General features: G+C 45.1%; 3 protein-coding genes across 6 annotated transcripts; 1 reads left to right on the forward strand and 2 right to left on the reverse strand.

Moving 5' to 3' along the window:
• The first annotated feature begins 4,513 nt into the window (after nucleotides 1-4,513).
• polr3a (polymerase (RNA) III (DNA directed) polypeptide A) lies at nucleotides 4,514-64,630 on the forward strand. Its single transcript, XM_038782902.1, has 31 exons — nucleotides 4,514-4,642; nucleotides 6,930-7,065; nucleotides 7,462-7,599; nucleotides 12,919-13,090; nucleotides 14,854-15,008; nucleotides 15,470-15,709; nucleotides 19,307-19,469; nucleotides 20,665-20,801; nucleotides 20,941-21,044; nucleotides 25,876-26,017; nucleotides 26,459-26,599; nucleotides 29,898-29,967; nucleotides 31,010-31,137; nucleotides 32,509-32,647; nucleotides 36,716-36,880; nucleotides 40,749-40,921; nucleotides 41,999-42,110; nucleotides 43,021-43,139; nucleotides 43,256-43,393; nucleotides 44,820-44,990; nucleotides 46,569-46,682; nucleotides 54,589-54,675; nucleotides 54,981-55,063; nucleotides 56,633-56,803; nucleotides 57,456-57,549; nucleotides 59,507-59,599; nucleotides 59,709-59,873; nucleotides 60,555-60,719; nucleotides 62,749-62,880; nucleotides 63,526-63,658; nucleotides 63,786-64,630. Exons 1-31 carry the CDS (start codon nucleotides 4,599-4,601, stop codon nucleotides 63,932-63,934), a joined length of 4,173 nt encoding a protein of 1,390 aa, XP_038638830.1. The 5' UTR covers nucleotides 4,514-4,598; the 3' UTR covers nucleotides 63,935-64,630.
• A 2,381-nt stretch (nucleotides 64,631-67,011) lies between these two features.
• Nucleotides 67,012-86,974, reverse strand: LOC119956149 (2-hydroxyacylsphingosine 1-beta-galactosyltransferase-like). Of its 3 annotated transcripts, XM_038783061.1 has the most exons (7): nucleotides 86,841-86,967; nucleotides 83,003-83,204; nucleotides 82,069-82,900; nucleotides 71,576-71,715; nucleotides 69,953-70,029; nucleotides 69,004-69,223; nucleotides 67,692-68,019 (listed from the first exon to the last, which is right to left on the reverse strand). In XM_038783061.1, exons 3-7 carry the CDS (start codon nucleotides 82,897-82,899, stop codon nucleotides 67,692-67,694), a joined length of 1,596 nt encoding a protein of 531 aa, XP_038638989.1. In that variant the 5' UTR covers nucleotide 82,900; nucleotides 83,003-83,204; nucleotides 86,841-86,967. The 3 variants fall into 3 exon arrangements, with proteins under 3 accessions (XP_038638990.1, XP_038638989.1, XP_038638988.1); XM_038783060.1 differs by lacking the exon at nucleotides 83,003-83,204 and having other exon boundaries at nucleotides 86,841-86,974; XM_038783062.1 differs by lacking the exons at nucleotides 83,003-83,204; nucleotides 86,841-86,967 and having other exon boundaries at nucleotides 67,012-68,019; nucleotides 82,069-82,899.
• A 10,610-nt stretch (nucleotides 86,975-97,584) lies between these two features.
• nolc1 (nucleolar and coiled-body phosphoprotein 1) lies at nucleotides 97,585-122,187 on the reverse strand. 2 transcript variants are annotated; one of them, XM_038782878.1, is made up of 14 exons: nucleotides 122,020-122,187; nucleotides 118,270-118,325; nucleotides 116,381-116,514; nucleotides 114,827-114,963; nucleotides 113,587-113,905; nucleotides 113,259-113,356; nucleotides 110,608-110,770; nucleotides 109,951-110,151; nucleotides 109,039-109,143; nucleotides 105,264-106,010; nucleotides 101,718-101,842; nucleotides 101,533-101,568; nucleotides 99,355-99,415; nucleotides 97,585-98,162 (listed from the first exon to the last, which is right to left on the reverse strand). In XM_038782878.1, exons 1-13 carry the CDS (start codon nucleotides 122,125-122,127, stop codon nucleotides 99,401-99,403), a joined length of 2,244 nt encoding a protein of 747 aa, XP_038638806.1. In that variant the 5' UTR covers nucleotides 122,128-122,187; the 3' UTR covers nucleotides 97,585-98,162; nucleotides 99,355-99,400. The 2 variants fall into 2 exon arrangements, with proteins under 2 accessions (XP_038638806.1, XP_038638805.1); XM_038782877.1 differs by having other exon boundaries at nucleotides 99,355-99,444.
• Nucleotides 122,188-144,179: the final 21,992 nt, after the last annotated feature.

Raw genomic sequence — 144,179 nt, forward strand, 5'->3', positions numbered from 1 at the left:
TGCGCCACGCCGCCCTGACGTAAGCGCGCGATTCTCTGCGGTGCGGAGAATCGGTTCCATTTTTGCCGGCATGTTTGGCGTGGCGCCAGTACGTGGCAGGGCTGCCAATTCTCCAGCCCGGATGGGCCGAGTGGCTGTGCGGAAAAAGCAGAGTCCTGCCGGCGCTGTTCACACCTGGTCACTGCCGGCAGAAACTCTGCACGAAGGGTCGGGGGGGGGGGGGGGGGGGGGGGGTCTCCAATGGGGTCTGGCACGCGATCTGGGCTCACTGATCGGCGGGCCAGCCTCTCCCCCCCCCCCCCCCCCCCCCCGGGCCTAATTTGTTGCGCGTCCGGCCCCAGAACCCCCACGCTATGTTGCGTCAGGGCTGGAGCGTCCCATGAGTCTACCGCGCATGCGCAGGTTGGCGCTTCACCACTGCACGTGCGCAGGTTGGCGCCGCCCCCAGTCCGCACCCGGATGTAAGGCTACAGCATGAACCGCTCCAGCGCCATGCTGGCCCAATCGCTACTGCCCGCACCCATTCCGCGCCGTCGTGAAACGCGACAGCGTTAACGACGGCATGAACACTTATTCCTGCGATCGGTGAATCGTGCCCAGAATAACTGCAAGATTCTCAAGTCTTATGATTGCCATTGGTGTCTCCATCCTGTGGAGGCAATTCTGAACTTCACCCTTTTGCTGGAGTTGCCCAAATGTTTAAATTGGGTAAAACGTATGAATTACACGGACTCCCCGTCTCCTGTCCTGCAGCTCAGAGGAGCACTGAAATATCTCCAACGTCACCTGGTTGAAATTTGTTCATGCTGGGTGAACAAGGGGATACTGCACCTGCGCGGAGATGAGCTGCAGTACACCCCAATACTGAGCTTTGAGGCTGATGGAAAGGGCAAGCTGCAAATATCTTCCTCAAAAAATATACCTAATTCGTAAATGTTTTAAAGAAATGTTCAAATTTGACATTGAGTGAAGTGCAAAGCAGTCCAATGTTTTTCAACACTGGACGTGGCATTCGGAGGTGCCTCACTACACTAAGAATTATAGTTACATTTTTAATCATTCCCTGGTGCATACGGCCCAAGGGGTTTTAGGTGGGTTCCTGGTGCATTATGGTGGAGGGCCTTAGACTCTAGTCTTTGCCTATTGTTTCTCTGTGGTGGCTTCCCCAAGCTTTAATGTGATTATCCCTCACCACATCTGTCAGTCTGTAACACTCGTTTGTGGACAGTTCTTGGCACTGGAAGACTGGTGAGCGGAACTGTCGATAATGGGCTGCCCAGCCGAGATGCTTCTAATATGGGGCACGTGCACAGCCAACTGGGCTCCCAGAAACAAAATGCTTCAAGGGGACAGGCGAGAGGGCCTGGGATAATTGCAAGCAATCCAGAGCAGTGAAAGAAACAGACCCGGACAGCGAAACAAGATGGTATAGCCCAGGATAGTCTATCAGAAAATAGTATCGCTATCTTAGAACTCAGATAAACTAAGAAAGATTAAATGATGGTGTCACCTGATCCCTTCAGATACACATGCCTGCATAATATTTCCCATATTGCAACAGTGACTACACTTCCAAAGTACTTAACTGGCTGCAATTCCCTTTGGGACCACCCTGAGGTCCTGGAAAGGCACCACCTAAATGGAGATCTTTCTATAAAGGTCTTTATAATAAACCCTGGAATTTCAGAACTTTTAAAACTTCACTCCCAAACAAGAACACATGCACACACACACACACAGACAGGTAGAATTCAGTCTTCACTGCCTGGCCAGTTATGTGACGGGAGGGTCGCAAAGCCTTTATTGAATCCATGTGATGTACATTCTATTTGGAATCAGTTGATAAACGTCAGCCAGTATAATAACCTTCACAAGACACACGGGGTCATGTCAGTCAATGTCCCTGTGAGTCAGCACTCCTGCCTCAGAGCACCAGGGACCTGGGTTCAGTTCCAGCCTTGGTTAACATGCCGGGCTGGAGAATCGCCGCAACTGTGCCGTGACGCCGGCGTGTGATTCTCCGAGGTGCAGAGAATCGGCTCCATTTGCGCTGGTGCGGTTGCCGCGGCACCAGCCATGGGCCGCTGGAAATGGCGGGGTCGCCGATTCTCCGGCCCGGATGGGCTGAGTGGACACGCGGATGCGACAGAGTCCCGCTGGCGCCGTTCACCCCTGGTCACTGCCGGCGGGAACTCTGCGCGAACGGTCGGGGGAGAGGGGGGCTCCCTACCCAAAGGAAGTGTCAAACGTGAGTTGTTATTGCCCATACAGACTGACCCATCCCTTCCACTGACCACAAGTCTGTTTTCCAGCAGGCCCTCCAGCCGACAGCTCTGCCCACCCATGGTTGGGGTAAGTTGCCAATAGGAGTTGAGGCCACAGCAATTAATGTACTTAATAAACAGTTTGTGTTGGGAAGATGACAGGGCTGGTATTCTGGAAGGACGTGGTTGAATGGCCTATTCCATCTGCACATGCCTTTTGATGTTTAGAATTTTGGTGTATATCGGCCCCCCGGTTTATCTGAAAACCTCACATCTAGGGCGCGATTGAACAGCCACGTTGCACTGGAAAAGCAGCGTGCCGCAGTGCAACGTGGCCAATAGAAGCTGGTAAATCTCGTTCCCAGCATCCAACACGATCTCTCGCGACAATGCGATGTGAATCCCTTTTTGCCAAATTTGGATATTAGAATGAAACAGCTAATGTTAATATGCAGGCACCCGAGGAGATCTCGGGCAAGCGCCGTTCAGTACTGGTCTCCACCATGGAGACCAGATGGAACGGCAATCGCGGGGGTCTCCCATGGGATCAGTGACCCAAGTGCATGTACTTAGGGCAGGGTGGTACCCTGGCACAGCTGGTGCCACCTGGGTACCCTGGCACTGCCAAGCTGCCATTTTTCGTGCAACATTGATTGGGCTGGGGGAGATCTGTGTGGGTGTTGAGGAGATTTGTGGGGGTCCCAGGGAGCCTCTCATAATGAGTTGGGGCTTGGGGGGGGGGGGGGTCTGGGGCCATGTCAGTGGCTTGAAAGATCGAGGCTCCACCCATTTCTCGCTACACTGATGGGGTTCCAATGAGTGGGTGCTCCTCGGTGCAGAAAACGTGGCTCTGCAGCTTTGGCCATGAGCTTCCCACTGAGCCCTCGTATCTAAACCGAGTGACGTTTGACAGTGTTGTATTTCTCAGCACTGTGGGCATCGGAAACACGCGACTAAACGTGCTCGCTCTGGGACTCTGTTCCCATTTAGTTAAATCGCGCTCTTAGAATTCGTACAGCTTTGACTGCTGTGACACAAATGTTTGATACACAAAGCAGAGAAAGTCACGCGTGTGGAGTTTGCACATTCTACCCGTGTCTGCGTGGGTTTCACCCCCACATCCCAAAGATGTGCAGGGTAGGCGGATTGGTCACGCTAAATTGCCCCTTGATTGGGAAAAAAATGAATTGGGTACACTAAATTTATAAAATATATGTCATTCATTAAATTATCCAGCAGAGGAGGCCATTCTAGCCCACTGGAAGAATTGTCCAATTAACCATTCCCTCTATATTCTACCAGCATGAATGGAAGCTGCGCTATCTGAACCTGGTATGGCAGGCTGAAATGGATAATGAAAAGTTTTAAATATAAATAATATACAGCTCATACAGTGTCTGGAAGGTTTAAAATGATGGGGCTGTGACTATTTCCTTTGGCACCGTGTCTCTGCCAGACATTGCTCAGTTAGACAGTAAGTACTGCTGACTGCAGTGTCACACTCCGGCCACACGTTGTGCTGCAGCCGCCTTGCCCCTTGCAACGAGCGGCGGCCTGAGCACCTGCGGGTGGCGGCGCTGTCGGGGGAGGGCAGCCGGGCGGCCTGGGCACCTGCGGGTGGCGGCGCTGTCGGGGGAGGGCGGCCTGAGCACCTGCGGGTGGCGCTGTCGGGGGAGGGCGGCCTGAGCACCAGCGGGTGGCGGCGCTGTCGGGGGAGGGCGGCCGGGCGGCCTAGGCACCTGCGGGTGGCGGCGCTGTCGGGGGAGGGCGGCCGGGCGGCCTGGGCACCTGCGGGTGGCGCTGTCGGGGGAGGGCGACCGGGCGGCCTGGGCACCTGCAGGTGGCGCTGTAGGGGAGGGCGGCCTGAGCACCTGCGGGTGGCGGCGCTGTCGGGGGAGGGCGGCCGGGCGGCCTGGGCACCTGCGGGTGGCGGCGCTGTCGGGGGAGGGCGGCCTGAGCACCTGCGGGTGGCGCTGTCGGGGGAGGGCGACCGGGCGGCCTGAGCACCTGCGGGTGGCGCTGTCGGGGGAGGGCGACCGGGCGGCCTGGGCACCTGCAGGTGGCGCTGTAGGGGGAGGGCGGCCTGAGCACCTGCGGGTGGCGGCGCTGTCGGGGGAGGGCGGCCGGGCGGCCTGGGCACCTGCGGGTGGCGGCGCTGTCGGGGGAGGGCGGCCTGAGCACCTGCGGGTGGCGCTGTCGGGGGAGGGCGGCCGGGCGGCCTGAGCACCTCCGGGTGGCGCTGTCGGGGGAGGGCGGCCAGTGCCGGGTGTCGGGGTCGCGGCGGGAGCGGGTGAGCGAGGCGCAGCTGGAGGCTCCCTCGACCAGGCAGGCATCATGGTGAAGGAGCAGTTCAGGGAGACTGATGTGGCCAAGAAAATGTGAGTGGGGACGGTTCGAACCTCAGTAGAGGACGAGGCAATGGGAGATATTAGAGAGGGAGACACGATGGCTGCCCGGGGGGGGGGGAGAGGAGGGAAGAGACATATGGGGGGGGGGAGAGAGACATATGGGATGGGAGGGGGGAGAGAGACATATGGGATGGGGGGGAGAGAGACATATGGGATGGGGGGAGAGAGACATATGGGATGGGGGGGAGAGAGAAATATGGGATGGGAGGGGGAGAGAGACATATGGGATGGGGAGAGACATGGGATGGGGGGGAGAGACACATGGGATGGGGGTGGAGAGACATATGGGATGCGGGGGAAGATACCTATGGGATGCGGGGGAAGAGACTTATGGGGGGGGAGAGACATGGGATGGGGAACAGACATATGGGGGTGGAAGAGACGGATGGGGGGGAAGAGGCATATGGGGGGAAGAGACATATTGGGGGAGGGGAGAGAGATGGGGTACGGAGAGACGGGGTGTGGGGAGAGACATGGAGGGGTGTGGGGAGAGACATGGAGGGGTGTGGGGAGAGACATGGAGGGGTGTGGGGAGAGACATGGAATGGTGTGGGGAGAGACATTGGGGGGGGAGGGGAAGAGACCTGGGGACCAGGAACCAACAATAGCAAAGGGCTATTGATAATACCGAGCAGCTCTTGCATCTGGAATGTCTACCTGCACCCTGGGGAGAACTCCTGTGACACATGCCCCCTTTTATACCCGTGTCATCCCACGTCCATGTGACCACCGGATTTACATCTGCTCTGTTTTAAGTTGACATAACTGGTAGTACTGAGGTGTAGCAATGTAAGAGAACATTCAGAAGGGGTGGCATGTGACGGTGTAGATCAGAAATGGGGTTGAGAGTATGGAGTAGGTGTAAGGACAGGAGGGGATAGTGGGGGTGATGGGAATAGTGGATGGCCTGATTTATGATAGGTGTCAATAGTCAAAGTATTTCTTTGGTCAATTAATTATTACAGCCATTAAAACAGTCATGCTTGCAGTGACACAAAGTCCAGGGTAAGGCAGGGCAATTGTAGATTTGATTATAATATTTAATTTTGTGTACATGGCGGGAATATCTTCCATTATTTTGCAGCCAAACCTGACATCTTGAGAGGGTAGGAAGGAGGGAGGGTGGACTTTGAGCCTGTAGCTCTGCAGAGGACTGGGAAATGGGAGCTGGTGGACTAGAGAGCTTTTGGGATTAAGCAGTGGTTTGGCTGGGTTACCCGGGAGCATAAAATTCAACTACGAAATGAAATACCGTACGGGATAATGGAAAGCTGGGGTTGGCAGTAACGTCATCTGAAGTTGTGAGACAGCGAGTCTCAAAGGTGTTCATTTAGCCTTGCTTATTTTGGATCTTGTTGGTCCCCTCCTATCTTGAACAGACCTCATTGAGCTGTGCATCTGCCAAAGTGTTAGCAAAATGTGCCGCAGACCTCACTAACTCACCCCCCTTATTGCAATATTGCAAGTAGCAGGATATTTTGAATGCTGGTAAGAATGCTGGATTTGGCCATTTGAGTTGTGTAGGTCTGAAGTCCTCACAGCTTCCATATTGGTGGCACAAGGGGCAAGTCCCTCCTGTCCTGTAAAATTCACTCTGGAAAGTTCTTACTAGCATAAGAAACTTCACTTCCTGCAGAGAACCTCCCATTTGACATCTGGGAGGCATTTCTTTAGTGTTACATATGTAAAATTTCCCACATGAAGAATTGCCATATTTGTGCTTCAGTGAATTTGATTAATTTTTGATTGATTAAAATCTGACTCCTCATAAACCATAGAGTTATGAAGATGAACAAAGTTCAGTACTCGACTAAGTACCTACTTGACATGCCAACTGCAGTCCTGGGTTATAGGTGCTCTGTTTTTTAAAAATAAATTTAGAGTACCCAATTATTTTTTTCCAATTAAGGGGCAATTTAGCCTGGGCAATCCACCTACCCTGCACATCTTTGGTTTGTGGGGGTGAAAACCACGCAGACACGGGGAGAATGTGCAAACTCCACACGGACAGTGACCCAGAGCCGGGATCGAACCTGGGACCTCAGCGCCATGAGGCAGCTGTGCTAACCACTAGGCCACCGTGCTGCCCTATAGGTGCTCTGTTGGCAACAGTGTTGAGTTCAGAGAATTAAACCAGCATTTGTCTAAATGATATAATATATTGATAGTTTATGTCTTTTTAATTTGAGTTGATCTGTGTCCTTGGTAAATGCAGTGCACAGAACCAGAATGACTTTTGGTTTGCTTTCTCGTATAGAAGCCACATCTGTTTTGGGATGAAGTCTGCAGAACAGATGAGGCAGCAAGCGCACATCCAGGTAGTCAGCAAGAACCTGTACAGTCAGGATAACAGCCATACTCCGTTGTCACATGGTGTACTGGACCATCGTATGGTAAGCTGAGAATTAATTCACTAATAACACCAAGGATGAGATAACTATCTGTAAGAGTTGCAACTTCAAATGAAACGATTAAGTGATGTTAATTAACACAATGATAACTTGTATTGTATTTGTCTCTTCTGGAGTTATATTAATGCAGTTTAATTACTTGAAGTACCAATTGTAAATTGAGGAACACAGATTTTCTCCAACAAATCCTGTTTCCCTCTGTAGTCAAAGTGCCAAACAAGGAGTTCACTGTGGCTGGAACAAATACGTTTAAATGTATTTAAGCAAATTTTTAATTGAATTGGTTGAGAATCATGTTTTGTGAGTTTGTTATTCTGTCACTGCACAGCTCCAGTAATACTGTGTTCTTAATCAAGCTCGATTCTTGTACCTCAATAGGGAACCAGTGAGAAAGATCGCCCATGTGAAACATGTGGGAAGAATCTGGCTGATTGCATTGGACACTACGGTTACATTGACTTGGAGCTACCATGTTTCCATGTTGGTTATTTTAAAGCAATTATTGGAATCTTACAGGTAAGCAGAAGTAACATAAGTTGCTCTTGGCATTCTAATTCTGCAACGTACTTGCTGGTCAGTCGTCTATTGGATTCAAATTGGCTTATAAAGTCTTCTTGAGTCAGTGTTGGGTAAAGGATACAAATTGATAAATACGCTAATATTTTAGTGGCTATAGTAGATGTAATGTTAACAAGCTACGTTCCCAGCACTTTAGGTGATTGCCTTAAATGTAGCAATTTCACTGGGTTTTTAGTTCCCAGAAGGCTATATTCAAAAGATCTTGAAAAACACCTCCACAAGTGTCCCTATTGCTAGTATACAATTTCTTAAATGGCCTGGCATTGTAACCACATATCAAATACTTTCACCACAAATGATCTCCATCTTTAAAAATTCCACAAAAGTGAAATGGCTTTAATTGTACAGATCTGGTGTTGCAATACCAGTAGCTAGTGGTGTCCCTCAGGGATCCGTGTTGGGCCCACAATTGTTCACAATTTACATAGATGATTTGGAGTTGGGGACCAAGGGCAATGTGTCCAAGTTTGCGGATGACACTAAGATGAGTGGTAAAGCGAAAAGTGCAGAGGATACTGGAAGTCTGCAGAGGGATTTGGATAGGTTAAGTGAATGGGCTAGGGTCTGGCAGATGGAATACAATGTTGACAAATGTGAGGTTATCCATTTTGGTAGGAATAACAGCAAACGGGATTATTATTTAAACGATAAAATATTAAAGCATGCCGCTGTTCAGAGAGACTTGGGTGTGCTAGTGCATGAGTCACAGAAGGTTGGTTTACAAGTGCAACAGGTGATTAAGAAGGCAAATGGAATTTTGTCCTTCATTGCTAGAGGGATGGAGTTTAAGACTAGGGAGGTTATGTAGCAATTGTATACGGTGTTAGTGCGGCCACACCTGGAGTATTGTGTTCAGTTTTGGTCTCCTTACTTGAGAAAGGACGTACTGGCGCTGGAGGGTGTGCAGAGGAGATTCACTAGGTTAATCCCAGAGCTGAAGGGGTTGGATTATGAGGAGAGGTTGAGTAGACTGGGACTGTACTCGTTGGAATTTAGAAGGATGAGGGGGGATCTTATAGAAACATTTAAAATTATGAAGGGAATAGATAGGATAGATGCGGGCAGGTTGTTTCCACTGGCGGGTGACAGCAGAACTAGGGGACATAGCCTCAAAATAAGGGGAAGTAGATTTAGGACTGAGTTTAGGAGGAACTTCTTCACCCAAAGGGTTGTGAATCTATGGAATTCCTTGCCCAGTGAAGCAGTTGAGGCTCCTTCATTACATGTTTTTAAGGTAAAGATAGATAGTTTTTTGAAGAATAAAGGGATTAAGGGTTGTGGTGTTCGGGCCGGAAAGTGGAGCTGAGTCCACAAAAGATCAGCCATGATCTAATTGAATGGCGGAGCAGGCTCGAGGGGCCAGATGGCCTACTCCTGCTCCTAGTTCTTATGTTCTTAATACAATTAACCTTTTTCCAATTCAGTTATTTGTGTGGTGTCCAGATGTTAAGCCATTAGTTTTTGGTTTCTTTATCAGTGGAACATCCAGGCTCTGGATGTGAGATCTTGCAGCCCAGGCAAAAATTCATTGTGTAACCACAGAGATCTGTTATGACCAGAATGGGAGGTGTGCTCGTATTATCTAACCCCATTACTCTGCAGGTCGCGCCATTAATTTAAAAAGTCCAATTTACACCCCAAAATGGCCAATTGTTCACCTACTCTCCTGGTCCCAGAAATAGAAGAGTCTTTAACCAGAGTTCTTTCAACAAACTCAGAACGATTGTTTTTTATAAAGCTAAAGTTCTTTCGACAAGTTTCAAATATTAATTAACACACCGTTGTGATTGGGAAGTACAGTTACCTATTCCTCCAGCACTCCCGGACAAACAGATAGAGTCTCTCTGCACGGATGGCTTTGAGATGGTGGCGTTATAAAATATTGGATAAGGACAGCACGGGGCACAGTGGTTAGCACTGGGACTGCGGCGCTGAGAACCTGGGTTTGAATCGCGGCCCTGGGTCACTGTCCGTGTGGAGTTTGCACATTCTCTCCATGTCTGCGTGGATTTCACCCCCACAACCCAAAGATGTGCTGTTGAGGTGGATTGGCCACGCTAAATTGCCCCTTGGAATAAAATATAATTGGCTACTCTTTTTTTTAAAAAAAACAATTTTAAAAAAAATAAAATAAAATATGGGATAAAGTTTGCAGAATCTCAACGACCTGAAGTTCCCTTGTGTGAAGTCATAGAACATACAGTGCAGAAGGAGGCCATTCGGCCCATTGAGTCTGCACTGACCCACTTAAGCCCTCACTTACACCCTATCCCCGTAACCCAATAACCCCTCCTAACCTTTTTGGTCACTAAGGGCAATTTAGCATGGCCAATCCACCTAACCTGCACGTCTTTTGGGACTTGTGGTAGGAAACCGGGGCACCCAGAGGAAACCCACGCAGACACGGGAAGAACGTGAAGACTCCGCACAGACAGTGATCCAGCGGGGAATTGAACCCTGCGCTGTGAAGCCACAGTGCTATCCACTTGTGCTACCATGCTGCCCTATACAAGTTGGACAGTTGGTCCTGAGTCCTGATGAACGTCTGGGATTCTCGCCAATTGGCTTCAGCATTGCAGGTCCAAATGCGGACTCAGATGATGGTTCCCTGGCTGCAAGTTGATAGCCCCACACAATTTAAGGCAAAGTAGAGAGAGTGAGTCGGTTCGGGTAGCCTTCCTTCCTCAGCTGGTTCCTCAGCAAAACCGACTTCAAAACCAGCAGATTCACAACTTTCTCTCCTGATTTCCTGCAAATGGCCTTTTCAGTTTTGTCTCTGATTAAAGTGATTGCAGTTCTAAACAATCAACCATCCCTGCCTTGAGCACCATACTGGTCAGATGGAGATAGAAGGAGGCCTGCCTGTTGACAGTTCCAATATGATCTTGTGACATTTTTCTAAAATCCCAAAAGTACCTATCGTGTCGCATCCTTCCATTTTATAAAAGAAAAGTTCAATGTTGAAACATGGATTCTAACAGATCCAACTCTAGCAACTTCCACTGTTTTGAGTAGTCTGTTAATTTTCTCATCTGGTGGGCTGTGAGTTGAAAACTTGTGCTGGTAATTATCAGCTCCAACACATGAGAATTAATTTGTGGAAAAGCAACGTAACAGCCTCTTAAGACCCAGTGGTTTGCACTGCTGCCTCACAGCACACCAGGAACCCGGATTCATTGCCGGCCTTAGGTGAATGTGTGGAGTTTGCACGTTCTCCCCATGTCTGTGTGGGTTCCCTCCCACAGTCCAACGATATGCAGGTTAGGTGGATTGGCCATGCTAAATTGCCCATTAGTGTCCAGTAATGTGCAGGTTAGGGCGGTCGAGTTAACTTAGTTAGGGTGAAGACTCGTTGGGCCGAATGACCTTCTCATGCACTGTAGGAATTCCATGAAAAACAGCCCATGACACTTCAAAAAAGGAGCTAGTTTAAATGCTGGTTTAATTCTCTGGACTCAACACTGTTGCCAACAGAGCACCTATAACCCAGGACTGCAGTTGTTATTGCAGCTGAATTGTTATTGGATGGGCAAGAAAGACACCTAATAGCCGAGTGGAAGAGCTGAGGGTTAACATGGTCTTTTAAGGTGGATAATGAGGTGGGAGGGACATTGATTGTGAGAAAGTGAGAGAGACATTGATTGTGAGAAAGTGAGAGAGAGTAGTGTTTGGACAACAAAAGACAGGTGGATAGGGAGATGCGTATGTAAATGAGATGCATAGGGAAATGAAATGATGCTAGATAATGTTGCACAGGTAGGGTAAAATGAGGTAATGAAGAGAATAGGAACTTTAAATTTGATCCATTGGGGTGTGGAGATTCTGGACAGCAGGGTTTACAGTGCAACAGAATATGTGTGATAGCCTGTTCACAATTTAGTCTAGGGGGATGATTGGGGAGGGCATTGGCAAAGCCAATGATAATGAAGTAAGGCATAAACTTTTAAAATCTCAGATATACATGGGTGAACCTTTATATAGACTACCTTAATAAACTGATTATGTTATAAGTCTGGCAACATTTGAAGGGAATTGAATAGCATCGTGTCAGAATGTACTTTGGGCAATACTGTTTGACACCAATCCTGAATACACACAAGTCACTTGTTTAGCTGTGAAGGCCAAACTGCCCTATGTTCTGAAACTCGTTTCTACTAGTTTCCTCTTGTCTGCATTGATGTTTTTTAAAAAATTGTCAGGGTTTAAAATCTGGCTCAAAGGAAAGAGTTTGGAAACTGGAAATGTCATAGTGCAGCACGCTGCTCTGTGAACTTCAGGTTGAACTTTGAGGATTGGGCCACCTGTGATACAGTGACACAAACCAGCATGGAAGTGTTTGATGTCACTGGGCAGAAATTATCAAAGCACTTGGTATTATTCACTTTGATGGATGTTTCTGCATTTGAGCATCAATAAATCTATATTCCTAAATTGCTGGTGTCCTTTTTTTAAAATGGTCTTTTTTTTTGCACGGTAAAAACATTCCCCACAATCTTGAAGAATCAGCTGAGGTATAGGCCAGATCTTCTGGTCTCCGGATTTTTGGAGATCGGATGCATGTCAGAAGATGTGCTACAGGAAGTCCCATGCATTGGCTCCACGGGAATGACCTAGGAAGTTTGAATTTTCGATGGGATCCTCAAATATGTCTCCAGTGGGGGGGAATTACGGGATGCAGGTGTGGGAATAGCAGTATTTCCATGGGCTCTTGCGCTACTCATCCTTGAATCCTATCATCCTATTTACGAGGTATATACTGCCTAATCTGGGAGTGGATACTCCATAGTGTGTTCCTAGAAGATTTCTGACAAAGTGGAATGTACAGTCACTCAGTTTAAGCAGGCCTGCTGCTGTAGAAGCTCCAAGAGGCGAATATTTCCTTAATTCTGAAGGCAGGCAAGAATGCTGAAGAGTGCGCATCCTGTAGGTCAATTTCGTTCCTGAATGTAGATTTGAAGTAGTCGAGTAAAGGGAGGGAGTTTCAGTGGGCTGCTGATAGTGCTGGAGGACCTCCCATTGGCCATCCAATGTCAGCAGCCCGCCCATATCCCACGATTGAACAGCAAACCAACTCCTGAGTCTTTAATTGGCTGGTGCGTTCAGAATTGGAGTTGGTGACACAAAGCACCTTATGCGAGGTCAGAACCTGGAATTAGACCCCAGCTAATTAGTATTTCAGCTCACAGTGTCTTGCATGCAACTGTCCAGGAGGCTAATGACTCAAACATCTGATGCTTTGCTATGTTTCCTTTACAGATGATCTGTAAAATATGTTCTCACATCATGCTGTCTCAAGACGAAAAGAAGCTGTTTCTAGATTCTTTGAAAAGGCCAGGTTTAACTTACCTTCAGAAGCGAGGCTTGAAAAAGAAAGTCTCTGAAAAGTGTAGGAAAAGAACCTTCTGCCTCTATTGTGGATCCTTCAATGGTAGGAGCTCATTGTCCACTGGCGTTCAATTAATTATGGAAAAATATGCAATGGAAAAACATGCAATTTATCAGTTACTGTATCCGCCATTTCTATGTTTCTTTCAGCATCAGGTCCGATTGATACCATATTAATGACTTTTTTTTAAATCCCTCTTATAAACTTTAGCATGTAGCTGGGTGGTGAGATGCACTCAATGGTTCATTTTTTACTTGTGGACTTAGACCATAAGACATAGGAGCAGACGTGGGTCACTTGGCCCATTGAGTCTGCTCCGCCATTCAATCATGGCTGATATTTTTCTCATCCCAATTCTCCTGCCTTCTCTCCAGAACCCCTAATCCCTTTATTAATCAAGCAAAAAGCACCTCTTCCCTCTCTGATCTTCAACACAGATGGCTTGAATTTTTAAAAACTGATAAATTAATTATCAAGTTTCATCACAGTTTGTAACAGATGATTCCATAGCACCAACGTTTCCACAATTTTGTATTGATTAGGTAGTTGATTAGAGAGTTTGAGGCACAGTTGAACAGTCTTGACAGCAAGCGTTTGGGCAGGGTGCAGAAGTGTTAATTAGACGGGTAGTCTTTTCAGAAGAAAGCTTTACCTGTCCGTGTGAACCTGTCCAATAAGAAACCTCTTATCCAGTGACAAAATATTACATCGATACTATAATTTTAAAAGTTCTTCATGTTAAGATGGAGGTCAACCAAATGAGATGTTCTTATTTTTTAGCAGGACCGCTGTTACTGATGTGTACTGCTTCTGAAAAATAAATTGATTTTAAAATCATTGACATAATGAAGTGTCAGTTTGACTCAGTTGGTAACAGTTTTGTCTCTAAACCAGAAGGCCATGGATTGAAGTTTCACATCAAGGCTTGTGCATATAATTTAAGTTAACACTCCAATACTAGGGCGGCACGGTGGCGCAGTGTTTAGCACTGCTGCCTCGCGGTGTCGAGGGCCCAGGTTCGATACTGGCCCCAGGTCATTGTTTGTGTGGAGTTTGCACTTTCTCCCTGTGTCTGTATGGGCCTCACCCCCACAACCCAAAATGATATGCGGGGTAGGTGAATAGGCCACGCAAAAGTGCTCCTTAATTGGGAAAAAAAGAATTGGGTACTCTTAATTTATATTTTTTTTAAATACTCCGATACTGAGGGAGGGCAGCATTACCAAAGACATTGTCCTGTGGATGAGAAATTAAGCTGAGACCAGCTTTACCTGTTCTAATTATTAATTCAGATCTTTAAATGATCATGCCTGCATTCAACATTCCTCTTTCACCCAAGACCACCAAAAAACAGATGAGCTGTTCACTTACTATTGCTTTTTTGTTGGGGTTTTGCTTTTTGAAAAATGCATATTGTGAATGTACAATGAATTTATTCAAGGGGAAGCGTGTTGGGGCACTTCTGAAATGCGATGAAGGACTGTCAATCCCAAATGCTATTCAAAAGTTGTCATGCTCAGGGGCACGCTGGTGCAGTGGTTAGCACTGCTGCCTCATGGCGCCGAGGACCCCGGTTCGATCCCGGGTCACTGTCCGTGTGGAGTTTGCATATTCTCCCCTTGTCTGCGTGGGTCTCACCCCCACAACCCAAAGATGTTCAGGGTAGGTGGATTGGCCTCGCTAGATTGCCCCTTGATTGAAAAAATGCCACAAAAAAAATTGTCATGCTCTTAATCTCAAATTGTTAGTTATTTGTAATTGCTTGTTTGATCAAGTTAAAAATATCAACACTTTGTTTTAAATAGGTCCTGTGAAAAAATGTGGCTTATTGAAAATTATTCATGAAAAGTACAAGACAAATAAGAAAGTGATGGATCCTGTGGTGTCAGATTTTCTACAATCTTTTGATATAGCCATAGAACATAACAAAGAGGTGGAAGCGTTGCTTGGAAGAGCTCAAGTTAGTATTGTGGTCTTCAAATTCTTGAAATTAGATTCTGCAACTCGTTACCAAAATCAACTTTCTTGGATTATCTCATAAATTCAATGGACTGGCATGATTGTTTCATTGGACAGTGTGAGAAGTATGTTTGTGAAACTGCCCTGCAATCAATGTAATTATTTATTAAGAAGCACATCAACTCTGCAATAAAATTAACTTTTAATATTCTAATTTTAGTAACCATTTATTAGAATTTAAGTGTTTGGTATTCATCATATTGGCCTTCTGGAAGTTAAGCACACTGCAAAGTATCGATGTCTTGCATGTTTATTTCAATGCATACTTCATTACAGTATATCATTTTCTTAAGTTAAAATTTGTTTGCAGAGTGTGAGATTTCTGAAAGATTACACATTGCCGAAATCAGAAAGAAATGAATTTTATGTATATACACAATTTGCTATCTCGTCGTCTTTCAGGAGAATCTAAACCCCCTTGTGGTGTTAAATATATTTAAAAGAATTCCCTCAGAAGATGTCCCACTGCTTCTTATGAACCTGGAAGCGGGGAAGCCTGCAGACCTGGTCCTTACTCGATTACTGGTTCCTCCGCTTTGTATTAGGCCTTCAGTGGTCAGTGACCTGAAATCGGGGACAAACGAAGATGATCTAACCATGAAGCTGACAGAAATTATCTTCCTAAATGATGTCATTAAAAAGGTCAGGCCATGTTTCCAATATTATCATTTTGTACAGCATTAAAATGCAATATTTGATGATGAGCATGCACTGTTTAATGTGTAGAACTGAAGTGGACTGATCATTGCTACAATCTATTAACAGTCACATTGTGCACCTTTAACAGGGTTCTCCAATAAATAGTACACATCCCTAAATTTAAAGAAAACATTCTTTATAAATGTAAAACTAGCCAAGATTAGCCTAAACTGGTGTAAGTTTGTCTTTGTCTTCTCGAGTATGTTTGTTCCATACCTACCTTTTGGTTTTATATTTAGGAATGATCTGTAACCTGTAGTCATGAGCCTGAAAACGTAATATTTATTGTAGATATTAACCATTGTCTCTTTCCTTGGTGCCCTTGATATGTTAGAGGTAAATTAGCAAAGATTTCCACTCCTTCAACCCTGTGTATTTCCAATTCTTGTATTTCCAATTCTGACACTGTGGCTTCTTTCCTGTCAGTGGCAGGGATTAAGACAAATGTAGGACCTTGTATTCAAATTTAATAACCTTCAATTTGAATAGTTTGAATATTAAGATTTATTTGATTTATAAGGGAAATGCCTCCCTGTATGTATTCTTAAAATGGTACATCATTCAAATCACTGATTTTCTTAAAAGTCTCTATGCAGTTTTGTATATAATATGCATAAGACATCCATCGGAATGGAGGCATTCTACTTTCTACCAATTTTACTGGAATGCAAATGCCCATTGCACTAAAATTGTACGTTTATATATTTTTTAAAAACACAGGAAACTGATAATTCCAGAGAAATTTCACTAGCACCAAGAGGATAACGTTTGCTTTGTCATAGTATGCCCGTGTTCTGGAACACTAAAAGGACAGACATTTCTCCCCTGCTGTGTTCTAGTGCATTGTTCTGGTCCTTGAGAAACGCCACCAAAAAACGTGCTCGTATTCCATTGGTTTTTGTGACTGCGTGAGTGGTCTTGGAAATGCAAGATTTTGTATTTCCTTTTAAGAAATAGTTTTTGTATCGAGGATTCCCAACTGCAAAATGAAACTACATTTTACTCGGTTGGTTTTTGACCTAAGTTCTATTTGTCTTGTTTCACTAACCCACCCAACTGCAGCAATGAAGAAGACCCCCTACCGGGTTTATCTATTTCAGATTGCATTTTGTGCTTAATTCTGGAAGGTTTTACTCCACAGATTGTGTGCTACGACTAAGTTTGAGACTGACGATATTTCCAAACTATTAAAATGGGCTTTATTTGAATTCGACCATTGCAGTGAAAATCCTTTGTTTTTAATTCTGATTCGGAGCGATATTCCCGGGAGAAGGATTGAAGCAAATATTTTTGATGTTCCAAAGTTTACTGAGAGTCATCAGAACCTGAGAGGAGCTTTAGTTGGTATCAGGTTAATGGAAAGGAAAGTACGACTGTGTCTGTGGCTTCATTCCCTTCCCTCAAACATTACCTAGGTCTCCATGTATTTCATATGGGAATTTTAGTTTTTTGTATCATACAAATGATCCACACTTGATAGCAAAATAGTGTTGGGATATTTGTGATGGATAATTATAGCAGGTTCAGGTCCTCTTGATATATTTTCCATGTTATTAGTATTATGATCTCTGTCGAGACCGATAACCTTTTAAAAAGAAATGTGAACTTCCAGCTATTGGCTGAATGGATAACACAACATTTCATGTTTTAAGATGTTTACTTTAACAGACTAAAAACACGATTATTGTAGGCTGCCGATACTTTAAACTATAGAAGCCTCTCCACGTTTCTTATTTTTAGCACAACTGGAAGAAAAATACTATCAAATAGAAGTTACACTATCCATTCTCCCAGAATCAGTCCAAACTGATTCTCCGCTCCCGAGGGTTTACTTCTGTTCTTTTTATTTCTCAGCTTTGTAACTTCTAACCCTAAAAATGTCTATCCGGGTGTGTGTATTACTGGAGATTCTCCCTCTAGTGCAAGCCAGGTGAAGCTTCCAACTTTGTTCTAACTCCTCGTAAATTTGGTCATTTCAATCAAAGTGCAAGCTTCCACCCTTGTTCTGGTGCAGTGAATCATAGAGACTTTCAGCCTCCAGCACTTTGAAATCACCCAAATGATCTGGAGACAGTCTTTAGATTGCAGAGAGATCCTTATACAGCTGTGTGCTTTTCCTGTCGCTATCCAGCTCTCAAAAGCTAAACTTTAAAACACCCTGTAGCTGCCAGCTAAAAAACAAAAGTGAAAGACAGACAGCCCAGCTCCACCCACTCTCTGACATCACTGCAGCTATTTGGCAAACACCCATTTCTTCAAGGTGCATCCACTACAGCTGTTCGATAAACACCGTTCTTAAAGGTACTCGCACATGACACTGTATACAGCCCAAAATTTTCAACACTTTTCTGGGACTCTGGAGACTCCTAGTCTATCAGTTAGTACACGGGCTGCTGCCATTGGCTGTACAAGTATAAACCCTTGCACCTTCTTCCCAGTAATCAATCTGGAACCCCTTTAATCTATAACAACAAAACTACCCAGTTTTTGCTGTCAGACAGACTTCAGAGCAGGTCATTTGATCCCTTTCATTTTACTTTATACTTAAAGACAACCCCAAAACATAATCTTCCACACTTTATAATTATAATGTTAATTATCCACTATAATGTATAAATGTAAATGTCTCAGATAAGTTCTCAACAAAATACCCAGGCTCCACCTTGTGGTCACTGTGATTTCACTTTGCGTTTTAACATTATATTTAGTAACTTCACGAGCATGAAATAATAGACCAGTACATATGAAATATATTTTAGGAATGTATTTCTTAACCTCTTTTTGGTGCAAATTCTGTATTTTATAAAATAAAACGCTTTGGTCCGACATAGTCTTTATACTTTGTGTCTACTGTGCCTCCTTCCGACGAGGAAATCTTTATTCCCTAGCCCAACAAATACACTGTAGATGTCCCAAAAGCCAAATCTGTGGCATGGTGTCACTCTGCATTTCCAAATTCTCCTCTTATTCTTGTCACCTGAAACGGAGTCCTGCCCCATCCTAATATTTTGTCTCATTCAAGAATGTTCGTACATCTCCATCTGATCCCAGTACTCTGCTCTAACACAGTACACAATGAATTTCATCTTACTCTGTACCACAGGCTTTAAAAAGATGAGAAAGGCATCAATAAAGAAATGTGTGTCTAAAATATTTGCCTGATAGAAGAGGGGAAGATACACATAAAAGAAAATGTAAAAGAAAGAAAATATGAGGAGAAAAGGTGTTTTAGATAAACAGATAAACACTTAGTGTTACTGATGGCAAAAATATATTTGGAATTGCTTCACAGAGGCACAGACAGATTTAGTGAATTGGACATTGGGATTTTATGCAGTGGAATTGGCTTGAAAATAATTAGATCAAACCTCCTTTAATCTCGTCTTCGTGAAGGTTGCAAAATGAGGAAAGCGGAATTGTCTTTTAACATATCGTTGTGTAGTTCATTTGTGAATTTGCGTTCAAAACTCAGCAGCAGCTCTCCAGTCCAGAGCTCAGAATTGGATCATGAACTCTCTCTCTCTCTCTCTCTCTCCTCAGCATCGAATGTCTGGAGCGAAGACTCAAATGATCATGGAAGATTGGGACTTCCTCCAGTTACAGTGTGCACTTTACATCAATAGTGAGCTTTCTGGCATTCCTCTCAACATGGCACCCAAGAAATGGACCAGGGGTTTTGTACAGAGGCTGAAGGGAAAACAGGGTAGGCTATTTACCAATGTAGTGAACTTTCTGTTCAATAGCTCAAGGCTCCCAAGTAGAATGAAACACAATTTCGCAACCATTTGACATTTTTTGATCTGTATTTGATTCAGTGGCAGGTACCATCAGTAACAATGAGAGAAAAAGGGAGATGGTTGTGCAGAACATATCTGGACTTCATAGAACAGCAACTGCAGCATTTTTTTTTTTTAATTGAGTTGATCCATAAAACATTGTAACGAATGATTGTATAACACAGATCATGTAGCTGTCAATAGTTTTACAAAAATATATAATCCTGGCGTTTAAAATGTATTTTATCCATTAATGGTTTAGGTTTCCCTGGAACTTTGATAGTCAGGGGAGAATAATGTTAAACACCTTATGGGTGATCCCCTTCCGAATCAAGGAAACAGTGGCTAACGTTTCAGATTAATCCTTTTTTGTCCTAATGAGATCCATTTATTAAAAAACAAAGTTTTAGTTTACAGTTCTGTGATTTGACCTAGCCTTGCAAATTCTATTCTCAAAAATTATGTCCCAACATTTGAAACAAACAGAAATGCATAATGATGGCACAACACTTTCAGTTTCAAGAATGCCACAGGATGTGCCTAATGAACGGTAGGTCCCCAGGAAGTATTGAGGAACAAAGGGACCTTGGTGTACAAGTCCAGGTGGCAGCACAGGTAGATAGGGCGGTGAAGAAGACATACAGAACACTTACCTTCAACAGAAATCCAGTGAGGCCTGGAGAATCTTAAGAAATTGGATAATTAATTCAAAATTTAGGTGCCATGAAAATGCATGCTCACCTGCGTATTTCTTTGAATAACTTGGCGGTTAAGATGCAGGAAAGTTTTAATTTTTAAGATAGCCTGTATTTGGTTTGGCTTACTTGTCTCAGGAATTTCGAACTGCCTTTGCTTGTGCTTTGTTCTCCTGCGTTAAGAGCTCTAGATCTTCGTTAAATTCCATTCGATCTTGATTTCTGGCATTACCCGGTTCACCCCCAAAAGCTTAACTAACTGTAAAAGTTCAGGTTTGAGATATACTCGGCAAAATTACTTATTACCGTCTGTCAAACTAAAAAACGGTGATAAGCTCTTAAGAATACTAACAATGCACTGTAGTCATTGTACAGGAAGAGTTTTTCATTAATGAATGGTTACTCTTTATTCAAAATAAAACTCTAGGTCGATTTCGAGGAAACCTGTCTGGAAAAAGAGTGGACTTTTCCAGCAGAACTGTAATCTCTCCTGATCCTAATCTGCGTATAGATGAAGTAGCGGTTCCAGTGCATGTGGCAAAAATCCTGACGTATCCGGAAAGGGTGAGTTCCTTTTAGGTTTCTTTAGATAGATAGATAGAGAAATACAGCACAGAACAGGCCCTTCGGCCCACGATGTTGTGCCGAACTTTAATTGGAAAGTATCTGTTGAAACATATTCACTGAGATACTTTTACAACAGGTGACAAAAGCCAATCTGGAATTCATGAGGAAACTTGTACGCAACGGACCCGAAGTACATCCTGGGGCTAACTTCATTCAGCAGCGACACACAAACCTGAAACGGTGATCATTTCCTTTTGAGTTTTATTTTAGGGCTGAAGGATCTCTGTTTGCGTTTTTCCTATTCCAATTTTAAATATTGTTCTTGAGTTCAGCTCGTCTTCTTTCAGAAATGATGCAGAATGAAGACATTAAACTGGATGACGTTGGTGCTTTTCTTCCCCCAATACCTTCAGTTGTTTTTTTTTTTAGAAGGGTGATGTTTTTTAGCAGTACATTTGAGCCACCAGGTGTTGGGTCGAGTTTGACCTCCAGGCTAGCTGATGCAAGGCATGAGCCGGTATTTCATACAAATTTAACCAGTGCATATTGGCCACATAACTGTTATGCCCTTGTCTCATTAATGGGAGCTGACCATTTCCTATGAACTAACCATCACAAGCAAAGAAAAATGCCATTTTTGGCACTTCCATTGTTCTGACCAGTGAATGATTGTGAAGTTAAGTGATGTGGTCTGGCATGTTTTCCGAGCTTTGTTTTGAAGCGAGACCTTATCTGTAAACTCCTCTACTGTGTGATTGAATTGGTTATGGGATATTATTACGATCCTGGACAAGACCTCACATTTGCTATGATACTGGACAGAAAGCCCAATATTTTTATTTACTTTGTAAAACTGTGAGGAAAAGAATACTTTGCTCAGGGAGTATACCTACACACAAATAGGGATATGGTGTATTAAAACAAACTTTACTATTACCACAGTATTAGATTATCTTAACATCATCAAATAAATAGCTTACACTCAACAGCTAAACAATTCTTAACAATAAAATGGAACACTTCAACTCCTAACTGCTACCTTATTTATCTCCAATCACGCAAAACCCATCACAGAGCAAAACCCACTTTTAAATAAAGTTATCAAACACAGGAGTACTTGCCAGCCTCTGGACAAAGAATTCCTCCGAAAGACTGCCTGGAGAGAGAATCTTTAAGGAAACAACCGGCAGATTATTGTTTCCACTTTCTCCTTGTGCTTGCATGCGTTTCCACCGAGTGCTCCATTATAGTCCAAAGATGTGCAGGTTAGGTGGATTAGCCGAGCTAAATTGCCCCCTTAGTGTTCAAAGTTATGTAGGTTGGGTAGGGTATTGGAGTTACAGGGATAGGGTGAGGGAGTGGGCCTAGGTAGGGTGCTGTTTCAAAATGTCAGTGCAGACTCAGTGGGCCAATGGCCTCCTACTGCATGGTAGGAATTCTATCCCACTCTAATCCCATTACCCAATTACTTAAATTTAAACACAATGTCAGCTACTTCTCAGAAATTGTAACAAAAATCGATTAAGCTTGTCCATTTAAATATAAGCATGTTTTGAAATAAGGATGATCTTATTTTTATGATGCCTTAATTACACCTTCTGTGGCCACAGTGTCTGCCTGTCTTTTAAACTAGGATTTAAAAAAACAGTACATAGAACATAGAACACTACAGCGCAGTACGGGCCCTTCAGCCCTCGATGTTGCGCCGACCTGTGAAACCATCTGAAGCCTATCTGACCTACACTATTCCATTTTCATCCATATGTCTATCCAGTGACCACTTAAATGCCCTTAAAGTTGGCGAGTCTACTACTGTTGCAGGCAGGGCGTTCCACACCCCTACTACTCTCTGAGTAAAGAAACTGCCTCTGACATCTGTCCTATATCTATCACCCCTCAATTTAAAGCTATGTCCCCTCGTGTTGGTCATCACCATCCGAGGAAAAAGACTCTCACTGTCCACCCTATCTAACCCTCTGACTATCTTATATGTCTCTATTAAGTCACCTCTCAGCCTTCTCCTCTCTAACGAAAACAACTTCAAGTCCCTGAGCCTTTCCTCGTAAGACCTTCCCTCCATACCAGGCAACATCCTAGTAAACCTCCTCTAAACCCTTTCCAAAGCTTCCACATCCTTCCTATAATGTGGTGACCAGAACTGCACGCAGTACTCCAGGTGTGGCCGCACCAGAGTTATGTACAGCTGCAGCATGATCTTGTGGCTCCGAAACTCAATCCCCCTGCTGATAAAGGCTAGCACACCATATGCCTTCTTAACAGCCCTATTAACCTGGGTGGCAACTTTCAGGGATTTATGTACCTGGATCCGAGATCTCTCTGTTCATCTACACTACCAAGAATCTTGCCATTAGCCCAGTACTCTGCATTCCTATTACTCCTTCCAAAGTGAACCACCTCACACTTTTCTGCATTAAACTCCATCTGCCACCTCTCAGCCCAGCTCTGCAGCTTATCTATGTCCCTCTGTATCCTATAACATCCTTCAGCACTATCCACAACTCCACCGACCTTCGTGTCATCTGCAAATTTACTAACCCATCCTTCTACACCCTCTTCCAGGTCATTTATAAAAATGACAAACAGCAGTGGCCCCAAAACAGATCCTTGTGGTACACCACTAGTAACTGAACTCCAGGATGAACATTTGCCATCTACCACCACCCTCTGTCTTCTTTCAGCTAGCCAATTACTGATCCAAACCGCTAAATCACCTTCAATCCCATACTTCCTTATTTTCTGCAATAGCCTACCGTGGGGAACCTTATCAAACGCCTTACTGAAATCCATATACACCACATCAACAGCTTTACCCTGATCCACCTGTTTGGTCACCTTCTCAAAAAACTCAATAAGGTTTGTGAGGCATGACCTACCCTTCACAAAACCGTGTTGACTATCGCTAATCAACTTGTTCTTTTCAAGATGATTATAAACCCTATCTCTTATAACCTTTTCCAACATTTTACCCACAACCGAAGTAAGGCTCACAGGTCTATAATTACCAGGGTTGTCTCTACTCCCCTTCTTGAACAAGGGGACAACATTTGCTATCCTCCAGTCTTCCGGCACTATTCCTGTCGACAAAGACGACATAAAGATCAAGGACAAAGGCTCTGCAATCTCCTCCCTGGCTTCCCAGAGAATCCTAGGATAAATCCCATCTGGCCCAGGGACTTATCTATTTTGACATTTTCCAAAATTGCTAACACCTCCTCCTTTTGAACCTCAATTCCATCTAGCCTGGTCGACTGAACCTGAGTGTTCTCCACGACAACATTGTCTTTCTCCAGTGTAAACACTGACGAAAAATATCCATTTAACGCTTCCCCTATCTCCTCTGATTCCACACACAACTTTCCACTACTATCCTTGATTGGCCCTAATCTTACTCTAGTCATTTTTTTGTTCCTGATATACCTATAGAAAGCCTTAGGGTTTTCCTTGATCCTATCCGCCAACGACTTTTCGTGTCCTCTCCTCGCTCTTCTTAACTCTCCCTTTAGGTCCTTCCTGGCTAACTTGTAACTCTCAAGTGCCCTAACTGAGCCTTCATGTCTCATCCTAACATAAGCCTTCTTCTTCCTCTTGACAAGTGCTTCAACTTCCTTAGTAAACCACGGTTCCCTTGCTCGACAACTTCCTCCCTGCCTGACAGGTACATACTTATCAAGGACACGCAGTAGCCGTTCCTTGAAAAAGCTCCACATTTCGATTGTACCCATCCCCTGCAGTTTCCTTCTCCATCCTATACTTCCTAAATCTTGCCGAATAGCATCATAATTGCCTTTCCCCCAGCTATAATTCTTGCCTTGCGGTATATACCTATCCCTGCCCATTGCTAAAGTAAACATAACCGAGTTGTGATCACTATCACCAAAGTGCTCACCTACATCTAAATCTAACACCTGGCCGGGTTCATTACCCAGTACCAAATCCAATGTGGCCTCGCCCCTTGCTGGCCTGTCTACATACTGTGTCAGGAAACCCTCCTGCACATACAGTACAAAAACTGACCCATCTATAGTACTCGAACTATAGTATTTCCAGTCAATATTTGGAAAGTTAAAGTCCCCATAACAACTACCCTGTTACTCTCGCTCCTGTCGAGAATCATCTTTGCAATCCTTTCCTCTACATCTCTGGAACTATTCGGAGGTCTATAGACAACTCCCAACAGGGTGACCTCTCCTCTCCTGTTCCTAACCTCGGCCCATACTACCTCAGTAGACGAGTCCTCAAACGTCCTTTCCACCGCCGTAATACTTTCCTTGATTAACAATGCCACACCCCCCCCCTCTTTTACCATCTTCTCTGTTCTTACAGAAACATCTAAATCCTGGAACCTGCAACAACCATTCCTGTCCCTGCTCTACCCATGTCTCCGAAATCGCCACAACATCGAGATCCCAGGTACCAACCCAAGCTGCAAGCTCACCCACCTTATTCCGGATGCTCCTGGCGTTGAAGTAGACACACTTCAAACTAGCGTCTTGCTTGCCGGTGCCCTCTTTCGAACTTTTAACCCTATCCCTGACCTCACTACTCTCAACATCCTGTACACTGGGACTACAATTTAGGTTCCCATCCCCCTGCTGAATTAGTTTAAACCCCCCCCGAAGAGCACTAGCAAATCTCCCCCCCAGGATATTGGTACCCCTCTGGTTCAGGTGAAGACCATCCTGTTTGTAGAGGTCCCACCTACCCCAGAATGAGCCCCAATTATCCAGGAAACCAAAACCCTCCCTCCTGCACCATCCCTGTAGCCACGTGTTCAACTCCTCTCCTCATGTAGACCTACATGCACACCAACTTAGGCTTTTAATAATTACTGCACTGGATACATATTGGACAATATATAACTGAAATGTCTATATTCATGGCAATATTACTGTACTTTTCAGTGCACCTTATTGTTTATTAACATAGTCACCCAATGTTTGTACCAAACATTTTGGTTGTGCGGAAATCCAAATTGCTATTCCAGGGACAACAACATTTTCATTTTTTTATATGTTTATGCACTGCCTAATTTTTGCCTCTTTAAATAAAGGTTTCTGAGATACGGAAATCGGGAGAAGATGGCACAGGAATTGAAATATGGTGACATTGTGGAACGACATCTAATTGATGGTGATATAGTGCTGTTCAACAGACAACCGTCCCTGCACAAGCTGAGCATCATGGCCCATATAGTAAGTGTTTTTTAATTCATGAAATGATGTTACAAAATGCATTATTCGTACCTTTGTTTGCAGAAATAAATTGTTACTTTTTCAGTTGCACAATTAAGTTTGGAAAAATAACTTCAATCAGCTTCTAGGGTACAATACTGCAAAAAATATTTTAACTAATGTGTCTTTAGCATCCTGCTAATTTTTTGTGGTTTTGATGGTTTTTGGCATAAGGCGTGCGAAGGTTTAAAGAAGTGAGTTGTATATTTAGCTCAAATACAGTCTCTGATTTCTAGGAGCAGAATTTGTACAATTTATTCACCCTTATACTGCTCCAATCCCCCTACCCTGTCCAATTTATGTTACAGTCTATAACCAGGATCAGTAATAACTTTTGTAAAATGTAGAATCGATCAAGATGAAAAGAAACTGCAAATTGTTTTATATTGATAAAAATTTCAGGCCATGGTAAAACCACACAGAACATTCCGGTTCAATGAATGTGTCTGTACACCGTACAATGCGGATTTTGATGGTGATGAAATGAATCTTCATCTTCCTCAAACTGAGGAAGCCAAGGCTGAAGCACTTGTTCTGATGGGGGTAAGTACTGTTTGGTTACATTCATGCATTCTTTAATGTAGCAATAAACCCACGTTTTATTTTCTGTAGCTAATTTACTATAGCGAATTAATCGCCAACTCTTATCTTCACTGTGTTCAAAGTTTTGATAAGATATTAGAATTAATAAATAAACTTATTACAAAACTCAATGGCAAGGCACCTGGGTGAGATGGCCAGCACCATACAATCTTTTTTTTTTAATAAACAATTTTATTGAGGTAGTTTTTGGCTTTATAAACAGTTACAGACATCATCAGAAAGAAAGCAAAAAAGGCAAAAATGTGCAAACATCCACGTACTTTCAATACTTCCATCGTAACATGTTGCACAAGCCCGCTCCTCTCCCACCGGTACTACCCGCCATATTTTCCCTCCTACTCTACTCTACCCCCCCACCCCCTGCTGACGCTCGCTCTCCCGCAAAGAAGTCAATAAATGGTTGCGACCTCCAGGCGAACCCCTGCACAGATCCCCTCAAGGCGAACTTAATTTTTTCCATACCCAGGAAACTCGACATGTCCGCAAGCCACCACTCAGTCTTCGGGGGCTTTGAGTCCCTCCACGCCAATAGTATTCGTCGCCGGGCTATCAGGGAAGCAAAGGCCAAAACATCGGCCTCTTTCTCCCCCTGGACCCCTGGGTCTTCCGAAACCCCAAAAATTGCCACCCCTGGACTCATCACCACCCTTGTTTTTAGCACCCGGGACATGACCCCCGCAAAACCCTCCCAGTATCCCCTCAGCTTAGGGCATGCCCAAAACATGTGTACGTGGTTCGCTGGTCCTCCCGCGCACCTAGCGCATTTGTCCTCTATCCCGAAGAATTTGCTCATCCGAGCCACCGTCATATGGGCCCGGTGAACGACCTTAAATTGAATCAGCCCGAGCCTAGCACATGTCGCGGTCGAATTTACCCTACTCAGGACCTCTGCCCACAGCCCATCCTCCATTTCCCCGCCTAGCTCCTCCTCCCATTTAAGTTTCAGTTCCTCTGTCTGGGACCCTTCCTCCCTCATGAGCACCTTATAAATACCCGAGACTCTACCCTCCCCTTCTTCCCTCCCAGAGACTATTCTGTCTAGGATCCCCATTGGCGGGAGGCGTGGGAAAGATGGGACCTGTCTACGAACAAAGTCCCGCAACTGTAGGTATCTAAAGTCAGTTCCCCTTACCAACCCAAATTTCTCCTCCAAGCTCCTCAAACTCGCAAAGCTTCCTTCCAGGAACATATCACCCACCCTTCCCGCCCCCGCCCGCCGCCATACTCGGAACCCACCATCCATACTCCCGGGGGCAAACCGATGGTTATCGCAGATTGGCGCCCAGATAGACGCCCCCATCTCCCCTACATGCCCTCCTCCACTGGCCCCATATCCGCAGGGTCGCCACCACTACCGGGCTGGTGGTGTACTTGGCCGGCGGCAGCGGTAGAGGAGCCGTGACCAGGGCTGCCAAGCTGGAGCCCCTGCACGAAGCCGCCTCCACCCGCTCCCAAATAGACCCCGTACCCACCATCCACTTCCTTATCATAGCGATGTTGGCCGCCCAGTAATAATTAATCAGACTCGGCAAAGCCAGTCCTCCCTCGCTGCGATTCCTCTCCAACATCGCCTTCTTCACCCGCGGGGATTTTCCCGCCCAGACAAAGCTCATGATCATCCCATTAACTCTTTTGAAGAAGGACTGTGGGATAAAGATCGGGAGGCACTGAAAAATAAACAGAAATCGAGGGAGGATTGTCATCTTTACAGTCTGCACCCTCCCTGCCAACGACAGCGGGAGTACATCCCATCTCCGAAACTCTCCCTTCATTTGCTCCACCACCCTGGCCAAATTTAACTTATGCAGCCTGCCCCAGTCTCGTGCCACCTGGATTCCCAAATACCGGAAATTTTCCTCAACCAGCCTAAACGGTAGCCCTCTCAATCTGTTCTCCTGGCCCCTTGCCTGGACCACAAACATTTCACTCTTGACCGTATTTAATTTGTATCCTGAGAACTGGTCGAACTTCCTCAGCATTCCCAGTATACCCCATCCCGGCCACTGGGTCCGACACGTACAGGAGCAGGTCGTCTGCATAAAGAGAGACCCTATGTTCAACCCCGCCCCTCACCATCCCCTTCCATCCCTCTGCGGCTCTCAGCGCAATCGCCAGCGGCTCTATGGCCAGCGCAAACAGCAGCGGGGAGTGCGGGCAGCCCTGTCTGGTCCCTCGGTACAACCTAAAGTACTCCGACATTTCTCTGTTGGTCCTGACGCTGGCCCTCGGGGCCTAATATAATAATTTGATCCAATCCACCAATCTCTCCCCGAACCCAAACCGTCCGAGCACCTCCCATAGATAGTCCCACTCCACCCGGTCAAAGGCCTTCTCGGCGTCCATTGCCACCCCTACCTCCACCTCCCTACCCACTGGGGGCATCATTATCGCATTAAGTAATCTCAGGTTGAGCACCATACAATCTTGAGGAAATAATGAGCTGGCTCGGGCTAACACAGTTAAGATGTTCGTTAATGCAGGAGCTATGCCAGAGGACTGGGAGTATTGAATGGATCCTTGTGTTCCATAAAAGAGAAAACCATGAATCGAGGTATTATAAACCATTTAACCTAATTTTCATCATAGGAAAAATTGCTTCAGATCAATTAACAGGATACTATCAACAGGAATTTAACATGTAGGTAAATCTTTAGCTATGAACACTGACAAGGAAACTAAGTTGTGTATTATGTCACAATGTTCCCGGGAGATCCCAAAGTGCTCGCAGCATAATTACTTTTGAAATGTGATTTACTGCTGTGTTTTAGGCAAACTTGGCTAATCGGTGCACAGCATGGTCCCACAAAGAGTCGATGGGGTGAATGAGATATTAGTTTGTAGTCCTGGGAAAGATGTTGATTAAAACTGGAGGCCACCACCCTCAGTATTTACCAACTGGAGGTTAGCACATATCAAGCAACCTAAGTGAAACTAGAGTACAACAGAGAAATGAAGATAAACCCAGTTGGATCAAATGTCCTTAGCCTTGTAAAGCAACTTTCTCAGTGTCATGGTCATTTTAACCAACTAATTGATACTGAGGTCTTTTTCTTTGGTTTGCATCTTGCATTTTGCTGTAGATAGTTTATCCAAACTGTCTTGTGCACTTTAACTTTACCTGACTGGATCTAATTTACCTGATTCAATTACAGCGTCTCATTCTCTGGAGCATTGAATACCTGTAAAAGTGGTTACAATTGAATTAGTTCATGCACCACATAATTTCTTTTCCCTTTAGACAAAAGCAAATTTGGTAACTCCTAGAAATGGGGAACCGCTGATTGCTGCAATCCAGGATTTTCTAACAGGTAAGGTTGTGAGTAGTGAAAATAAAAAGGTCAAATACCTTGTGAATCAGCTGGAATTTACGTCCTTTGCAAACGTACCAGGAATTAGATTAGGCCAAATGTATATCAAACCAATTATGTACTAGGATTTGAGTAGCATTTACAACTTAAACCAAAAACGAAAAATGCTCAATTCTCAGCAGGTCAGGCAGCATCTGTGGAGAGAAAATCTGATTTGACATTTCGGGTCAATATGTCAGGTTTCATGTCACAACAGTTCCTGCATTAATCTTTTTTTAATTGCTATTGCTGGTGCTGCTAACATTTATTTATATTTGTCAACATATATTCATAGTGGCATTGAAGTGTTTGATGCTTTGTAATTATATTCTTGTCAAACAATATTAGTGTTGGATTGTTTTTAAAGAATTATTTGTTCACGCAATTGCCTAGTTGATTAGAGAGGGTGCGAGTGCAATTGTTCTCTGGTTAACAACATGCTAAGTTGGCAGTAATATCAATAACATGATCTATGTTTCAATAAAGTTCTCAGTCAAGGAGTTGCTTTCAAAAGTTTCCAAGTTTAGCATATTGTTCACTTTGTGTTTCGTCAGCAAATGTACAACCTCATCCAAGCAGGTTTTGAATGCCAATCTGTAGAGTTTAGGAATTTGTTTGGATTTGGCGTGGAAGAGGCCTGAAGCAGTTTCAAATTTTCTTTCGGAGGGGTTGGGAAATTTCTGCATTCTTGTCCCCAATCCTTAGCAAGTGCTGCCCTCAAACTGGCAACTGGAATTACATTTGAGACCAGCTAAAGTTTAGGATTCATTTCCCCTCCCTGTCTCAATCATTCTTAATGGGAAATGCTTGGCTTCTCCCAGTATTGGTACAGTTGAGTTCAGGCAGGCACCGCAAATATATATGAGCGGCAAGAATTTTGAATTTGCAGTATTAGGAAGTACATCATGTGCTGACTTTTGTGTATATTCCTCAAGATTTTAACGTGACTTCTGAGAAAATTTTCTATTTTTTTTAAGACAATATTTCATTTTTGTTTGTACAGCTGCTTATCTGCTGACCAGGAAAGACACTTTCTTTGATAGATCAAAGACGTGTCAGATTGTCGCCTCCATTCTTTCAGGCAAAGATGAGCGAATCAAAATTAGTCTTCCACCTCCAGCAATCCGGAAGGTGATACTTTAACGATTTTGTACTACGGTGTACTATATGCTAATGTTCCACAACTGGGGGTTACGCACGATATGAAACTAACTTGATTCATAAAACTTAACTTGAATCTGATTTTGCTAAATAGTTTATATGTTCTGCTATAGTTTAATCTTTTTATTTTATCGATGGACTTTATAAAACCTTTGCAAGCATATACATTTTAAATCATTGGGGTTTTGCATGCTTCCCATTTCATTTGACGATTCACTTGTGTTGTCATGTGATAACGTGTTTGTAATCGGGACGTTGCTGAATTGGAAATTTTAGGGGATGATGGTGGGAGTGGGGCAGGATTTTGGCTGTCACTGAGTTACCATCCCAGACTTGCTGATTTGCACAGTGCATGTATTGCAATATGTGGCCATGACATTGTGAGCACTGGGTCCGATTAACGTGCTGCAGTTCCACTTTCTACCTGAACTGGGTGGGAGGCAGTTACCATCCTCTAAGAATCAGGGACCCCTTGACTGCTCGTTGGCGCTCAGGCACGTGTAGGGAAAAGGTTTTGTGGATAAGTAAGGTTGAGATACAGGACAAGCATGTTACAATTTTGTGTGTACGGGACCTAGAATAAAGTAAAAAAACAGTTGTTTTTTTTAAATACCTGGGGGACTCCTTCAGCTTCCTGATCCTGTTGGAAATAAGCCTTCACATGACAGGAAAGCCACAATGCTTCTGAGGTCAAAGAGAAGTAATAATAGCTTTTGAAGACTTGATGGTGTCATATCTTGATTAGCATGTGTTAATTGGGGCTCAGGTGCCCAGTTTCCACCAGGTGGAATTCCCTGTCACCCTTTCAATCAAGGTTATCGATTTGATTTTTTTTTTTGCATGGTCATGCCTTGTCTCAATTGTGAAGTCAGTCTGTAAACGTTGTGGTCTTTAAGTTGATAGCTGGGGCTTGTCACAGAAACTTCATTGCAGTGTTAATGTAAGCCTACCTGTGATGATAATAAAGGTTATTATTAAAAAAACACAACTGTTTAAAGTTGCCTTTAATGTCCTCAATGTCCTCAATGCTGATGACTACCCATTTGCTGATGACTACCAAGTTTGCAGTTAACATATCTTAAAGTTTTTGGTACCATAAATGTGGATAAGCCTGGTGGTGTGTTTTTTGGGAGGTGTATACAGCCTTGTGAAGTCCATATTACTTGTTACTTGATTCCATTCATAAGTGCATAACTAATAATTAATTGTGGGTACCGCTTGCATCTATTAGAGGGGAGGGATGCTGTAATTGTACATTTCTTGGTGAATCCACACTTCAGATTTATGACTGCGATTTAAACATAATTTATGCTAAAGTGCAAGATAATGTCTCCCTTACAGCCCGTGACACTCTGGACAGGGAAGCAAATATTTAGCCTCATTCTGAAACCGAGCAAGGACTGTCCTATTAATGCAAACCTGCGCACCAAGGGCAAGCAGTACTGTGGAAAAGGCGAAGACCTCTGCTTCAACGACTCTTGTAAGGCATAACATTTGCACCTTAGAACAAAACCTTCAATTCGGGGCAAAATGTTACGTTTCAGAAAGCTAGGTATCGAAGGATGGAATATGGGCCAATCTTTACATGCTTTTATGAGCATTTATCTACAGCGTTACACATTACAAGCATGCACCTCCTTATCCAACAACCACAATTTCAGTCTTTTTTTTATAGGAACAAAAGTGAAACCCTACTTAATGCTCACCACCTGCATGCAATTAATACCTAATTAACACAATTGAATCAAAACCAACAGTAATGATTTTTGATGGAAATTATTTTACAAAGGAGGTTTTTTTATTCTTAATAATAATTGTTTCATATTTGGCACAGCTTTGATGTGGAGCAGACTGGGTCATTAGAATAAAGGAAGTAATTGAGGATCAGTTTTGGCATATGGTCATATTCCGATTTTGGCCAGCTGACTTTGACATTGAGATGAGTTTTCATGTTACGTACAGTGGGATTAATTGTATAATTGAATTTGGTCTCCAGTGCAACATAATTATCTGTGTCCTACCTCATTTTCCATAATTGTTGTAGGTGTCAGGAGACCGCAGACTATACTTTAGGGAACAGTGAGGTAAAGTGGATTTTCCACTTTTCTCCCCTGTGTCTGCATGGGTTTCCTCCGGGCGCTCCGGTTTCCTCCCACAGTCCAAAGATGTGCATGCTAAAATTTCCCCATTGTGTCCAAATGTATTGTACACCGTACCTTTTATACTTGGGGGTTCAGATGCATAGATCTTTAAAATACAACGAACAAGTGCAGAAAATAATCAAAAAGGCTCATGGAATGCTAGTCGTTGCATCTATAGGATTGGCATATAAAGACACCAAGTTTATGTTTCAGCTTTACAAAACCCTGGTTAGATCCCACTTGGAGGACTGTGAGCAGTTCTGGGCACCACACCTGAGGAAGGATGTATTGGCCATAGAGGGAATGCAACGTAGGTTTACAAAAATGATACCTGGACTACAGGGATTAAGTTGCAAGGAAAGATTACTTAAATTAGGCCTGTGTTCGCTAGAATGTAGGAGATGATTTGATCAAAGCCTTCAAGATATCAACACAAATACAGGATACACAAAGATAAACTACTTCCACTGGTTGGAAATTCCAGAATTAGGGGATTATAGTCTAAAATTTAAGGCCAGGCAGTTCGGCAGCGATGTTAGGAAGCACGTCTTCACGTAAAGGGTGGGAGAGGTTTGGAACTCTGCCACGAGCAGCAGTTGAAGGTAGAACAGTTGTTAAATTTAAATCTGAGATAGATAGATTTTTGGTAAGCAAAGATATTAAGGGTTATGGGCCAAAGGCAGCTATATGAAGTTGGGTCATAGATCAGCCATGGCCTCATTGAATGGCAGGACAGGCTCGAGGAGCTGAATGGCCTACTCCTGTTCCTAGGTCATAAACTCCAGAATTTCCTCCCTATCCTGCTTTAAGACCCTTGTTACAATCTGTCTCTTCAATCAAAGTTTTCATAACCCTCTCAAGAGGCAGCAGGGTAGCATGGTGGTTAGCATAAATGCTTCACAGCTCCAGGGTCCCAGGTTCGATTCCTGGCTGGGTCACTGTCTGTGTGGAGTCTGCACGTCCTCCCCCTGTGTGCGTGGGTTTCCTCCGGGTGCTCCGGTTTCCTCCCACAGTCCAAAGATGTGCGGGTTAGGTGGATTGGCCATGCTAAATTGCCCGTAGTGTCCTAATAAAAGTAAGGTTAAGGGGAGGGGGGTTGTTGGGTTATGGGTATAGGGTGGATACGTGGGTTTGAGTAGGGTGATCATGGCTCGGCACAACATTGAGGGTCGAAGGGCCTGTTCTGTGCTGTACTGTTCTATGTTCTAATATCTCCTTTTTCGACTCGACTTGCCTGAAACACTTTGGGGCATTCCTCTACATTGAAGGTGACAGTTGTAAACTATTTCCACCGACCAGCAATATTATACTCTCATAGAAAAAAATAATTTACCTAGAAAACATTCATTTGGAAGCCCATTTTTAGATCTTGACTGGTTTATTCGTTTTCTGTGTTCAGAATTTTTAGTGTTTGTGGCTGGAGAGGGGCATAGGAGCTTGTTAAATAGACAAATAAATAAAAAAGTCCTACAGGAAAATTCAAATACAATTCCACGATTCTGATCGCTAAACACTTGTGTATGCGCTAAGAGAAATGGATATTTCTTTGGTGGTTGGTGTGGAATTAAACATGTCAGTTAATAAGCCAAATCATAGTGACCACTTCACATGGGGATTATCCAGATGAGCTCATATGTTGTACACTTGTTCATTATTTAGGTTATATAGAAAGTTTAATAGGTATGGTAGTGTTATGGGCCAGGGTTTAGAGAACACCAAAGTATATCATGGAGTTCACCTGACCCACAACTGTTTATAGATTTTGGTTACAAGGGCCTAATCTTCAGGTGTTATGCAACAGAGGCCTTAAGCACTTTAAATCAAGAACAATGTTTACTCTGCAAATTCAGTTAACATTTTATAAACACACACACTAAGCATTTTAATCAACTACAAACACATTCCCCACACAGCTACAGTTCTCTAGAAGAATACACCCCTCAATAAGTTCCTTTTTCTGCTTTTACTCAAGTAACAACATCCATAAACACCAACACCCTTTTTCCCACAGAACAGTAGGTTTGAATTCTTTACAGAAAACAGGCATCACTTTTAAATTATCAAGTGCTCTGGCCACCTTTTAACACATAGAGAGAGAGACTAGAATAAATCTTCTTTGTCTGAATGCAGCTCCCAACTGTATAAACCGAAAGTAAAAAAACAGGGCCACAAACAGCTCCCAGCTTAAAACGAAGGTAAAAGACAGAACAACAGCCCAGCTCCACCCACACAATGACATAACTGAAGCTATTTGATAAACACACATTTCTTAAAGGGACATTCCCATGACAGTAGACAGTAAGTGCTTATATGATAGGAATAGGGCGGCACGGTGGCACAGTCATGAGCACTGCTGTCTCACAGTGCCAGGAACCCAGGTTCAATTCCGACCTTGGGTAACTGCCTGTGTGGAGTTCGCACGTTCTCCCCACGTCTGTGTGGGTATCCTTTGGGTGCTCCGGTTTCTTCCCGCACTCCATTAAGATGTGCAGGCTAGAGGCGAAAGAGGCCGGTGTCCTGGCCTTTGCGTCCCTAGTAGCCCGTCGAAGGATTCTGTTACAATGGAAGGATGCAAGGCCCCCAAGCGTGGAGACCTGGATCAGTGACATGGCGGGATTTATAAAATTGGAAAAGGTCGAATTTGCCCTGAGAGGATCAATACAAGGGTTCTATAAACGATGGCAGCCTTTTCTGGACTTCCTGGCTCAGAGATAGATAACTTGGTCAATAGCAGCAGCAACCCAGGGGGCTGGGGGGGGGGGGGGGGCTGCATTATTGTAGTGTTTATTCTGTAACTTTATAGTGTGTTAATTTGCGTTGTTGTTAAAATGCTGGGTTGTTCATGGGGATGGGGCGAATGTATATGATTGTTAATATTATTGTTATTTTCGGTATTTTACTAAGGTGCGTCAATGTTGTTTAAAATCAAAATTTTTCAATAAAAATTATTTTTAAAAAAAAGATGTGCAGGCTAGGTGGATTGGACGTGCTAAATTTCCCCTTAAGTGTCCAGGGGCATGCGGAATAGGGTGGTGTAGACAGGAGAGGGGACATGGATAGGGTGCTCATTCAGAGGGCCGGTGCAGGCCCGATGGGCCGAATGGCCTCCTTCCTTCTGCACTATCAGGATTCTATTCCATGAATACTTGGAAATGTATTGGTGTCTTTTGTAGCCCTAGAAAATCCGTTGAAACTTTAGTGATGCATCTGTAGCAATGCAGGTTGTTATTTCCACTTTGATCGCTGACATTTGTCTAGAAACTATTTTCACCACAAATCAGAATGAGATGAGCACCGTTATAATGTTTGTCGCATCCCTTTCACGTTGATTTTTCTCTTTCTGTATCCAAATGCCTTCTGTAGTTTTACTTTCTTGCATAGTTACTTTTTTTTTGTTCATGTCACAGTTGTTGTAATCCAGAACAGCGAGCTGATGTCTGGGAGCCTGGATAAAGGAACACTGGGATCGGGTTCCAAGAACAATATCTTCTACATCCTGCTGAGAGACTGGGGGCAGATGGCAGCTGCAGATGCTATGTCACGTCTTGCTCGGCTAGCTCCTGTCTATCTATGTAAGTAGTAAATAGGCCTCAAAATGCTATTGCCTGATTGAATTCTTTGAGGGCAATCTTTTTTGTTTCTTCTGATAATTCGCAATTTGGATTTGAACTCCCAACCCCCGGATTGCTAACTCTCAACCATGAATATTATAACAGCATAAATGTTGCACTACCCGTTCCATAAGTTACTGTACGAACAGCAAACTGATTTATTTTGAACAGCTAAAAAATATCATGTTGCTTAAGGCTACAATGTTGTGAGAAGTGAGGGAGCGCAACAAAAGAGAAATGAAATGAAAATCGCTTATTGTCACGAGTAGGCTTTAATGAAGTTACTGTGAAAAGCCCCTAGTCGCCACATTCCGGTGCCTGTCTGGGGAGGCTGGTACGGGAATCGAACCGTGCTGCTGGCCTGCTTGGTGTGTTTTAAAAGCCAGCGATTTAGCCCAGTGAGCTAAACGAGCCCCTGGTAAGGATAAGTGCTTATAGATAAAAAGCAAATTACCGTGGATGCTGGAATCTGAAACAAAAGCAGAAAATACTGGACCATCTCAGCAGGTCTGGCAGCATCTGTGGAGAGAGAAGAGAGCTGACGTTTCGAGTCTGGATGACTCTGTCAAAGCTGGAGAGAGAACTGGAAATGGGGTCAGATTTATACTGGAGTGGGGGGGGGGGGGGGGGGGGGGGGGCGGGGGGGGGGGGGGTGTGGAGCGGTGGGCTGGATAGGGGGCCAGCGATAGGTGGAAATAGACAAAGATCTCGAGGACAGAAAATAAAAGGAATGTAAATGGGGGTGATTGAAATTAAGAAGGGTGCTGATAGTGGCATATAAAGATTAGAATGTATGAACGGCTGTCCGTGTGGAGTTTGCACATTCTCCCCATGCCTGCATGGGTTTCACCCCCACAACCCAAAGATGTGCAGGTTAGATGGATTGGCCACCCTAAATTGCCCCTTAATTGGAAAAAAAAATAATTGGGTACTCTAAATTTATTTTTTTTAAAGAATGAATGAATGGCAGAACAAAGGGTCCGTGCATTTTTTAAAAATCCATTTCACTTCCATCATAAGAGCAGTATCTGCTGTAACCACATTTCGGCCTTTTTAGAGCCACCCTTGCTCTGTATTGATTTTTGGAATTCATTATATATTTTTCAGTTGAATGGTTGAGATTGAGTGCAGATGTGTATATTGCCACGTCATGGTTCAGCTGTTGAAACTACAGTTGTCAGTCATCCATAATTTTAATTTCCTGCCTTGTACCATTGTTGGAACAACTATTTCCATCGTACAGAATTATGGCCAGCCAGGTAGCGGAAAGGATTTTGAAAATGGTCAGTGCTGTAAACTGAGGGCTGTGTTTAAATGCGTAATGAACAAGAAAGCATGCCTCGTATCACAAATTTTACAATACACATGATTACTTCTACACTCCTAATTACCAGACGTAAAATCCCTGATCCAGGGGGCGAGGAACGGTGGTTAGCACTGCTGCCTCTCAGCGCCAGGGTCCCAATTTCGATTCCGGCCTCGGGTGACTGTGTGGAGTTTACACGTTCTCCCCGTGTCTCCGTGGGTTTCTCCGGGTGCTCCGGTTTCCTCCCACCGTCCAAAGATGTGCAGGTTCGGTGGATTGGCCACGCTAAATTGCCCCTTAGTGTCCAAAGATGTGCAGGTTGGGAGGGGTGACACGGTTACTGGGATAGGGTGGGGTAGTGGACCGATGGGGTGCTCTTTCAGAGGGTTGGTGCAGACTCGATGGGATAAGTGGCCTCCTGCACTGTATGGATTCTTTTTGAGATTTTTACCTGATAAGATACCCGATCTCAGTGTTCCTTTATCCAGGCTCCCAGACATCAGCTCGCTGTTCTGGATTACAGCAACTGTTGATACTTGAATTAAAATTGACGGAATGAAAACATAATTCCCCTGCAATAAAATATCTCCCTTTATTTCAAGTAAAATAATAGAATATCTTGAGTAACAGGAGCCCATAAATGTAATCCTATCTAGCCATGGAGCGCGTGTTTCCAGTGCTTAATGCACTAGATATTTTCAATCCATTAATCTGTATTTGCTAATCATGCACATCAGTTTCCTCCACTGTTACATTAAATTAGAGAGTGATTAAACATGTCTAACAGAATACGCAATGCACACAGTTCAAGTGGTTTTAATTTTTTAATTTTTTAATTGAATTAGTATCCAGAGATTCTGTAAAGCTGGGAGACTTGTAATCTTTTATCTTGAACATACACACCAGGCAACATCAAAACCATTTCGCCTATCTGAAAAAAATAATAAGTCACTTATTTGCTGGAGTTTTACCTCAATGTCCTTTGGTTTTCCTCCAGGAATACAACTTCATTATTTGACTTAAAACCTTCCCTTTAAATTTAATGTCCAACTGTGTGTTTTGTAGTAGCAAAATAGGGGTTCACCTTCCTGAACAGGCTCTGTGCGGTCAGTACAGCTTTCTGTATAGTCTCATTGAATATTAGGTGTTACACTTTTAATAACTTTGGGGACAGCATTACTTGTAATTATCTGGTATATAGAACTGCATGACTAGCAGTGATCAGTTTTAAAGTGCAGGAAGATGGTTTTCGGAGTGAAGGCCAGTAACTAACACGAACATTAGAAACTTTCATGCAGCCTTTTCCCAAATTCCCTATTGTGGACTTTTTCGCATTTCAAGAACGCAGCAGGAAATGGAGGACAGCTGATACCTCGAATGATTTTTGAAAAGCAGACACCTCTTCCAGTGGTTCAGATGACATTGTAATCCCCAGGACTAAATTGTGACTTATTTTGTAAAGCATCTAAAATGAGATTGCTGCTTTGTAATCTCTCCTTGAAATGTTTTGTTTAAAATACATGCTGTTGGGTTTTTTCCTTTTTTTTTAATTGGATATTTGTGAAGGGGGGACGTGGCAGGCGCATGGTTTAGTTACGATGCATTTTACTTTGTAATTTTGAAGGGGAGGCGAGGTGGCACAATGGTTAGCACTGCTGCCTCACAGTGCCAAGTTTAATTCCAGCCAATTCTGTGTCACTGTCTGGAGTTTACACTTTCTCCCCGTGTCTGCGTGGGTTTCCTCCAGGTGCTCCGGTTTCCTCCCATAGTCCAAAGATGTGCAGGTTAGGTGGATTGGCCATGCTGAATTGCCCCTGGGTGTCCAAGGATGGGGATAGGACGGGTGGACAGGAGATTGGCATGGGTAGAGTTCTCATCCGAAGGGTCGGTGCAGATTAGATGGGCAAATTACGGGCAGCACGGTGGCGCACTGGGTTAGCACTGCGGCCTCACAGCGCTGAGGTCCCAGGTTCGATCCCGGCTCTGGGTCACTGTCTGTGTGGAGTTTGCACATTCTCCCCGTGTTTGCATGAGTTTCGCCCCCACACCCCAAAAATGTGCAAGCTAGGTGGATTGGCCACGCTAAATTGCCCCTTAATTGGAAAAAATAAATTGAGTACTCTAAATTTTAAAAAAAGATGGGCAAATTACCTCATTGAATCATAGAATTTACAGTGCAGAAGGAGGTCATTCGGCCCATCGAGTCTACACCAGTCCTTGGAAAGAGCACCCTACCTAAACCCATACCTCCACCCTATCCCTGTAATCCCACCAAACCTTTTTTGGACACTAAGGGCAATTTATCATGGCCAATCCACCTAACCTGCACTTATTTTGGACTGGGAGGAAACCCACGCAGACACGGGGAGAACGTGCAGACTCCACACAGACAGTGACCCAAGTGGGAATTAAACCTGGGACCATGGAGCTGTGAAGCAACTGTGCTAACCACTGTGCTACCTTGCTACCACCTTCTGCAATGTAGGGATTCTATGATTCTATGTTTGTTTTTCCCAAATCTAGCCAATCGAGGATTTTCCATTGGTATTGGTGACGTAACACCAGGCAAGGGGCTATTAAAAGCCAAGCAGGAACTACTTGATGCTGGCTACAAGAAGTGTGATGAATTTATTGACGCGCTAAACACAGGCAAACTTCAACAACAACCTGGATGCACAGCGGAAGAAACATTAGAAGTAAGGGCTGGTTTATCCTGTCGGTGTGAGGGAAAAGAAACATGTATTTGAAATTTCATCTTTGTCAATTTCCTAAATAATTTGTTCATCTTTACTTGAAATAACAAATACATTTGCTTCTGGCGGGTTGTGCAGAGTATTCTTTCCAGTTAAATTACAAATAAATCTCGTTGCATTGTTGAAGAAAAATAGCTGTAATGTGTAATTAAGAAATGTGTTGGCCAGAGATTTGTCTCCCCAGCAACACTTACACTATTATTTTTTGTAAAATCTGTAGTAAACATTTGGGTGGTGCTTTATCGTTTGATGCTGAAACAGGCCAATGATCGAAATGTGTCCCCAATGGACCCTTTTTAACTCACTGCCATTTAATAGTCTATTTGATACTTGACAACAATTGAAACTTTCATGCGGCAAGGTGGCACAATGGTTAGCACTGCTGCCTCACAGCTCCAGGGTCCCGGGTTCAATTCCGGCCTCGGGTGACTGTCTGTGTGGAGGTTGTACTTTCTCCCAGTATCTGCGTGGATTTTCTCTGGGTGCTCCGGTTTCCTCCCACAGTCCAAAAATGTGCATGTTAAGCGGATTGGCCACTCTAAATTGCCCCTTCGTGCCCAAAAAAGGTTAGGTCGGGTTACGGGGATAGGGTGGAAGCCTGGGCTGAAGTAGGATGCTCTTTCCAAGGGCTCGATGGGCCAAATGGCCTCCTTCTGCATTGTAAATTCTATGATCTATGATTTGATTTGCAAGAGCCGTGTTCAACACAATATCGGTATTTTTTAATGACTTAATAATTTGATTATCTCAAAAAGCTCGAGTTTCTTCCCAGAAAACCTGACTGCTTTGCACTTAACGCAACTGCTGAAGTCCGTTTATAAAACATATTTGCCCCTTCTTGCTAAAATTATGTAAAAACATGAAGGAATATCCTAGCTGAGCGCACTCTGCACTTTGGTTTTAGAATAGCTGGTTTTTCTTAACTGTTTTCAATTCTATGATTGATTCAGGAAGAAAGCAAAATATGACTGCGTCTATTTTGCCTGAATGGATTTGACATGATATTTTCGCTACTTTCAGGCCTTGATCCTCAAGGAACTCTCTGTAATTAGAGACCACGCTGGCAGTGCGTGCCTCCGGGAGCTGGACAAGAGCAACAGCCCCCTCATTATGGCCCTATGTGGTTCAAAAGGTATCTGGGCAATTTAGTCATTGTTAAATTGCAAATGCTATCACTAGTGCGTGGGTGGACAGGCATTTTGTACAGATTACATAGTCAAATGGACACTGAGTGGGTGTTTAGTAAAAGAAACTTGGGTACTTTGACCTATTTGGTAATGGGGAAATGTAACACTAAACTTTTTTATAAATCTTTCAAAAAAAGTTATAATGTTTTAAGTATGAGTGTATTTCTTTTCTGAAATCCATATATACGTAGACCAAGCTGTATGAAGCAGCTGTCTTTTGGTTTGGTCAACGTATCTAAAACTCTGAAAATAACGTAGCAAAAGGAATTGCTCTTGTTTCAGATTTGTAAATGTAGTCAAAATAAAAAGTCCTGGAAAAATTCATTAGGTCTGGCAGTATCTGGCAATATGACTCCTCCATTGGAGTAAACGTAAACAGAGACCAGCTTTAAGGCCTCTGCTGCTGAAACAGTCAAATTGAATGTGAACAGGTTGTAACCACCTCTTTGCTTCTTTTTGGGCAAAAGCATCTTGCCTCCTCTTGGGGTTGTCTGCTGGTAGCGCAGTTGTAACCAATGATTCTTTGGATGGGACAGTAATATACATTCGTATTATTTTTTTAAACCACAATTTCCAACCGTCGGGGTGGCACGGTGGCGCAGTGTTAGCACTGCTGCCTCACGGCACCGAGGACCCGGGTTCGAATCCCGGCCCTGGGTCACTGTCCGTGTGGAGTTTGCACATTCTTCCCGTGTCTGCGTGGGTTTCACCCCCACAACCCAAAGATGTCCAGGGTGGGTGGACTGGCCACGCTAAAGTTGGCCCTTCATTGGAAACATTTTTTTAAAAAGAAGTAAATCCTGGCATTTGTCTTTTATTCTTGATTCACCAAGTAGTAATGAACACTCTTAATAGGTTCCTTCATCAACATCTCCCAGATGATTGCCTGTGTAGGACAGCAGGCTATTAGTGGATCACGCGTTCCTGATGGTTTTGAGAATAGATCTCTGCCTCACTTTGAAAAGCATTCGAAGGTGAGCAATCTACTTAGTTAATGAAGATCCTGTCATCTCTCAATTACTCAATTAATGTACAAATGACTTTGCAAACTGTGCAGCTTATAATGAAATTGGCCAATTTCTTTCTGCAGCTTCCAGCAGCAAAGGGCTTTGTAGCGGACAGTTTCTATTCTGGTTTAACTCCTACAGAGTTTATCTTCCACACCATGGCTGGTCGTGAGGGCCTGGTGGATACTGCTGTCAAGACGGCAGAAACTGGATACATGCAGGTAATGGCAAAAATGGACAAATTTGTAATTGAGTTGGAAATGTTGACTTGTTCCTACAATCCGATTTGATGGTTGTCTACTCCGTTGGGACCATGTTTTTAGACTTCGTACCTCGTGCTAGTACTTGGAACAGGAAGTCTCATTTGATCTGTAAAACTAAGTATACGTACCTTTTGGAGCACACTCTGTGTTAATGATTAAACCTTTGGTTGGTGCTTGCAATTTATCCTGGCTGAGTTTTACATTCCAGTGGGTCTAAGTAATCTATGCACAAGACTGCTCAACTTTAATGCCTTTTATGTAGCTTGAAGTAATATATTGCCTCTACCATCGTATCTTCCTCTTCTCTGCCCCTACCCCTCCAAGCCAGGTGACCTTTGCTACACAAAGACGTGGTGCATGCTTGAACTACATTGATGGTAAATTAGACTGAGAATTTGATTCTGTACAGATAATTATTCAGGGCCGATGCTAATCTTCTTTGCTTTTGTGAGACAATGAATGGCAGAGACTGTTTATAACCCCTGTTGAACACCAGCAATTCTTGATTAACTTACACCATCGAAGACAATTTAACCCTGTCGGTTAGCTCAATTGCCTGGGTGGCTGGCTCGTGATGCAGAGCGAGGCCAGCAGTGCGGGTTCAATCCCCGCACCGGCTGAGGTTATTCAAGAAGTCCCGGCCTTCTGAATCTTACCCCTCGCCTGAGGTGTGGCGACCCTCGGGTTAAATCACCACCAGTCAGCTCTCAAAACGGGAGAGTCCTCTGGGACTGTGGCCACATTTACACTGTGTTGCTTACTTGCTGGACTTTTTCTAAAAGCGCATAAAGAATGTCTAAAAATAATTTGTACGTTCATTTGTTAAACCAACAATAAAGCATTTGAGATGGAAAAGTGAACATTTGTTCTTCAAACTGCATCCTACACACATCAGGTCTGATCAGTATTCTGGAGAAACCACCATGTGGATGACGTCTGGTGTGGTCCACTTCACTAGACCCAGCCCGTGCTGGAATCACAGTGAGGGTGTCAGCCTGGGATTCGCCTTGGCATCAGCTGGATATGCTCTGCTTAGTGAGCAAATTGGAATGGTTTGGAACAACGAGGGCTGAAATCCTTTAATCAGTCCATCTCCTCCCACCTAACCTGCATGTCATAACTGTTACAAGGTGCATGACCCACCATTGCTCCACAACCCCTGCCATCCCCCATCCACCTTCCACCGAGAGCCTGGTAAAACTCCAACTCTGAGTATGGTTTATATAACTCTAATTGAAGCCCTTTCTCAAACCAATATAATCCTAAATTGAAACTTATCTGCCTATAGATATTCAGCACCCACACACCTGAGGAATTCAATTGCAATGTTTAGCATACAACACCCCAGTCTGAAGATACTTTTTCTGTTTCTGCCTTTGTCTAGAGACGGCTGGTTAAATCCTTGGAGGATCTTTGCACACAGTACGATTTAACTGTACGCAGCTCAACTGGTGACATTATCCAGTTCATTTATGGTGGCGATGGCTTAGATCCAGCATCAATGGAAGGCAAAGATGAACCGTTAGAATTTAAGCGGGTTCTGGATAATATTCGGGTAATTTCATTTTGTTTTAAGACTATTGTTGATGTGTAGCAAACTGTAATTTGCTTCACAGGGTGTCCTTTAAGTCAACCGTGGTGCTGTTTCAACAAACTCCAGATTAAACTGCTTCTGCCAGCTTGAGTTCAAAATATGTAAAGAATGCCCTTTAGCTGCAGGAGGCTTTATTGTGATGAGTTGCAGTTTAAGGATAAGCTTTTTGATTCTTATTTATAAAAAAGGAAATTGCCAAGATTATCTTATCACAATCCATTTCGAGTTGTATTATTCGAGCAATAGTAGAAAACAAAAGATGTTTTTGCATCTCTCCTAATTTGTTTTCACCACTGTAGACCTGTCATTCTTAGACTGGTTCATTTCCCTGGGTTAGTTAGAATTCTTCAATCTGCGAACTAAGGTTCAATTGTAAAATCGGTACTCTGAAGGATTGATTGTCCAAAAGGGTTCATTGAGGGTTCATTGATTGCCTGGAAGTATATTTGTTCTTGCGGTTTCTGCTTCCTCGTCCCATCGTCGATTTTCTCGGCTGTTCTGGCCTCCCGTGTCCATGTCCAATAGGCAGCCTGATGTCGGTCCACATTGCTGTTGAACTACTTCTGCCGGTTCCTTCCTCTTGTTGAGGGTTGAATGCTACAAGCAACAGCATTTTCCCAATCTTTCCCAGGTGACTGACTGGCCAAAAATCTTCATTAGGAGAGTGCTATGGAAGTATTGTGCATTTTGTCAGTATTTGCTTTTAGAGCTATGGTCCTCTTGCTAGCATTATCTGCCTCTTCCATACTTCCAGATTTCACGTACTTTAAAGGGGTGATGTCCCCTAACTCTGCTGAATCTGATGATGCCCTCAGTTTAGCTCCTGAGTCAAGTTGAAGGATCACAGACTGCCTACTGGTGTGCGCTGCCAGCTACTTGGAGGCATAAGTGAGAACGGAGAACATATCGGGATACCAGTCAACCATACCCACATTCAAACCGGTGGTGTGTGGCTGACGGTGACTCCGAGGTCCTCGTTCTGTCAAAGAAATGTCACACAAATTACCGCTGGACCAGCCACACAAATTTTTGTGAACTCTACAATCACCCGCTCTTCAGTATTACCACCATGCAACAGTGTGGATGAGTTGGGACGTTCATTGGAGTTGAAAGCTTTATGCAACACCTTGTGGTGCAAAGTCTTGATGCTGTACATTGGCCATACCCAATGCCTACAACTGAATTTTTACACCAATAGTAAGAATTGATCTTCCTGCGGATAAAAAATAACCATTAATTGTATTAATTTCAGTTCCAATAAGAGGTGCCTAACAAGTTGTATGGTGCATTAATTTTCACAATGGAGTTCGTAAAACAGAAAATGTTTTCTCAGATATATATATATTTATATAAAAATCGACAACTACAAAATTGTACTCGGGTCAAAACAATTATCACCCAAGACCTTGTAATCCTGGGAGACAGCCCTTTGGTTGGTTAGAGATCATGGAAATGTTTGATCAGGTGGTTTCGTTTGCAAGCTATTTTTCTTTTTGTTGAGAGAAATGTCTGACACCTTTTGTTTCTCTTTTCTCCTAGGCCATTTACCCATGTCCGTGTGAACCAGCTCTGAGTAAGAATGAAGTGGTTGTAGCTGCTGAGGCTATTATGAAGAGAAGCGAGTTCCTGTGTTGTCAAAATGAATATCTGCAGGTTGGCAGAATGCTCATTCTTTACATCAAAGCATAATGTACATCAGATGCAGATGAAACATTTCCTGTTTCCTTTTTTTGTATTGATTAATCTATCCCATTTCTAAAGGCTCTAACTGGGACAGTTTGTGCGAAGTACACTGAGGTAATGGCTGTACCTGTGTGATTGGGCATTTCCCATTTACAAAATCTCACTCCGTATAAATGCCTCCCTAATGCACTGGCTGATTTTTGCTGCTAGCTACTCAATGTCTCGGACCAGAACTTTAAATAAAACTACATTTACAGTCAGCCATTTCAAGTACCGTTGCATCAAGAAGCTTTAATATACTTGTATGTTAATTGACTCGCTGAAGATGGAAGAAGAAGTCTTGTTGTAGACATAAATCTCAATACAGAGGGGGTGACGACGCGGATCTGAAATCTCGCATGGTGATGGCCAACACGAGGGGACATAGCTTTAAATTGAGGGGTGGTAGATATAGGACAGATGTCAGAGGCAGTTTCTTTACTCAGAGAGTAGTAGGCGTGTGGAACGCCCTGCGTGCAACAGTAGTTGACTCGCCAAATTTAAGGGCATTTAAGTGGTCACTGGATAGACATATGGATGAAAATGGAATAGTGTAGGTCAGATAGGCTTCAGATGGTTTCACGGGTCGGCGCAACATCGAGGGCCGAAGGGCCCGTACTGCGCTGTAATGTTCTATGTAACTGTCGGGAAATATGATTCTCGCCGGTGATATCTCGTTCCCCGAGATTCCTGCTGTGAAAGCGTGAGAATACATTTACATTTTACAAATACATTTTAACAAATTTACATATTATTAAAGGGCTTACACATCACTTGATTCCCACCTCACTGAATATTTAGTCGGCAACTTGGCAGTGCCAACCTGTGCTGGGGACAACCCTCTGGCGGGGACAATTTGGAAGGGCAGTTTTCATGCTATGTGAGATTTGGGGGATGGGGTGTCGAGTTCTTTGAAGGGGGCGCTTGGCAGTATTTGGGGGGGGGGGGAGGCTGGCAGTGGAAGCGGGGGGAGAAAATGTCACTTTCTCTGCCTTGGTGGTTGTGGGTTGCGGGGGGGGCAATAATTTGTGGTGGGGGAGGAAGAGCTCACGTTAATTGTGTGGTTGGTGGGGGCGGGGAGCTCCTGATAATGGAGGGGGTTGGTGAGCTCCCAGTTATTGTGGGGTTTTTTTTGGGGGGGGGGGCTGCATGGTTGGGGGGAGTTTACCTCAGTGCCAATCGGCGCAGCCATTAAAGATGTGTCTGCAGGTGGCCTGACTGGCTCTATCAGGCCCTGCCCCGCCAGACTGATGGCGTAGACCACAGCCCTAACTTCCTTTTGCCAGAGTGGCTCCAGATCTGGTCTGAAATCTCTGCAGAGATGCACACTGGTTTTCAGTAAGAGCCTGATACTGTGGCAAATAATGGGAAAATTCCACCGACTTTGCCAACAGTCTCACCCTGGAAGTTCAGATTTTTTATTGGTGGTAAATGTTGGGAGGATGAGAGCCCTTGATACGCATAATAATAACCTTTTATTGTCACAAGTATAAAGTTACTGTGAAAAGCCCCTAGTCGCCACATTCCGCCACCTGTTCAGGTAAGCTGGTACGGGAATTGAACCCGCGCTGCTGGCCTTGTTCTGCATCACAAACCAGCTATCTAGCCAACTGAGCTAAACTAGCCCTCCATCAGTCCATCACTAGCCGATTGGCATGTTTTAAATCCAGCATCAGATGTGTAACACAAATGTAGACATCTTCTGTTGCTCACCTTTCTACACCCTCTGAGATCAAGCTTAGTTTTTCCCTGTTGATTGAGACCCTCAAGCAACTGGGGTTAAAACACCCTTGCAGGCAACAGTGAGCGCGTTGATCTAGGCTTAATTCAAATGCCAATCCTACATCTAATGAATAATTTTAGTCCACCTTGCATTTTGTTTCTTTTATTCAATGTTACTACAGTATCTGCGTGAGGTGGCGGGAATATTTTCAATTGAATGAGGAAAAAGGGGCAAACATTTCATGCATAGTTTCTAATCATTACCATTTTGTTATATCAAGTAACATTTCTTCTCTATAATGAAGAATGGAAAGTTGGGGGTTGGGCCATCCCTAGACTGGTCTTACCCACTTCGTACAGCATTAACCTTGAGGAGGGGTTTATAGAATGTATCCGCGATAGTTTCCTAGAACAGTACGTAATGGAACCTACGAGGGAACAAGCGGTCCTAGATCTTGTCCTGTGTAATGAGACAGGATTGATTCATGATCTCATAGTTAGGGATCCTCTCGGAAGGAGCGATCACAATATGGTGGAATTTAAAATACAGATGGAGGGTGAGAAAGTAAAATCAAATACTAGTGTTTTGTGTTTAAACAAAGGAGATTACAATGGGATGAGAGAAGAACTAGCTAAGGTAGACTGGGAGCTAAGACTTTATGGTGGAACAGTTGAGGAACAGTGGAGAACTTTCCAAGCGATTTTTCACAGTGCTCAGCAAAGGTTTATACCAACAAAAAGGAAGGACGGAAGAAAGAGGGATAATCGACCGTGGATATCTAAGGAAATAAGGGAGAGTATCAAATTGAAGGAAAAAGCATATAAAGTGGCAAAGATTGCTGGGAGATTAGAGGACTGGGAAATCTTTAGGGGGCAACAGAAAGCTACTAAAAAAGCTATAAAGAAGAGTAAGATAGAGTATGAGAGTAAACTTGCTCAGAATATAAAAACAGACAGTAAAAGTTTTTACAAATATATAAGACAAAAAAGAGTGGCTAAGGTAAATATTGGTCCTTTAGAGGATGAGAAGGGAGTTTTAATAATGGGAAATGAGGAAATGGCTGAGGAACTGAACAGGTTTTTTGGGTCGGTCTTCACAGTGGAAGACACAAATAACATGCCAGCGACTGATAGAAATGAGGCTATGACAGGTGAGGACCTTGAGAGGATTGTTATCACTAAGGAGGGAGTGATGGGCAAGCTAATGGGGCTAAAGGTAGACAAGTCTCCTGGCCCTGATGGAATGCATCCCAGAGTGCTAAAAGAGATGGCTAGGGAAATTGCAGATGCACTAGTGATAATTTACCGAAATTCACTAGACTCTTGGGTGGTCCCGGTGGATTGGAAATTAGCAAACGTGATGCCACTGTTTAAAAAAGGAGGTAGGCAAAAAGCAGGAAATTATAGGCCAGTGAGCTTAACTTCGGTAGTAGGGAAGATGCTGGAATCTATCATCAAGGAAGAAATTGCGAGGCATCTGGATAGAAATTGTCCCATTGGGCAGACGCAGCATGGGTTCGTAAAGGGCAGGTCATGCCTAACTAATTTAGTGGAATTTTTTGAGGACATTACCAGTGCAGTAGATAACGGGGAGCCGATGGATGTGGTATATCTGGATTTCCAGAAAGCCTTTGTCAAGGTGCCACACAAAAGGTTGCTGCATAAGATAAAGGTGCATGGCATTAAGGGTAAAGTAGTAGCATGGATAGAGGATTGGTTAATTAATAGAAAGCAAAGAGTTGGGATAAATGGGTGTTTCTCTGGTTGGCAATCAGTAGCTAGTGGTGTCCCTCAGGGATCCGTGTTGGGCCCACAATTGTTCACAATTTACATAGATGATTTGGAGTTGGGGACCAAGGGCAATGTGTCCAAGTTTGCAGATGACACTAAGATGAGTGGTAAAGCGAAAAGTGCAGAGGATACTGGAAGTCTGCAGAGGGATTTGGATAGGTTAAGTGAATGGGCTAGGGTCTGGCAGATGGAATACAATGTTGACAAATGTGAGGTTATCCATTTTGGTAGGAATAACAGCAAACGGGATTATTATTTAAACGATAAAATATTAAAGCATGCCGCTGTTCAGAGAGACTTGGGTGTGCTAGTGCATGAGTCACAGAAGGTTGGTTTACAAGTGCAACAGGTGATTAAGAAGGCAAATGGAATTTTGTCCTTCATTGCTAGAGGGATGGAGTTTAAGACTAGGGAGGTTATGTTGCAATTGTATACGGTGTTAGTGCGGCACCACCTGGAGTATTGTGTTCAGTTTTGGTCTCCTTACTTGAGAAAGGACGTACTGGCGCTGGAGGGTGTGCAGAGGAGATTCACTAGGTTAATCCCAGAGCTAAAGGGGTTGGATTATGAGGAGAGGTTGAGTAGACTGGGACTGTACTCGTTGGAATTTAGAAGGATGAGGGGGGATCTTATAGAAACATTTAAAATTATGAAGGGAATAGATAGGATAGATGCGGGCAGGTTGTTTCCACTGGCGGGTGACAGCAGAACTAGGGGACATAGCCTCAAAATAAGGGGAAGTAGATTTAGGACTGAGTTTAGGAGGAACTTCTTCACCCAAAGGGTTGTGAATCTATGGAATTCCTTGCCCAGTGAAGCAGTTGAGGCTCCTTCATTACAAGTTTTTAAGGTAAAGATAGATAGTTTTTTGAAGAATAAAGGGATTAAGGGTTATGGTGTTCGGGCCGGAAAGTGGAGCTGAGTCCACAAAAGATCAACCATGATCTAATTGAATGGCGGAGCAGGCTCGAGGGGCTAGATGGCCTACTCCTGCTCCTAGTTCTTATGTTCTTGTGTTCTTAACCCAGGCAAAGGTTAGGAACCACAGAGCCAGTGTCAAAAGAAAACGTAGAAGTTGAAAACATCACTCTTCATCCTTCTTCATCCATTTTTCCCCTCCGCTCTCTCCTGTTTTGCTCCATAACAAAGGGAAATCAGTTCTCTATATCTACCCTTTTTGAATCTATTGATCATTTCAAACACCTCAATTAGATTGCCTTCATTCTCCTAAATTCAAGAGAATGCATGTCTACTTTATGCAAACTGACTCCATAATTTAACCCTTTAAATCCTGGGATCATTCTGGTGAATTTGATGTACCACACAATAGTTCAGTATATCTTTCCAGTCCAAAACTGGATGCAGTACTCCAGATGGAGTCTGACCAGGGTTCTGTACAGCTAAAACCTCGACTTTTCAGTCTCCTGTAGATAAAGGCTGATATTTTATTAGCATTGTGATTACTTTTTGAATCTATGCACCAGCATTTAGTCCATTATGTGCCTGTACACCGCAAACCCGTTGCTATTCCATAGTTCCAACTCCTTTGCCATTTAGAACATTTTCTAATTTGTCATTTTGGACCCAGGGTGAATTGTCTCATTCCTCATCACACTGAAATGAACCTACCACTATTTTGTCACCTACAACTGAAGGGCAGGTAATGTCTCACTAACTTTTTTTTTTTTCTTTATAAATTTAGTGTACCCAATCATTTTTTCAATTAAATGTCTCACTAACTTGATAGAGTTTTTCGAAGTGGTCACAAAGATGATTGATGCAGGTAGGGCAGTGGATGTTGTCTATATGGACTTCAGTAAGGCCTTTGACAAGGTCCCTCATGGTAGACTGGTACAAAAGGTGAAGTCACACAGGATCAGGGGTGAGCTGGCAAGGTGGATACAGAACTGGCTAGGTCATAGAAGGCAGAGAGTAGCAATGGAAGGGTGCTTTTCTAATTGGAGGGCTGTGACTAGTGGAGTTCTGCAGGGATCAGTGCTGGGACCTTTGCTGTTCGTAGTATATATAAATGATTTGGGGAAAATGTAACTGGTCTGATTAGTAAGTTTGCAGATGACACAAAGGTTGTTGGAATTGCGGATAGCGATGAGGACTGTCAGAGGATACATCAGGATTTAGATCATTTGGAGACTTGGGGGGGAAAGATGGCAGATGGAGTTTAATCCGGACAAATGTGAGTTAATGCATTTTGGAAGGTCTAATTCAGGTAGGGAATATACAGTGAATTGTAGAACTCTAAAGAGTGTTGAAAGTCAGAGAGGTACAGGTCCACAGGTCACTGAAAGGGGAAACACAGGTGGAGAAGGTAGTCAAGAAGGCATACGGCATGCTTGCCTTCATTGGCCGGGGCATTGAGTATAAAAATTGGCAAGTCATGTTGCAGCTGTATAGAACCTTAGTTAGGCCACACTTGGAGTATAGTGTTCAATTCTGGTCGCCACGCTACCAGAAGGATGTGGAGGCTTTAGAGAGTGTGCAGAAGAGATTTGCCAGGATGTTGCCTGGTATGGAGGGCATTAGCTGTGAGGAGAGGTTGAATAAACTCGGTTTGTTCTCACTGGAACGACAGAGGTTGAGGGGCGACCTGATAGAGGTCTACAAAATTATGAGCTGCATAGACAGTGGATCGTCAGAGGCTTTTCCCCAGGGTAGAGGGGTCAATTACTAGGGGGCATAGGTTTAAGGTGCGAGGGGCACGGTTTAGAGTAGATGTACGAGGCAAGTTTTTTTACACAGAGGGTAGTGGGTGCCTGGAACTCGCTGCCGGAGGAGGTGGTGGAAGCAGGGACGATAGTGACATTTAAGGGCATCTTGATAAATACATGAAAAGGATTGGAAAAGAGGGATACAGACCCAGGAAGTGTAGAAGATTGTAGTTTAGTCGGGCAGCATGGTCGGCACGGGCTTGGAGGGCCGAAGGGCCTGTTCCTGTGCTGTACTTTTCTTTGTTCTTTGTAACTCGCTGAATCCTCTGTCCCTCTGTAACAACTTAGTCCCATCAAAATAATTTGCTGTGTCTTCTAACTTTGTGTCATCTGCAAATTTAGGCATACACTTCTTTGGGGGGGTACTTGCTGCTTGTTTTGCGTCCCTGGTCATGCCCAACTTCACCCCCTGTACTCCATCATCCATGTCTTTGATGTATATATGAAAAGCTGAGGGGGGACACCAATTGTCACATGCGGCCAATCAGAATGCAATCCCTTTGTGCCTGCTCTCTGTCTCCTATTTCTAACCAATTCCCAACCCACATTGCAAGTGAGCAATCATCAGAAGTTGGATAATATCAACACTGGAAACCCTTGCTAATTATTTCTGTTCTTCCATTTGAAGCAGAGGTCAGTTGTTCTGCTTTTTACCCCCCCCCCCCCCCCCCCCCCCCCCAACATAATAATAAATGGGATTGGGTAACTCTAGCTAGAATAAGGATTGATTTTATAAATGAAGCTGGTTTGTATGACTCAATGGAACATGGCACTGTGTTTATCCATTTACAAGTTTCTTCAAATTAACGTTCAGGATTACCCATTAAAACAGGTGTGATGGAATGACTGTATAGCTGGGAATCTTTAGCAACAGGATTGCGAGTGGAAAACGCATGGATATGTTGAGTCTATTGACTAAGCATGGTGTGTACTTTAAAGAGCTTGGCACGAGCTTGTCCAAATAATCTTTCTTGCACCTCATGCGATGAGCGGCTTCCACAGTTCCACCCACATTCCCCATGAACTGAAATGTCCACAAAGCAATTCGGGGCGTCGTGTACCTGGGGTGAATAACGAATGCCTTGCTCTGCTGATAAGCTCACTGAAATAGCGCCAGTTGCCTCTCAATCTCGGGATCTCTTTGATAGATGGGGAAATGACAGCACAGGCAGACTGTAAAGTGCAAACAATGAACCATGAATTGAATTTATCCTGATCTAAAATTGGAAGAAGAAACAGCACTAACAGATTTCAAATCTACCCTGAAACAAATTTACAAAAGTCTCTGTCGTTCAGGTTCTCCATAATGACATTGAACTTGGACTAGTGAGTGTGATGTGTCACTCGTACATGAAATGACGTGCAAAAATTACCTCTAATTCACGGGGCTAGAGTGTATGTTCGTTTGAAATTCTACTGATTGCCTTGGAATCAGATATTTGCATATAAACATTCCAGGAATCTCACTGTATTCTGAATCTGCGAATATACTCTTGATCGAAGAATTTATTTCGCTATTCCGCTCTGCCTCAATGGTAAATTGAATTTCATTCAAAACGTTCTGAATATTGAATCTGACTGTGTCCTACTTTCTTTAGGCAATCAAAAATTTTATCAAGGATTTTTCTGATAAAATCAAGAAAACTAGAGACAAATACGGCATTAATGACAATGGGACTACTGAGGTATTAGATTTAATATTGCATTCTTTAATAAATGTTTATGGTGCATTTGTCAATACACATGAAAGAGGAGAATGTTATTCCTCGCGATGTAACAATGTAATATTCTAATACTCCCTCTCGATGTAACAATGTAAAATTCCATTACTCCTCTCAATGTAAGAATGTAATATTTCATTTCAAATGCTGAATTGTTTGGAATTTTCAGCATTAAAAGAACGGAGTAAGATATTTTCACTTTGCACTAGGTGTGGTTAGATTATTTAACTAACCTTCAATTAGTAACTAATCTTCAATTGTTTATTTAGCCCAGAGTTCTATACCAGCTGGACCGAATTACTCCTATGCAAGTAGACAAATTTCTAGAAACCTGTAGGGACAAGTACATGAGGTGAGATCCAAATACATGAGGCTGGGGTTTTGTTTTGGGTGCAGAATGCTACCAATTCACCTTCTAATAAATGTAGTTTGTATTGCATGCACTATTTTGTATGACGTATTCCTTGGGTACAATTGCAACTTTAGCTGCCAGATTTTCTGTTTCACTTCATTTAAGGAACCCTCTCAAGAAGTGTTGAACTATTTTGCGGACATGTGCTGATTTTGTAAAAGCTGGTGTAGGGCGGCTCGGTGGCATAGTGGTTAGCACTGCTGCCTCACGGCGCCGAGGACCCGGGGTCGATCCCGGCCCCGGGTCACTGTCCGTGTGGAGTTTGCACATTCTCCCGTGTCTGTGTGGGTCTCGCACCCACAACCCAAAGATGTGCAGGGTAATAACAATAACCTTTATTAGTATCACAAGTAGGCTTGTATTACTCTGCAATGAAGTTACTGTGAAAATCCTAGGTGCACTGGCCACACTAAATTGCCCCTTAATTGGAAAAAAAATAATCGGGTACTCTAAATTTATTTTTTAAAGTGTTCAGTCTAAGCAATTCAATTCTGATTCAAATTAAACTGTAAACTGAAGTATTTGATCAGGAGTGTGCACACTAATGAGGCCCTGCAGGGAATTGTATCAGGTGTGAAATCTGTTTCATGGGAAGTTCATGTTGTGTGGAAATAGGATGTGTTGTACGATGGCCTTACCAGCTAGAATTGTAATTTATCATCCAGGGCACAGTTATGTTTATGTAGGATGTGTGTCTGAAGTTGTCGTAGATAATGGAGTTTATATTGCCCCGAGCAGATAGAGCAAAAAATCCCTAGGAAAGATTGGCCCGCCTTCACAAACATTTATATCTATATCTATCACAAGCATAATATTTTTTTCAAAAACTTCCTATTCTTAATCCTGAGCAATGTTGTGTATACTAGGGACAAAAGACTTCAGTTACACTGGAAGAACAGAGAAATAGTGTGTGTGCTACTTAGAACAGAAAAGAGTGGGGAATTATTTGGTGTCCAAAATCGTGGAAGGGTTTGGTAGAGTTAATGAGGAGAAAGTTCTCCCAGTTTCAGTAACCTTTGGACACATGCTCACGGTGATTGCCAAAAGAACCAGAAGTGAATGCGTAACTACATTTTTTTTTGTAGTGGGTTGTTATGATCAGGAATGTACAACCTGACCGGGTGATAAAAGCTGATTCAATGAGTTAAATGGCATCGCTTTGCGTTGTTTTGTTCTGTATACCAGAACAGAAATGACTGCCGCATCAAATAGAGCACAAGACTAAATGTGAATCAGTTTATCTCCGGTCAGATCTTACCACAAAATCTGAGTTTATAAAAGCTATCACTGGAAACAGTTGCTTCTGATTACACCGTTGGTTTTATTGCTCTGTGTAAATAAATTGAAATCTCAAGAAAAAACCCTGATGAAGATTTGGTGTTGGGGGAAAATAGTTGATAGTATTCGGACTAGGCCAGGAGTTTTAACCATTCATTAAAAGTCACTGTTGTATTTATTATCATCGCTTGCATATTTATCCTGATCTTGTGCAATTTTGCCCCTTTGAAGAGCCCAGATGGAGCCAGGTTCTGCTGTTGGTGCCTTGTGCGCACAGAGTATAGGAGAGCCAGGCACGCAGATGACCTTGAAGACTTTCCACTTTGCCGGTGTAGCCTCCATGAATATTACTCTGGGTGTACCCAGAATAAAAGAAATTATTAACGCATCCAAATCTATAAGGTAAATCCAAATATGGCTGTGTTTCTCTGCGTGGTTTTAGTTTATAATACATTGAGGTGCAGTCTGAATTTTAAATTGACTTGTGTTCAAGTTTTTAAACTATAGTTAATATCCATTGGTAGTCTTTGAGGATGATCTATCATCCACTTGGGCTTTTTTTAAAAACATGGCTAAATCAAACCAGATTTAATTTAGAAAGCTGACCCTTGATTTTGCTCCGTCCATTTTCTCCTCCGTGGATGTATATTCCTACACAACTTCATTTTCAGATGTCTGGGAGAGAGGTTATGGGGTAGGGAAAGAATGAGGGCAAAATGGGAGTCACGATGTTCCTGACGTAGATTAATGCATGGAGCCCTTCATTTCAGCCGAAAGAACCATCTCGACAGAGGAGCAAGTCAATGCCTGTATATCTGCTTGCTTAGTTGCCAAAACCTCCCCACTTGAGCGAAGCAAGTTCAAGTGACTGTTAGCTCCTCCGATTCAATACACATTTCCGAGAGGGTAGTCAGTTGTCCCATTGCTTTAAGATTTCAGACCGTCATCTCTTGCGTATAATCACTTGATCGTGGATAAGTTTGTTTCCTACATTTTCATCGACCAGCTGAACCTGAAACACGAATTGTAGTTAACCTGTCGATTTACTTTGCAGCACTCCGATTATTACAGCTCACCTCGATCAGGATGACGATGCTGACTTTGCTCGATTGGTAAAAGGAAGAATTGAAAAGACTCTGCTAGGAGAAGTAGGCAATTCCCTATGATTGATTGAAAGCATGCACTGGTCAGGTTAAATTCTCATTCACCTGCCTTCTTGCCAGCGTGTGCAGCAATTCATTTGGAATGATAAGTTTCCATCTGTAAAATTGTAGTACTGAGATCAAGCACTAGGCACTTTAGGTAACCCCTTTGCAGTACTCCAGGGTGCCCCTTCTTAATCATGGTCGCAATAACCTTCATCCGACAGAACTATCTAGCTGCTAAAATGCCAAAGATATTCTACATGCTCAAAAGTGCTACGTATGAAAAGTGAGAAGATTGCAGAACCCTAATTTAAACATCTAGTTCAGTTACGATTTGATCTCCCACGATGCTGTTTTCTAAAAAGCAAATAACCTCAATCTCCAGAATAATAAAAGACAATTCCATTGATCAGAGCAGTACTTCCAGGGCACTGTCAAGTTCAAAGCACCAAATGTCTGTCTGTTTGAGTTGTACGCGGGCTCCTGGATCACCGATGAGAACTTCTCACAAGTGGTCATCTCTCAGTTGCGCAGTTAAAAATCACATCATAAGTTGAGCAAGTGCAAATAGAATTTCAAAGATTGCCATTCCTACAAGGCCACGTATTCTGATATCTGAGTAACTTCATTATGATATTGGGTTTATTTCAGCAACATAATGAGTGTAAATCTTTTTGATAAAAGTCCTGGAGTTACCCAGAGCTGTTGATAGTTTAGGGCTAAATAATTCAGATGGTTTCTGCTTGCACTGCCTTGTTCAAAGACTCTGGCAGAAATGTATACAGTGGCCACCAATTAATTTGGTGCCATGTTTGAACATTGAACTGCGAGGATTGTTACTTTGTGCACTATGAAGAGACTGGAATATTCACAGTAACCCAGCAATAATCTGAAGACAAACCCCAGACTGGTTGAAAACTCGGTGTCGTATTTAACTTCAAACTGCGAAAATCAGCGAAATTGTGGCCTGTGACATTGTCGGGGCACCACCCCTCTTTCCCTTGTCTCATTGATCATCCTCATCAACACCGGCCCCAATATCCCAGAGACCTTTTTATAAAACTCCACTGGGTACCCGTCTGGCCCCGGGGCCTTACCCGACTGCATGGCCTTCAGACCCTCCACTATCTCTTGCAACCCGATCAGGGCCCCCAACCCTTCTACCAGCTCCCCGTCCACCTTTGGGAAATTCAGCCCCCACCAAAAACCCCGTAGGGGGTTCCACTGGCACAGTCTACTGCAGAAATCCTCAAATGCCTTATTCACCCCTGCTGAATCTCCAACCAGGTTCCCATCTCCGTCATTTACTTTCCCTATCTCCCTAGCTGCCTCCCTCTTTCTAAGCTGCTGTGCAAGCATTCTGCTGGCCTTCTCTCCATGCTCATAGATCGCCCCCCCCCCCTCGCCTTTCTCAGCTGCTCCACCGCCCTCCCTGTGGTTGACAAGCCGAACTCCGCCTGTAGTCTCCGTTGTTCCCTTAAAAGCCCTGTCTCTGGGGTGTGAAAAGTATTTTTCTGCGGCCATGGGAACGTACACAGTACATATTTTTTTTTAAAGAACAATCGACAGCGTACATTGACAAATGGTACATCGACAAACAGTGATTAGTTACAGACTTTTGGCCATCTGCCTTCATATTGTTTTATGTGGCTTGGTGTTTTGCTTTATAATGCTCCTGTGAAGCACCTTGGAACGTTTCATTACGTTAAGTATAAGATACTTAAGTTTTGAAGCAGCAGATTGTGTGTAAGTGGGGAAGTTGATGGGAGTATCAGGTAGTCAGGCAGCTAAACTAGGGAGACTAATAAAAGCAAAAATTTCTACTTGGTGGAACTGATTAACTCTATTGGTAGCATTGCGTTCACCTTGGAAAAGGCAAGAGATTTGATATGCATTTACTGAAATGTGTTTCTTTTTATTTATAATTAGTTTAAATTATTCTCATTTACAAATTTTGCAGATTTCAGAATATATTGAAGAGGTGTTCCTGCCTGATGACTGCTTCATTCTCATCAAGCTTTCCCTGGAAAGAGTCAGACTCCTGAGGCTAGAGGTGAATGCACTGTGATTGCCCCTCTCTTTCAGAAAGCCTTCTCACCTCTAATTCTCCTCTGGAGTCAATGACTAAGGCAGTAATTTTATTCTGGTTTCCTGATTTCAAGGTCAATGCAGAAACTGTGAGATATTCCATCTGCACATCAAAACTCCGGGTGAAACCAGGCGACATTGCAGTTCACGGTGAAGCAGTCGTGTGTGTCACACCTCGGGAAAATAGCAAAAGTTCAATGTATTATGTTCTTCAATACCTAAAAGAGGAGCTGCCAAAGGTAAGGTTGACTGAAAGGCTGCACATGATGTGAATGCGGTGAAATAAAGAGTTGGAAATGCACGACAGGCATCTGTAAAAAGAATCGAATGTTAACCTTTTGTATGTAGCTGCTTTATCACCCGTTGTAAGACCAAACAAAACTATGAGAAGAGAGAGCAGCAAGGTTGCACGGCAGCGTGAAGGGAAACCTTGCCGTTGCTGGAGCCAAAACAAGTAACGAAAAGATGGTGGAGAAAAAAGGCTCATTAATGTTGCACCGCTTTCAGACGGGCTCAGAAACGTCAATAACACATGGAGATATCATGCTGGCCAGCAATCAGAGTAGTAAAATGCTGGTGAGCGATGGTACAGATGTGATGGGCTGGATGGACTCCAGTACTGAAAAAGCCTCCCCGAACAGGCGCCGGAATTTGGTGACTAGGGGCTTTTCGCAGTAACTTAATTTGAAGCCTCCTTGTGACAATAAGCGATTTTCATTTCATATTAGCTTCAAAGCGTGGGAAAGAAGTTTCCGCCGTTTGGTCACCTTCCATCATTTAACCATGCCGGAATTGTTGTTTGGAGCACAAAATATCTTGGTCATTTGAACTGGTTTCTGTGCCTCACCCCATGTCTTTTTTTTTTTAACGTATGGCACAGCATGGGAGAGAGTCCGCCTAATGAAATCGAAATGTTTCAGATTGTTGTGCAGGGTATTCCAGAAGTCTCCAGGGCAGTTATTCACATTGATGAACAAGGTGGAAAGCGGAAGTATAAACTGTTAGTGGAAGGTGACAATTTGCGTGCTGTCATGGCAACCCATGGAGTCAAGGGAACGCAAACAACATCAAATAATACTTACGAGGTAATATACTTTCCCACTCTTGTTCCTTAGAAAATACTGGCTTTGTCCTGCTTTATTATATATTAGATATATACAGGCAGATGTTAGTCTATGGCCTCTGCAAATGACAGTTATCTGTGTCAGGATGTCCCAACAAGGGTTTTGGGGTGACTCCTGTCTGTGGGCTTTGTTCTCTCTCCTGTGGGGAATCTTCCATCCTTCAGCCAGTGTCTTCCCGTTGATCCGACAGGCCACACATTCATCATATCGGGGAATCACAGGCACGTACTTGGGTCGCATGTCACCATGCTGTGACACTTGGCTGCCCAGCAAAGGCTTAGTTAGACAAACAGAATTAATTTATCTATCAAAATACCTGAAAAAGAATGTGTGACGATATATGAAACCTGGCCCAGCCCGTGTACTGTCACGGTCACGTCACATTTCTGTTCATCAGGTTGGGCAACAAATGATGGTTGGCAATATCATAAAATAGTATGATGCACTCAAGAGGTTTAGGAGAACACTTCACTGTATCAGTTTGCAAAATGCAACAGTGTTGAGCTATATTCGGTGCAGTTTTTTTAAAAAAATGTCTGGCTTTTTCTTCTCTTTCCCCCCCAGATTGTTCTCTGCCTTTTCGCAGTTGTTCCAGTAGAGTTTTACCACCACAGTTTCATATTTCGTCACATGCGATCATTGTCCCCCCCACCTAACATTGGTATAATGTAATATTCTAATTGGATCAACTGATCAGACCGAGCATTCTGGAGAATATTTGTCTGCGGGTGTATAACATCTCTTTGGTTAGGAATGTCAATGATTAATGAAATTCAATACACATTAATGCAAGGCATTGTGTGAAAAATGGGTGTCACAAGTAGATATGAGCAGTGCAGAAACAGTGAAAGATGGGATACGAGGAAGTAAGCAGATTATTGGAAATTCAGCAATTATAAAGTCACATTAATACCAGGCAGCAGCCTAGAATATTTTTGTTAAATTAATTTACAGTGCAGAAGGAGACCATTCGGCCCATCGAGTCTGCACCGGCTCTTGGAAAGAGCACCCTACCCAAGCCCATACCTCCACCCTATCCCCATAACCCAGTAACCCCACCTAACACTAAGGACAATTTGGACCCTGAGGGCAATTTAGCCTGGCCAATTCACCTAACCTGCACATCTTTGGACTGTGGGAGGAAACCGGAGCACCCGGAGGAAACCCACGCGCACACAGGGAGAATGTGCAGACTCCACACAGACAGTGACCCAAGCCGGGATTCGAACCTGGGACCCTGGAGCTGTGAATCATTTGTGCTAACCACTATGCTACCGTGCTGCCCATATTGGATCAGTTCAATATAAATCTAAAGATATCTGCTAAAGCATGAAAAAAATACAACTTTGGGGCTGGTTCTATCCTTGAAAAGAAGCATCGTGGAAAGGCCGGATTGGTTTATCATATTCAGCAGGATAAATGAAGTTAATCCAGGGCAGGATTCCAGGCCATACCCCAGCATGAACAAGGAGTCATTGGTTAGAATGTGTGGGAGGAAAGTTTGCAGCAAATGTCAGAAGAAAACTCTCATGACTGGTTTTCCTGGTATCGTGGAGGTGAAAGCCTTATTCAGCATTCAGCTGGATGATTTGAATGGGCCTTTTGTCTGCATGAATAAGCTAAGATAGTGATCTCCCTCATTTACGATCCTGTTTGTGACAGAGTGCTTGCTGATAGCAGGAAAAATGCAACCCTCTGACTCATTCCATAGCCCATGGCAATGTTTGTTGGTGTGCAAGCGTTTTTCCATTGCATTCTGGCTATTGGTGCTGCCTTCTTCAAAGGTGAGGCTGAATAAACCAATCACAATTATCTTCTGAATAGCTTTCTATTCTCCGTTGATGAAAACGTTAATTCCCACTTGATAGAGGACCATATTCAGATTGGCCCATCTTCTCAGCTGTTTCAATTATCAGCTTGCTTGAAAATGTTTTGAAAAATAGAAATGTTGTATATTTGTAAAAAATCTCGGTTTTGAAATTGTCCACAGGTAGAAAAGACGTTGGGAATTGAGGGTGCTCGATCCACAATCATCCATGAGATCCAGTATACAATGAAAAACCACGGAATGAGCATTGACAGAAGACATGTTATGCTTTTGTCTGACTTGATGACTTATAAGGTTAGAATCCGTAACTCCCAGAACAAGAAGCATTCACTGAAGAACTATTGTTTTTAATCCATTTGGCCACCGGGGTTGGGGGGGGGGGGGGGGGGGGGGGGGGGGGGGGGGGGGGCGGGATTCTGGCTTGAAACCATCTTATTTGATGTCCTTTGGCCGTTTCCAGAATTGCCAAGAACAGCAAAGGCACAAAGTGCATTGCTCGAGACTAGAAAGTTAGCAATAGGTTGGACCAAAGTTTCTGCCTGCCCCAAACAGATGTTGAGATGCAGTAGGCACGTGGCTATCCTTTACTGCAAAGCTCAAGCATTGTGGTAGAGAAATAAGTGTCAGGAATGTGCTCAGCTTTGCCTTAAAGCAATACGAGGCGACAAATACATTTCGGAAACAGAGACCAAATGTCCTTTGTCCTCTGAAGTACTTCATTTTAAAATCATTCCATTTTGCTATACTAGTGTTTATGTAATGCGCACTCGTCCGCTCTCTTCTCCCACCAGAAAAGGATCTGTAACCATTTTCAAAATTAATTCAAGCGATGTTCAGTGTCCACGTTTGCGATTTTCGACATTTGCCTCTGTGTTAAGTTGCAAACCATTTGAGGCTGGATTAAATGCATGTCTAATTGTACTTTCCTTAACTGTGTAGGGTGAAGTGTTGGGGATAACCCGGTTTGGCTTGGCAAAAATGAAAGAAAGTGTTCTGATGTTGGCCTCGTTTGAGAAAACCGCAGATCATCTCTTTGATGCTGCATACTTTGGGCAGAAGGACTCGGTCTGTGGTAAGTTAGGCCTTTAGTAATTTTATTGATTAGCGTTGTGGCTGTTCAGTCGCTATCTGCATCAGTCTTCATTCTCCGTGCTCCTAACAACTTCTCTCACTGGCTTCTTCCCTTTGTCTCTTTAAAGGTGTGTCAGAGTGCATCATCATGGGAATTCCAATGAACATAGGAACAGGGCTTTTCAAGCTTCTCCACAAAGCTGACAAGGACCCAGACCCACCTAAAAGACCGTTGATATTTGACAGTACTGAATTTCATATCCCAATAGTTACGTAGCAGGAAATGCAGGGACCGCTGTTGGATACTTGGCAAGATATAATGAATGGAATCTGTCAGCTTTGTTTCGGAATCCTTACAGGAGGGCCTGAAGTTCCCTGTAGCTGTTGGTTTATCGAGTCTACAGAGTGAATACTTGGGAATCACCTAAAAATGAACATCATGCAACACAGGAAAATTGTTGCCGTACAAAGAGGGACTTGGTAAAAGAATATATTTTGAGGGGCTGCTAAAACGAATGTGTTTTTAGTGTGCAAAGCATTTTTTTTAAAATAATCATGCCCGTGGTTTCTCCATGGGCGTGAGAATTTGTTAATGGTATTTATAGATTTAAAATGTTGAAGTTATCAAGAATTGAAAATGACACTTGATCGGACTAAGAGTTGATTGAATTAGTCAGTGGGTATAACCGTATTGTATTCTATTTTAAGTTTCTACGGTTTAAATCTGGGCAGATTATGATGCTAACTGACCAATACCTTGTGTGGAAGTAATCCATCAAGATTGACATTGCAATGTAATTATGCAATGAATATATTACCGCCATTGAGTATTGTTACTACACTGGACTATCAGCATTACCAACTTCACCTTTGACTGGCTGTGGCCAGATTTTAAAGGAACATTTGGGAAGCGCTGGTCATGTAACTAGGTTATGCCGTTCTTGCGAATAAAGGCAATCTGTTTTTTTTTAAATGAGTATTTTGTATTGCTGAAGTGTGCAACAGAAATGACAATTGCAATTGCAAAAGTACCCTTTTGGAATTACTACATAATGGATTTGCCACCGTAAAAAGAAAATCCCCTTCAACGTCCAAAATATTAGATTCTATTATCTTGTGCGTTAATAAATAAACGACCTGCCCTGTTTGAGGGAGGGGACAGGGGCCAACGGAATCACTTGAGGCGCAAGCGCTCTGTAGGAAAGTCTCGCCACAAGTCAGTTAATTTAAGTTCTTCCCCCCTCCCCCCCCCCCGCCCTCAGTTATCAGTCTTGAATTTTCTATCGGGTACTTCTACAGAATTCATTTCAGTGCAAGTTCCGTTTGCAGATTGTTCAGGGTGCGGGAGGGAGTCATTTTCTGCAAACCTCCCCAACCTCCCTCATTCCTCCCCTTGTCTGCTTAAATTTTGTTTGCGGAATATGACACTACCACCAGCACCAGCAGCTTCTAGCTGTCACAGAAAACGATAATTTAATGTTTCATTCCAGGCAGTGGCTATTTAATTGTGGAGGACATTAAAGCCAAAATCCACTATCAAGCAAGCCCAAACATGCATTTCCCAGCAAGAGAATACTGTGCTTAACTCTACTCTAGGGTGCCTCTCTGCAGTGGTAGGGACAAGCAGGCAGAAGATACTTCCAACTTACAGATGCAGTTAATTTCAAGATGCAGAAGCCACTGTCTGATTTCCTTCAATATAATTGGTTCATGTTAATGGTCTAATGCTTCTTTTCCCTCCCTACATTGCAGTTTTTCACAAGGAGGCAGAATTAATCTAAATTTAATAAGCCATCCTATCATAATACCATGTCGTAAGTGTGCCCACTTTTTGCAACAAAACAAAAATTGCAGCCACTGAAGGTCGCCCTGTTCATTTGGTCTAAAGTCATGGTGTCAGAATTGAAATGTTAGCGGCTGATGGCCGAGGGTCTTCTATGTGAATTCCTGCAGTCGTTGTGGCGAGCAGCTTCCTACATCACATCCGAGGATAGTTGAAAGTCAATCACATTGAGTTGCATTAAGGTCAGGTCAGGCCAGGCAACAATGGCAAATTTGCTTCTCTAACTCGGCGAATGAGTCACTTTTAAAACACCAACCTTTACTGCTTCTAGATTTTTTAAATGAATTTAATTTTTACGGCGGCCATGGTAGGATTAAAATGTGTGTTCACTAGATGAATAGCCCAGGCTTTTCATAGAAGTTTACAGCACGAAAACAGGCCCTTCAGCCCAACTTGTAATAATAATAGTCTTTATTAGTGTCACAATAGGCTTACATTAACACTGCAATGACGATATTGTGAAAATCCCCTAGTCGCCACATTCCGGCGCCTGTTCGGGTACACAGGGAGAATTCGGAATGTTAAATTCACCTAACGCACATCTTTCGGGACTTGTGACTTGCAGACATGGTGAGAATGTGCGGACTCTGCACAGACAATGGCCCAAGTGGGAATCGGACCTGGGACCCTGGTGCTATGAAGCAACTGTGCTAACTACTGTGCCACCCAGTTTTTAACCACCAAGCTAGTCCCAATTGCCTGCATTTGGCCCATAATCCCTCTATACCCTCTATAACTGTCTAAATGGTTAAAGGACAAAATTATACCCGCCTCTACTACTGCCTCTGGCAGCTCGTTCCAGACAGACTTTTGGCTACAGAGTTGCAGCTAAAGCATCGCTTCTGGATTACCAGCCCATTAATGTAAGCCACTACACCAGCTGTGGGCAAAAGAAACTCTGTTTAACCACAGCGCTTATCCTGTTAAATATGCATTTATTTCAGCGTTAGACATTTCTGAATTTGCCACCACGTGTTTTCTATTTTGGGCACTTGTCCCTCAGATGGCATCACAGCCATGAAGTGTGATTTAAATAATGACGTTGCTATTTCCAGGTACATGCAGTGGCAGGAAAATAAAATTACACCTGGTATTAAATACTACTTAATAGGCTCTGCCAAATATAAAGCTTGTTCTTTCTACTAGTCTGAATGGACCTGGTACTGCCTCAAAGGGAGCAAAACTGGACCCAGCTTCCTGCTGTGAAGTAATCATTCTGCTTTATAAAGTGGCATGTGGAAGCAAGATTGCATTGAAGTGAGACTTCAATCAGCTCACTATGTCCTGGCAGGTGAGAAGTAGAATACCCTGTTAAAAAGAAAATAGCTTTCAAACGTGTGAGGGAAACTGCTGCAAATAGTGTGACACCTTTACATTGTTGATAAGACTCCTACCCTGGGTGGCGCTGCAAAGATTGACACAAACCTCAGTGAATTCTGTTAAACTAACCACTTGGAACTTCCCCTCCTCCAAACTAGCTTTCAGAAAAGAAATTGCAAAAAACAGCAGTGTTTTTTTTCTTGTTCTCTCTCTCTGGCCCTCCTTTCCTGAAAGAAAGGCAGAGTACGCAGTTCAGTCAACGTGGAGGCCAGCCCAGACAAAGTGCTAGTCAAGACAGTGAAGAGAATGGCATGCACAGGACTTAACATCAGGCAAGTTAGGAGACAAAGTTGGAATGACTATGATCCTGGTTTAGAAACCCCAACATTGGGAGTTCAGATGCCACCAGAGAGATAATAGATAGGTTATAGGGTGATACTGGACAAATAACCAGGACACTGGACGACTGGTTCACTGATCTCCTTTAGGGAATGGATCAAGCCATCTCATTGGGCCTGTGCGCCCTCTGATATAGGGTGGAAAAATATACTGCTTCCAGAGAGAAAAAAATCACCCACGTTAAGGCAACTAGGATAAAAAGTTTAGACAAAGTAAAATGAGAAATAAAAATTCACAACTGGAAATTCAAAAAGATTACCATCTTAGTTGTATCTTTATGTTCTAAACACACATTCCAGGCCAATTTATAAAGATAGATCTTTATTATAAAAAAAATCAGTAGAAATAACATTCATGACTTAAAACCTCACGTCAGCTTCAGACTATCAAAATACTTCTGCAACTTGGCTTCAAGTGCAAGAAACCCAGTTAGATATCGGTTTCCCATTGTAATCTCATGAGAGCTCAGGATTTATTCCCACTTTTTCCTCTCTGGTACCACCTTTCTGTTTGGAATGCCATTCTGAGTGTGGCTGTTATTAGCTTTTGGCAAAACACATCCTTTCAGTTTCCTCACCATTTTCAAAAAACAGTAACAAAGTAAAATTATACATACAATAAACACAGCTACCACATCAAGCATGTAATACTGATAGAAGACCATGTCGTACAGGGTAGGGCGCAGGTGTGCTGCTCCGTCGTGGCGCAGAACATATTCCAGCCAGTAGACCGCACGGTTCACTGGGTGAAGGGGCTGGTCCTGATGCAACCTGGATAAATACATAGCCTGCTTCTTGTACCTGGTAATCAGAGCAAAACTCATTTCAGTGAAACTGTTCTTAAACCGTAACGTTCTGCCAGTGCAACTCTCACCTGTGCCATTGTCACCATCCGGCCGTGAGTATTCCAGGAACACACATTTATCTGATTGACCTCCAAACTTGAGATCATCTAAAATTCTGCTGCCCTTGTTCCAACAGTCAGAATGCACCATTCACTAATCACCCTTGTACTCGTGGCCTACATCAGCTCCCGCAATGTGTCACTTTTCTAAAACATATCCTGGTTTATAAATCGGCCCGTCGCCTCTGGACCTTCCTGGGTTTTCTAAGGTGTGGTCAAACTTTCATTAACTTATTGAGAAAGTATGGTGATGATGATGTGGAAATGCTGGGGTGGGCACATTAAGTAGTCTTACAACACCAGGTTAAAGTCCAACAGGTTTGTTTCGAACCACTAGCTTTCGGAGCGCAGCTCCTTCCTCAGGCGAATGAAGAGGTGGGTTCCAGAAACACCTATACAGACAAAGTCAATGATGCAACTGTGATTATCCCTCTCTCCAGTTGCTCCATCTGGGCCCGTAAAGACTTAATTACCTGCAAAGACACATTCAAAGTATCGTCCTGCATTATTGACTTATATATGTGTTTCTGGAACCCACCTCTTCATTCACCTGAGGAAGGAGCAGTGCTCCAAAAGCCAGTGATTCGAAACAAACCTGTTGGACTTTAACCTGGTGTTGTAAGACCACTTACAATGGAGAATGATTAATTAAACAGCGTAAGTTTAAGAAGCCTTGTATATTGGATTGCACTGCCTAAATAGGATGGTAAATACAGCATCAGTAGGTAGCCTTCAAAGAAAGCAATTTGTTAAAGAGTTGGAGGAAAGTAAACCACATGGATATTTGGGGGTGGGTAGGTCGGTAACTGAGCTGCTTTTCAAAAGAACCAGTGCAGACTCAATGGGCTAAATGGCTGCCTTCTGTAATACCCAGTTCTTACCTTGGATCTGTGGCCACTGCGACAATGGCTCGATAAATATCCTCTTCAGTCATCGTGCTCCAGGTTAGAAAAATCCCCATTCCTTTTGCGTGTATCCTCGTCATGATGTCATAATGGTCTCCAAAGAATGGAACCCCTACCACTGGCACCCCGTGGTAGATGGACTCGTAGATTCCATTGAGGCCCCCATGGCTCAAAAACGCCTTTACATTTCGATGACCTAAAGCCAGAACCAAGTTAAGAAAGTCAGCATTGTAGTGAAATATCAGGCCGAGGGAAAAGCTCTCCTCCGGCATCTACTTCAGTGCATGCTACCACCAACCTCCCGTTTCCAATTAACCACCTTGTTCACTGTATACACCCCAGCATATGCACATGTACTCAACCCCTCAAAATACATTTGTCTAGGGCAGCACGGTGGCACAGTGGTTAGCATTGCTGCCTACGGCGCTGAGGACCTGGATTCGAATCCCGGCCCTGAGTCACTGTCCGTGTGGAGTTTGTACATTCTCCCCATATCTGTGTGGGTTTTGCCCCCACAACCCAAAGATGGGCAGGATAGGTGGATTAGCCACGCTAAATTGCCCCTTAATTGGAAAAAAAATAATTGGGTACTCTAAATTTATTTTTTAAAATACATTTGTCTTTCATCCGAGCGTGTGTCATTAGAGATAGGTTCCCTTGTACGGAAACTGTACTCGGCCTCTGCTTTCAAACTTCAGTCTGGGATCCCAGTTGCCTGCCAAAATACTGATAATTCCAACAGGCCCTTCAAGGTAATTGGGACGATTTCTACGTCACAAACATGTCCGCTTTGAAAATAAGAACACCTGCAAAATGCCAGTTGCTTAGCTGTTTTTAACCCTGTCTTATCATTTCTGGATCAGATTTCTGGAAGATTTTTTAAAACCTAATTCTATATCATTGCTTCAAGATTGTTAACACGTACCCAACAGGTCATTCTGCGGTATCCACTCCATCAGCTTTGTGTTGTTCCCCAACGATCTTGGCTTTTTTCCAAAAAACCTAGGGGTTGAAAAAATATTGTTTGGTCTCATGCAGTCACAGTTCCACAGTACCGACCCCCCGAAAGGGCACCCGACCCAGGCCCACTCCCCTGCCCTATCTCCGTAACCCCATCTAACCTGCACATCTTGGGACATCAAGGGGGTAATTTATCATGGCCAATCCACCTAACCCGCCCATCTTTGGACTGTGGGAGGAAACCGGAGCAGCCGGAGGAAACAGCTTTGGGAAGACCGGGTAATATCACGTGACTAGTAATTCAGAGGCCCACGTTACTGCTCTACAGACATGTTTTCAAATCCCACAAGGCAACTGGTGGAATTGAAATTAGATGTACAAATCTGGAATAGAAAGCTAATCTCAGTAATGGTAACCACCACAACTATCATCGACTGTCACAAAAACCCACCTGGGTCACTAATGCCCTTTAGGGAAGGAATTCTGTCATCCTTACCTGATCTTGCCTACAAGCAACTTTTAGCTGCTCTCTGAAATGTCCTAGCAAGCCACTCAGTGCAAGGTCCATTAGGGGTGGACTATAAATGCAGGCCTGACCAGCGACACCCACATCCCATTAAAGGATAAAAAGGGAAAAGTTTTAAAATCAGCTCGCAGGAAAGCAGTCGACAATACATGGGTCTTGGGAGTTGGGGGGGGGGGGGGGGGGGGGGGGGGGGGGAGGTCTCAGATTCACTAGAATTATACCGGGGCTTTGAGGGTTAAATTACGTGAACAGGTTCCATAAACCTGGCTTACATTCCCTCAGGTGTAGGAGATTGAAGAATGCTCTGATTGAGATGTTGTAAATGTTCAGCGTGCTTACACAAGCTATTTCCTCTGTTAGGGAAGTCGGGAATGATGGGAATTAACCTCAAAATTAACCATCAACGGTGGCCCAGTGGGTTAGCACTGCAGTCTCACGGCGTCGAGGTCCCAGGTTCGATCCCGGCTCTGGGTCACTGTCCGTGTGGAGTTTGCACATTCTCCCTGTGTTTGTGTGGGTTTCGCCCCCACAGCCCAAAGATGTGCCGGCTAGATGGATTGGCCACACTGAATTGCCCCTTAATTGGAAAAAATGAATTGGGTACTCTAAATTTATTGTTAAATAATTAACCATCGATGGGGAAAGTTTCCACACACTGTAGTAGAACTCTGGAAATATTTTGTGTCAGGACAGTTGGAGATGGAGTATGAAGAGATGTGGGGGGGGGGGTGTTAATGGTATTGAGGTACCAATCACAGTCATGATCGAATTGCCCCATGAAGCAGGCTCGAAGGGCTCAATGGCCTACTCTTCCTATGTTCCAAATTTGAAATGTTCCTTCAGTGCAAAATTGGTCTTTAGTTTCTTTCCCCATTGCTTTCCCAATGACAAACTGTGACCATACTGGTCCAGTGCTCAACACTACTATTCCACTTGGTCATTTAAGGTTTGTCATTACCAATCGCATTTATACAATCAACTTCCTTTTAAAAAGATATCCTTTTGAAGTTCTATCCTCTTCATGATTTAACAAATCTCTCATATATATATATGTATACCTACCTCCAGAGGACTCTGTGTGGTAACTGGGCAAAAGCTGCTGCTAGTTTTTCTGTTAAACTATCTGAAAGATATTTAACTCCAGCACCAAATGAAACCACCACAACTCCTTCAGGTGCGTCTTCCACCCAAGTAGCCAGATCCTTGAAATGAAACAGCAAATTAATTTAAAGGGTGACTTCAGATGCCAAGCAGTCTACGTGCACGAGTTGGTTCGGATTTATAATTACACTGTTCCATAGGTTGTGGGTCTCCCCCTGGAAAAAAACTTAACGCCTGCGCACAAAAGTCACTCAGTGCATAACAGAGAGAGCACTGCATTGTCTTTCAGCTGAGTTATTGGGCGCGATTCAGTGGGCTTGAGTTCAAGTCCGCTGAATGGTGCGTTTAGTAAGGTGTTTCCAGGCACCTTCAGTGACAATAAACACCCTGCTATTTAACAGCACTTGCCGTTTTTCTTGGTCTCAGACAGATTCTCTCTGCCGAGGCCACACTCCGAGGGATTTCCTACTGACAAGCGACGGTTGATAGCAGGAAAGGCTCCCCGCAGATCAGGGTGCCATTTTGTCTGGCAGCCCTAACCCTTTTCCTCCTTGGCCCCTCCCCCCATTTTTGTCCCTCCCTCAAACCTTGTGGAGGTCCCCAGGAACCGCCCCCTCATCCCTCCCTCTAATTGGTAAGACCCCCCCAGGCTCAATCCCTGGCACTGCCAGTAATAATAATCTTTACTGTCACAAGTTCGGGTACACAGAGGGAGAATTCAGAATGTCCAAATTACCTAACCTGCACATCTTTTGGGACTTGTGGGAGGAAACAGGAGCACCCGGAGGAAACCCACGCAGACACGGGGAGAACGTGCAGACTCCGCACAGACAGTGACCCAAGCCGGGAATCGAACCTGGGTCCTTGGCGTTTGAAGCAACAGTCCTAACCAATGTGCTACCGTGCTGCCCGTAAGTATGTCTCAGAGGTACCTGGGTACCAAAGGAAGTGCTGGGGAACCCCTTGCCCTATCCCAGACCATTCAGGAGTCTGCCAATATTTTATGCCTCCCAAATGGTCATTTCTAAGTCAACAAACAGAATTCTGGGCATTGTCAGGGGCAGCTCAGTAGTGCAGTGGTTAGCACTGCTGCCTCAAGACATTGAGGACCCGGGTTCGAATCCCGGCCCTGGGTCACTGTCCGTGTGGAGTTTGCACATTCTCCCCGTGTCTGCGTGGGTTTCACCCCCACAACCGCAGGAATCAGTTCTGGGTCCTCTGCTGTTTGTGATTTTCATTAACGACTTGGATGAGGGAGTTGAAGGGTGGGTCAGTAAATTTGCAGATGATACGAAGATTGGTGGAGTTGTGGATAGTGAGGAGGGCTGTTGTCGGCTTCAAAGAGACATAGATAGAATGCAGAGCTGGGCTGAGAAGTGGCAGATGGAGTTTAACCCTGACAAGTGTGAGGTTGTCCATTTTGGAAGGACAAATCTGAATGCGGAATACAGGGTTAATGGTAGGGTTCTTGGCAATGTGGAGGAGCAGAGAGATCTTGGGGTCTATGTTCATAGTTCTTTGAAAGTTGCCACTCAAGTGGATAGAGCTGTGAAGAAGGCCTATGGTGTGCTAGCGTTCATTAGCAGAGGGATTGAATTTAAGAGCCGTGAGGTGATGATGCAGCTGTCCAAAACCTTGGTCAGGCCACATTTGGAGTACTGTGTGCAGTTCTGGTCACCTCATTTTAGGAAGGATGTGGAAGCTTTGGAAAAGGTGCAAAGGAGATTTACCAGGATGTTGCCTGGAATGGAGAGTAGGTCATACGAGGAAAGGTTGAGGGAGCTAGGCCTTTTCTCATTAGAACGGAGAAGGATGAGGGGCGACTTGATAGAGGTTTATTAGATGATCAGGGGAATAGATAGAGTAGACAGTCAGAGACTTTTTCCCCGGGTGGAACACACCATTACAAGGGGACATAAATTTAAGATAAATGGTGGAAGATATAGAGGGGATGTCAGAGGTAGGTTCTTTACCCAGAGAGTAGTGGGGGCATGGAATGCACTGCCTGTGGTAGTAGTTGAGTCGGAAAAGTTAGGGACCTTCAAGCGGCTATTGGATAGGTACTTGGATTAGGGTAGAATAATGGAGTGTAGGTTAACTTCTTAAGGGCAGCACGGTAGCATTGTGGATAGCACAATTGCTTCACAGCTCCAGGGTCCCAAGTTCGATTTCGACTTGGGTCACTGTCTGTGTGGAGTCTGCACATCCTCCCCGTGACTGCGTGGGTTTCCTCCGGGTACTCCGGTTTCCTCCCACAGTCCAAAGATGTGCAGGTTGGGTGGATTGGCCATGAAAAATTGTCCAAAATTCTATGATTAGCCTAGGACAAAAGTTCGGCGCAACATCGTGGGCCGAAGGGCCTGTTCTGTGCTGTATTTCTCTTAAAAAAAAAAACCATAGATGTGCAGGGTAGGTGGATTGGCCACGCTAAATTGCCCCTTAATTGGGGAAAAAAAATGATAGGGTACTCTGAATGTATTTTTTTTAATAGAATTCTGGTCATCGTTATCCATCGCACCCTGCACACCACTCCCCACTCACCCTCCCACTAACGCAAACCCCACTCCAAACAACGTAGACACACAAGCACAAAACGTTCTTCCCACCCCATTTCAGGAAAGCACCAAAATGTGCCAGGACATGTCACTGTTTATATTGTGACTCTCCTCTTGACAGTGTTTTGGAAGCTGACATGATTGGTACCTGTTGGCTGTACACAGCTTCTACCCGTCGTATTAAAGCCCTGTATTAACCCCTCCCTCCCTCTGCCACTGAGCACAACCCTGAAGGGGCATTTAGGGCCATGTGAACAGTACCCCACCCTACCCAAAAAAACTGACAGATGTGCGAGTGAGCAGCTTAATTGCTGCTGCCCACCACTGGCATCTCAGTGAAGGCATCAAAATACCATTTCTTTATATTAAAATCCGGATTACATAGCCCTATTGACCCAGATGTCTTTATTGAGCCTTGCACGGTACAGATATAAAACACAGATGCCAGTTTTATATCTGCTCTGCCACACAGATGCTAATTGCAACACCCTTGGGGACAGACTGTGACTTGTTGGAGGGGCACAGGAAAATGTTCCATTCCGCACCTTCAACATCACATCGTCATTCTAATTATCCACTCTCAATGATTTCCATCCATCGCTTCAAACTGCCTGCTCTCTTGTGTTGTCAATGCTGGGTGCGACTTGCAAGCAATTACTTCAGCAAGCGGGGAGGGGGGGTCGCTTAAAACAACCTCTGATCTAACTGTTGTTGAATGCTCTCCCCAAGTCACATAATGCTGCAGCCCCATTCTCTGCAATCGCCCTGGGAGATAGACACAGCCTACAACAGGGGTGGGCAAACTTTTCCGTGCAAGGGCCACATTCAGAAATTCACAATTTTAAAGGGCCGCATAGTATATTAAGTAAAATAATTACTTCACCCGGTTATGATTCTGGGCGCCTCATATAGAACATAGAACAGTACAGCACAGAACAGGCCCTTCGGCCCTCGATGTTGTGCCGAGCAATGATCACCCTACTCAAGTCAACGTATCCACCCTATACCCGTGAGTAACCCAACAGCCCCCCCCCCCCCCCCCCCCCATTAACCTTTAAAAAAAACAATTTTTTTTTAAAATGTTTATTTTTTTTATTTTACTTTTTTATTTTTTTAATGACTTGGTGGGCCGTATAAAGACCTTTGGCGGGCCGCATGCGGCCCGCGGGCCGTAGTTTGCCCACCCCTGGCCTACAAGATGAATAACTGCTTCTTGCTCACCCACACAAATCAGCTTGATCTCATCTGCACTTCAACCAGCCCTCCCACCAGTGACTGATTGCCACCAGGAACATCACCGCTTCCAATGGATTTATTTTAGCAGTCGATAATCCAAAATGATTCTCAGCTGACAAACCCAAATAAGGAACGCAAAGCATCCAGTGAATCAAAGCTGCATTTCATTGTGCCCACCTACATCAGAAAGTACAGCTGGGATTTCAGTAAAACAAACTGATCTGAGATCATTGTTCTCCAGGGACATTTGTTTGAACAATGAATACACCATGGAGAGGTGACATATATGTAGCTCAGCTGTTGAGTAAAAGGAAAATTGTGATCACACTGCGCTATACTTTATTTATAAATCCAATCACTCCTCAGAAGTGTGGTCTCAGTCTAATGATCGGTACAAGTGCAAAGGCTGCTTCAATATATCTCTTGTAAATTGCCTCTCATTTCCAGATCTGACTCAGGTGCCACCTTGAAATTGTACAAGTATTAACTTGACAAAAGCTGTCCTTTTGCACCAATTGCTGTTTATCTCAGTGACTCACTTAACTGGTCCAAATGAGCAAGTCTCTGATTCACACTAAGTGCTGGGGGGGACATTACCCATTTTCTAATTTGTCGTCCTCTTCCGTGTGGACCTTTGAACCACTTGAATCCATACATCAGCCCCCTTGAATACATTACTGCCGCTGCACTGATTGCCTGGGTTACAGAAACAGTTGGCTCCACACACACACACTGTCACAGCTCTGTGCTGGGTAAACAGTACCTGTGTGTTGGCTGGTTGGCATGGCAACTGCTGTGTGCGTACATACAGCTGACAAAAATACTTTTAAAATGTGTAAATCCATAGAATCGTTAGGAAAATGAAAGCTCTTACAACAACTTGTATTTATATAGCGCCCTTAACATAATAAACTGCGTCCCCTGGTATGTCACCAAGGATGTTAGTCTGCCGGTGCAGACTCGATGGGCTGAATGGCCTCCTTCTGCACTGTACGGATTCTACGATTAGGTCAGATGGCTAAAATCATAGAATTTACAATGCAGGCCATTCGGCCCATCCAGTCTGCACCGGCCATTGGGAAGAGCGCCCTACTTATGCCCACGCCTCCACCCTATCCCCATAACCCAGTAACGCCACCTAACCTTTTGGACACTAAGGGCAATTTAGGACGGCTAACCTAACCTGCACATCTTTGGACATCCGGGTCAATGTTTCAAGGAATGTCTTAAAGCAAGAAGCCAGGCAGAGAGGTTTGGAAAGGGAGGTCCAGAGCTTGGGACTGAAAGCACTGTAAAGAGGTTGAGAGCATCAGTGAACATTACCTTCTTTGGGTCTACTTTGCTGTTCGCTGTGCTCCATGTACGAGTGACCAGTGTTAACCGCGATCAGCTAATTAATGTTATAACCTTGCGGCAATGTTTTCTCAAACTGGCTTGTGTGGCAGACCTCATACCAATACTGACACTCCACCGGGAGCACAGCTTCCACATTCCGGTCCAAGCAGGGACCCCCTGTCCCAACATTATGTTCATTAGCCAAAAAAAAGCAGTGGCGCCATTGGATGAAACAATTATTGGGCCAATTGGAATGATAGGCTAATGACAATCCGGTTCCTTTGTTAAAATAACTTATGGACTCCACTTCTGCTCATGGCAGAGAATTCCATATTGTGTCCAGAGGTCCCGTCCCCGCCCCCCACCCCGATTTTGACTTTATTTCTTTCAGTGCTCTCTCATTACCATGTCAACCAACCAGTGGAAACCTGTTCCTGGAATGTCTTGTTCTTATAGAACATAGAACAGTACAGGCCCTTCGGCCCTCAATGTTGTGCCGAGCCATGATCACCCTACTCAAACCCACGTATCCACCCTATACCCGTAACCCAAACAACCCCCCCTTAACCATACTTTTTATTAGGACACTACGGGCAATTTATCATGGCCAATCCACCTAACCCGCACATCTTTGGACTGTGGGAGGAAACCGGAGCACCCGGAGGAAACCCACGCACACAGGGGGAGGACGTGCAGACTCCACACAGACAGTGACCCAGCCGGGAATCGAACCTGGGACCCTGGAGCTGTGAAGCATTTATGCTAACCACCATGCTACCCTGCTGCCCATGAGGGTTCTTTGAGGGTTGTGGCCAAGGGTGGTGTCATGACCGGTACAGACTTGGAGGGCCGAAGGGCCTGTTGCTGTGTTATTTGTTCTTAGCCCATCGCCATTCATCTTTTAAACATAAATCCTGAAAGTCTCTATCGGATTACCCTCTCAATTCCTGAAGGAAAATCTCAAATTGCTCCCATCTCTTGCTGAATCAACACAGTACCTTTTTCCATAGAATTTACAGTGCAGAAGGAGGCCATTCGGCCCATTGAGTCTGCACCGGCTCTTGGAAAGAGTACCCTACCCAAGCCCACACCTCCACCCTATCCCCATAACCCAGTAACTCCACCCAACACTAAGGGCGATTTTGGACACTAAGGGCAATTTAGTGTGGTCAATCTACCTAGCCTGCACATCTTTGGACTGTGGGACGAAACCGGAGCACCCGGAGGAAACCCACGCAGACACGGGGAGAACATGCAGACTCCGCACAGACAGTGACCCAAGCTGGGAATTGAACCTGGGACCCTGGAGCTGTGAAGCAACTCTGCTAACCACTGTGCTGCCCTTGTTCTTTATATATTTTTTAATATAAATCCACAGTACTCAATTCCTTTTTTTTCCAATTAAGGGGCAATTTAGCGTGGCCAATCCACCTACCCTGCACATCTTTGGGTTGTGGGCACGAAACCCACGCAGACACGGGGAGAATGTGCAAACTCCACACGGAGTGACCCAGAGCTGGGATCGAACCTGGGACCTCGGCGTCGTGAGACTGCAGTGCTAACCACTGTGCCACCGTGCTGCCCTTTATGCTCCGTAAATGGCATCCACCCGTGACTGTTGACCTGAAGCCTTGCTCAGCATTGCTCGCTTTCCTGGTTTGTCTTCTGCATCAATGTAGAGCCAAAAGGTTCTATTTTCAAAATTACCTGTCGACCGTGTTGAGGGAAAAAGGACAGCTCAGGAACCCCAGTGTGTTGCAGGGCTCTCAATTGGGACCACCAGGTTTCCCACTTTTGTCCTCACGCCTTCTCTCTACCTCCCCAAACCACACTAGGGTTCCCTCTGCCCTCACCTTCCACCCCAACAACTTCCATATTTAATGGATCATTTTCCACCACCTGTAGCCACCAAACACATTTTCCCTCCCTTCCCAGTATTCCGAAGGGACAGTCCCCTCTGTAACACCCTGTCCTGCTCCTCAATCACCCGTCCCCTTCCTATCACACCTATCCAGGCTGAAACAGTGATTTACTTGTACTTCTGTCAATCTAGTCTACTGTATTCACTGCTCACAATGTAGTCTCCTCTATGTTGGAGAGGCCATACACGGATTTGGTGACTGCTTTATGGAAAAATCTGTCGTTTTAATTCTTCACCTTGCAGGCCGGCATTTGGCACAGTGGTTAGCACTGGGACTGCGCCGCTGAGGACCCGGGTTCGAATCCCGGCTCTGGGTCACTGTCCGTGTGGAGTTTGCACATTCTCCCCGTGTCTGCGTGGGTCTCACCCTCACAACCCAAAGATGTGTAGGGTGGGTGGATTGGCCACGCTAAATTGCCCCTTAATTGGGGAAAAAAAAATTGGATCCTCTAAATTTTTTTTAATTCTCCATCTTGCTCCAACGCTGACATCTCTGTCCACGGCCTGCTGCACTGTTCCAGTGAAGCTCAATACCAGCTTGATGAACAGCACTTCGTCTTTCAATTAGGCACTTTATAGCCTTCCAGACTCAACGTTAAGTTCAACAATTCCAGACCGTAAACACTGCACCCCCATTTTGTTTCCCTTTTCTCTGCAAGTTTTGTTTTTTCTCTTAGCTTTGTCCTCCTCCAGTAGTATACCCATTATAGGCACACCTTTTGTTTCTTTTCTTGTCCCATCGCCATTCCCTTTTGGCTTCTTCAGTTCTTCAATCTCTCCTGTCTTCCACTCCATCATAATCCTTCCTTTTTGCGCTTGTCCCACCTCTTGCTCAAAGCCTATTACAGTAAGACTCTGTTTCATCAGCCCACTTGACGTCGTTTTAATGGAAACAGAAAATAGGAGAAGTAAGACCTCGGGAGCCTGCTCCGCCATTCATTATGATCATGGTTGATCATCCAACTCACTCCTGTTCCCACGTTCCTGCCGCCCATATCCTTTAGATGCATCTCTTGGGGCTAAAGGGTTCAAAGTCCATTGCTTTAATGTCAGAGGTAGGTTCTTTACTCAGAGAGTAGTACGGGGGTGGAATGCCCTGCCTGCAACAGTAGTGGACTTGCCAACACTAAGGACATTCAAATGGTCATTGGATAGACATATGGATGATAAGGGAATAGTATAGATGGAGTTAGAGTGGTTTCACAGGTCGGCGCAACATCGAGGGCTGAAGGGCCTGTACTGCGCTGTAATGTTCTATGTTAATAAAGAATTGACAAATATATCCCTTCCTGTTCTGTAGTCCGCATGAGTTTAGTACCTTTACCCAGGCACTTCCACTCCCACTCTGAGTGACTCAGTGATAAAGTCCCTCTCCCCACCAACTCCCAAAACCCCCCTCCCCCAGTTCCACCCCATTCTTCCCGATGTCTGTTACCACCGCTGAAGAATTCTTCAACAACTCCTCATCTCCTGATTCCCAATTCTGCTCTCAACTGTATCACTGAGACTTCAGCTGCTACCTGCATGAGCAAACACCTGCACTAGATGGAGCCTGGACAATCCAAAACAATGGGAGTGCAAATTTTTTTAATGACATTTACTGTGTATTTTACTTTTTTTTATTTTAGGAATGTAAAGCATTTCAATTTGTAATGTTCTTTCTGCTGAGGAAGGTCTTGAAGTGCCTAACTATACGTCCTGTATTCCGTGGTTTTTATTTTATGTTGCAAATTATTTCAGGAACGCACCCGCACAAAATGTCCAAAGGAACCTTGACTCAGCTTTTAACGGATTCACTTGTTGCACATGGAATCCTTACAGTGCAGAAGGAGGCCATTCAGCTCATCGATGCTGCAAAAAGAGCACCCCCCCCCCTCCTTAACCCACCTAACCTTTCAGACACTAAGAGGCAATTTAGCACGGCCAATCCACCTCACCTGCACATCTTTGGGACCGTGGGAGGAAACCCACGGGGAGAATGTACAAACTCCACACATACAGCCACCCGAGGCCGGAATCGAACCCAGGTCCCTGGCGCCGTTCGATAGCAGTGCTAACCACTGTGCTTTCCCTAGTGCTGTGAAGCAGTGGTGCTAACCCCCTTGCCACCCTACATCAAATTTTCCGCTGCTCGGCCATAACCAAGAGACCGTACATCTCCAACTTTCCCAGCTCTGGAGAAAGGTCGGCGACCTGAAACTTTAACCCCATTTCTCCCTCCATTAGGTGCTGCCCAACCTGCTGAATGTTTTTACTCCCGCTCTCCTGCCCCCTGCCAACTTTCACAATCCTCCATGCCTCTCCAATGGAGTAATGTTTCACACTGCTCCTCCAGTTCCTACACGCAGATCATTTGTGTATCCAGTAAACAAGATGCACACTCCAATAAACACCACCTGCTCATTTCCTGTGCCTACGTTCTCAGGTAATACTGGTTTACAAAAGCTCTATGCGCCTTCATTTTCCTACTTTAGAATCAGACGATCAGGTGACCTGCACGGGTGTGGGGGGGGTTTGTGGCATCTGTGAACGCATCAAACATCAATGTGCCCATCCCCGTGAGGAACTCATGAGAATTGAATCTCATCAGATGCACCCCCACCCCACCCCCCCCTACCCCCAATTCTCCAGAGTAAAGAATCCTGGCCTCACCTCAAGACTTGCTGTGCTTTCCTCGCTTCTGATAACGTTGAGTTCGACAGCTTCAGAGCTGAACCAATGCTCCCATTTTGCCACGAACATTCTGTGATCTCCCTGACGCATCTTTCATGCCTTGTCCAACCCTCACTGCTTTTCGCCATTTAAATCACTCTCATCCACTCATCCTCCACTTTGTTCCCCCCACCACCACCTTTTCCCCTGGCCCTGCTAGTAAACAGTTAAGTCTGTTTCATCTTCTAATTTGGACGCAAATTCAGCAATCTGTTTTTAAAATTACCCAATTATGTTTTTTTTCTCCCCAAATTAAGGGGCAATTTAGCGTGGCCAATCCACCTAACCTGCACATCTTTGGGTTGTGGGGGCGAAACCCACGCAGGCATGGGGGGAAATGTACAAACTACACACCAACGGTGACCCAGGGCCGGGATCGAACCTGGGTCCTCAGCGTCATAGGCAGCAGTGCTAACTGCTGTGCCACCATGCCGCCCGGCAAATTCATCAATCTGAAGGCCTAACTCTTGTTCTCTCTCTCTCCACAGATGCTGCCTGACCTTCTGAGTGTTTCCAGCATTTGGCAGTGCTTCTTTGCTGTTTATTACTCCACTAATCGTTTTCAATCCCTCCCTGGTCTAGTTTCCCCACACACAATCCCACTTGCACTCTTTGCAGGTTGGCTTGGATGTTGGATTAAACAGTTTCCATTGTCAATCATCAGAAGGCTACTTTTTGGTGAAAGACGGTCTTACCTCTGGTAATGGGTTTGCGTGCCTCGTGAGGATCCCTCCCACAAAAGCAATGCTCGGCAGACTAGGTCTGGGAAATTCCAGAGCCACATCGGTGCAGAGGAGAAACATGCTGGAACCCTGGACCACCTCCAACATGGATCTGTAAGGCTTCACGCTGTGTTTTGCCAGAATTGCATCGTATTTTGGAAGGATGGCGCATCTGGTGCCTATTCTGCTGACAATGTAAGTCAAACTATTCCAAGCACGCTCCCAGAAATTCATCCGATCTGTCATTAAGGAGTTAAATTCTGGGACGTACGAGACTGGGGAAGGAGCACCGAGCTCTGCCGGGAACCACAGCCCAGTGGAGAACGTAACGTGCTTGACACCCAGGATTTCGGCGAATACATAACCACACATTTCATTGGGGTCGACCAGCAGCAGATCAAATTTCTCTTCCCTCAGCCGGTCCTCCAGGTCTCGGTTGCCCACCATCTGGTCACAGTTGGCGGTGTAGCTGTCCAAAATTCCAAAGAGTTGCAGCGCTGTTAACTTACCCGAGAAGATATTCTTCATCTTCTCCTGCAGGAAGTCATCGGCCGTTTGGCTGGTGAACATGCCTACATACCGCTGAAACCTGTAGTGAGGAGATTCCACGATCTCGCGGCCTTGTGACGCTACGATGACCACCTCATGCCCCTGCTCGTGCAACGCCTTTGCCAGTGTCTTAAATATCTGCAAATGACTTTCAAACATGATTGGTGGGATGACCATTATCTTGGCGGCCATGGAAGACTTCAAGACGGCCGAGGTCACTATGAAGAGCGGAAGGGTGACAAGCAACAGTTTCATTCTGCAATAAAAGAAAATGAATATTTTATGCCACGCAAGGATTATTTTGGTACAAATATCCAACACAAAATCAATCTAATATGTTAGTGCAGGGTGAGCTTACTTCTTGAGAGAAAAACAGCAGGTCTGGCAGCATCTGGAGAGAGAAACAGTTAACGGTTCGAGTCCGTGTGACTCTTCCTCAGAGCCTGGGTGTGATTCCCAGTCCCATATCAGTTTGGCTTAATTATCTTCTGAATAGGTCAAGCAGTCATGCAGTTGTGTGAAACCACCATTCAAGAATCCAAGAAGGAATCCACCAACACCTGCTCAGGACAATAAGCGTCAATCAAAGGCAGTTTTGCATTTGGAAAATGATCAAAGCAAACCGGTATCGGCTCTTCTATCACTTGCTCTCCTCACTAAGGACAGGGTTACAGTAGAGATAGGAGTTAACGTAGCGAACCTACTTTTTTTTTTCTAAATTTAGAGTACCCAATTCATTTTTTTTCCAATTAAGGGCCAATTTAGCACGGCCAATCCACCTACCCTCAACATCTTTGGGCTGTGGGGGCGAAACCCACACAAACACGGGGAGAATGTGCAAACTCCACACGGACAGTGACCCAGAGCCGGGATGGAACCCGGGACCTCGGCGCCGTGAGGCAGCAGCGCTGACCCACTGTGCCACCACGATGCCCTTTAGCGAACCTACTTTTGACGCCAGCAACTACCATTCCAGAGGACACTATACGACAGGCCGCATACTGTGTGTAGGTGTAAGCCCTTTCGTTATTAAGCAAATTACTGCCTGTCTTCAAACTCTACTTGCAAAGTAACAATTGACTGGTTTACAATGAAAGGTCTCATCACAGCACAACCTCGAAGTGAAGGAAGAGACAGGAGAAAAATTCAAATATGAAATTGGAAGCATCACAACTCAGGCTGTGCGAATCATGGGCTGATGGAACAAGCCTTTAAATACTCAAAGATTTGTCACTGTGTCATCTTTCTTTTCAGCTAAGGCGACACGGTGGCGCAGTGGTTAGCACTGCTGCTCACAGTGACGAGGACCCGGATTCGATCCTGGCCCCGGGTCACTGTCCGTGTGACGTTTGCGCATTCTCCCCGTGTCTGCGTGGGTTTCATTCCCACAACCCAAAGATGTGCAGGTGAGGTAGATTGACCACACTAAGTTGCCCCTTAATTGGAAAAAAATAATTGGATACTCCAAATTTTAAAAAAATCTTTCCCTTCATCTATCACATCCATAAAACGTCATTTTGTGGGTGGTTCAGGTACCATCTGACACACGTGGACCAAGTTTTAAATAAGCCCGATTATAAATGGATTGGTGCGACTCAGACTGTACACACAGATTGGTATACTGAGCTGAAGTAATACAAGGCATACATACAGCACAGAATATACTCCCTTTGCAGGGGATGGTGGAGTAGAATTTGACTTATTTCTTCAACTCCGACCACAGGTGACTGTGTGTAGTTTGTACGTTCTCCCCGTGTACGTGTGGGGTCCCTCTGGGTGTTCAGTCCAAAGATGGGAAGGTTAGGTAGATTGGCCATGCACAGTAGCACAATAGCACAGTAGGTAGCATTGTTACTTCACAGCTCCAGGGTTCAGTTCGATTCCCGGCTCGGGTCACTCTCTGTGTGGAGTCTGCACGTTCTCCCTGTGTCTGTGTGAGTTTCCTCCGGGTGCTCCGGTTTCCTCCCACAAGTCCCGGAAGACGTGCTGTTAGGTGAATTGGACATTCTGAATTCTCCCTCCGTGTGCCCAAACAGGCGCCTGACTGTGGCGACTAGGGGCTTTTCACAGTAACTTAATTGCAATGTTACTGTCAGCCGACTTGTGATAATAAAGATTATTATTTAAAATATTACCCTTAGTGTGTCCAAAGGTGAGTGGAGTTACAGGGATAGGATGTGAGAGTGGGCCTAGGATACTGTTTCGGAACGTTGGTGCAAACTCGATGGGCTGAATGGCCTCCTTCTGCACTGTAGGAATTCGATGATCTCTGGAGCACCCGACGGAAACCCACGCAGACACGAGGAGGACATTTAAACTCCACACAGACAAGAACCCAAGGCCGGAATCGAACCACAGTCCCTGGCACTGTGAGGCACCAGTGCTAATCACTGTGCAAATCATGAATTTTTTTTTTTAAAGTACAAAAGCCAACTATTGGATAATTCTAAAAGCAACCTCAAATGTACATCACTACAGTACAGAGTATGGGTCCATGACAACATCTAACATCTGCTTTAGGCTCCACCCGAGGCGAGATTACCCAGAGCTGGGCCATGAATTTCATCAATGCTTCAACAATAGTTCCTGTGAAGCAAGGATGTCAGGATGCCTCCCTCTTCTTGCCCTATGACTCAATAGTATCTCAAAGACACCCACATTCCCGAGCCTTTATCCATAGCCACTATGATCGAAATCCATCATTTTCAAATGGACAAGCTGCCTTGTAGTGGTCAGTAGTGTCCCCACATAATACTCAAAAGGAATTGCAGCCCAATGTTTGGTCACCCATGGGTATTCCCAGTTGGGGGCAACACACCAGGTCTGCAAAATGGGCCTCAACCTTCCACCCTCAGATGAGATATCTATAAAAGTTACAAGAAAAAGGACACATTGCCGGAGACATTTGAATATTCAGTCCACAATTATAGAATTAGAACTATAGAATCCCTACAGGGCAGGAGGCCATTCGGTCCATCGAGTCTGCACCAACCAGTTGGAAGACATAGGCTCGCTCCCCTGCCCCATCCCTGTAACCCCATCCAACTGGCACATCTTCGGATGCTGCGGGGCAATGTTAGCATGGACAATCCACTTAACCCGCACATCTTTGGACTGTGGGAGGAATCCGGAGCACCCGGAGGAAACCGACGCAGACACGGGGAGAACGTGCAGACTCCGCACAGACACTGACCCAAGGTCAGAATCGAACCCGGGTCCCTGGCACTGATTAGGACACTATTTTATGACAGGCAAAATAAAAAGAATAAATGTTACTATCCCGGGAAGCAGAGCCCGCTAGCATTTATTCATACCATTGCCAAACCCAAATGAGTAATCACGTTCTATTCGTTTCGAAGTAGGCAGAGCCTCATCAGGTTGTGGGAACTTGCTGTACCTAAACTGGGCTGCTCGCTTGCCACTGCAATCCTGGGGTAATTCACAGTTGTGTGAAACACGTTGGGACATTACAGACAGGACGCTGATGGTCCTTTTCACAATACAGATCGTTTAGCAGGGTCCCAGGTTCGATTCCCAGTTTGGGTCGCTGTCTGTGCGGAGTCTGCACGTTCTCCCCGTGTCTACTTGGGGTTCCTCCGGGCGCTCTGCTTTCCTCCCACAAGTCCCGAAAGATGTGCTAGCTGAATGAATCGGACATTCTGAATTCTCTCTCCGCGGACCCGAACAGGCGCCGGAGTGTGGCGACTGGGGGATTTTCACAGTAACTTCACTGCAGTGTTAATGTGACACTAATAAAGATTATTACTGTCATAGATACCAGAGCAGGATCTGAATCTCCCCAGGGGACTTTGTAACTCCCCACCTGCCGCAAGGTGGTCAAAGGAAATTCAATGAATAAGCACCGTGTGGCCTTTCTATTTCCCTGCCCGGGCTGAAAGGGGACACAGGTAGCACCCCCTTCCCCTTTCCTCCCTCCCTCCCTCTGGCAAATTGGAAAGTAACTTTGATAGGGACTGGAGTTTACTGAGCACTGCTCAATGCACTGGATCACAGTGATGTGCCACAGGCAGGCTGTCCCTGAGGGCCATTCTGTTCAGTGTCACATGCCAATGAAACGAACCCCTTCCTGCCCACCGCCGAGCTGTTAAAGCCAGCAGATTGCAAACAATATTATTTCCGCCTCCTCCTCCCCCAGTGGTTGCAGTCTCCCCCCTGGCTGTATGTGGGGCTCCTACCTGCTGTACGCTGCAGACAGACCCAGGAAGCTTCCTCTTTGTTTGGCCCGCGTCCCTCCAGCTAAACTCTGAAGAACTCACACAAGGCGAGCGATCCCTTCACCACTTCCTACTGAAATCGCTCCGCCCTCCCTCCCAACCAGTCCAACAGGAAAAACACTTCTCCTGCCAGCCTCCCAGGACACCTCTGACAATGCTCTCCTCCTGCTTACACCCAGCAGCAATTCAGCCACGCACCACCGGCTGCAAATTCATTGCACTTTAAAAAAATTATAGTTGCGTTTTTTGCACTTTTACCGCAGCGACTTCAGGTTATTTTCACCTGAGACTGATGTAGTTACCCATCTTTAGAAGTTTACAGTTTCAGCAGGGTTTATCTCTCTCTCTCCCCCCCCCCCCCCCCTCCCCCTCACCTGCTCTAACCAACCTCACCTCCTGAACTGGATTAACCAATGCTGATTTCCAATTCCCCAAGTCAGCAGCACTTCCAAATTTAAAAAAAATAAATAATTCATTTATTTGTTGCTCTTCTCTTTGCAAACAACCCGATTAGGAGCAGGAGTAGTCCATTCAGCCCCTCTAGTCTATTCCAGCAGTCAACAAGATCATGGCTGGCCTGATTATGGCCACAGTGCTGCCTCCCCCGAATATCTTTGGACCCTTGACTCACAAGGGAATCAATACACCCTAGGCCTTAAACATATTCAGAGATCCAAGGCCTGTTAAGGCAGGAGATTCCAGAGACTCATGATCCTCTCGGAGAACTCCATCTTAAATGGGTGACCCTCTTATTTTTAAACTGTGTCTCCTGGTTCTGGTCTCTCCCCCACGTGGGGAAACATCCGCTCTGCATCCACCCTGCTACGGTCCCATAGTCTCAGGGTCTCATGTTTTAAATTCTGGCTGATGGCATAGCTTACTTGAAGAGCTGGACCAGGCATGATCGGCCACATACATTCTTACAGGAGACTCTGTTCAAATATTTACCCTTTTGAATTACTCTAACACCAGTTTTATTCAATGTTGGAAACCCCAAAGAGTGTTTTCCCAATGAGGCCTACTTCTGGGTCAGGAGCCTGAGACTAAATTTTCATTATGGGGCAGCACTGCAGTCTCACGACACCGAGGTCCCAGGTTCGATCCCGGCTATGGGTCACTGTCTGTGTGGAGTTGGCACATTCTCCCCGTGTTTGCGTGGGTTTTGCCCCCCACAACCCAAAGGTGTGCAGGGTAGGTGGATTGTGGCCCCGCTAAACTGCCCCTTAATTGGAAAAAAATGAATTGGGTACTCTAAATTTATATATTTTTTTAAAATTTCATTATCTGGTTGAAGTTTCAATTCCTGATTTGCCTTTCATTAGTCTCTCATAACCGTGGTTGTTTCACATTGGCTGCTGTCCACGCCAATCGCAGTAACTCACTTCAATCCTTGATCAAGTGCTGATTTAGACTGCCTTGTGAGTTACCAAATCCTGCCACATGTTGGAGCTGGGTTTAGCAGTAAATGTAGAATTTTCTGTTCAATTGACAGGAGGCTGATTCACAGGGTGTGGCAGATCTGTCTGCAACTAACCCCCGACCTCTTCACCAGAGTTCAAGGATTGAAAATTACAGATCGCATCGAGCCAGGAAGTCACTTCAACAACAATTTGCATTTATATAGAATAAAAAATGCAGAGGCAGCTCAGTGGTAGTGTCGCTACATCTCAGCCAGAAGCTCTGGGTTCAAGCTCAACTCCAGGACTTGATGGCCACTGAGGGTGCGTGGCGTTCATAACACAAACAGATTGGCTATCAAGCTGTAAATCCTTCCAATATGCTTATGGCAGATGGTAATTGTCATCTCTGGTTTGTTGCCGGTGCTAGCGAGGTGAGTGATGCGCGATCAATGAACACAGAAAGGAAGGAGTAGTCCGATTCGAAGGCTTTGATCTACAAGAAGTGAGCCCAGCAGCAGGAGTACTGAAATGACCTGGCTGCTGGGAGAACACGGGTTCTTATACTCAGCCTCGTAGGCGGAGCTACCTTCCTCCCGACCAATGAGAAGACAGCATTTGGGCCAATGGGCAGCGAGCCTTCTACACCAATAGCAGCTCACACTCTCAGGTACCGTAATACCCCTAGTCATACTACCACAGTGAGGAACAGGGAGAGAGTGCAGATAAACACGTGGCTGCAGGGATGGTGTAGGAGGGAGGGTTTCAGTTACGTGGATAATTGGAGCACATTCTGGGGAAGGTGGGACCTGTACAGACAGGACGGTTTGCACCTGAACCAGAGGGGCACCAATATCCTGGGAGGGAAATTTGCTACGGCTCTACGAGGGGGTTTAATAATTTGTCAGGGGGATGGGAAAACAATGTGGTGAATGTATTCACCATAGTGCATGCATGATACCATAACCTGTGACCTATGACCTGGAAGTGGTGATATGGACTGCTTCCAGGCCCTGAACTGTAACCCCGGTATGGCTCCGCTTCTGGCTCTGCCCACGCTGGGGCCATATATAGGCCGATCTCTTGTGAGCGGCATTCATCTGTACTACTAACTCTGGCTAGGCAAGTTCATGACTAATAAAGCCTACTGTTCACTCGCTCTCTCTGCCTCACTGTGAATTGAAGGTATGTCAATTTATTAGTCATAGACAGCACTATGGAAGCTGCTCTAGAGCCAGACAGGCTCGAACTCGATGCCCGATCGTCCGAAGCCAAGGAAATATTCGAACATTGGCTCCAATGTTTCGAGGCCTACCTCGACTCCTCCACAACGCCTCCCACAGAGACTCTCAAGCTGCGACTCCTCCATGTCCGGGTGAGACATCAAATCTCTGTAATGATCGAGAAAGCGGCCACGTACGAGGCGGCGGTCGCAACTCTCAAGGCACACATCGTGAAGCCCGTAAATGAGGTGCTCGCCAGACACCTCCTCACTACTCGCCATCAACGTGCCAGAGAATCACTGGACGAGTATCTCGAAACCCTGACTCTACTCGCGAGGAACTGCAGCTATTGAGATGTGAAGGCGGAGGAACACATGAACTCACAGATCCGGGACACCTACGTGGCGGGGGTCCGCTCGAACTATATAAGGCAGCGCCTGCTGGAAAACGGGACCTCCAACCTGCGGGAAACGGTAAAGCTAGCGACCTCACTAGAGGTGTCCTACTAGAACCTCAGCGTGTTCCCCGTGGGCCTGCTGAACCCCTCGTGGGCACCCTCGTCGCGACCCCCATCGGACCCGACTACATCGCAGGCCTGTGCCGCTCGACTGCCAGACCAGCCCGGGGAACCGCAGTGCTACTTCTGCAGCCAGGGCCAACACCCTCGCGACACTCAAGGTCTCCCCTCCTTCACTCTTTCCGAACCTCACTCCTAACCGTACGCCCATTGCCACCAGGAGCAGACGGTACAGTTCGCTGGACACGACATTTATCAAGTCAGCGGTCCAGCGACTGTTGAGTGAAGGGATCATTGAGGCCTGCAACAGACCCTAGAGAGCGCAAGTGGTCGTCGTTCGGACGGAGAAAAGAATCAAATGGTTGTGGACTACAGCCGGACAATTAACCGATTCACGCAGCTCGACGTATACTCCCTCCCCTGCATAGCGGAGATGGTCAACCAGATCGCGCAGTACCGTGTTTCTCCACGGTCGATCTGAAGCCGACCTACCAGCAGCTCCTAATCCACCCGGAAAAGCGTCACTACACTGCTTTCGAGGCAGCCGGCCGGCTCTTCCACTTCCTCAGGGTCCCCTTCGGCGTCACTAACGGAGTCTCGGTCTTTCAGAGAACGGTGGACCGAATGGTGGACCAGTACGGTTTGCGGGCTACATACCCCTACTTAGACAATGTGACCATCTGCGGCCATGACCAGCAGGACCATGACGCCAACCTCCAGAGGTTCCTCCAGACCACCCAATCCCTCAATCTCACATACAACAAAGAAAAATGCGTCTTCTGTACTACCCGACTAGCCATTCTCGGCTATGTCGTAGAGAACGGAGTCCTGGGGCCCGACCCCGACTGTATGCGTCCCCTCACAGAACTCCCCCCTCCCCACAGCCTCAAGGCCCTAAAACGATGCCTGGGCTGTAATCCTACTACACCCAGTGGGTCCCCAACTATGTGGACAAAGCCTGCCCACTTATTCAAACAACCAATTTTCCCCTGACGGATGAGGCCCAGCCGCATCAAGGCCGATATCACCAAGGCCGCAATGCACGCGGTGGATGAGTCCATCCCTTTTCAGGTAGAGAGCCTGCGTCAGACGTCGCCCTGGCCGCCACACTCAACCAGGCGGGCAGGCCTGTCGCATTCTTCTCTAGGACCCTCCACGCTTCTGAAATTCGACCCCTTGGTCGAGAAGGAAGCACAAGCCATAGTGGAAGGCATGCGGCACTGGAGGCACTACCTAGCCGGTAGGAGGTTCACCCTCGTCACCGACCAACGATCGGTAGCCTTCATGTTTGACAACGCACAACGGGGCAAATTAAAAAATGATATAATCTCGAGATGGTGGATCGACCTCTCCACCTACAACTACGATATCAAGTATCATCCTGGGAAGCTCAACGAGCCCCCAGATGCCCTGTCCCGCGGCACACGCACCAGTGCGCAACATGACCGGCATCGGCTATCCACAATGACCTCTGCCACCGGCGTACCCACTTCATTAAGGCCCGCAATCTGTCCTTCTCCTCCGAGGAGGTCAAGGCCATGACCAGGGACTGCCAAGTCTGTGCGGAGTGCAAACCGCACTTCTACCGGCCAGACAAGGCCCACCTGGTAAAGGCCACCCGGCCCTTTGAGCGCCCAAGCATTGACTTCAAAGGGCCCCTCCCCTCCACCAACCGGAATATATACTTTCTCACCGTCATCGATGAATACTCCCGCTTCCTCTTCGCTGTCCCCTTCACCGACATGACCTCAGCCACTGTAATAAAGGCACTGCACAGCAGTCCCTGCCTACGTCCACAGTGACCAGGGCACATCGTTCATGAACGATGAGCTGCATCAGTACCTGCTCAACAAAGCTATCGCCTCAAGCAGGACTACGAGCTATAACCCACAGGGAATTGGGCAGGTGGAGAGGGAGAACATGACGGTATGGAAGGCCGTTCTTCTGGCCCTTAGGTCTAGACGTCTTCCAATCCCCCGCTGGCAGGAGGTCATCCCTGATGCCCTCCACTCCATCAGATTGCTCCTCTGCACGGCCACGAACGTGACCCCTCAGGATCGTTTGTTTATCTTCCCCAGGAAGTCCATCTCCGGGGTCTCACTTCCATTTTGGCTGAAAACTCTGGGACTAGTCCTTCACCGGAGGCACATGAGGAGCCATAAGACTGACCTCCTGGTCGAGAGGGTCCAGCTGCTCCACGCTAACCCCCAGTATGCTTACATTGCGCACCAGGATGGACGGCAATATACGGTCTCCCTACGGGACCTCGTCCTGCGCCGACACTGCCGGCACCCATCACCCCCCACCCCAACCATCTCCGACACCCCGGACTGAGGCTCAAGCTCCAGATACAACGCCCCTGGAATCACCACCTGCGACAACTGTTCCCACCGCACCGCCAGAGCTCAAAGAGAACTACCCAGCCTCCAGATAGACTGAATATGTAATGACCCCACGTCACCCCCGCTGGACTTGATTTTTTTAACAGGGGGTGAATGTGGTGAAAGTATTCACCATAAGGAATAAAATAATGACTAAGGTAAGAGTAGAGCCAGTCAAGCACAGTAGTGGGAAGTTGTGCGTGGAGTCTGAGGAGATAGGAGAGGTGCTAAATGAATATTTTTTGTCAGTATTCACGCAGGAAAAAGACAATGTTGTCGAGGAGAATACTGAGACAGAAGGTGGTGGTTGATGGGAAATGTTCAGACTGGAGTCCAGTTACTAGTGGTGTACCACAAGGATCTGTTTTGTGGCCACTGCTGTTTGTCATTTTTATAAATGGCCTGGAGGAGGGCGTAGAAGGATGGGTGAGTAAATTTGCAGATGACACTAAAGTCGGTGGAGTTGTGGACAGTGCGGAAGTGTTGCAGGTTACAGAGGGACATCGATAAGCTGCAGAGCTGGGCTGACAGGTGACAAATGGAGTTTAATGCAGAAAAGTGTGAGGTGATTCATTTTGGAAGGAGTAACAGGAAGACAGAGTACTGGGCTAATGGTAAGATTCTTGGTAGTGTGGATGAGCACAGAGTGTCCATGTACATAGATCCCTGAAAGTTGCCACCCAGGTTCATAGGGTTGTTAAGAAGGCGTACGGTGTGTTAGCTTTTATTGGTAGAGGGAGTGAGTTTCGGAGCCATGAGGTCATGTTGCAGTTGTACAAAACTCTGGTGCGGCCGCATTTGGAGTATTGCATGCAGTTCTGGTCGCCGCATTATAGGAAGGATGTGGAAGCATTGGAAAGGGTGCAGAGGAGATTTACCAGGATGTTGCCTAGTATGGAGGGAAGATCTTATGAGGAAAGGCTGAGGGACTTAAGGCAGTTTTCGTTAGAGAGAAGAAGGTTAAGAGGTGACTTAATTGAGGCATAAAAGATGATCAGAGGATTAGATAGGGTGGACAGTGAGAGCCTTTTTCCTCGGATGGTGATGGCTAGCACGAGGGGACATAGCTTTAAATTGAGGGGGTTGATTAAATTGAGCCGCCCATATCCTTTAGATAGAATAGATAGAATTTACAGTGCAGAAGGAGGCCATTCGGCCCATCGAGTCTGCACCAGCTCTTGGAAAGAGCACCCTATCCCCATAACCCAGTAACCTCACCCAACACTAAGGGCAATTTATCATGGCCAATCCACCTAACCTGCACATCTTTGGACTGTGGGAGGAAACCGGAGCCCCCGGAGGAAACCCACGCACACACAGGGAGGATGTGCAGACTCCTCAGACAGTGACCCAAGCCAGAATCGAACCTGGGACCCTGGAGCTGTGAAGCGATTGTGCTATCCACAATGCTACCGTGCTGCTTAGATGCATCTCTTGGGGCTAAAGGGTTCAAAGTCCATTGCTTTAATGTCAGAGGTAGGTTCTTTACTCAGAGAGTAGCAAGTGCGTGGAATGCCCTGCCTGCAACAGTAGTGGACTCGCCAACATCAAGGGCATTTAAATGGTCATTGGATAGGCATATGGACGATAAGGAAATAGTGTAGATGGGCTTTAGAGTGGCTCCACAGGTCGGCGCAACATCGAGGGCCGAAGGGCCTGTACTGCGCTGTAATGTTCTATAATGCATGCATCATACCATAACCTGTGACCTATGACTTGGAAGGGGTGATATGAACTGCTTCCAGGTACTGTACTGTAACCCCGGTATGGCTCCGCCTCTTCCCACACCGGGGCTATATATAGGCCAGCCTCTTGTGGGCGGCATTCATCTGTACTACTGACTCTGGCTAGGCAAATTCATGACTAATAAAGCCTACTATTCACTCGTTCTCTCTGCCTCACTGTGAATTGAAGGTATATCAGAGCTGTAGTCCAGAAGGCAGTGTTGAGAGTAGTGAGGTACTGAGGGTATCAAGGTTGCAGGAGCGTACCGGCAGGCAGAAAGGTGGGTTGATGTGTGTCTATTTCAATGCAAGGAGCATCCGGAATAAGGTATGTGACCTTGGAGCATGGATTGGTACTTTGGACTACAATGTTGTGGCCGGAGACATGGTTAGAACAGGGACAGGAATGGTTGTTGGAAGTTCCGGGCTATAGATGTTTCAGTAAGAGTAGGGAAGGTGGTAAAAGAGGTGGAGGAGTAGCATTGTTAATCAAGGATAGTTTAACAGCTGCAGAAAGGCAGTTTGAAGGGGATCTGCCTACTGAGGTAATATGGGCCAAAGTTAGAAATAGGAAAGGAGCGGTCATGTTGTTAGGAGTTTTCTATAGGCCCCCAAATGGTAATAGAGATGTGGAGCAAGAAATTGCAAAACAGATTATGGATAGGTGTGGAGGTCTCAGGGTAGTTGTCATGGGTGACTTTAACGTTCCAAATATTGATTGGAACCTCTAAGTCGAACAGTTTGGGTGGGGCAGTTTTTGTATAGTGTGCGGGAAGGTTTCCTGACACAATATGTAGATAGGCCGACATTGGATTTGGTACTGGGTAATTAACGTAACCGGGCCAAGTGTTAGATTTGTTTGTGGGAGAGCACTTTGGTGATAGTGACCACAATTGTGTCTTTCACTATTGCAATGGAGGGATAGGGCCATACAGCAGGGCAAGGTTTATAATTGGAGGGAGGGGTAATTATGATGCGATTAGGCAAGAATTAGGGAGAATAAAATGGGAACAGAAACTGTCAGGGAAAGACACAAATGAAAAGTGGAGCTTGTTCAAGGAACAAATACTGCGTGTACTTGGTAGGTATGTCCCTATCAGGCAAGGAGGAAATGGCGTGTGAGGGAACCACGGTTCACAAAAGAGGTTGAATGTCTTGTCAAGAGGAAAAAGGAAGCGTATGCAAGGATGAGAAAACAAGGTTCAGTTTGGTCGCTTGAGGGTTACAAGGTAGCAAGGAATGAGCTAAAAAAAGCTGGACATAATCTATTAAAAAAAAAATTTTTTAACGAGGGTATTTGCAAGTTTTTATAATAATAACAGCGACATAAACATGGTACAATAAGCATTTCCACCCTACTCAATCTTCACCCCCCCCCCCCAACAATAAGAAAAAGTCTGCCCCCCCCCCCCCCCCCCCAGGAATTCCACTTCTGCTGACGTTTGAATTTTCCCCGAGAAAGTCGACGAACGACTGCCACCTCTGGGTGAACCCTACGATTGACCTTCTTAAGGCGAACTTTATTTTCTCAAGACTGAGAAACCCAGCCATGTCACTAACCCAGGTCTCTACACTCGGGGGCTTTGAGACCCTCCACATTATTAAGATCCGTCTCTGGGCTACCAGGGAGGCAAAGGCCAAGACGCTGGCCTCTTTTACCCCCCGAACTCACGGCTCTTCTGACACTCCAAAGAGCGCCACCTCCGGACTTGGCACCACCCGTGTCTTGAGTACCGTGGACGTTGCCTTAGCGAAACTCTGCCAAAACCCTCTAAGCTTCGGGCATGCCCAGAACATGTGGACATGATTTGCTGGGCTTCCCGTGCACCTGTCCTCTACCCCAAAAAACTTGCTCATCCGGGCCATTGTCATGTGTGCCCAGTGGACTACCTTGGAATTGTATCAGGCTAAGACTGGCACATGATGAGGATGTGTTAATCTTGTTTAGGGCATCTGCCCATAGACCCGCCTCTATCTCTCCTAGCTCATCTTCCCACTTGCCCTTAAGCTCCTCCACTGGAGTTTCCTCCGATTCCAAATGCTGGACATAATCATGCTGCAACTTGACCCTGAATCACCTTTCCCTAAAATGCTGTAAGATGTATTTATGTGACTGGAGACAATTTATTAACATAAGTACCCCACAAATACATCACTTTTCCAGGAACTAATTAAAATACACGTTACTTTACTAATGCAACACCACAATGTGTACCCAAATGCTTTCAAAAAGTTTGCAACCCCTCCCAACCTTGTTGGTCTATTAACGCCGTGAACAAGCAGCTCAGGCTCCAACTCATTATAGCTAGGTTGTCTGATGTTTAACCTTTCAAATACATTTTTCAAAAACGCAAGTAGAATTAAAATCCCAGGAAACCTTTCCCAAACATAGGTATGTTATGCGATCTGAGCAATGGGCTCAGGATCGAAGCCATCCCTCGGGCCCGACTTAGGTCACGGTCTGTGCAGTCTCCACATTCTCCCAGTGTCTGCGTGGGTTTCCTCCCACAAGTCCCAAAAGGTGTGCTTGTTAAGTGAATTGGACATTCTGAATCCTCCCTCAGTGGACCCGAACAGGCGCCGGAGTGTGGCGACTAGGGGGATTTTCACAGTAACTTCATTGCACATTAATGTAAACCTACTTGTGAAACTAATGAAGATTATTATCTCTTTGGGTTGTGGGGGTGAGACCCACGTAGACACGGGTAGAATGTGCAAACTTCCCACGGACAGTGACCCGGGTCCTCGGCGCCGTGAGGCAGCAGTGCTAACCACTGCGCCACCATGCTGCCCTACGTTAGACATTTCTGTGGGTTTCGGAGACCCAGAAATGTAATGATTCTCCCTACAGGCTAACCAGCTGTCATCGTTTGGAAAATCTGCTGGGTTTGGAAATTTTCCAGACTGAAGGAATTTTGTGCAGCGATCTCTGTGCTTTTGTGAAACCATGAAAGGTAGCAGTTAGATTACACACATCCACAGAAAGCTAAATAGACACAGGCATCTGAAACCAAAGAGAAAATGCTGGAAAATCTCTGCAGGTCTGGCAGCATCTGTAGGGAGAGAAAAGAGTTGAGTCCAGATGACCCTTTGTCAAAGCTCATCTTTGTCACCATTACAACCGGGCATACTCATCAGGGCGGCAGAGTAATACAGGGTAGCACTGTTGCTTCACAGCGCCAGGGACCCGGGTTGGGTCACTGTCTGTGTGGAGTTTGCACATGGGTTTCCTCCGGGCGCTCCAGTTTCCTCCCACAAGTCCCGAAAGACGTGCTTGTTAGGTGAATTGGACTTTCTGAATTCTCCCTCAGTGTACCCGAACAAGTGTCGTAGTGAGGCAACTCGGGGATTTTCACAGTAAATTCACTGTATGTCTACATGTGACAATGATAAAGATTATTTTAAAAACGTGCCACTGCAGCACCTACTTAAATTGTACAACCCAACTGTATCAAGAGACAAATTAAGGCAAGACTTTTTATTTAAAAAAAGTTAGCTCAGACATGGTTTATTAAATGTTACTTCCACAGAGAAATTGTCCATAATTTTTGCTCCTCAAATCTAATAAAGAACAAACATTACAATGCCGACACCGAAATAATTGTACTGCCAGTTCCCTTTTAAAAAAGCTACATTTCTGGCATTTGTTTTGACAGTTAATGTTAAGATAAAGTTAACATCATACTTGAAACAAACATTTCCATCAAAAAAAACCACTTCATTTTAAATACTAGCAATATCCCTTGAAAGAGCGATCAGACTTTCAGAGAGTTAATGAAGGATTTTTAAAAAAGATACTGGAACTATACACTCCAAGTCTTGACCATATATAAAGATTTGAATTCTATAACTTTACAATACAGAGTGCTGCCCACTGTATACTCATTCACTGTCGAATTTGATGGAATTCACAGACATGCCAATGGGCCCGCCCCGATAGTTTCCACGCTTTTTCTTTGTCTTTTCATGTCGGAAGGATTTTCCTTTTGTAAATTTTAAATCATGATCAGCCTTTTCGCCCCAGTCTCCTGACGCTCCTCTCTGTAACACAAATTATCAATGCTCAGGACACGGCAAATTAAGTAGAAGAGATAACAAATTACACAACTGAAAGAGCTTGGCTGCGGTTCTAATGGTATCTGGCTGGACAGAATGGCTGAGTCGTCGTACAATTCTTCGTGGTTCGAGCTGTCTTGCTCCTCTTCTCATAAACATAGCCCCAGGTCTCTGCTAAACTCTTAAGTGAGTGTCAGGCAACTGTGGGCTGTAGCAAGGGCAGCACAGTTGCGCAGTGGTTAGCAATGCCACCTCACGGCACCGAGGTCCCAGGTTCAATCCCGGCTTTGTGTCACTGTCCGTGTGGAGTTTGCACATTTGCCCCGTGTTTGCGTGGGTTTCACCCCCACAACCCAAAGCTGTGCAGGGCAGATTGGCCATGCTAAATTGCCCCTTAATTGGAAAAAATGAATTGGTTACTCTAAATTTATTTTTAAAAATACTGAGGGGTGTAGTTTTTTTTTTTTAAATTTAGAGTACCCAATTAATTTTGTCCAATTAAAGGGCAATCCACCTACCCTGCACATTTTTGGATTGTGGGGGAGAAACCCCGCAAACATGGGGAGAATGTGCAAACCCCACATGGACAATGATCAAGAGCCGGGATCGAACCTGGGACCTTGGCGACGTGAGGCAGCAGGGCTAACCCACTGCGCCACTATGCTGCCCTAATACCTCATATTCTTACTGGCTGAAGCTCATTGTGTGATCCGAGAATTGTAAATTCTAAAACGTACTCTATATGTCACTATACCAATTTTATTATTCCCCAGCCCTGAAGGCAATTGTACTTACAGCAGCCTTGGATTGCACTGTAAAGGCTGCATAAGTTCAAACAGAAAATGGTCAATAAATTCACTAGTTGGAATAAATTGATGGTGTAAATTTTTTCCCTCTCATACACATCTGTGGGCCAATATATATTCTCTCACATACGGTCAGTGATTACCTGATAGTTACTCCTCTCAGTGCAGTGTAGGTCATCACCAGCCTGTATACTGTCCCATGCACTATAAACAGCCCTTGTCACATAAGTAAAGCTTTGCTGATAGATATACCAAGCACTAAGGATACCACTGCTTATTTCTGCGCAGTTAACAAACTCATTAGCTTCAAACCATACAGGGTTGCTCATTCATAGCATGAAACTCAGAGCCTTGATGGAATCTAGACTTACCTTTGCATTGAATGAATTATTTGAAAGGCGTGGATCAATTTCAACTTCATCTTCTCTTACTCTACGGAAAGGAGTATTAGGTTGAGGGCTCTTTTACAAAAAGAAAAACAGGGAACAAAGCACATTAACACATACTACATATTTTACAATAAGGGCAACCCTCCAATTTATAAATTCTAAAAGAGATTTAATTCAGCGAGAATAGCAGCTGTAGTGACAACAGATCCTGGTGCCAATGCTCAGCTGAATGTTTGCAGTCGCCCCTCTAATGACATGATCCACAAATCCAAGAGAATACTTCAATTTACATTTTGCGAGATTGATGCTGCACTTGAGGCAAATCAAAGCAGAAAGCAGCACCTTGCACATTTCCCTCTCGTTTATTCCAGCGTGTGCTTTGCAGATACATAAAACTACGCATGCGATAATGAGATTATTACCAAAGCAATTGGCTTACTTCACACTAACCAGATCAAGTTTAAATCTCAAATATTCTAAAATACACCATGGGAGCAGTGCATCAACAGCCTATATCCTTAATTGTTCGATTGAAAAAGGACATTCAGAAACAAAAAAATTACAACATTTTGGCCGGGAGCTCACTCAGAATGGACTCAGCAATGAGCTAATTTTATACTTACAGGTTTCTATGCAAACCCATTAGCAAAACCCTGAATATCATGTCTCGTCGATTCAAATATACACTGTTAATGACAGGGACGACAAGACATTGAGATGCTCAGATGGGGGTTGTATAAAAAGGGGAAACCAATCAGCTAAAAGCAAATTACTGCAGATGCTGGAATCTGAAACGAACGAGAAAATGCTGGAAAATCTCAGCAAGCCTGGCAGCATCTGTAGGGAGAGAAAAGAGCTAGCGTTTCGAGTCCGATGACTCTTTGTCAAAGCAGTCCCCTTCCCCCTTCCATGGTGATGCTCGAGATCTATCTGGGCAGAAATGCAGAGACACTGTGCTAGTGAATCTTGCAGCAAGGTTGAAGTTGCCCCTGCATGTGGTGCAGTGGATAGCAATGGGACTGCAGCGCTGAGGACCTGGGTTCGATTCCCGGCCCTGGGTCACTGTACTTGTGGAGTTTGCACATTCCCCCAGGCCTAGAACAGAAACTGTTACACGATGGCCTGGCTGGAATCAATACCGGCCGTCTGCAAGAGCACTCAATAATAACAATAATCTTTAATGTCACAAATCGGCTTACATTAACACTGCAATGAAGTTACTGTGAAAATTCCCATAGTCGCCACATGCCAGCGCCTGTTCGGGTACACAGAAGGAGAATTCAGAATGTTCAAATTACCTAACAGCACGTCTTTGGACTGTGGGGGGAAACCGGAGCATCCGGAGGAAACCCGGGGAGAACGTGCAGGCTCCACACAGACAGTGACCCAAGCCAGGAATCGAACCTGGGACCTTGGAGCTGTGAAGCAACAGTGCTAACCACTGTGCCATCCACAAGTCAACAGAAACTCGTTATTGATATATAGACTTGGTGATTACCCACTCACGTTTACACAAAAGGACGCGCCCATCTATGAATATGTAACAAATTTCCAGACAAAGGGATCAACTTTGCAGCAGGATGAAGGACAGACAAAAGAAGTCATCAGACTCCACAGTGAGCTCATTGCCGAGGGTGTTTCGGAGGACAATATGCCTTGATTGAATCACCGTGGATAAACAAGAGTATCCTGTTTTTAACAAGTTGGGTCTGGATGGGACAAAGGCCATTTGTGGGCGTACATCTATGGCCTAATGCCCAGTAGAAATGAAGGAACATCGGAACAGATCTTCAGCGATAACCTGGGAGCCCCCCAAGCACAACCATTGCAAGAAGGGACCGAGTTTCAAAGCCCAGAGAAGGCGTGCATATCGAGTGATCGTAGCCTGGCCAGCCTCCTTCACTAAGTGCGGGTAATAACTAGAGCTCAGCTGAGAGTCCGAAGCATACTTTGTGTGTTTGAGAGAATTGTGAACAAAATTGCGTTAAATCGGGAACCTGTTTTGTCCTTTGTTCATCTCACTTTTGATTCATGCACTGATCAAAGTATCTGAGATTTTACAGATATAACAATATATAACAAGTCCAGCCCGAGTGAGTCTTCAAGAGGCAGAAAATCAGCAAAATAAGTAATAATGAATAAAGAAATTATTCATGCTACCTTAATTCCAGGTGTCAGCTTGGACTGTAATGTTTGCTGAAAGAGAATAAATTAAGAGTCACATATAGTATGACAATCCTGAAGAGATCTGAACCATTTTTACACAAGCTACAATCTCATGATTAAATGCACCGAAAGCTACAGTGAAACGAGAACTACAATTTATTCTTTCTAACGTGCGTCACCTTTTTAGTTTTTGGAAAGGTGTTTGGAAGTTTCGCTTGCAGTTTCTGGTTTGCTGGGGTCAAATCACCTTTGCCGTCCTCATCTTCACACGAGCTTTCTCTTTTCCTCTTGGTATTTACTGTACCTGAGACAATAAGCAATCACAAACAGCATAAGTGTTAGCCGGGAATCTGCACACAGCCAGTGATGAGGTCCCAGGTCACACCAGGCTCAGATGAAACTGACTCAAGAGCATACTACTGCCGTGTGAAGTTCATGTTAAAACAATCGACCATTATTCAGTAGGCATAGTCACGGGATAGATGAAAACACGCCAACGCTATTCTCGTGTTATGCAAGCATGACAGAAAATTAGACTTTACAAATCAAACTAGGAGAAATGGGTGATGCAGACTGTTTGTCTCTATTGTTGGGTTTTAAATTGCAGGACAATCATTTATCAATACTCCTGAGGGTTTCCATGTGACGGTCCTGGGAAGTGTCTTAAGTGGTTGCTCACTAGATCACCCGACAGATGAAATGTGCAGCACTGATGTACCACGTGGAGCTCTTCAGAAGAACTGAAACACACTTGCTGCGTGAGCACCAACCTAATATTTTCCTCCTATTGGCCATGGGACATGTTCTGAACAGTGCCAATATCAACCAGCAGATATACCCAGCAGTCAGCGGAACATGATCAGGAGCCTGCCTGGCTCTTGCACTCCCTAGATCCTGGCACAACTGCGTCACAGCTCCAGGATCCCAGATTCGATTCCCAGCTTGGGTCACTGTCCGTGCGGAGCCCGCATGTTCTCCCCGTGTCTGCGTGGGTTTCCTCCGGGTACTCCAGTTTCCTCCCACAGTCCAAAGATTTGCAGGGTAGGTGGATTGGCCACGCTAAATTGCTCTTAGTGTCCAGAATTGCCCGTAGTATTGGGTTACTGGGTTATGGGGATAGGGTGGAGGTGTGGGCTTGGGTAGGGTGCTCTTTCAAGAGTCGGTGCAGACTCGATGGGCTGAATGGCCTCCTTCTACACCAAGTTCTACGATTCTACGAAAATAATTGAGGCCAACAATTACATGTAAACTGCAGGTCTGGTTGAGACCTGCACCCAGCTTGCGAACCTAAAGCTTGTAATGCTTAATACCACACCAGAAAATGCAATTATCCACTGAACCAGCAGGGGAGCTAGCCCAGCTCCGCCCTATTGTCTGATGAATAAACAGCATCAATGCATTAAATTTACAAGTTGCCACAGAAAGCTCATTATTGCAGTAGAGAATAAAATGCACCCTTGCATTTTACATACGAGCTAGGAGCAGAAGTAGGCCTTTTGGCCCCTTGAGCCTGCTTCCCCATCCAATTAGATCATGGCCGAGTCTGATTGCATCCTCAACATTAGGATATCCCAAAGCACTTCACAGCCAATGGAGTATTTTTGATGTGCATTCACTATTGTCAGGTAGGAACCAATTTGCCCACAGCAAGCTTGCACTGACAGCAGTTAATGATAATGACTAGGTTAATCTGCTTTAGTGATGTTGATTGAGAAATAAATATTGTCGGAACATCAGGAAAAACCTCCCTGGCTCTTCTTCAAAATTATAATCGTTATTAGTGTCACAAGTAGGCTTACATTAACATTGCAATGAAGTTACTGTGAAAATCCCCTTGTCGCCACATTCCGGCGCTTGTTTGGGCACACAGAGGAAGAATTTAGAATGTCCAGTTCACCTAACAAGCACGTCTTTTGAGACGTGTGGGAGGAAACCAAAGCACCCGGAGAAAACCCACGCAGACACGGGGAGAACGGGCAGACTCGGCACAGACAGTGACCCAAACCGGGAATCGAACTCTGGGACCCTGATGCTGCGAAGCAACAGTGCTAACCACTGTGCTGTGCAATCTTTGTTGTTCACCATCTTGTTCTGAGACAGTACTGCCGCACTCCCTCAGCACTCCACCTAGATTTTTCCACTCTAGTTACTTGAGATGGGATCTGACGGTCTTACGGCTTGGAGGCAAGGCTGCTGCTAACTGAGCCACGGCTGGCACATTAGGAAGACCTGAGCACACAAACAGTTGTTGCTGGCTCTTTTTTGAGCACCCAATGGCAATCAACCATTTTGCACCCAAAGGTGAAAGCTCAGTCAGCATGGCAGACAGCCAGATGAACCTTGTGCTTATACCTCAAAATCACTTCGCCCGACCGGGGTGCACGGGCTGATTGTACATCCTGCAAAACCAGCCAGTGATAACGGATAGAAGACGAGGTCCGCTTGACCAAATACACGATCCCTGCGTTCAAATGTAATTCTCTAGTTGTTTTCCAAAACTGGTTAATGGATGCAGCTGGTGTGGGGGGGGGGGGGGGGGGGGGGGGGGGGAGAGATGGTATAAAATTATGAGGGTTATAGAGAGAGTAGACAGGGCAGCACAGTGGTTAGCACTGCTGCCTCACAGCACCAGGGAGCCGGGTTCAATTCCTGCCTTGGATGACTGCCTATCCAGAGTTTGCATGTTCTCCCAGTGTCTGTGTGGGTTTCCTCCGGTGCCCTCCCATAGTCCAAAGATGTGCAGATTAGGTGAATTAGCCGCTCTAAATTGCCCCCAAGAGTCTAAAGGCGAGGTGGGGTGGCAAGAATAGGGCAGGGCAGTGGGACTAGGTAGGCTGCTCTTTGAGAGTTGGTGCAGATTCGATGGGTCAAATGGCCTCCTTCTGCACTGTGGGGATTCTATGGATTCTAGGGATCAATGACCATTGATTTAAGGTGAGAGGCAGGAGTTTAGAGGGGATGTGAGAAAAAACATTTTCACCCAGAGGGTGGTGGTAGTCTGGAACTCACTGCCTGAAAGGGTGGTGGAGGCAGACACCCTCGTAGCATTTAAGAAGTATTTTGATGTGCATTGCGATGCTAAGACTTACGGTGTTATTGGCCAAGTGCTGGAAAATGGGATTACAATACTTTTTTGATCAGTGCAGAGAAGAGGGCTGAAGGGCCTTTTCTGTGCTGTCAACATCTATGACTAAGGAGGGAAGCAAGAGAAGTCGCTGTTAGCACCTGACAGGTGGCCATTTCTGGAAAGGGGACAGCTAAATTATTAGACACTTGTAGTCAAAGCTCAAATATGTTTGGTACTGTCGGAGTGTTAGCAACCAGTGTGGAAGGAGAGAGTAAAACCGAGGAGCGAGAGAATGCTGAACATAGAAAAACATGCAAAGGGAGGAGGAAGAAATGGTTTACCCAGTTATCCTTTGTATCTTGTGTTCTGGCTGTTGCTCAGGATCACTGAGTTTGGACGTCTTTCAGAAGTTGTGAAACAGACACGGACAGTACAAATGAGGCGGGGCTTCTCATGCAATCACCCGAAATCACCCGTGTGAGAGTGGCCCATTAAAATGCTACAAGCATTTTGCTTTAACTTGACGCTATCAAATCAATAGCAAGAACATATCAGACGTGAAGCCACTTGAACCCAACTTTGGCTTCACCCAACAGCCGACCTTTCCCACCTTCACTTAAGCTTCTCGATTAATTAAAAAGTGACAAGTAAGACTCACCATTTACAGACTTGGCATTGCTTTTCTCATCCTCTTCAGAGGAGCTATCTTCAGAGCTGCTCTCTGCTGCCTTCTTAGCCACCATCAACGGTGGCGTTCTCACATCGTTTGGTTTTCCTTTTGAGTTCTCTTCCTCAGACTCCGAACTTTCCGAACTGCTGCTTTCGGCTTTCTTGGCTGCCGAGTTTGCCGCACGTGGTGACGGAGCGGCGACTGCTTTCTTAAGTTGGCCAACCTGAGTTTTCAATTGAGGCTCATCGTCGCTGGAAGTTTCATCAGAGCTGCTACTTTCATTTTTAATGGTCACCGCCGGCAATTTTCCTTTCCCCGTCACCGCCGGGGATTTCGCTTTTGCAGCCACTGCAAGGGGCTTTCCTTTGGCAGGAGTCTGCACCTTTGCTGCAGGTTTCACCTCCTCCTCACTGCTAGAGTCATCAGAATCTGAGCTGCTGCTGTCGTCAGCAGTAGCCTTGGCCGCTGAAGTATTTTGCTTCCCTGGTTTCACAGGCACAGTAGCTGATTTAGCAGCTGGATTGAAAGGAGGAGCAGCCGTGTTCTGTTCATCAGAATCACTGGAGGTGTCACTTTCTGAACTGCTCTCTGATTTCTTTGCTTGAGCCAGAGCGGGCTTCACAGCTTGCTTTAGTGCGGGCTTGGCGGCAGCTTTGGGTGTGGACTTTGCAGCTGGTTTTGGCGTGGATTTAGCCATAATCTTTGCTTTGGGCTCGTCTTCAGAACTATCAGAATCTGTGAACGTTACATACATAGCTATTAATCCACCACATTCTCGGAATAATAAGGAATTACAATAAGCTGATATGCTGGAAAACAGCCACCATTTTGTATGCAGCCAAATGGTTGTTGGACTAAACTGTGTACTCTGGCTTCTAGGAATCACAACTTGCCAATTCAAAGACGATACTACCACCGGGCCCAGTCCGACACCTACAATGTTACTTTATAAACAAAAATAAGAATGGGAGTTACTATGAAAGTACAAGAACGAAGGGAACAACACGAAAAAATGAATTTATATTCAGGTGATATTGTTTTAGAGTTACTTTGACCATATATTATTGGTCACAACAGCCTGAGAACAGAGGAGCATAACGCGTACATCGCTGTGAATCAGCTTAGATGGTGGGGTGAACAAGGCTCTCTTTGGAATGGATTACGATGGAGCACACACACAATTGGTTCCCCTACTTATTGGATGGGTTTTCTTCTTCAGTGCTGGAATCCACAATAAGTGATAAAACTCCGTTTACCATCAACATCCCCGTTGCACTTAGGGGCTGCACGGCAACAGGCGAGCTCCTGTGAAGACCGGGATACAGTGACCTTTTAATTATGTGCGCACAGCCACAGAAGAATTTCAAGAGACTGCGGAGTTAAATAAATTGCCCATGGACTCCGGGAACTTAATTTCTCTCTATCTCCAACCCAAAACATTGGGCAATTGCGAATACACACTGGTAATACCTTAGAATCTGCAATTCTAACCATACAGAAATATTTGACTTAGCCACATGGTAAAAACTGATGCACAGCGATGCCTGGGCAGATTGACATCACTGGTGGTTGGTTATAGGTTTCCTTGGAGGAACAGTAACTGAAGTGAGGAAAACATGAATTAAAATAATCCCAAAACACCATGAAACCCAAAAGGTCTGCCAAACTCAGTTACCCGGTCATTAATTAATTCTGGCAATTTGGTGAACTGATACTCTCATCCGGAATTAAAAATTGATCGTGGCAATATTTGACGGGTGCACCACAAAGGGAGATTAAATTATTTATTTTTATTCATTCACAAGGCCAGCATTTATTGCCCATACGAATTGCCCGAGTAGTGGTGTTCCACCTTCTTGAACTGCTGCATGTGCTGTAGTACCACCTATAGTAATGTTAGAAAGGATTGTGAGACAGTGAAGGAACAGTGAAAATGTTTTTCCTCACATCCCCTCTAAACAGTGACAATTTTGCACCTGCTGGCAGCAGGAACGGCGTCGGGGGCGCAAAGTCTCATGAGAATTGTGAAACCCGGTGAGATATCATGTCCAGATTTTCCACACCCCTCACCAGTGACGTAATGAGGCGCACGGCCCCCTGCACTCTTCATTGAACAGCTCTATGGCTGAGCAGGGGATATGCTGGGTCATGAGGTTATAGACTGTGGTTTATACTATTCAGTTGGTGATCCCCAGTACCTCATGGATGCAGTTTTGAGCGGCTAGATCTGTTTAATTTACCCCATTTAGCACAGTAGTAACGCTCCACAACACTCTGGAAGGGTAACTTCAATGTGATGGTGGGACTTCAGCTCCACAAGGACTGTATAGTAGTCACTCCTATCAGGCTGTTATGGACATTCAGACTTCGTCCCGCTGATCGCTCATAGGAGGGTCTTGTTGGAACCGAAGTCAGCTTCTCCACCCTATGCCTCGGCATGGCAGGTGGGACCTGCTGGGTTTTTTGACCCTGGAGAAAGTGAAGTTTGAGCCGAGGGGGGGGGGGGGGGGGGGGGCAAAGGAGGGGTTCTACATTTTTGGGGTTTGTTTATCATGCACTTTCGGGAGCAGGTTGCTGTTGAATGCTATGGGGGGGGGCGCCTTGTTTTTAGTTTTTGCTTTACGAGTCTATGTTCTATATTGAAGGTTGTTCTGTTGTTTTCTTTCTTGTACGGCGTAAATGAAAAAAAATATGGTGAACAAAAATATTTTGAAAAAATAAAATACTGTCAGGCGCATTTGTGACGGCTGGATTGATAGGGGAGGTCAAATAACCTCACCACCTGCCGAGCACTCAATCCAGCAACTATATTGTACAGGAATCAGCCAGCTTGGTCAGTAGTGGTTTGACTGAGCCACTCTCGGTGATGGGTGTTGAAGTTCCCCCTAGTGTCAATGCTGAAGACTCCCAAGACAACTCCCTCCTGAATGTATACTACTGTGCCACCACCTCTGGTGGCTCTGTCGTACCAGTGGTACAGAGCATACCCAGGGATGGTGGTGTCTGGGACACTGTCCGTAAGGTATGCGTTCATGCGTATAACTAGGCCAGGCTGTTGCATCACTAGTCGGTGGCTCTCCCACCTATGGCACAAGTCCTCACATGTTAGTAAGGAGGGTTTTGCAAGGTTGACAGGGCTAGGTGTGCTGTTGTAGTTTCCGGTTCATATGTCAATGGCGGGTGGTCCGTCCATTTTAATTCTTTTCTTTAGGCTTCATAGCAATTTGATACTACTGAATGGGCTCGCCAAAGGGCATTTAAGCATTAGCCACATTGCTGTGGAGCTGGAGTTATAGGTAGGGCAGACCAGGTATTGATGATTGGGTTTTTACAATAATGGTCTTGCAGTCAGATTAGCTTTTAATTCCAGGTCTATTAATTGAATTAAATGCCACCAGCTGTAGAGAGTGGGATTAACCTGGGCCTCTGGAACATGTCCAGTGATATTATCACTGTGCTCCCTGTTTGACTAAATTGTCAATGCTTCACGGAGGCTTCAGGGCTGGATGGAAAAACAGTCCCAACTGGCATCTTATTTTTTTTCTCGGTATTGTACCATATATTGCACAAATGCAAACATTTGGGGACATAATTATATTCCATGTTTAAGTGGCAGCAACTGCATTTACCTAAATGACAAACTGCAGAGTGCAAATGAAAAAAAAAGTCCCATTTTCACTTTTGGAAGTTCAGACGTGCCACTTCATTTTGACATCAGGACCAGAATACACAGCTGGTTTCCCTGACTAATACAATTTCTTACCGGACTCACTGTCAGAACTGGAATCTGCTTCCTTGGCTGCGGTTTTCCGAGCAGCCTCTGCTTTCGTCTGTAGTGCAGGAGCAGGCTTCACTGGAGTAAGTTTTGCTGTTGATGAAAAAAGAATCGTAGGGCAGTCAGCAAGGTACATAAAGCTCATGACCTCTATCACGCTAAGTGTGTTGGGATACAGCAGGGACATAGCACAACACGCTACATTTGTTAAATCCAGTATCTCAAAGATTGGCAGCAAAAAAGGGGCCTATGAAAGTTACTGGCCTGTAATAAATCTACAGTGAACTCCAGGCCACGCTACATGGAGGAGTCAATATCATCTGAGGAGCCTAACAATATGTGATAACAATTGAAAAAAAACTATTACTTCAAGGCGACAGCTCACGACCAGCTTCCCAAGCCAACAAGGATGGGCAATAAATGCAGCCTTGGCAAGGTCACTCAAATCCAGAGTACAAATTCCTCACTCCCTGACAGCAAGCCAATCACCTGCTTTACCTGCATCCAGAAAGAGAGATTCTGCGAATACATATTTCACTCCAACTTTCAGAGGAACAGGATTTGACGGAGAAACCTTTTTTAAAATATAAATTTAGAGTACCCAATTATTTTTTCCAATTAAGGGGCAATTTAGCATGGCCAATCCACCTATCCTGCACATCTTTTTGGGTTGTGGGGGCGAAACCCACGCAGACACGGGGAGAATGTGCAAACTCCACACAGACAGTGACCCAGGGCCGGGATTCGAACACGGGTCCTCAGCGCCGTAGGCAGCAATGCTAACCACTGTGCCACCGTGCTGCCCCGACGGAGAAACCTTTTTAAAAACAGGCTGGACAATAATCACCAAAATGAAGACACTACTGCTCACAATTTGAAACAATCGACACCAACACTTACTAGCTGGCTTCATTGGTGCCTCCTCGTCAGTACTGCTGTCTGAGCTGTCATCCGACAAATCACTGCTTTTGCCTTTAGCAGGCGTCACTGGTGTCTTTTTGCTTGCAGCCGCTGCTGGTGCCTTTTTGACCGCAGGTGTCTTCTTGCCCGCAGTAACTTTTTTATTCTGCTGCGTGGGAGGCGGTACTGCATTGTAAGCACCTAACAGGCCGGGGGGGGGGGGGAAAGAGAGAGAAGAGACGAGGCATGTGTCAATGTTGAGTTTTCCCCCCTTTCTGAAAGGTGCCTAATTCCGGTTGGACAACCTCTGACATCTATCCAAGTGCTTATTCTTCAGCAAGCTCTGGCAGGTTATTGAACCATGAGGGGAAGCTGCATGAATGAAGAGAATGATTCCCCATTCAGCCACAGCTTGTCCTCAACCATTTCCATGCACAGGTCAATCCTCCAACTCGTTAATTACAACTCACTATATAAACACTGTTTAATCCGGTAATTGCACATTTTAAACCGTCCAGTGGAACACCAGAACTTCTGTTTTCGATGTTTTTATCAACTAGACCAGTTCCAGATGCAGGCCTGTAGTTTACAAATGCAGCAATTGCAATAAGGAAGCAGCCTACTTATTATTTGTGTATTGGAACATTTCCCCCTCACCTGGCTTCGCTTTTGTTTTTACAGCTGGGGCCTCATCATCTGAGCTGTCAGACTCCTCCTCACTGCTCGAGCTCTTTGTGCTGGCTGCTACCGCTCTAGCAGGGGTTGCAGGTTGTGCTTTCATTTTTCCTGCTGCTGACACAGCCGCCTTGGGCATCACTTTCTACACAGGACAGAGGAAAAAAAGGAGTGGCTGCAATTAGGAACAATTGATTTGCAAAACAATTCTCCTGAGGCATTGCTCCTGGAGCAAGTGGAACACTTCAACAGCAATGCCCCCAGCTCCACCCCGAAGCTTTTGCAAACTGACCGAGGTGAACAAAGGCAGCCAAGTCACAAAGAGCGCTGCGCATCATAGAAGCCCTACAATACAGAGAGGCGCCATTCGGGGCTCATCGAGTCTGTGCTGACCCTTTGAAAGACCACCAATCTCCTACCCTGCAACTTCACCTTAAGGGGCAATTTAGCATGGGCAATCGACCTAACCTGCACATCTTTGGACTGTGGGAAGAAACCAGAGCACTCGGAGGAAACCCACGCAGACATGGGGAGAACGTGCAAACCCCACACAGTCACCTGAGGCTGGAATCCTGAGCTGAGGCAACAGTGCTATCCATTGCATCAACCTGTCGCCCAAACCTGACCCGAGACCTAATCACCGTTCCTTCATCAGCACCGAGTCATGGAACATCACAGTTAACACCACTTTAGGAGGATGCAGCAGCAGCCAACCCTCATCTTTATGGAAGTTATGATAAACCTTTAGAAATCATTGGTTACGACGCAGCTGGGTTTTATTTTTTATAAATTTAGAGACCCAGTCCTATTTTTCCCCCAATTAAGCACAGCCAATCCACCTACCCTGCACATCTTTGGGTTGTTTGGGGGGGGGGGGGGGGGGTGAGACCCACACAAACATGGGGAGAATGTGCAAACTCAACACTGACGGTGACCCGTGGCTGGGATCGAACCCGGGTCTTCAGTGACGTGAGGCAGCAGTGCTAACCAATGCGCCACCCGTGCTGGTTTTTATATCACAGCAACTTATGATCTGGAATACATGACCTGAGGAAAGAAAATAGTAACTTTCGAAAGGGTACTTTTTTTTCACTCTTTGAAGAGATTTGAGTGTTGTTGACTTGGCCCGTATTCATATTGCCCTTCCCTAACTGCCTTTGAGAAGGTGGTGATGAGCTGCCTTCTTGAATCGCTGCTGTCAATCTGGCGTTGGTACACCCACAGTGCTATTGGGGTGGGGAATTCCAGGATTTTGTCCCAGTGACAGTGAAGGAACGACGATATGGTTCCAAGTCAGGATGGTGAGTGGCTTGGAGGGGAACCTGCAGGCGGGGGTGTTCCCATGTATTTGTCCATGCCCTTGTCCTTCTTGGTGGTAGAGGCCGTGGGTTTAGACAGTGCTTTCGAAGGAGCCTTGGGTGAGTTTTGGGGGATTGGGACTAACTGTTGAGCTCTTTCAAAGAGCTGGCATGGACAGATGGCCCACATCTCTTTCTTCTTTGCCATTTTCCAGTCTTCTCAGAGTAACTACCCATGAGCAATAAACGTGATGCAGTTTAAATCCCATGAATTTAAGAACATTTAATATGTGTACTCTATACAAGGCTTTAGTTATAGTTATAATTTCTGAGGACACTTTCTATACATCTATCCATAATCATCTTCAATGCTGTATCCATCTAAAATGGCCACCTGCAAAGGACAATGGGAATTGTGGTCAGCTTGGACAGACAGGTACACAGCCTCTGTGTATTGTGCAGAGGCCAGACTTGACTGAAACTTGTATCCATTAGGAGTCAATCATCATTTCCCCCAGGACAACACGAGTTTGAATCAGGAAGTTACAACAGTAGCAGACTAACCAACGCCACGTCCCCTTATTTGAAAAGGCCCACATGCCTAGGACAATGGTAGCTAGGATTTGCCCAGCCACCGAGGTATCCGCCCCCTAATTGGCCAGGATCAATGAGGGTGATCGAAATCCTATCGAACTAGAGTTAGGATCTGGAGTTAGGACCACCGAAAAGGGCACGAAAGAGGAGGATGATAAGAAGCCCTGCACACTAGGGATTGACCTCTTTTGGACCGGCCTGTGTGCGACCAACTGCAGCATATCAACCAGCCAAGTTCAAGGACCCGCGATCGCTACCTGAAGGACGAGCCCAGCCAAGACAAACCTGAAGACTTCCAACCGACCCACGTGGACACAGATAAAGGCCTTATCTCCCACACAGAGCCAGTCATCCCGAAGTTAAGTAAAGGTCATCTTAGTTATTAGGTCTAGTTAAGTGCATAGTCGCGTGTGTTATTGCATATAGTAATAAGTCTTGTGTTATTAATAAACTGTCTTTGACTAATACACTAGTTGTGTGGTCATTCGGTCAATATAAGAAAAAGCTTGTGGTTCACACCAAAATATAGAAGTCAACAATGCCTACATAATGGGGGTGGTGGAAGAGGCAAGGCAGTAAATGTAAGACAGGGAAGTGGGCATCAGAAAGATTAGCGTGTGAACTCACAGCAGCTACAAAGAACACTGAAATTCAACCCCTTTGTTTAAAGTGTAAAAATTATATATGGCACTCTTAACAGGGACTAACACAGTCCATTGTGACTAATATAAAATGATTTACTTGTGCAGGTGGCTTCTTTGCAGAGTCCGAGTCAGTAGAGTCGTCACTGGAATCATCCTCACTACTCTCCTCGGCTGCTTGGTTGGCAGTTTTTAAAGCTGAAAGTGGAAGACATATTTTGTGGGGAAAAATTATTCAGAAGCTACTTGTAAAAGAAAAATGTAATTCACTAAAATGTACGTCTTCGACATCAGACGGTTCATTACATTGGTTATTCACATGCATTAACATACAGGGACAGTAACCCAATTAGATTCCAACCGCTTTATCCCCTCTGCTTGCTATAAACGCCCAGCTTGGTAAATAACAATCAAATTGTTGCTGCTACCTGGTTTCACAAGGGCTTTTGCAGCTGGTTTCACAGGGGTCTTGGCTGCGGGTTTCGCAGGGGTCTTGGCTGCGGGTTTCGCAGGGGTCTTGGCTGCGGGTTTCGCAGGGGTCTTGGCTGCGGGTTTCGCAGGGGCCTTGGCTGCAGGTTTCACAGCGGTCTTGCCAGCAGGTTTCACTGGGGCGCTTACAGCAGGTTTCAATTCCACAGAACTGTCTGAATCTTCACTGCTGGAACTTTCATCTTTCTGTCTGGCAGATGGCTTACTGACTGCCAGTGCTTTAGTTGCAGGAGTTGGACCTTTAGCAGTGATGGCCTTCTGATAGAGTGGGAAGGAGCGAAAAGAGATAAAAATGAAATAATCCTTTGTACTTAACTGAGAAGTTAAGAAATGTTCACAAGAGCCGAATGCCACTGGGCAGAAAAAGAAACTAAATCAAAGGGAATGTGCAAAAGACAATTTACTGTTGGCTTTGCCTTCATATTTAGCAGACACTAAATGTCAAGTGTTCATGTCTAAAAAATGAATCATCACATCAGTCAGGATATTTGTCCCCCCCTCCTCCCACCAAGGAAAGGGGAATAAATAACAAAATAAACTCCTTTTTCAACAGGATTCTGGATAGTCTAATTGCCGGGCAGAATTTACAACACAGAAACAGGCCATTCAGGCCAACTGGTCGATGCTGCTGTTTATGTTCCGACACACGCATCCCTCACGATACTTCAGTTCACTATCAACATAGCCTCCTGGTTGTTCACAGTAATAATCTATTCATTAAAAAAAAATCACAGCCTTAAACAGATATCCACGTGCCTGTGACAATGACATCCAAGAACAAGTAAAGAATCTAGTGATCAATGTTGAACTTATTTTGGACGTTAGGTGAGGATGGGAACAGGGGTGGACATGACCCCTTCAGTCCAATACCATACAAACACTCAACGTAATGACCGCTTCAGAAAAGCATCACGGAGTTAGGCAGCACATTTGCATTTAAGCAAATGATCAAAGGGCCAGTTGTAGAAAGAAGGAAATGAAAAAGAATGGCATGATTTATACGTACATGTATCGTTGATAAATGATTATTCCAGTCACGGAGGTTATGGTTTAAGACATATTGCACTGGCAGCAATACCACACGTGAAAAATCACAATGTTTACTGCACAGCTCGTCATGAGTCAGTCAACTCTGACCAAAGGGTTTGTTATCTGTCCCGTAATAATCATGCTAATTACTTTCTGCATTCCCGTCTGTGCAGGTTTCTTCTCTTCCTCAGAATCCGAAGAACTTGAGTCTTCACTGCTGCTGCTCTCCTTTGGAGCAGCCTTTTTAACTGCAGGTTTGGTTACCTTGGGTGCAGGCAGCTTGCTCGCTAGAAAAACGATAAACATTAAAACCGTCAGCCAAACAAGGCGGCAATTCGAACTACCTCATTGGCTACAAATCGCTTTGTGACATGGTGCTACACAAATGCAGTTCTTTCAACATTTCACTAGAAAGCAAGTTGTTTTTTTACTAATGTAATTTCAGGTCAGGTGCCATTTATTCACAAATGACCATATAATTGTTAGCAGGAGCCACGGTGCATGGCAGTTATGCCCACTGTTACTCTCAAACAAAAGGCCCCAAGTGACTTCCCATTCCTGCCCTATGATGGACACCGGGATAGATTACAGCACTGTTGGCACCACTCCGGAAATCAGTTAACTCAAGAGGAAAAAGGTTACCAGAAGATGGATTAAGTCGACACCCTCCAAATCCTTCGATTTGCCCTATTAGACAACCTTGAAGTACTTTGACAGCTTAGTACATATATTTTTATATGCCATCTTTAATGGCAGCTGCTTGGCAGGCAAGTTATTATTCATCAGCCCTACCCTAGAAACAGCTGCTGTGGGGATAATGTTGGCCAGGGCAACTCAGTGCTCTTCCATTAGTACAAAAGCATTGTTAACATCGGCTTGAACAACCATTCAGTGCCACGTTCAATGGGGGCAGCACCATCCATCAATGAACTACATTGGAGGGCCAACCTAAATTACACATTCAGGCCTTTGCTGCAATGTCACTTATTGTCCAGTTGCAGATTGAAAAACTGCAAATCCTCCACTGGTTCAGACTGTAATTGCACCGAGATTAGGAAACCTCCAGCGAGAAATAACTGATCTAATCCAGAAAGTAGGCATGGAGCTGGCTGCACGGAAAGAACGAGAGAGAAAACAATAGTTTGGCGCCATGATCATTATCTAATGGAGCCTGCTGAAAAGTGCACTTGTAATAGATTAACTATGAATATTGATGGAAAAGAGAGACATGTTGCTGAAGTTTTTCATTTTACACTAATCAGGACAAAGACAAGAATGTCAAATTTCAAATGACCATTCCAATTTACACCACAGGAGAAAGGGATGTGCTGATTTGACAAGTAGACTTTGATTGGCCAAGGCTTTGACACGGAGAAAGTTATGGGGAACCATAGCGTGCCAAGCCCCTGGGTAATTTGAACCAGGTTGAAGGATTAAACATATTCCTTTTGTTTGTAGAGTACGGGTTCTTATTTACGAATGTATATCGCTACCTGCAAATGTGAATGAGCCTTATTACGAGATTGACTGATTACCTTAAATCGGTTGTTAGGGTAGCTTTTAGCACACTTAGGATTGTACAAGTGCTGCCCAATTGCAGAATTACACCTAATAGTAGACTACAAAGTAGTCAGCTATAAATTTATTTTATTCCCGAATGTGCAACACTGCTTTACTTGAGAAGTTTGGCATATTTGGATATACCTGGTTTCTTAGTAGTGCTTTCTTCATCAGAACTGTCCGAGCTGTCAGAGCTACTGGAAGTTTCATCTTTCTTTGCCTTTTTTGCAGGAGGTCCATTGAGGACAGGCTTCCTTTTCTTTGATACTTCAGATGTCCTATCGCGATGAATTAAAAAGGTCAACAATTCAGTGTACATGAGACAAATAATTCCATTGCTGAGTTCAGGATAGAACTCCCCAAATTACCTAACCATTAAAACGAACCACCAGAAAATCAGGAGCTCTGTGAACTGGATACCTGGAAGTCTAACTTTCCAATAGTGCTTCTATTGAACGATCTTCCTGACAGGAAGGACACCCTCAGAGGATTTACCCCGAGATTTACCAATTATTTAAAATGCAACATGACTCACATTTCAGTTAATTTTCAGGGACGGTGTATTTCCATACAACAGAAGCATTGAAATTATTTTCCTGTTCAACATGCGGAAACTTGGGCCTAACAGTGGATGCAACATAAAACACCCTCTTCTAAGTCAAACGCAACAGAAATAGCAAATTAACTGTTACATTAAACAGTGTTTTTAGTTTTTTAAAGCACTTTTCATGTGTTATTTCCAAATCTTTAAGCAAAAGTCTCAGGTGGAATATTACATCATCTTATGACATTCTCAATATGCAACAGAGCATTTCACATATGGGCTTGGAAACAGCAGGGCTGGTTTAGCTCAGTGGGCCAGACAGCTGGTTTGTGATGCAGAACAAGAACAAGGCCAGCAGCGCGGATTCAATTCCTGTACCAGCTGAGAATTCTGAATTCTCCCTCTGTGTACCTGAACAGGCTCTGAAATGTGGTGACTATGGACTTTTCACAGTAACTTAATTCCAGTGTTAATGTAAGCCTACTTGTGACAATAAAGATTATTTACTTGCAGATTGTGCAGTTATAATGACAGCAAAATCATCAGCATTCGCCACCATGTAGTACACCGATGAAACTGACTGCAGATTCTGGCAAATGCACTTACATAGCAACTACTGCATTTCCAGTGAGTTCCTGCTCCTGCTTAGGATGTGCTGGTGGTGACGTTGCAGATGAAACTCTTCTGAATGTGAGAATTGATGTGAACGCCCACTTTAGGTCATTACTCTCACTGAACATTCTCATGAAAAAGTTATGCCTTGTAGGATGAGGTGAAACTGCGTTTTTAACAGGTGCTAAGTTCATAATAACCTATCCGGCTGTTAAAAATTAAGTGTTCCATTTCTGGAATGTCGAGCATGTCTTATTACGATGCAAAAAAATTCTAGCTTCTTTAAATTTTAAAAATAAAGTTCATATTTCATTTTCTGCCTTAAGCTTATATTGTATGTATACCTAATCTGTGTTTTTGCTGTTTGCAAATGCTCTGTGGCATATCGGTGGTTTTTATGTCCTAGCTTGCCGGCTGTGATGAATTCTTCATTGTGATTGGTTGTACACCCTGCTTGATGACATCACCATCACCAGGTGCCCCCTTGAGCTGGCGTTGGAATCAAAGTTATATCGGGAAAGGTGAATTTCACGCCACACACATTGCTCAATCTATGGGGGCAGCTTTGTTCGAGGCCAGGGAGAGCGCCATCACTTTGTCGCTGACTGCGATATCCAGGCCACAGTGAATTACTGTAAAATGCACTGATTTATGAAGGTAATCTTGCCTATCATTTTAAATGTAGTTGTATTTTATAGATTCCTGCTAAGAGGAAAAACTGCAGCTCGTTGTAGCAATGGGCAGATGGTTCCCAAGCTGAGCAGCTCACCCAAAGGATGATTCCTCCAACAATGCAGCATTCCCACACTGCAGTCTCAAGTCCCACAGTAGAGCTCAAACCCCCAAAACAAACTAAAAACCACAATTTAGCACTTACTTTACCCAAAAGTCAAAGATCTCCACAAGAGATGGCGACTTTAGATCTGGAACTTTCTACAAAGACAGAAGAGAAAGAAAGACCTGAATGAACAAATTTCAACATTAAAATTTAGAGAAATGGCAAAATAGACATCTGATTTAGAAGTTGCCATATCACATTTACAGAAACTCCAGCGCATTGTGTGTAATTAAATATTGTAGTGTTTACACACAAATAGTGTGAGTAAAATTTAAGTAGTCTGCATTCCCATCGTGTAAAGGAACTCAACTCTGAAAAGCAGGTATGAGCAATTTTCAGATCAATACACAGGTACTCGAGGATACAGAGGAGCTTTGTGACCACGTTGTGCCTCACGGTAGCATGGTGGTTAGCATCAATGCTTCACAGCTCCAGGGTCCCAGGTTCGATTCCCAGCTGGGTCACTGTCTGTGTGGAGTCTGCACGTCCTCCCTGTGTGTGCGTGGGTTTCCTCCGGGTGCTCCGGTTTCCTCCCACAGTCCAAAGATGTGCGGGTTAGGTGGATTGGCCATGCTAAATTGCCCGTAGTGTAAGGTTAATGGGGGATTGTTGGGATACGGGTTACGTGGGTTTAAGTAGGGTGATCATTGCTCGGCACAACATCGAGGGCCGAAGGGCCTGTTCTGTGCTGTACTGTTCTAAGTGTTCTAAGTGTTGTCTGGACTGCAGGAGTTTAGTTAAAAGGAAAGAACTAGAAACAACATAGAACACAGTGCAGAAGGAAGCCATTCGGCCCATCAAGTCTGCACCAACCCACTTAAGATCTCACTTCCACCTTATCCCCGTAATGCAATAACCCCTCCTGACCTTTTTGGTCACTAAGGGCAACTTATCATGGCGAATCCACCTAACCTGCACGTTTTTGGACGGTGGGAGGAAACCCACACAGACACAGGGAGAACGTGCAGACTCCGCACAGAAGGGAGGGGATTGTTTGCTTTGGAACAGGGGAGGCAGAGGAGAGACCATTTTGAAATGTATAAAATGTTGAGGAGTCAAGATACAGTGGCTAGGGAGAAATTTGGTTATGTTTAAAGGGTATTCAGAGGGTAGTGGGGATCTGGAACCAACTGCCTCAAAGGGTAGTAGAGACAGACACCCTCACAATATTTTAAAAGTGCTTGGATGTGCATCTGAAGCGCTGTCACATACAACACAACATGCCGAGAGCTGGAAAGTGGGATTAAACTGGACATTTCCTTGACTGCTGGCTTAGAAACTATGGGCCAAATGGCCTCCTTCCTTGTTGTAATTTTTCACTTACAAGCCTGCAAGTTAATCTCAGCGCAATCACTTACTTCCAGCCCTTTGCAATCATTACACATGGTGGCTTCAACTCATAGACTGAGATCGAAGACAGGACTTTCCCCATCTCCATAACTTGCCCATTGTCAATCAAGAAGTTTTAAAAAGGAAAAAGCAGAACAATACAGTCGAAAGAGATTAGAACAAAGAAAAGTACAGCACAGGAACAGGTCCACCAAGCCTGCACCGACCATGCTGCCCGGCTAAACTAAAATCTTCTACACTTCCGGGGTCCATATCCCTCTATTCCCATCCTATTCATGTATTTGTCAAGATGCCCCTTAAACGTCACTATCGTCCCTGCTTCCACCGCCTCCTCCAGCAGTGAGTTCCAGGCACCCACTACCCTCTGTGTAAAAAAACTTGCCTCGTACATCTCCTCTAAACCTTGCCCCTCACACCTTAAACCCATGCCTCCTAGTAATTGACCCTCTACCCTGGGAAAAGGTCTCTGACCATCCACTGTCTATGCCCCATATAATTTTGTAGACCTAGATTGATCAGGATGTTGCCTGGGATGGAAAGTTTCAGCTACGAGGAGAGTCTGGAATGGCTGGGTTTGTTTAACGTGGGGCAGAGGATGCTGAAGGGGGATGTGATGTACAAAATTGAGAGAGGCATATATAGGGTAGATCTTTTTCCCTTGGCAGAGGTGTCTCAGACCAGAGGGCATAGGTTTATGGTGAGGGTTAAGTGATTTAGAGGGGACCTGAGGAAACGTTTTTTCCACCCAGAGGGTGATGGAAATACGGAACGTGCTGCCCGAGAGGATGGCAGAGACAGATACTCTCGCAACATTTACGAAGCACCTGGACGAGTCCTTGAATCGCCTCGGCTTAGTAGGCTATGCACCAGCTGCTGGTAAATAGGATTAGTACAGATTAGCAGTGGACAGTTAGTAAAGACTTGGTGGGCCAAAGGGCCTATTTCTGTGCTGTGTGACTCTATGAAAAGTAAAAATAAAACATTTGAAACACTGACAGAAACAAGTCACAGAGAAAAACATCTGAAACACACATCAGACCTCCCAGAAAACTCAAATAATCTCATTAAGGGTTGGCCACAGTAGTAATTTGTTAATTAATTAGGTGAACACGGCAGGATGATTTGATCGGTTGAGATGGTTGGAGAAGTTACCAGAGATTTGAAGATTTGTCCTGCCAAAGTTGTCAGGATTTTGTCACCCATGGTGCCTCAATCCTTGCCTTTACCATTGCCCTCTCTCCTTATACCAGCTGAAGCATGTTAATGTTTTACACAGCTGTCTAGGATGCCCATCTATCCTTGCTTGGTGTGGTACCTCTGCACACAGAACAAAGCCACCTGATGAAGGAGCTGTTCTCCGAAACCTGGTGGTGCAAGAGTTCTTCCTCAGAACCAAGAACATGGGTGCAGTAACAATCTTATTCCTCTGAGCCTTACTAGCTTTGTGTACAGATGGGCAAATGATTACACACGTAGAGCAATCCAGTCAGTCCCATTCCTTTCCCACGCTCTACCCCCGGTAAGTTGATTTTTCTCGTGCTCACCCAGTATCATAGAATCTGTACAGTGCAGGAAGTGGCCATTCGGCCCATCAAGTCTGCACTGGTTCCTGCTCCGATCGAGCACCCTAGCTGGGCTCAATCCCCTCTCTATCCCCGTAACCCCACCAAACCTTTGGGCAATTTAGCACGGCCAATCCACCTAACCTGCACATCTTTGGACTGTGGGAGAAAGCGGAGCACCCGTAAGAAACCCACATAAATATGGGGGGGGGGGGGGGGGGGGGGAAAGAGATGTGCAAACCCCAGTCACTGGAGGCCGGAATCAAACCCGGGTCCCTGGCGCTGGTCAGCAGTGTTGACCACTGTGCCACCCTTGATCCTCTGAAATTGAATCCCTTTGTTCTGCTTCCACCACCTTCATAGGGAGTAAAGAGCCCAAGTCACTACCAGCTGCGGTGTTTAAAAAGTAATCTCTTTTGTGGGTCGTATACAATGCATACAACTTTATTACATGTGCAATGCACACACACACACACTATCGCACGTGCACTTGATAGTCAGGAACCGTTTTATTGTGAGCCTCGGCTGGCCCTCTGGAGTGTTAAGCCTACGAGTCACATTGCCACGCTGCAAAGGCGCTGGAGGTAAGCCCCAGATGGATGGCTGGGCTGGGGGGCGGGGAATGGAACGTTCCCCGGGAGCACGCGCACCATGGGGTTGAGGTTCGGAACTTTGGGGAACGCGTGTGCGTTCCATCCCTGCGCCGCGTGCTCCCGGGCAACGTTCCATCCCCTCTGCGCATGCCGCCTCCCGGGCGGCGGTTGCTGGGCCGGAGCGGGAGGAGGCCGCACGTGTGGAGCAGGGCGGCTGCTTCAAAGAGAGAGAGGGAGAAAAAAACCCACACGCTCTCCCCGAATTGCGCGGAGCGGGAGCTCACCACGTTCGACTGTTTCAAGAACTCCTTGGCGGCTTTGTCGAACTTATTCTGCAGCAGGAAGCTGTAAATCTGCGGGTACAGGTCGCTGGGCACCACACGCGCCTCCATGTTGCGTACGATAACGGTCTCCCCTCCCCCCTCTTCCTGCGGCTGCGCGGGACTCTCCCGTCCGGAAGCTGCTCGCTGCGCGTGACCGGAAGGCGGAGCGCGAAGCGCCGAGCATGCGCGGCAGGGGGGAGGCGGAGCTCCTGACCTGACACAATTACAACAACAACAACAACGTGCACTCCAGCATTTACATAGAATTTACAGTGCAGAAGGAGGCCATTCGGCCCATCGAGTCTGCACCGGCTCTTGGAAAGAGCACCGCACCCAAGGTTAACACCTCCACCCTATCCCCATAACCCAGTAGCCCCACCCAACACTAAGGGCAATTTATCATGGCCAATCCACCTAACCTGCACATCTTTGGGTTGTGGGAGGAAACCGGAGCACCCGGAGCAAACCCACACACGCTACAATTGTACGTAACTGTGGCAAGACCACATCTGGAATGCAGTGAAGTTTTGGTCTCCATATTTAAGGAAGGATATGCTTGCATTGTAGATGGCTTGCTGAAGATTTACTAAATTGGTCCCTGGGATGAGGGTGTTGACCTTTAATGACAGGCTGAGTAAATTGGGCCGATATCGTCTGGAGTTTAGAAGAATGAGAGGTAATCCTCTTGAAACATGCAGATTCCAAAGGGGCTTGATAGGGTAGATGCCGAGAGATAGTTTCTTCTGCTCAAGGAACCTTATTTTTTAAATTTAGAGTACACAATTATTTATTTTTCCAATTAAGGGGCAATTTAGCGTGACCAATCCACCTAACCTGCACATCTTTGGGTTGTGGGGGTGAAACCCAAGCCGACCCGGAGAGAATGTGCAAACTCCACACGGACAGTGACTCAGAGCCGGGATCGAACCTGGGTCCTCGGTGCCGTGAGGCAGCAGTGCTAACCACTCCGCCACTGTGCCACCCTGCTCAAGGAATCTTAACATGGCTGCACAGTCTTTCAGTATAAGGCCCATCATTAAGGAGTGAGATTACTTCGCTCAAAGGACTATGATTCTCTGGCGTTCTCTACCACAGAAGGTTGTAGATGCTGGGATAGTCCGATTTGTGTTCCCGCAGAGAATTAAGGGATAATGGAGCTGTGAAATTCTCTCTCGAGACCTCGCCACCTGTCTCTTTCCCTTTTCTCCCCTAAATTTAGAGTACCCAATTCATTTTTCTAATTAAGGGGCAATTTAGCGTGGGCAATCCACTTGCCCTGCACACCTTTGGTTGTAGGGGCAAAACCCACGCAAACATGGGGAGAATGTGGAAACTCCACAGTGACCCAGGGCCGAGATTGAACCTGGGACCTCGCTGCCGTGAGGCAGTAGTGTGAACTGCTACGCCACTCTGCTGCCCCTGTCTCTTTCCTAAGGCTCTCCCCAAAAACCTACCTCTTTGCCAAATTGGCCATCTTCCACGATATTGTTACATGCAGCTCTGTCAAACTCTGCTTCATAACACTCCTCTGCAGCACTTTGGGAGGAATTGTCACATAAAGGTGCAACATAAATTGTTACTGTACATCTTTCTATTCCTTAATGTTGTTCTATGTTCTATGTTCCTTCATTATGTGTTTAGCTATTGCATCTATTGCCCTACCCATTAGACCATTACAGTAGTGATCACTCTTTGCATGAAGAAGTGCTTCTAGATGTCACTCCTAAATATTTACTAGATTGCACTGAAGTTGTCTTGTTCTTGCTTGGTTTAATTTGAACAAGTGATTCAGTTTCACTTCATGTACTGCATTTGCTGCCATATGTATAATCCTGTCAGATCTCTTCTAATTTGCTACAATTAGAAGGTCGAAGAACCCAAAATTCCATAACATTTCTGAATAATTCAGTGCTGAAGTAATAGGGATCGGCCTCCTAATCCTTCTCCAGACCAGATCTACGACTTGCCTTTTTCCATTTTGTTTCGGTGAACGGAACAGAGGACTACCATCAGTGTGCAATCTGAGCTGAACATCATGCAGGAACAAAGCACAGCGGACACTGGAAATCTGAAATAAAAGCAGAAAATGCCAGGTGTGCTCAGGTCAGGCTGTGCACGTGGATAGAGCAACAAATTAATGTTTCAGGACATAAGGCCATCAACCTGAAAGGTTGATTCTGTTTATCTTGCCACAGATGTTGACTGACCTGCTGGGTATTTCCTGCATTTTCTGCTTTCATGTGACTACTGTACAACTGCAAACGACAGCCTTGGAGATATATTGTAACCTTTTGGAAAAAATAGCGCAGCATTAAAGTTCTTCAGAAATACTAAAGCGATATGGCTGGCAAAGATCATTCAGTCGCTATAGCTGTTCTATCCAGACTATTTTTTATGCTTCTTCTTATATTTTGTGCAGAGAATAAGCACTGCGATAGACTGGTTGGGCCAAATGACCTATTATTTTTCTATAAATGTTCTGTATCATAAGATCATAGATGATGCAGCACAGAAGGAGGCCATTTGGTCCATCATACCTGTGCTGGTTCCATGAAAGAGCTATCTAATTCATCTCACTGCTCCACTCATACCCCATAGCCCTACAATGACCCTTTCATTACTGGGTCATACATTCAACTAGCCGGGTGTCAGCCAAATGGACAGTGACAAAACAAGGATGGGGAGACACAGCATTAAACCGAACTAAAAAATATATAACCAAGTTCCATCGAGAGGTAAAACCGCTTCACTTTATTATTTCTTCATCTGTCCATCGCCGGTGAGGCCAATATTTATTGCCCATCCCTAACTGCTGTTGGCAAGGTGGCTGCAAGCTGCCTTTTTGAACAACCATACACAATGTGCTTCTCCGAAGCGGTTTAACACAACCGAGTGGTTTGCTGGGCCACTTCAGAGGACAGTGAAGAGCCAACCACATTGCTGTGGGCCTGCTGTCACATGTTGGCCAGGCTCGGTAACGATGGCAGGTTTCCTTCCCTCACGGACATTAGTGAACCGCAGATGGGTTTTTATAACAATTTGTTGTTTCGTGGCCGTCATTACTGTGACTGGATTTTTGTTCCAACTTTATTTAATGGGTGTCCTACCTGGAAGAGAACTGGCAGCAAATCAACTTGTAGAAATATAAAAATAAACGCAAATACCAACAAAGTACTTGACACAGGATTTGACTAACATTTTGAGTAAAACCCTTCAAAAGACCTGAAAATTCAAACAGATCTGTTTCTGTGAAACTTAGCAGGCAGTCCTACCAATACGAATCTGTGTGGGCATTGTAAAGCAGGAACATTCATTTCCTAGGTGTACATTTAAACAACAACAGCCCCCAAAGTGTAGTATGCTGTTGGTATTCATAAGTATGTTTGAGCAATAGTACTTACTGATTTGCATGTAGGCTGCAGTTTTATTTTAAAGATACACAGTTTGGAGTATAAGAAATCCTCAGAGCTTTGTAGTGTGCTCTCTAGGGATGCCAGTATTGATGCACGCATCCAGAAATCAGGTTCTGCCGTCTCCATGATCATGTCTTGAAGCAGCATGACATTAAGCTGAAGATCAAAAGCAAACTCTACCATATCACAGAAACCTGGATCTGCTATAGGCACCACATCAAAGCTCCAAACTGTGGTAGTATGACTAGGGAGATTACGGTACTCTAGAACCAAGCTGCCAGTGGTGCAGAAGACTCGTTGCCCATTGGCCCAGGCAAGTCATGTGCCTCTATGCCAATTGGCTGAGGCTTGTCATGTGACTCCCCGCCGATTGGCTGAGTGGTTGGTAACTCCGCCTCCGAGGCGGGGTATAAGAACCCGTACCGGCTGGCAGTCGGCCTTTCTCTGTACGTCTACTGCCGGGCACACATCTAGTGTATTAAAGCCTGTTGTTTGGAACTACTTCACGACTCGAGTCCAATTGATGGTGCATCACAAACGCTTCCATCAGAGACGTCCAAGGTCCATCATGAGAATTCAGCGGTGGAAACAAAATCACAGAAAATGAGGTCCTCCATCGTGCAGGGCTCAACAGCACAGTGATCACCCTCCGGAAAATTCAACAGATATTTTTCCCACAAAAAAAATACTTTACTCATAAAATTGATTTAAAAAGTTACAAAATATTTCAACTTGAAAAGTACAGAAAGTGCCATAAAACTCAACTTGTTCATTCCACTCTTGGGTCCCGCTATACAATTGTAATTCTCTTCATATTTTCTTCTTTTTTTAATAATATTTTCTTAAGGTATTTGAACATTTTTAGAACAGTAACATAAACAATGACATCAACATGGTAAAATAAACTTTTGCCCCCCCCCCCCCCCCCCCCCCAGCCCAATCTTCACGCACCTCAACCATACAACAAAAATCCGCCGCCCCCCCCCCCCCCCCTTTGGAATACTGCATCTGCTGATATTTTAATTTTCCCCGAGAAAGTCGACGAACGGCTGCCACCTCCGGGAGAACCCTAACATTGACCCTCTTAAGGCAAACTTTATTTTCTTGAGACTGAGAAACCCAGCCATGTCACTAACCCAGGTCTGTACAAAAGGGGGCTTCGAGTCCCTCCACATTAATAAGATCCGTCTCCGGGCTACCAGGGAGGCAAAGGCCAAGACGTCGGCCTCTTCCGCCCCCTGAACTCCCGGATCTTCCGACACTTCAAAGAGCATTACCTCCGGACTCGGCACCACCCGTGTTTTTAGTACCGTGGACATTGCCTTTGCAAAACCCTGCCAAAACCCTCTAAGCTTCGGGCATGCCCAAAACATGTGGACATGATTTGCTGGGCTTCCCGCGCACCTCGCATACATATCCTCAACCCTGAAGAACTTACTCATCCTCGCCGCTGCCATGTGTGCCCAGTGGACTACCTTAAATTGAATCAGGCTAAGCCTGGAACATGATGAGGAGGTATTAACCCTGCTTAGGGCATCCACCCATAGCCTCGCCTCTATCTCTCCTCCTAGCTCGTCCTCCCACTTGCCCTTAAGCTCTTCCACCATAGTTTCCTCTGCCTCTGAAAGCTCCTGGTAAATATCTGATACCTTCCCCTCTCCCAACCAGGTACTGGAGACTACTCTATCCTGTATCCCCCGTGGCGGCAGCAGCGGAAAGCCCGGCACCTGTTTTCTCAGGAAGTCTCACACCTGGAAATACCTAAAACCATTCCCTGCTGGCAATTTAAATTTATCCTCCAAAGCTTTCAAGCTGGGAAAGATCCCGCCTATAAATAGATCCCCCATCCTTCTAATTCCTGCCCTCTGCCAACTCCGGAACCCGCCATCTAGCCGACCGGTACAAACCTGTGGTTATTATCAATCGGGGTTCAAATCGTTACTCCCTCCACTCTCTTATATCTCCTCCATTGCCCCCAGATCCTCAGAGCCGCCACTACCACCGGACTTGTGGAGTATCGGGCCGGCGAGAACGGCAGAGGTGCTGTTCCCAATGCTCCCTGACTGGTGTATTTTGATGACGCTGCCTCCATCCGCTCCCATGCCGACCCCTCCCCCATACACACTTCCAAATATTGGCTATATTTGCCGCCCAGTAGTAATTGCAGAAGTTCGGCAGCGCCAACCCACCCTCTCCCCGATTGCGCTCCAGCAACACTTCTTTCACTCGCGGGCTTTTACTCGCCTACACAAAGCCTAAAATAATCTTATTCACCCTCTTGAAAAAGGCCTTAGGAATGAAGATGGGGAGGCACTGAAAGACAAACAGAAATCTGGGGAGGACCGTCATTTTCACGGTCTGTACCCTCTCCGCCAGTACCCATCTCTTAAAGTCCCCTTCCATTTGTTCTACCAACGGGGATAGGTTTAACTTGTGTAGTACCTCCCATTTCCAGGCCACCTGGATTCCCAGATACCGAAAGCTCTTCCCTACCATTCTAAGCGGCAGATCTCCCAGTCTCTTCCCTTGTATCCTTGCCTGAATCGCAAACATCATGCTTTTCCCCATGTTCAATTTATACCCCTAAAAATGGCCAAATTCCCCCAAGATTCGCGTTACTTCCCCCATCCCCTCCAACGGGTCCCCCATGTACAAGAGCAGGTCATCTGCACAGAGCGAGACCCGGTGCTCCATCTTCCCCCCCCCCCCCCCCCACCCCACCCCAGAACCAGCCCTTTCCAGTTCCTAGAGGCTCTTAACGCCATGGCCAATGGTTCTATGGCCAGAGCAAACAGTAACGGGGACAGGGGGCCTCATTCCTCGGTGTAGTTTAAAATACCCCGACCTCAGCCGGTTCGTTACCACACTCGCTACTGGTGCCTGATAGAGCAACCGCACCCAGTCAATAAAGCTCTCACCAAACCCAAACCTTCCCAGCGCCTCCCACAGGTTATTCCACTCCACCCGATCAAAAGCCTTCTCCGCATCCATCACTACCACCACCTCCACCTCCTCTCCTTCTGAGGGCTTCATAATAATATTAAGAAGCCTTCTAACATTGGCCTTGAGTTGCCTTTCCTTAACAAATCCCATCTGGTCTACCTCTATCACCCCCGGGACACAGTCCTCTAACCTTGTGGCCAGCAGTTTGTCATCCACATTCAGTAGAGAAATCGGCCTGTATGACTGCATTGCTCTGGATCCTTCTCCTGTTTCAGGATCAATGAAATCGAGGCCTGTGACATTGTTGGGGGGAGGACTCCCTTCTCTCATGCTTCATTAAATGTCCTCACCAGCAGTGGGCTCAATATCTCTGAAAACGTCTTATAGAATTCCACTGGGTAGCCGTCAGGCCCCGGGGCCTTGCTCGACTGCATGTCCTCCAGCCCCTTGATTATTTCCTCAAACTCAATTGGGGCACCCAGCCCCTCCACCCTCGGGAACCTCAACTGATCTAGAAATTGCTTCATCCCCTCCTCCCCAGATGGGGGTTCCAACTCATATAATTTACTGTAAAAGTCCTTGAACACCTCGTTCACCCCCACTGGGTCCAGGATAGTATTCATTCTCTTCATATTTTCAAATATACATTCTACATCAGGCATGTAGCCCAAGGGCAAAACATTTCAAATTGAAAAGTTACAAGTCCAATAGAATTTAACTTTTCTTTATACAGTATATTCTCCTGCTAGGTGCCTCAATATAATTTCAATACACTTGTATTCACAGGTTCATTGTCAGTCATACAGCCCGAAAGGGGGTGGGGGGGGGGGGGGGGGGGAGACTTTGGTGGTGCAACAAATTTTCCAGCCTCTCAGTGTACTTTGATTGAAAGGCCTTATGCAGCACATTTTCCCCATTGCGTCTCTGTGGTAGCTTCCTCAAACTTTAGCGCATCCCTCAGCATGCAGTCCTGGAACTTTGAATGTGCCAGTCTACAACACTTCATCAAGTACAATTCTTAGCACTGAAAGACCAATACGATTCAGACCAAAGAACATCTTTCACCGAGTTACTGATCTTCCAGCCGTAGTTGATGTTTATCTCGGTGTGCGTTCCCTGGGAACAGAGTCCAGCATCACAGATCTGCTCGTAATGAACCTAGAAAAAGATACACTGCATCTCTCTCCAGTCCTTCGTTGCGAAGACACATTCCAGAAGGAGGTGAACAATGGTCTCTTCCCCACCACAGTCCCCTCGAAGGCAATGTGTTAAGGGGGTGAGGACTCCGGGCGTGTAGGAAAGATTTGATGGGGAGAGCCTTTCTCACCACCAATCAAGTTATGTCTTAGTGCTGGTTTGAAAGTTCTGGTGATGAGGTGTTCTGCCAAATGACTTTGACAATCTGCTCATGGAACCATCCAACATGATCCACCACCTCCTTTTCCAACAGGGCCTCTGGGATTTTACATGCAGACCACCACGGCTTGATGGACTTGTGATCAAAGGTGTTTTCTGCATAAACCTTTCCACAAGGGATAGGTGTTATGGCATAATCCAACTGCGACAACATGACCAGACCCACCTTTCACAACAGCGGGGTCAGGTAGAACCTCAGCACGGAATGACATTTGGCGGTTCTGTACCAAGGGCCTATGCACAGCTCAACACAGCCTCATTTAAAGGTGGCCATCAGAACAATGGCAGTGTTGGGCATTTTTTTCCCATTTTATCTTGAGATTTTTACATGGAGTCCCTGTGAACATCATTGACCTCCAGATAAAGTGGATGATGGCTTGGGCGATTGCCACAACACAGGAGTGAGGAATGGGCCAGACATACATCATGTACAGCAACACCAAGTGGTCTTCACACTTGATGACCAGCTTCTTACCAGCAATATGTTGATGAAATATGATTCTTTCCAGAGGAGGACAGAAAGGCTGGAGTTTTGAACAATCAGATTATTATAATTATCTCAATAGATTTCTAAATTCTAATATAGGGGCAGCACGGTAGCACAAGTGATTAGCACTGGGGCTTCACAGCGCCAGGGTCCCAGGTTCGATTCCCTGCTGGGTCACTGTCTGTGCGGAGTCTGCACGTTCTCCCCGTGTCTGCGGGGTTTCCTCCGGGTGCTCCGGTTTCCTTCCACAGTCCAAACGTGCAGGTTAGGTGGATTGGCCATGATAAATTGCCCTTAGTGACTAAAAAAGGTTAGGAAGGGTTATCGGGTTATGGGGATTGGGTTTAAGTGGGTCGGTGCAGGCTCGATGGGCTGAATGGCCTCCTTCTGCACTGTATGTTCTATGTTCTAAAAAAGCTTATGTAAATTGCATGGAAACATTGATTTTTTTTTCCCGACAAGCCTATACAAATGAGCCAGCCTTTGAAACTTGCTTTTTCAAGTTAATTGAGCATTTTCCCCTGATGACGGAAAGCTGACTCTTGCGACTGTGGCAGCTGGATCAGTGCAAAACCTTCAGATACCTGGATGTCATTGAGGTGGGTATGATTGGCAGAAGGAACCTTTTATTTACAAAACCCTCGAGAGTGGACCACCAGAAAAAGGAATTGAAAGTAACTATTCCATTACAGAAAAATGCTTGGCTGTCGCAATACAACTTGAAATGTGTGAGCACTTTTGAAACATTTGTGTTGTAAAATGTGACATTTTTGGCATATTGCAGCCTTAATTGGACCATCTGCTCCTCGACACAGGCAAAAACAAGCCCTTCCTGTCACCAGTAGGAATATGATTTGATACAGACAACAATTATTTGATTAAGCATGCCTGCAGCTTTATCAATATGATGCGATGGTGTTAGGTTACTGTTCTGATAAGGACTATAATGAATTTTCACACATCCATGTAGATAACAGGGCAAAGACTTCTCTTAAAATAACTGTCTGAAACTTACTCCATGTCTTTCAAGAACCATTTACCAGTGTTCACGGAATTTGGTAAATATTGACACAAGGATCACCTTTTCAAATCTCTACTTATTTTGTTTATTAGCTTATCCACCATAGTATTGCACATGAGCAGCCAAGATTAATTGTAGTTAGGGCAGCACGGTGGCGCAGTGGTTAGCATTGCTGCCTACGGCGCTGAGGACCCGGGTTCGAATCCCGGCTCTGGGTCACTGCCGTGTGGAGTTTGCACATTCTTCCCGTGTCTGCGTGGGTTTCGCCCCCACAACCCAAAAGATGTGCAGGGTAGGTTGATTGGCTACGCTAAATTATCCCTTAATTGGAAAAAGAAAAATAATTGGGTACTCTAAATTTAGAAAAAAAGCTTAATTGTAGTTGTCGGGCAAAGCAGGGTTAGCAGGCAGGGAATAATTGGACCAGGGTATGTAGGCATGACTCAGTCACCAGTCTTTAGCCACCTAACCTCACGTCATGAGAGCTCTTCTCCAAACCTCATGCTACATCTTGGTACCTGCAAAAAACCTCCCACACTACACTTCCTCAGTCATGCCTTCCATAAATGCTCCCTTGGAACCCTCTGTGTGTTGTGTCTTTAAGAAAGAAAGCATTGCATTTACATAAGACCATAAGACATAGGAGCAGAATTAGGCCATTTGGCCCATCGAGTCTGCTCCGCTGTTCAATCATGGCTGACATGTTTCTCATCCACATTCTCCTGCCTTCTCCCCCATAACCCCTGATCCCCTTATTTTTTAAATAAATTTAGTGTACCCATTCATTTTTTCCAATTAAGGGGCAATTTAGCATGTCCAATCCACCTGCCCTGCACATCTTTGGGTTGTGGGGGCGAAACCCATGCATACACAGGGAGAATGTTCAAACTCCACACGGACAGTAAGCCAGAGCCAGGATCGAACCTTGGACCTTAGTGCCGTGAGATGGCAGTGCTTACCACTGCGCCACATGCTGCCCTCTGATCCCCTTATTAATCGAGAAGCTATCTATCTCTGTCTTAAAGACACTCAGTGATTTGGCCTCCATAGCCTTCTGCGGCAAACAAAACTACAGATTCACCACCCTCTGGCTGAACAAATTCCTCCTCATCTCAGTTTTAAAGGATTGTCCCTTCAGTCTGGGACTGTGCTCTCGTGTGCTAGTTTTTCCGACTGGTGGAAACATCCTCTCCACGTCTACCCTACCTCGGCCTCTCAGTATCCTGTAAGTTTCAATAAGATCCCCCCCTCATCCTTCTAAACCCAGAGTCCTCAACTGCTCCTCATATGACAAACTCTTCATTCCAGAGATCTTCTTGTGAACCTCCTCTCAACCCTTTCCAAGGCCAGCACATCCTTCCTTAAATGCGGAGCCCAAAACTGCTCACAATACTCCAAATGGGGTCTTACCAGAACCTTATACAGCCTCAGAGGTACCTCCCTAGTCAGTAATGTTTCCTCAGAAGTAGATCCCTGCTGTTCAACATGCCCTCTCAACATGAATGCTAACATTGCATTTGCCTTCCTAAATGCCGACTGAACCTGCATGTTAACCTTTAGAGAATCTTGAACAAGGACTCTCAAGTCCCTCTGTGCTTTTGATTTCTTAAGCCTTTTCCCATTTAGAAAAAAGTCTGTACCTCCATTCTTCCTCCCAAAGTGCATAACCTCACACTTTTCCACATTGTAGTCCATCTACCACTTCTTTGCCCATTCTCTAAGCCTGTTTAAGTCCTTCTGCAGCCCCCTGCTTCCACAATACTACCTGTCCCTCTGCATTTCTTTGTAACTTCTGCAAACTTAGCAACAGTGCCCTCAGTTCTTTCTTCCAGATAGTTGATGTATATTGTGAAAAGTCAATTTCCCCTGACCCCTGACACACACCACTAGTCAACAGCTGCCATCCTGAAAAATACCCTTTTATTTCCATTCTCTGCCTTCTGCCAGTCAGCCAATCCTCGATCCATACCAGTATCTTACCCTTATCACCATGGGCCCCTGACATCTTTAACAGCCTTGTAAACCACACCTTGTCAAAGGCATCTCCCACAACCTCAGAACGACCCAATACGCTTGACAGCTAATTAAGAACTTTTGAAGTTCAGTCAGGTCATTGTTGTGATGTAGGAAACATGCGGCGATGTGATGATAACTGTTATGGATGGGGAGTGGGATAATGGAATAAATTTAATCCTTTGTCCTCATCTCTGGGTTGTCCAGAACAAGGAGTTGGATTCTCCGTCGGCGGAATCCTGCGTTTCACTGGCAGCGCACTCACACCCGTGGATTTCCGGACGGCGTGGTGGTGCCCACCATGGGAAACCCCATTGGCTGGCTACTGGGCTGGAGAATCCCGCTGCTGGCAGGAGCGCGCCGCACCAGAAAATAGGTGCGGCGGGATGGAGAATCCCACCTAATATGTGTGTTTAGAGGGAGTGTTTTACCTTTTTAGAGTTCTGACCTTTAACAGTAGACAGGAAGCACGCTTTCGGGTAAGTTTAAATCAGAAGAAAACGTAACGTTTATTCACATAAGACCATGAAATGTAGATGCAACGGAACATACTCCCTCCCTCACGCACACAGACATTCACATGAGTAAAGATGGATTCTTTTTAAAAAAAATAATATTTATTGAAAAATTTTGTATTTATATAACAACGAACAGCAATAAAATACCAACAATAACAATCATAAACATTTGCCCAACCTCAATGAACAACAAAACATATTAACAACAACTAAATTAACACAATATTAAGTTAAATAACCATAGAAAAAAAAATAGAAAAAAATAAAGAACACCCTCCCCCAACCCCCGGGCTGCTGCTGCTATTGACCAAGATACCTATCTTTGAGTCAGAAAGTCCAGAAAAGGCTGCCACCGTTTATAGAACCCTTGTACTGGTCCTCTCAGGGCAAATTTGACCCTCTCCAATTTTATAAATCCCGCCATGTCACTGATCCAGGTCGCCACACTTGGGGGCCTCGCATCCTTCCACTGCAGCAACATCCTCCGCCAGGCTACTAGGGACAGTGAAGATGGATTCTACAGACAAAGCATGCATTTAAGTCATTAGCAAAAAAAAACAAAGAATAAGTCGTACGGATGAACAATCATTTAGGAAACAAATGCTGTAGGCTTGCATTGCTCCTCTCTTTTGGTTTCTTGAAGATGAATGGAAGCTGAAAATCTCTGGACTTCCAAATGCGGCATTGAACAGATTTATGTAAAGGCGAGACTTTGGAGGTGAAAACAAATTAGGCCCCCTCGCGCTGCCTGGGTTGACTGGTCATCAGGCAGGTTCTGATTTTCTGGCTGGAGGAATTGCCCCTCTTGTGTTGTTGGATTCAGACTGGGGGAACAGCCAGCTATGGTTATCTGACTGGCAGACTTTATTTGATATTCCATCCTCATAGCTCTGACACGCCTGCTAGCCATTATTTGTTTGGTCTCTTGAGCTGGTATAGGAGTTTGCACCTGGGAAACCAATTTGCATTGGAGAACTTTCCAGAAGCAGCTTCAGAAATGTGTTAATTCTTTGTGCAAAATTACAAATTGACTCCCAGCGACCATTTTCATAGAACATAGAACATACAGTGCAGAAGGAGGCCATTCGGCCCATCGAGTCTGCACCGACCCACTTAAGCCCTCGCTTCCACCCTATCCCCGGAACACAATAACCCCATCTAACCTTTTTGGTCACTAAGGGCAATTTAGCATGGCCAATCCACCTAACCTGCATGTCTTTGGACTGTGGGAGGAAACCAGAGCACCCGGAGGAAACCCACGCAGACAAGGGGAGAACATGCAGACAGTGACCCAGTGGGGAATCGAACCTGGGATCCTGGCGCTGTGAAGCCACAATGCTATCCACTTGTGCTACCGTGCTGCCCCATTTTAGCGGCACATTGTCCGAGTTTAAATGTCAACTTGCTTCCAGTCCGTAATTTGAAAGTTAGGAGTATGATATCTTTACCCGGCATGAAAAAACAGACCATTTGTTTTTCAGTGACGTTGGTTAATGGATAAGTATTTGAGACATTATAGAAATGTTCAGTATCCAAAAAGTTAATGTCATGTTACAATTAACCACTAGATGGAGCTAGGTGCAATACTATATAAGGCACTGACTCTCAGACTTCTGGGAGAGAGAGTGAAGGCTGGAGTAGAGTGCATAGGATAGATTGAGAGGATAGAGTACAGTTAGAGTTAGAGTGTAGAGACTAGTGTTAGTAGAGTGCAGATTATTATAATTATTGTTTACTCTAGGAGTAAGTGGTCAAGCTTAATTTAAGTAGTGTAAATAAATGTTAGCTTCGTTAATTAACTTAGCTTCTATGGTCTTTGTGAACACGCCGACATCCATCCTGAAAACAGCATCACAAAAAGCACCACAATATTGACCAGGATACTGAGAACGCCTCTGTTCTCCGAAATAGCGACGTTGGATGTTTTATGTCCACCTGGGAGGGCAGTTGGGCAGCACCATGGAGAGAAATCATTGGTTCTGGTGCTTCTCCTGTTGACTGCCCTTTGTGAACCTTGCTAAGTGCAAATTAGGTGTCAGAATTTACTACATCATAGCATTGACTACAAAAGTACTTTGGTAACTAAAAGCACATTTTGTGAACTTGTGAAAGGTACTCTATACTGCAATGTTGTTTCCATTTAAAATTCCGACAGACCACACTTGGACGCGAAAGTAAGATAAGCACCCAACAGGTAATATTGACACAGCACCAATTGTTAGCCGCATCAACAAGCAACTCAACTGATCAGATGTATTACTTCTGAGAAAAATAAATAACCTGAAAGCTAGCTATACTTAGGACAAGGTTTGGAAAAGAATGTCTGTATTTCTGAATTTTCACTCAGAATTGTTTGGATTATCTATACCTCTTCCTTATAATTAGAGTCTTGTATCATTGCCAAGAATTGGCTTCACCAATGGGAAGAACTTTAGTTATTTTGTCTTCCTCTGTGCATAATTATATATTTAATTTGCAGTTTGCGTTTGATTTGCAGCATGTTTTAAAATGTCTGTGTCCTTCCCCTCTCAGCCTGCCTAACATTGAAGGAAGTTTCCAGCGGATTAAGAAGATTGAGTCAGGAGGAGCTCAGGCATTTTAAAACAGCATGAATTCACATTAAAACACTGATTAATCGAGCTCCTGTTTTGCTCCATACCATCCGTCCTCAAATGGTTTGGCTGATGGGCAGTCCAAATGTTTAAACAAGGTATGAGGAAACAAAACACGGATTCCTTTGAAACAAAGATGGCACGGTTCTTATTCAACTACTGAACGACACCGCACATCACAACTGGGGTAGCAGAGACAGACTCGCTAATGGGCAGATGCCTCTGGACCCCCCTATTTTAATGTCCCCGTGTCTTGGTGGGAAGTTAGAAATGAAGCAGGGTCTCCAAAAGAGGTACCATGATCACCGAACGCATGACAGAGGTTTTAAACCAGAGACGCTGTTCATGTTCAGAGCTTGAGGACAGAGCTCAATGAGTGGCGGGGACTGTAGTGGAGAAAACAGGGCCAGTTTCTGGCACGGTCAGGACTAGGGAATGGATTGTGCGGGGCTTGTGTGGTCATCCCACGGCCAGGTCAGCACACGGTCTTAAAAGATTTGCAAATGGCCAACTGGGTATTTCAAAGATGAAAATGTTTGTGAGGAACTATGTGTAGTGGCTGGAATTCGCAAGGTGGTCAGAGACATTCGGTGCACATCCATCCATTTTGATTGGGCGTCTATAAAGAGCAGTGGACCACCTCAAGGGCTGAGAACCCGTTCCAGAAGAAGGCATGCTGGATGAACTTGCCTTGACCACCCTGTCTGCCAACCTATAGTCAGGAAGCACTTCCCACGGTGAGGATGGGCGAATGTTTATGACTGTTATCATTATTGTTATTGTTGGTATTTTATTGCAGTTCGTTATTGTTATATAAATACAACATTTTTCAATAAAAATAATTTTTTTAAAAAAGGAAGCACTTGCCACGGGGCAGCACAATGGCGCAGTGGGTAGCACTGCTGCCTCACGGCGCCGACGAACCAAATTCGATCCTGGCCCCGGGTCACTGTCCATGTAGAATGTGCACATTCGCCCCGTGTCTGTGTGGATCCCATCCCCACAACCCAAAAAGATGTGCCGCATAGATCGATTGGCCACGCTAAATTGCCCCTTATTGGAAAAAAACAATTGTGTACTCTAAATTTATAAAAATAAAGGAAGCACTTCCCACCCAGGACCTATGCCCAGACCAACAGGATGTGGATGAATCATAGAATTATAGAATAGAATCATAGAATTTACAGTGCAGAAGAAGGCCATTTGGCCCATAGAGTCTGCACCTTCTCTTGGAAAGAACACCCTACTTAAGCCGACACTTCCGCCCCATCCCTGTAACCCAGTAACCCCACCTAACCTCAGGGCAATTTGGCATGGCCAATCCACCTAACCTGCACATCTTTGGACTGTAGGAGGAAACCGGAGCACCTGGAGGAAACCCACATACACACGGGGAGAACGTGCAGACTCCGCACAGACAGTGACCCAAGCCGGGAATCGAACCTGGGACCCTGGCGATGTGAAGCAACTGTGCTAACCATTGTGGTACCGTGCCGCACTAACTCGGTCTCGGACATGGACATGGAATCCTCAGTACTTTCAGAGGACATTGCATTCGGAGATTGACTCATAATATTTCCCCTTTGTCGTTCTGTGTGAAAAGAACAATCCCCTATATGATATATGTCCCCAGACCTGGTAGAAGCACAGCCACGGGTGAGATGGTGAATGAGACCCCCTCAACAATTGCAGGGGACCTTCAGACCTGGGGGGGGAGAGGATTATAATAACCCTTACAAGAACTACAAGGACACACCTATTGATTTCCCCATGGAACTTGTAGAATACGAGCCCCCCCTGTGTTGTTGGAGGTCCACCTAGCTGGAGCTCATAAACTCGTCCTTTAAAAGTTGACCCGGACTGGATCCGGCATATCTAGTAGTCCCGGCTGGGACATTTGTGTAAGCTTTGTTGCGGCCTTTACTTTATGTTAACTAATTAAATGTTCTTTTAACTTAGCTTCTTCGGTGTCCTGAACTTTTATAAGAATGGTGGTTGCCTTTCATGCAACTTTTGGCAAGGAGAAAGAGGTTCTCAAACATTGCAAAAAAGGAATTCAATTTAAGAACACAGACTTCTATAAAGAAAGGAACATTTGAGCAAGTAGCATCTCACATTTAAACTGCAGGTGTCATGGTTGTGATATTGGATTTAATCGGAGGTCATGATTTCATCAGCTCACCACAACAAATTGTGAAATTGAACTCAATATATCTGATCATGTATAAGCCTGCACCAGGAAAAGATGACCAGACAAGCTTTTATGGATTGATTGTCATTGAATTCCCAACTGGATCGTCAATGTCCTTCAGGGAAAGGAACCCGTTGTCCTGGTTGTAACTGGCTTTTGAGTAATTCTAATCCCACACTTGAGATTCTTACTGCATTCTGCCGTGATCTAGTTGGCCTCTCAACTAGATCACGTTGTGTAAAAGTGATTGTTGAAAATGGAAGTTGCACTATCACCTTTACAGAACAAGTGGGGAAGGACATTAACATGGCTTTCCCAGCGCAGTCCACATCTGAAGAACAAATGATTGCATTTCAATGAGTTAGCTTCAATTGCCTTCATGAAAATGAAATGAAATGAAAATCGCTTATTGTCACAAGTAGGCTTCAAATGAAGTTACTGTGAAAAGCCCCCAGTCGCCACGTTCTGGGGACTGTTCGGGGAGGCTGATACGGGAATTATACTGTGCTGCTGGCCTGCCTTGGTCTGCTTTAAAAGCCAGCGGTTTAGCCCTGTGTTGATGTTCTGTGATCAACTCTATCAAATTATGTTTAACTGGGTTTACTAGCTCCCACTGGTTATGGGTCAGTTAGAAGGGGACATAGATGATGAATGATCAGTAAGAATGAAGCTTAGAGGAAAGATTTGTTCAGGTCATTGAGATGTAAAATCCATTATTGCATCTATTTACTGAAGAAGAGGCTAGTGATGGTTGGTTATAGATCACTCAGTGAGCCCGGGTTGCTGTGGCAACCTGCGCTTTTATCTGCATGTTGTAGTCTGGAGCCATGGACAGTGATGGTCGCGGCTCCAACATTCTTTCCATCACATGGCAGACCAGGAATCTCTCCCACTCTTACCCCCTGCCATTGGCATGTGTTGCGAACAGGTTGATACACAGCTTGTTTGGCCATATTGTTAAAGGACGTTCCTTGGCCATCGAGTACCAGGATTAGACTCAAACCATTCTCAGAAGCTTTTGGTTTAGTTAGCAACAGGGTCACTACCCTCTACACCACAAGACCATCTGGAGACTATTACATAATTAAAAGAGAAATTGAGGATATTTGTAAAGGAACTATATCAAAGGGAACAGCAAAATTAAAGTAAATATGCTTACCTATGAAAAGCTCCAGTTGAAAGGCAGAAGGGGCAAATTCGGTGATCTCAGTGTCACAGTGGACACAAATAGTAGCCTATTTGAAAATGATATTAACTTGATCATATTTCCTCATGTCTTTGGAACATAACTGGCAGAGTGTGAATAAAATTAACCATTTGTAAATCTCTGCCTTCTGTGCTTGCCTGAACTTTATATTCTTCAGCAAGGGATTACTGACTCACATTGTCCACGAGATGGCACCATTTACATTTTACGCAGTTTATCAATGCAACAAACAAGTCAGCCTCAAAGAATCTATCTAGCAGCTCAAAATGCCATGGTTTTTTTTTGCACCATGTATTTCGATGCACATTGCAGAGAGACTTCATTAACATAAATCCTCCAGAAGCTAAACATGTCTGTGCGGTACCATGTACCAATAAAAAGCACAAACCAATCAGGCCCATCACGATTTGTGATAATTGAATCTGACCAAATCTGAAAATGTAATTTACAAGAGACAGGACATAAAAAATGACAGAGATTTGAATCGGAGGTTTTCAAAGGCCGCAATATTATATTGCGAGCAGTACATAATTGATGTATTCAACAGTTATTTGCTGGTTCCCAAAAGATAAGCTAAGCCAACAAATCAACAGATGAGCTTAAACAATTATACCATGCTTTAATTAAACATAGATGAATAGCACGGAACAATTCAAATAAGGAATGCACAGGATCACACAGTATTGAACAATACACAAATCCTTCAATACTGGTGGATATTTAGAGGGGAAATCACATAGGCAAGTTAACGTGCATCTCTTCCTCAGGCTTGAGATAACAATGGGCTTATCAGAGATCTCGCTTAATCAATTTTCCTGCCTGGCCTCTGAACTGAGAATTTCTATGCTAGCCATCCATAAACACTGGATAAATGCCTCCTCCCTTAAACTAATTTGCCTTTCCTTTGGATTTCCCAAGAAGCATGTCAACTGTGACCAGAAGGATAAACAGTGAACCTCTAACAGTGCTGCTTTGAACTAACATTTAGGGATATTAAAGACAATACTTTTCAGGATACGATTATTAGCAAGTATTTATTGCCCATCTCAAGTTGCCATTGAGAGGTGATAGTGAGCCTTAATCTTGGACCATTACAGTGTGGTGAAGGTACTCCCACATTGCTATTAGGATTTTGAAATCAGCAACACTGAAGGAACAGTGATACATGTCTAAGTCAGGATGCTATATAACTTGGAGAAGAAGTGAGAAATGATGGTGTTCCCATCACCTGTGCCCTTGACCTTTTAAGTTGTGGGGGTTGTGAGTTTTGCAGTTCGAAGAGTCCTTTGCAGCACTGAATTCTGCAGATAGTATTTACAGTAGCTACAGTGTGGCGGTAGTGTAAGAGTGCATGCTTAAGGTAATGGATGGATGCTAAGCAAATTTTGTTCTGTTGAGCTTCTTGAGTGTTGTTGCATCTGCACCATCTGGGCAAGTGGATGTTGTTCTCTCACTATTGAATTCTGTCTTATAGATAATGGAGAGGCTTTGGGATGTCAGGAATTGAGCTACTTTCTATGGAATACCCAGCTCTTATCTGCTTTAGTATCCATGCTATTTATGTATGATGTAGTCTGGTCAATGAAATTTTCCTCAGGATGTTGATGGTAGGGAATTTGATGATGGTAACGTTGGGAAGATGTTGGTTCCAGAATGGTGTATCTTAAAGAAGTCTTCAGTAGTTTAAGAGGAAGTCCTTCTTAACTACTTGGAACTATATACATATACAGTAAAGGGTACATGGAGCTATCTCTATGTCTAGTTCTTCACATGCCTCTGCTCAGCACCGCACTGACCTATTGTCTGGGTCATGTGCTTTCTTACATTACTGTGTGGGTGGTACTGTACTCAGTATACCTTGTATGTTCCACACCTTTATACAAGAGGTAATGCCATTAAAGTCAAGGGGAGTTGGTTAGACTTTCTTATTAATGTGGCCACTGCCAGGGCAGCACGGTGGCACAGTGGTTAGCACTGCAGTCTCACGGCGCCGAGGTCCCAGGTTCGATCCCGGCTCTGGGTCACTGTCTGTGTGGAGTTTGCACATTTTCCCCCCATATTTGCATGGGTTTTGCCCCCACAACCCAAAGATGTGCAAGGTAGGTGGATCGAACATGCTAAATTGCCAATTAGTTGGAAAAAATGAATTGGGTACTCTAAATTTATATTTTTTAAAATGTGGCCACTGCCTGCCATTTGTGCTGTGAATGTTACTTGCCATTTATCATCCCAGGTCTGGATTTTGTCCATGTTGTTTTGCTTGCGGGCATGGATCACTTCATTATCTGAAGAATTGAAAATGGAGATGAACACTTCAATCATCAGTAAATAGTCGCACTTCTGATCTTATGATGGAGGGAAGATCATTGAGGACGGTGCTGAAAATAGACATTGCCCTGAGGATCTCCTGCATTCCACTGACTTCAATTTACGAAGACTCCTGGGTACCATACTCAATTCAATGCTACCATGATGCCATTGTCGCTTTCATCTCACTACTGGAATTTGTGTCGCTGTTTCAACCAGGGCTGTACTGAGGTCCAGAACTGAGTGGCCCAAGTGGAACCCAACGTGAGCACTAGTGAGCTGGTTACTTCTGGAATGTTGATGACTTCCTGCACCACTTTGCTGATGATTTGGAGTATTTGGCCAAGTTTGATATTTCCTTCTCTTTGTGGACAGGACACACACGGGCAACTTTTCACAATATTTGGTAAATGCCAGTGTTGTAGCTGTCCTGAAATAACTTGGCTAGCAGAAGACCAAGAATGAAATGAAATGAAAATGAAAATTGCTTATTGTCACGAGTAGGCTTCAATGAAGTTACTGTGAAAAGCCCCTAGTCGCCACATTCCGGCGCCTGTCCGGGGAGGCTGGTACGGGAATCGAACCGTGCTGCTGGCCTGCTTGGTCTGCTTTAAAAGCCAGCGATTTAGCCTTGTGAGCTAAACCAGCCCCTCCGAGGCTGAATGTGCACACGCCGAATGTGCAAGGATGCCAATACAGGTGGAAGATGACACAGAGTCAACTTCCCCTCTTCTGTGGGAAGGTTCATGTTTATCTCTTTGTGTGACTTTCTCCATTGTGACATTGATTGTGAATCAGGGAGATAGGTGAGACACCTTTTCACTTGCCCATATTAATTTTACGACAGCACCAGTAGAGGTTAAATACAGGAACTATTTTTGAAGTGCTGTTGGGTTGTAATGTATGAAGCATGTTAACCAATTTGTGGACAGCAAGGTCCCACAGACAACAATTGAATAATGGCCAGACAATAGGCGCGATTCTCCGCTCCCCACGCCGGGTGGGAGAATCGCGGGAGGGCCATGCGAATCACGACACGCCGCCCTGGCACACCCCGCGATTCTCCCACCCCCCCAAAAATGGAGTGTTGCGTTTTTTGACACACCGCTCGGAGAATCGCTGCTCGCTGTTTTTCATAGCGACCGGCGATTCTCCGGCCCGGATGGGCCGAGCGGACTGACGAACCTGACCGGTTCACGCCGGCATCGACCACACCTAATTGCTGCCGTTGTCAACAGCGCGCGACAGGTAAGTGTGGGGCCTGTGGGGGGAGGAGGGAGGATCGAGCACCACGGCCGTGCTCATGAGGTGACTGGCCCGCGATCGGTGCCCACCGATCGTCGGGCCGGCGTCTCTAAGAGACGCACTCTTTTCCCTCTGCCGCCCCGCAAGATCAAGCCACCATGTCTTGCGGGGGCAGCGGAGGGGAAGACAGCAACTGCGCACGCGCGGGTTGGAGCTGGCCAACCTGCGCATGCACGGCTGACGTCACCTCTGCGCCGCCGGCCGCGTCATTCCCGGCGCGCTGCTTTGACGCAAGCGTCAAGGCCGGGTGTTCGGGATTCACAAACCGCAACTCCTAGCCCCCTGGGGGGTGGGAGAATAGGGTGCGAGGAGCGGCCTCCGACGCCGGAGTGAAACACTCCGGGTTTCACTCCGCCGTCGGCACTCAGTCTCCCGTTGGGAGAATCACGCCCAATATGTTTTTGTTTGATGATGTTGGTTGAGGGGTAAACATTGGTCAGGCACTTGGAAGAATTCCTCTGCTCTTCTTCATAAAGTGCCATGGGATCTTCCACGTCTCGAGAGGGAAAACCAATCTTAATTGTAGCACTTTTACTATGTGACTTACCTTCACGCTGCCTTTAATAATTGCATTTTAGTAATTGTTCAACCTCCGCTGCTTGCAAGCCAAATCCAAGGTCATCCAATCCTATGTCATTGAACTACTGCATGCAGATCATACTTATATCTGCACACTCAGAGGTTAAGC

Source organism: Scyliorhinus canicula, chromosome 22 (genome assembly GCF_902713615.1).
Source record: "Scyliorhinus canicula chromosome 22, sScyCan1.1, whole genome shotgun sequence".
Classification (NCBI taxonomy): Eukaryota; Metazoa; Chordata; class Chondrichthyes; order Carcharhiniformes; family Scyliorhinidae; genus Scyliorhinus; species Scyliorhinus canicula.

What these genes read in the sequence shown, in the direction of transcription:
- polr3a (XM_038782902.1), top strand. Translation starts at nt 4,599, where the DNA reads ATGGTGAAGGAGCAGTTCAGGGAGACTGATGTGGCCAAGAAAAT. An exon ending in ACTGATGTGGCCAAGAAAAT is followed by an intron (nt 4,643 to 6,929) that starts GTGAGTGGGGAC and finishes TTTCTCGTATAG; the next exon opens with AAGCCACATCTGTTTTGGGA. An exon ending in GTCAAAATGAATATCTGCAG is followed by an intron (nt 46,683 to 54,588) that starts GTTGGCAGAATG and finishes TACTTTCTTTAG; the next exon opens with GCAATCAAAAATTTTATCAA.
- LOC119956149 (XM_038783062.1), bottom strand. Translation starts at nt 82,899, where the DNA reads ATGAAACTGTTGCTTGTCACCCTTCCGCTCTTCATAGTGACCTCGGCC. An exon ending in ACGCAAACCCATTACCAGAG is followed by an intron (nt 71,716 to 82,068) that starts GTAAGACCGTCT and finishes TTTCATTTCAAG; the next exon opens with GATCTGGCTACTTGGGTGGA. An exon ending in GCAGTGGCCACAGATCCAAG is followed by an intron (nt 68,020 to 69,003) that starts GTAAGAACTGGG and finishes TCTGATTACCAG; the next exon opens with GTACAAGAAGCAGGCTATGT.
- nolc1 (XM_038782877.1), bottom strand. Translation starts at nt 122,127, where the DNA reads ATGGAGGCGCGTGTGGTGCCCAGCGACCTGTACCCGCAGATTTACAGC. An exon ending in AAAAGCCCTTGTGAAACCAG is followed by an intron (nt 113,357 to 113,586) that starts GTAGCAGCAACA and finishes TTCCACTTTCAG; the next exon opens with CTTTAAAAACTGCCAACCAA. An exon ending in CAATGCCAAGTCTGTAAATG is followed by an intron (nt 101,843 to 105,263) that starts GTGAGTCTTACT and finishes TTATTGTCTCAG; the next exon opens with GTACAGTAAATACCAAGAGG.